The sequence below is a fragment of the Leuciscus leuciscus genome (assembly GCF_965113295.1).
Source record: "Leuciscus leuciscus genome assembly, chromosome: 20".
Lineage (NCBI taxonomy): Eukaryota > Metazoa > Chordata > Actinopteri > Cypriniformes > Leuciscidae > Leuciscus > Leuciscus leuciscus.
Window position 1 is genome coordinate 29685118 of NC_138744.1, and position 144179 is coordinate 29829296.

The 144179-nt window shown below is 38.4% G+C and overlaps 2 protein-coding genes across 4 annotated transcripts; one reads left to right on the top strand and one right to left on the bottom strand.

The window, feature by feature from the left end:
- Positions 1 to 30165: 30165 nt before the first annotated feature.
- LOC309484221 (uncharacterized protein) lies at positions 30166 to 75276 on the bottom strand. Of its 2 annotated transcripts, none has more exons than XR_014200737.1 (5): positions 75105 to 75276; positions 68019 to 68157; positions 59984 to 60154; positions 40337 to 40863; positions 30166 to 31642 (listed from the first exon to the last, which is right to left on the bottom strand). XR_014200737.1 is itself a non-coding variant. In XM_082150513.1 (5 exons), the coding sequence occupies exons 2-5, from the start codon at positions 68120 to 68122 to the stop codon at positions 31613 to 31615; spliced, it is 351 nt and encodes a 116-aa protein (XP_082006639.1). In that variant the 5' UTR covers positions 68123 to 68157; positions 75105 to 75276; the 3' UTR covers positions 30166 to 31612. The 2 variants fall into 2 exon arrangements, 1 of the variants encoding a protein (XP_082006639.1); XM_082150513.1 differs by having other exon boundaries at positions 40818 to 40863.
- A 152-nt stretch (positions 75277 to 75428) lies between these two features.
- On the top strand, positions 75429 to 79801 carry irx1a (iroquois homeobox 1a). Of its 2 annotated transcripts, XM_082150405.1 has the most exons (4): positions 75431 to 75857; positions 77213 to 78209; positions 78597 to 78669; positions 79444 to 79801. In XM_082150405.1, the coding sequence occupies exons 1-4, from the start codon at positions 75621 to 75623 to the stop codon at positions 79499 to 79501; spliced, it is 1365 nt and encodes a 454-aa protein (XP_082006531.1). In that variant the 5' UTR covers positions 75431 to 75620; the 3' UTR covers positions 79502 to 79801. The 2 variants fall into 2 exon arrangements, with proteins under 2 accessions (XP_082006532.1, XP_082006531.1); XM_082150406.1 differs by lacking the exon at positions 78597 to 78669 and having other exon boundaries at positions 75429 to 75857.
- The last annotated feature ends 64378 nt before the right edge of the window (positions 79802 to 144179 follow it).

Sequence of the window (144179 nt, forward strand, 5' to 3'; positions counted from 1 at the left end):
CAAAAATTTTACCTTTAGGGATACAAAAGCTTTCACTGGGGCAGAACCCTTAAAGAGACAATTTTGTACCTTATCTACCCCTAAAAGGTACATGTTGGTACCTTAGGGCAGTAAAATGTACCCTTAATGTACTACTATTAACCTTAGCCAGTAAAAGGGCACACAATTGTCCCGTTAAGGGTTCTGTCCCACTGACAAGCTGCTGTACTTCTAAAGTGCACGTTTTGCACATTTTATCTGAGAGTGTTTTGTGATCACAGCATGTTCAGTGTCTTGTAAACTAAATCCATGATGTTTACTAACCACATAACATGTATTACATTATAACTGTGTATTACTGCCATATAGACATTACTTTGAAACACTCATCTATGGCTGATAACAGAAGATTGTAACATTGAAACATGCATATTCTTTGGAACAATATGTATTGTGAAAAGTGCTATACAAATAAACTTTTTTTTGTTGCCGATCCTTTAGTTACGAATGTTTCCTTGACAAAAGCGTTCTGAGCGAGACGAAGACCTCTGGCTGTGCGTTAAATATCCCGGAAGCGCAGGTTTCTCCGTGACCCCGGCGCGCTCTATTGTTCCGTCAGCGTTATTCCACAGACCCCGTGCTTAGATAAATCCATCCCTCCCCCTTTGTCAGGAAAACGATATGATTCCCGGCCCAGGGTAGTTAACCCTTTCAAACAGCCCGAGTCTGAACACACCCCCGTCACCTCCCCCTCGTTCCAGCTCTGGTGGCAGCACAAAGGGGTTTTGATTGGCCAAATATTAGCTCGGAGAAGCCTCATTTAGGGCTCTCTTCCCTCATCTGCTCCTGCTCTCCCTGGTAATTATCCCAGTCGTGGCAGTCACCTCATGCAAGCTCCAGCCTGAGAGAGACACTTGACACGGCAGACATCAGAGGGATTTGGAGGAGCCTCTCACAGCGGCCCAACAGTTCTTAATTAACCACTTAGGTATCCGTGCGCTCGCTGCCTTCCAAACGCTCGCTTCGAGGGAGGGGGTTCTTCAGCGCCGATCTAAACACCAGGGGAAGCGCACTATCAAAAGATCTTGTAAATGAAGGCTTGTGTAAATTATTTTTAATGATTCCCTCCTGGCACGTCATTATGTGTGTAGACGGCGTGCGCGTGAGCTTCAGAGACGGCTCATCCTTGGCGAGGTCAGCCGCACAACCACTGTAACTAGCTGCCGCCTGTAAACGGCTTATTAATTAGTACTGTGGTTTTACATAGCTGTGAGCTCTGATGTATGGAGATGGAATTGTAATTGTGTGGGATCGGAAACGATAACCCATCTCAGGGCTACTTATGCAAATTGGCATATTAGAAAATCATTACCTATCCAAACACCGCAGCACAATGTGCATTACAATGATGGATTTTATGATAATTGCGGTTTAATTTCTTCTGTCTGGATTTTTGGAAAATAATTTGGCCGTTTTGAGTGCGATTAATTCTGTATTAGTCAGAGCTCAGCAGAGGGTCTGTAATTAATTCGTGCTGAACTCAGACCGCGGAGGTTATGATCGTTTTAGGAAACGGGAGATGGACTTGTTGCGCTCGGCCGTAGAGTCCCATTCAGAATGGACAATGAGGCGTACGATGGTTTTCCTGCAGCGTGAGCCGTGCACAGGTTCTGCTGATTGTGTGAAATAGCCTGCGGTGAAATGATCACGAGCAGCTATGAGTTATGATAGCACATGCAGCACTGTGGTCAAATACAGCTGCTTTAGAATTCATTTGTGCTTAAAAATTATTCATGCAATGGTTCTGGGGGACACGAGGTCAAATATAGATGAGGACGCATCAGATTCACTTTTTCCTTTCCAAATCGGATACGTGAACCTGGCTTATGTAAAAATAAATAAAACTCTTAACTACATGTCATGTCATTTTAATGTAGGGAAGAAATACAAAACAAATATGTAAGATTAAAGCACACTGTCAATTCTTTTTAATATTATAATTTTTTGTCAACTAGACCAGGGTTTGTGAACTCCTGGGGATTCTTGAAAAGCTAACAATTAATGAAATCATCACATGCAAAAAATGAAAACAAATCATTTTAAAATAAACACAATCAAAATAAAACACTTACTAAAAAAGATTAAATATGTTATTTGTTTGCCTGTATGTCATGTGACCATTAACTGACATCTTAGAACCGTGAACATGATGATGTGTTCTATTAACTTTTATTAAGGTAAATAATTTAGGTCAAAGGAGTTTGACCTGCAAAAAAGGGAATCCCTTAACTAAACTTTTGGATAATACAGCATACAATTTTTTATCAATTAAAAAATCACTCATTAATTACGCAGCTGCTTGTTAATGTATGTGTGTTGTGTTACGTTCTTTGTGGAACAAAATAAGACATTTGTGGATCTTCATGTAGAATTAGAAGATGGCATATCTGTCAAAACTAAAACATATAAATGTAATAATAATAATAATAATAATAAATACAATACCGCCATCACAAAAGTATGGCAGCACTGTGTAGTTGTTAAATGCTATTTATGCTGACCCCCGAAAGCAACTTACAATGACATATCTTAAATTATGTCACTGCCGTTGTTTAGTCTCAAGATGCACACCAGTATTATTTTTTTTTTTTTAAGGCATGTTTATAAAAGTTACTTCAATGTCCTTATTGAACTAAGGCCTAATCCTGGCTTTATCTAAGCCCTGTCTGTGAAACCTAGAGTGACAGAGTGGCAGATACTATTGCACCTCAGTGTATTGTAGTATAGCCTTATATAAAACAGTGTGCAATATTACAACATATTCAGTGTATATGATTATTAAAATCATAAATGAATGCTGTCTTATTGGGACATTGCTTGTCCCTGTCCCCAAATCCCTCCCCTGCACCTACCCCTAACCAATAGGCAATTTATTTCCACTTTTCGATTATTTTCTTAATTTTTATTTAAAATAAACAATGGGAAACGGGAGATGAATGAGTTAATAATAATGATTGTCACAGGTTTGACCTCATGATGTTTCAAGACACAGTAACCAATGAGATTTGATCCAACCTGTGTCATATTTGATAAAAAATTGTTACATAAATTCTAGTGGAAATTATGTTCTGCACAAGTCGTATGAATAATTATATAATTCTAATGTGTTTTTGTCCCTTTTGAAACTTTACAGTTACAATTCAGGTGCTGGATCAGTCTATACCTAAATATTAACAAACTACATCAATAAATTTTTAGATTGTGATGTGTATATTTGATTTTAAATATCTGTTGATTTGTTACAAAGAGTAGATCACATCAAACCATTTGACAGATCAAGCGTTTCACTGTTAATTGCTATCAAAATGTGTCATTAACTTGGAAAAGTTTGTACTCTGTCTCAGCAACATTAATACAAATTTGTGTGAATGTAATTAGCTTCCAGCCCAGCGCTCAGACAAGTGCTTTGTAGTGCAAGTCTTCTGAGAATCATTACCAACTTTATATTCATGTGGAGAACAAATGGAACAGCTACCCGGTGTAACCTTGATGAATTCCACCCGAGGCTAGAAGAGGATCATGGAAAACTGTTGCGCTCGACAGGTTGAAAGACAAGACGTTCGGTCCCACACTTTTGAAATAGTGGCGTCCGAGATCAAAAGGAGTGCATCTTTTGTACAAACTGCGGACAGTCTAGCCATACTTCATGGTGGGCATCCTCAAAAGAACGGAAATTAATGCTTGATACGCTAAAACAGAAGGAAGGCAGAACAGGGCTGTGTTTTTGAACATGCCAGTCAGTGTTCACCCGCTCCGCAATAGGCACATTCACTAAACAATTGCATAACTTTTGTGTGTGGGATTTCGGCACAAACCTACGTCTTATTCAGTAACTTCAGTTCAGTTAAATTCGAGTTTATTTATATATAGCACATTTCACAATACATAGTTTCAAAGTGGCTTTACGGAATAGCCTATGCATGTTTCAGGGCCCTATCGTACACCCGGCACCAGGCACGTCGCAAGTGTTGTTTGCTAGTTTCAGACCGACGACAGTTATGATTTCCACGTCCTGCGCCACGTTGTTTAAATAGCAAATGCATTTGCTCCCATTTGTGCGCCCATGGGCATGCTGGTCTGAAGACGAGGTGTGTTCAGGCGCGTTGTTGGCGTGTTGCTATTTTGAGGGAACTGAAATAGACTGAGCCATTTACTAACTGAAACCTGGTCTAAAGTCAATGGCGCAATAATGTTTTTGTTATTTAAAGAGCGCATTAGTAATGTGCGCCTATAGGCGAGTCCACAACGCGCGTACACTCTGCTTATTAAACACACAGGGCACACAGCATACAAACATGCCAAAATTACACAAACTACATTACAATGTAAAATATTATTATTGTGTACATATAGATATTGTGGAATCCGGCTTGTCCTGTAGATGTTCTGCTTGCATGCTTTAACCTTGCGCTCAGTTCAGTCTTTACGCTTGCAAATTCCGCCATGTAAATAGCGAATCCGCCACGGCGCGAGCACAACTGGCTTTTATAGGGAATGGGAGATGAGACTCTGATTGGTTTATTGCACGCCCAAAACACACCCATTACTCATTAAGAGAATAGGGACAACCCTTTTAGACCATATGCCGGGTGCGCTGACAATTTTTCCCGTCGTTAAACTAGCAAAAGTGGATTCGGACACACTCTAAGTGAAATAAAATAGTAAAATAGGGCCCTCAGTGCTACATTTTAGGATGTATTCTGTTATGAGTCAAAGATGAGAGTGTCAACATAATATCCATAAGGCAGTGATATGATACACGTCATGTGGTTAATTAACATCATGTATTCAGTTAAGCAGACACAATAAACATGTTAGGCAGTGATTACAGCTTGTGCTTGTGATTACCATATAACGATAATAATACAATGTAAGGATAATATTTGACAGTTTTGTATGTTGATCCAGAGTTGCCATTATCTGGATTTCTTTTTAACCAGTAGCAAAATCCAATTTTAGTCAAAGTCAAGTCACCTTTATTTCTATAGCGCTTTTTACAATACAGATTGTTTCAAAACAGCTTTACAGTGATAACAGGAAAATAATGCAAGAAAGTTTGTTAGCGCCGTAGTCCAGCTTAAGAGTGGAGAATGGAGAAAAAAAAAAAAAACCTTGGGAGAAACCAGGCCCAGTTCTCCTCTGGTCATTGACCGAACAGTGTATGATTACTGAATAGCACTATTTACTATTCAAGTAATATGCACACGCTTTCATTTCTGTATAAATTAGGATCATTATAAATTTTGCCAACGCTATTTCCCTGGCATAAATAATACTGCACATAAAAATAATAGTAATATATTTCAACACTGTCTGTTGGAAGCAGGAGCCAAATAAATTTAAAGTGCTCCATAATGCTTTTTCGAATATTAGCTGTTTGTAAATGTAAAAGGTCTGCAAAGTTTAAAGGCTCAAAGTGCATAGCACATAAAGAAAGGCACATCTTCAAAAAGAAATAATCGATTCTGAACTGCCGAAAGGAGTCTTTAGCAATTCCAGTTTCACTTCCTGTTACATACCTATGTAACAATGTAACAAATTTGCATAATGCCAGCCTATGGTTTTCATTTGCTGCCTGCGAAACAACTACTTTGACCCACCCTCAAACACTGTAGTTGTAGCAGAGACCTGGAAGAGTTCGGTTTGTGATGTCAACATGTCTAGAAGAGGAATTCCACTTTTGCATGCTCTCCCAAATGATGAGGACTGGGGTTCAAATTGATTAAAAAAAACAAAAAAAACAAAAAAAAAACATAATTATTCAAATCACTGTGTATCAAGTGCTGAGGGAGCCTCTGGAGTGGACATTTAAATATTGTAATAGGCTTTTCGTTTCCGATATGCACTGTAAGTGTTGGACCAATCACAACAGACTTGGCCTTCTGACCAATCAGAGCAGAGTAGGCTTGCGGAAAGGAGGGGTTTAGAGAAACTAAATCTTCTAACAAAATTTGTTTAGACTATTTGAGAAATGAGGTGATGTATATTATGAGAAAATTACAGTTTTTTTTTTTACCTTGGATGCATAAACCAATTGTAGGAGACCTCCAAAACAAACTTAGGAACCTTTACAATTGCATCATAAATTGAATAAACTGAAAGAGACCAACCAGGAATTCTCCCTTCTGAATCCGACGGTAAAGAAGTGCAGATTGCACATGCAAATAAACACTGTGAGCCAGAAGTCAGAAATGTAATGCAATCAGCATCTGTTGATTTCCCTGTAATATGCACTGATAACACATGATCAATGTTTTATTTGCATTCTTGGACTGACCCTAATACATCATATCCCTGTCATAATTTTATGTGTTGTCTAAGCGTATTACAAGGCCTTGCCTAAGTTATTAAGCAGCTGCTCCTGTGCCCGGCTGAAGAGGTCATTGTGTGTTTTTTCTTGGACTTGCTCTGCCTCTCTGAAAATCACACTGTTGCACACTCATAGCCAAGCATAATACAAACCGTATGTCCCAAGAAGCTATCAGTTGCATTAAGCCTGTCTGACTGTTTTAACAGGCTTCGCCCCATGAAACAAACACACACACACTTACACCCTCATACATTACTCGCCTCCATAACACTTGGTGTTGTCATGCCCAGTGGATGAGACGTTTTATAGTTCTCAGCTATCAAACTGTTTCTGCTATATTTTATGCCCTGCATGACACATTACAGATTTCATCTGAAGCAAACAGTTGGCAAATATATGATGAATGTGTAGACAGCTGCTGGTCACAAATACCTGGGGATCAACAATAAACATGTTTATCTCGATTCCCGTTTTAATGCCTGTCAGGCTGCAGGGCTCTTCATGCCAGAGTGGCAGGAACAAAAGAACATCACATCTGATTCCGTGCGTTGCATTTAGTAAAATGATGCTACTTGCAATTATTCATATTAGAATGTCGTAATATTTCTGTTCGATTTTGTCACTCATTCCAAAACGAATGACGATGTTGTCAAAAGAGCTATGACTTAGCTTTGTCAAAACAAATGAAGTACTGTAGCGACCTTCCGAGGACAGTTACATGGAGATCATGCAGGAAGACTTCCACTTCCCCCTCCAAGCCCTGCGCTGATGGACACACACGCTGCAGTCTGTGTTTTTTCAAGGGAAGGTCTGTTTATTCTACAGGTAACGATCCAAATCCGACAGACATTCGCCCCTCAGGAGGTGAGGTGCTCACTCACTTTTGTCATTTCATCTCCTCTGTGAAATCCATTAGGTCAGACTCACAGCTTTCTTAGAGCGCATGTTCTGTATTCGTTTCAGATTTTGAGCGATGGCATTTCCCACTGGTTCCGAAAGGAAAACGTGGCCACGTAGAGATTTGCATGCTCTGTCTCTGTCGGGAAGTTTGATGAGACTCTTAAAGGCCCACTGAAGTGCCTTAGAACGCGCAGCTTTGTATGATGTGGCGTTGATGTAATTTCCACTGAAACAGGAAGCTAAGGCGGGTAATGGCTCCTCCCTCTTTTCAAATAGCCAATAGCGGTTAGTTTACCACACAGACTGCAAGTCGTACTTGACAGCACCATGGAAGCGGATCCGAGCGCTGATGATACGTTAGATTCAATTGTAGAGGTGTGAATAAATTCTAGCCATTTCATTCTTAACCAACGTTCAGTTGGAAAACGGAATAAAACTTGAGCGTTTGGGCAACCGAACACACATCTCCAACCCATATTGCTCTGTGACGTGTCAACGGTCGATTTGGCCAGGTGGTATTTATAGCATAGGGGGCGGAGCTTTAGATTCTAGAGCGTATTTGATTGGACAGAAGATATGATGAGAAGCTGAAGTGAAGTGGAAGTGAGAGACTAAGAACACACCAGCTTATTCATAACTTTAAAGGGATAGTTCACCCAAAAATGAAAATTAGCCCATGACCATCCTAGGTGTATATGACATTCTTCTTTCAGACGAATACAATCGGAGTTATATATATTAAAAAATCTCCTGGCCCTTCTAAGCTTTATAATTGGAGAGAATGGGCACCATTTTTTTAAAGTCCATTCAAGTGCATAATATCTATGATAAAAGTGTCCCAAACGGCTCCGAGGGGGTTAATAAAGGCCTTCTGAAGTGAAGCTGAAGTTAAATATTTTTCGGCCTTTTTACATTGTCACTCCATGTTTTTTTTTACTGAACGGATAGCTATCTGATCTGTTAAAACAGTTTCATTTACACTTGGCCACATAAATGTGTCTCCGCAAAATGGATATAAATCCGATCTCCGAGTGCTTCATTTTATTTATCATCAGCTAATTTCAAGTTTAAAGACCGCAGTAGGAGAAAGAGCTGTGATCAGCACTTGTAAGATCATTTATTCTCACTAATTTTGATGAAGATGATTGTGTTTTGAGAGTCTACGTCTTTTGCAAATTTGCACGTTTGGCTCGCTGAAGTGAAACTCTACTCATCTGAGATGATGCGTGTTTTTGACATTTCGTCTACATCGAACGCACATGGCACCCTTTAGCGTCAATATGAGACGCAGATAGAAATGGGCCAGAAGGCGCCTCCTAGCGGTCTAACCCTATCCCTACACTACACCTAAACCTACCCATTACCGAACAAAGCTCTGTGCGTCTCATATTGACGCTAAAGGGTGCCATGTGCGTTCGATGTAGACGAAATGTCAAAAGCGTCAGTATTATGACGCCCAAGGATGAGAATGCGTTGTCATATCTGGCTGTAACATCATATAGCCTATAACACGCTATCACGCGCTTATTTTTTTTACGTTTGTGAGGAGTCAAATTGACACGTGGTTTCAACAACCAGATGCATTTACATTTGTCTAGTTTCGTCTGGAATGCGTCTCAGACCACCTCCAGAAGTGGTTTGAATGATTTAAATGCATCTTGAAAGCGTTTCGGATGGCATTTACACCTGGTCTTTTCACGACTGGATAGTTATCCGATCAGAGAAAATGCATTAAGTGACCAGGTGTAAATTGGCCCTTTCTTATTCTTTGACCATTTCTTGATAATAACAGTAGAGTCCTCTGCATTTAACCCATCCAGGTTAGTGAGTTGCAGAGCTTGTGCAAGCATATCCACATCGATATGATCAGATGCTTTCTTAACTGCTGTTTTCTCATCGCTGTCATTTTTGTTGTTTATTTTGTTATTGAGAGGAAGGCGTGCAGCACATATTTACATATTCATCTAAACGCCACATTTAGCAGTGTGGACGGCATTTGGATGTTTGGTAACGGTATGTTGGTGGTCATTTATTTTGAACTTCTTTTCCCCCCCTAAGCGTAGAACGAAAAATAACTTTGCCTCAAGTGTGAATCAGGGCCTTCACTCACCCACTCGCTCACTAAATCATTTACTTACTTTGAATAGCTACAGGAAATGTTGCTGGATCTCACATTGCCCATAATGTATTATAGAAGGATTTTTTTTTAGTGTTTGTTTTTCAATATATATATAATGTATTTTCCCACTTTTCTTTCTTTTTTCTTTTTGATAGTGGAGAGAGGATCCGATGGAAGTTTTTTTCAGTCACAGAATAAAACATTTAAAAAGATAATTGCAACTTTTTATCTCACAATTGTGAGTTTTTCAGAATAGCGAGATATAAAGGTATATAAAGGTAGAAACTCGCAATTGCGTGTATAAAACGCAAACTCACGATTGCGAGAAATAAACTCGCAATTCTGACTTTTTTCTCGCAATTCCGACTTTATAACAGCCAATTGCAACATTATATAACGCAATTCTGACTTTATAACTCGCAATTGCGACTTTATATCACGCAATTCAAAGAGATGAAAACTCGCAATTGTTAGAAAAAGAATTGTGAGATAATAAGTCATAATTGCCTTTTTTATTTTTTATTCTGTTGGGAACAAGCTTCCATAGGATTTAGTTTTCACCACATATGTAAGCAAAGACTGTAGAGCAGTGGTTCTCAACCAGGGGGCCTTAGGCAACTTCCAAAATGATTATTTTTGTCATTCAATTGTATTTACAATGCTAAAAAAGTAATGAAAAAAAAAAATGCAAACTGAAACTTTTTTATTTCTCCCGCAACAACTGTTTTATAAAAATATAAATAAAAACACACTTTTTGAAACATCTGGAATCACAGTCAAAATGAATTGGGGTTAATCCATTTGATATATTGAGATTCAGTTTTGTGTGAAAATGAACAGCTTTGTAATAATAACAGAGAAAAGATTGTTGTCTATATGGGGTGCCTTGGTGCATACAGTAGGTTGAGAACCAGAGCAGTGCATGCTGACGTAACCCTCCACGACTTGTGATTAAATTTGCTTCCCTTTCTGTTCTTTTCAATCAGCCGTCTAAAACACGGACCCCGGGAAAACGTATCCGAACGGCACGGCCGGCCAGGTCTAGCAGCTGGTCATACTGGCACATGGCAGCTCTTCAGCGAGCCTTTGAGATAATAAGTTCTACATCTGCCAAAAGAAGGGCTCTGTCTGCCCAGCAAATTTACAACTCACTAGTGGGAAACAGAGACTCCCGCAGAATTTTTTATGTGAGCTCTTTGAATTTTATTAATGTAATGCAAACACAAGCCTTCCAACACATTAAATTGTTGATGTTATGCGAATACACTCTGGGACTGCAGATTCTCATTAACATTATTTGCATGTTAATCTGCATCTTTTTAATTAGTGATATTATTTATGCACATAATTTCTACAGCATGATGCCAGCTCATGGGCACATTAATTAATCTACCGAGATACCAAACTGTTCTCCCTCACTTTTATTTGTTTACACGCTGTTCCGAATTCAGGGAAAGTGACAGGGAAAAAAAGATGCCCAAAGAATAAAAGTAAGAAGACAAGATTAACTAAAAGCTCTTTTTGTTTTTCATAATTCATATTGTAATATTAGCCAAATGTCGTGTCTCTTCCCTAAGAGATCGGTTATTCAGTTACACTACCTTGATGTATTATTAAAATTTATAATGGACTCCGGAGGCCTTGCTTCGTTCTCCTCTTCATTTACAGAATACACTCAATGTTATTTTAATCTTCCTACATCGCCTCCATGCATAGGCAATGAGGCCGTATCTCTGCCTCGGTGTCTCCAGAGAGATTGTGCTCACCCGCACCATAAACATTTAAATCAAACACTCACATAGCCCTAAGAACAAGAGGAATACACACATCCCCTCTCTCTCTCTCTCTCTCTCTCTCTCTCTCTCTCTCTCTCTCTCTCTCTCTCTCTCTCTCTCTCTGACTGCTAGCAGTGCGTTACATGCAGATCCGCTAATGACAGCACATCAGTCAGTGTGTAAAGAGTGATAGTGTTGCCTAATCACTTGTACAGAGTGTGTGAGATTGTAATGAGGTCATCGAAGAAAACGCCTAGTAGTCTCTCCCTCTCTCGCTCAATTCCTCTAATTATTTGGCAGACTAATGATTCTAATAATGAGTAATTATTGAATTGAATAAGGGAGGTTATCCACGGCAAACAAAACCCTCTCTACTGTAGAACTGTGATCGCAAGCTCTCTGTCTAATCACTGTTACAGTAACTATGTGTGTGTGTGTTTGTGTACAGTAGCCCAAAAATCTGACAAATAAATCACACTTAATATATTAATGGAAAAAAAAAAGATGAAAACAAGTAGCTTTGGCAAAAATTGAAGCTGAAAACTAACTTTTCTTTATCATTTCTGCAATGACTTTTAATCGTGTGGCAGTGATATAGATATTTTTTGCATTATTATTCTCTATCTATCTCTCTCTCTCTCTCTCTCTCTCTCTCTCTCTCTCTCTCTCTCTCTCTCTCTCTCTCTCTCTCTCTCTCTCTTTCTCTCTCTCTCTCTCTCTCTCTCTCTATATATATATATATATATATATATATATATATATATACATATACATATACATACATATATGGTATTGTTGAATGGCAGGAGTGCTGGGTCACTCAGCTTGTCTTTGATTAATACAGCCTGTTAGTAATTGGAGACTTTCCAGCAAAGCACTTCAGTCATTGTAGTGTATTACATGCAACAATTAATATAAAATCCAATAAACTTGCGCTGCCACAAGAGTCCTGCAATACTAAAAGAGCTATAAATACCTGCAACTTTTAAGGCTAAATTAAATCAGATGTGCCTCAGATGTGTGTGCGCAGTTTATTGTCCCAAGAGCAAAATAATCTACACGCTCAAAAGAGTGAAAAACCTCTAGATAAATTTCAGTTTGACATGAACATTAATCTTAACAGCTTTCCTGAAACATTTAGGTCAACTTTAGTCACACTTATTACTTGTTTGAGCATCAAGAGCTTATTTAAAGACTAAGACGTCTAACAGCCATTCATACAAATCTACACAATAAACTAGAGCAAAGACTAATAGTATTGTCATCTACATTTAAATTTACTTTCAATGTAATTAATTTCACCTTAAGACAATAAGTTACAACTTTATAAGGAAACATTATTATTATTATTGTACACCATCTAACATTACAATTAACCTAAATGTAAGATTTTGAAGAAATTTTATCCATTCCAGTTTAAAAAAAAAAAAGTTTTTTGGTAACACTTTACAATAAGGTTTCATTATTAACATTAGTTAACCACATTAGTTAACATGAACTAATAATGAACTGCACTTCTACAGCATTTATCAATCTTTGTTAATGTTAATTTAAACATTTACTAATACATTATTCAAATCAAAAGTTATATTTGTTAACATTAGTTAATGCACTGTGAACTAACATGAACAAACAATGAACAGCTGTATTTCTATTAACTAATGTTAACAAAGATTACCAAATACAGTTACAAATGTATCGCTCACAGTTATAGTTAATATATTAATTAATGTTAACAAATAAGACCTTATTGTAAAGTGTTACCGTTATTTTATTTTTATTTTATTTTTTATAGATATATTTTACTGAAAGCCATGAAATAGAATATTTAATAGGAGGTTTACATAGTTCACCCTGAAATTTATTCAATTGAGTAAAAAGTGTGACTATGAACCCCGTTTTTTAATCGTGTTTTTTTGCTAAATATATTAATATAAATATATTGATGGACCAGAGAAAAAGGGCCAAATAACATTTAAAATGCAGCATCAAAATGTCAAAATCCACTGTCCCAGATTTGTTTGTTGACCCGTGTTTTGAGTGCACCGCTGTGATCACAGTTTGTTTTTTATGTGCAAATGAACGTGCTTTGAAGCACCTCTGCAGCCGCGCAGCTTAAATGAAAGCTGCGATTGCTGGTTTCATCTCTGGCGCTCTGATTTTACAGCCACAAAGGAAGTCGAGCTGAGGTGAACGTTGCATGTGCTTCACTAATTACTGCTAATTTACAGCAAAGCGTCTTGATTCAAGACTGTTTCTCAGTTCTTCCTTAGTGAACCTGTTGTGGTGGCAAATCTCATAATGTGTCTTCAGGCGACACAGAGCCCTGATCTCACGGGCTCACAGAGCCTACAGGTCATTCAGTATATCATGTCCAGTAACCAGATCCATTGAGAGAATGAGGAACAAATTAAAAAAAGAAAGGGGGGAAAAAACTCTTGTGGGAAAGCGAGCGACTCAACCCGGCATTCCAGTGGCTGTTCACATGAAACTGATAAGTGTGCTGAAAGTCGTGTCCCCTCCTCTTCATCCTCTTCCACTGTGCGAGTGTGTGTGTGTATGTGTGTGTGTGAATGTGTGTCAGCGTCTCAAATCTGCCCCTGAGTCCCCATGTTCTGGGACTTGGGATTTTGTCGACCAGAGGCAAACACGATCAAAGCATTGAGCAAGCCGTTTGAAGACTAATTTGAGATCACTTTATTCCATGGCAGACATGCCAGTTTGTTTTAGAAGTGGTTTAAATGTGCAAATGAAATCAATGCCAGTGCATCCCTTTTTAATCAACCTGTAAAAAGGGAAATCGCTACTGAGGATCTCACCCCACTTCCTTTTAAGAAGTTACGAACATGCATTTTTGCCAATCCCACATTAATGTTCAGAGTGAACTATAAGCCATTAAGTAATGACACATTTTTCATCACATCTCAAGTGATGCGCTGTATACAAGATCATTCTTTCATGCAAATGACAGTGCACATGATTATATGATATTTTCACTGAGGAAAGTTTTTTATTTGGTAGTACTTTATTTTGATGGTCCCTTTTGAACATTCTGTTGACTATAAGTATGTTTGCAACTACATGTCAACTGTCTCATTAGAGTATAATAGACTGTCTGCTTGATATCTGCTAACTCTTTATTCTTATGATCCTCCAACAGACATTATATAAGTAACTTTGCAAGTACATGTCAACTTATTCTAACCCTAACCCTACCAGTCTACTAATACTCTACTAACACTCTAATGAGAGTTAGTAGACATGTAGGTGCAACGTTACTTATAGTCAACAGAATGTGTTAAAGGGACAAAATAAAGTGAAACCGAATATTCTGCTCACGGGTAATACTTAACTTTATACATAACTTAACAGATATGCATGTTGGTTTTCAACTGACCTTTTGGATGAGAAGTGCATGGAGTGCAGGTCTAAAGTCCCAAAATATCAACAAAGCACCATCATTTATCATAAAAAGTCAAGATCATTGGACTGCGTTTTACTAGAAAATACTAGTCTTTCTACTTTAAAATTTCGTATTGAATTCAGTAGGTTATTTACTGTTTCTTTTAAAACTTTTGTGAAATTTACAAGCACTGTCAATTGCTTCAAAGGAATTTTTTCAATGTAGCAATCTGGTTGGTCGACAGGACAGTTGCATCCATCTGATTGGCTGGCTTGATCATGAGCCGATCCTCGCACTGTAATGCAAATTTAAAATGCACTTGACGATCAAGTAGATCTGCGACAAATTCAGCCAGTCTACTGCGACAAGCTGAGGTGTATCGTCCTCTCTGTTCATAACAGAGGAGGAGTGTTTCCATACATGATACCTCACAGTATGTCTCCCATGTCAACTGTTATTCCAATTGGGATGAACAGGTTTGGTTATGAGCCCGTCTTCTCCTGCTCCTGACACCCTGTGTTCCTCAGACCCACCTGCTGTGACAACCAGCCATCTGTCACGCTACACCTCTGCATGTGCACGCTCTCCTCCTGTCAGTCAGCCATGATAATCTCCACCTGGACCCGCGCGACCTGACATCTGTCTGTCTGCATCCAAATTACTTGGACAAACTACAGGACCGGCCCGAGCCACGGGCCCTGATTCTATCAGCCGATCTGCTGACCTGACCCAGCGCCGAGCACCATAGGAGGTCGAGTCCCACAGGTGTAGTGAAGACTTAATCATCCTATAGCTGGGTTGAGAAGCAAGCAACACAACCGCCATTAGGTTTATGTACGTCGCTAACTTACGGGTTGACGTTTGCCTTTTTTTCCCCTATGTTAAAATACTTTTCTCCTATCCCACATTAATATTCAGAGTGAACTATAAGTTATTAAAGAGGTACTTCACTGCTGGAAAACTTGCTTTCAATAAAACTTGGCTGCCTATTGAGTAGAAAGGCAGAACATTGGGAAATCAGTGCTACCTGACTAGAGAGAACAGAAAAAAAGGCTGTTGTCTTCCCTTTCAATTAATAGGTAGGAAAACTTCAACACCCATAATGCACTGGGCATGTTGCCTTCCAAGGCCACTCCCACAGGTTTACTATGGATATTCTGGATCAGTCAAATACCGCCTTGCTTTAGTAGGAAACACTTCTTAGCAAACTTTTAGTCATAATGTTGGCGACTTGTATTGTTCTCTGGTGCTAGAATTGAAAGAATAAATGTTAAGTGAGAGAGAGAGTTATTTTCAGTTTCCAGTGAAAGATCCAGCATAAACATGAATGTTTCATTACATGTAACACAGAGAAAGAGTAAACATTGTTCATTTACATATACAACCGACATTATAACAATACAAAGCAGGTTGGAAATCGGCTGTAACAATTTAAGTAATGACTTTTTTTCATTTTTTTTATTTTTTTTATGTCACAGTAATGCTTACTCAATTGCTTTTTTTTTTCTTTTTTTTTTATTGCCATTGAATTATAGAAACCAAAAAAACACTGCTGTGCAAGTGTTTATAATGAGAGTGATGGCAAATTTGACAGTTTTCTCTTATGAAACAATCTCTTATTTTGTTTAGTTTTTTTCTTCACCCTGTTTTTTAAAAGTCATAACAAATCTGTTTACTGTTGGAGCAAATGGGAATGCAGAATTATATTTGTTGTAGTTTCCATTCATCACTATATAAATTTACCCAACTATGACGATTTCTGCTTCTGAGAACCCCAGAAATGTGAAAAGAATCGACTATTCATTGTATTGGCGATGTGGGACAGTGATATATTTTTTTTTTTAAATGTACAGCAATTTTACATAGTAATTATTTAAATACTTTTTTTCTTTTTTTTTCTTTTTACTATTTAATTAAATGATAATATTTTGAAGCATGTAATAATTCACATTTTTATGATGTATCGAATGTCTGGGACAAATGTGGAACAGTATAATCTAAACAGTAGGCATTTGAAAAGTAGCAACAAATAAATGATGACGGCATGGCAAAAAGTTTCGAAGACCATTTTCATAAAGAAAATTAAAATCCACCCCTGGGACATTAAAGTGCTGAAGTTACAGAAACTCTTTAAGTGTCTCTTTTTAGCCATCAGAAACAATTTGTAATTATTTGGGACAATTATCAGAGGAAGTCGTCCCTCCCTGTGAATAAGTGCAGTATTTCATCGGCTCGTTCCGGTCTGATGGTCTCACGATGATGTACCTGTGACCTTTCTGACGGCGCGGAGCCTTCCTCGTGAGCGCTTCGGCTGGGTTTCCCACGTCGGCCCGAGGAGGAGGCCGGGGAGCCATAATGACTTTTTAATCCCAAAGTGACCAGGCTGCACATTGCATATAGTGTTCAGGTGAAAGTTCCACCTACAACTCCATTATTCTGAGGCGATTCGCCCTGTAACCCGAATCAGCGGAAAAATAACCATCCGAGCTTGTCTACTGTATAGGCGTTACACCGCAACAATGGCGGGCTTTCTCTTGGCTCAGGCCACTGGCTGGCCTTTGATGGCGCACTGCAATAGTCCAGTGCCACAGGCGATCCCCCCCTCCCCTGTGTTTCTCAGGGTTTCAATGCTGCCTCTGTCTGCCCTGTTTGTTTTCAACTAATTGCCTGGAGCTCTAATAAGTTGGTGATGATGTACGGGCAGCGCCGATGACCCCTGCCAAAAGAAATATTATGTCGCCCTAAACTTGCGGAGGGGCAGGTCTTTATCAGTTTAAACATTTCTGAGCCCCTCTGGTTTCAAATGTGTGGGTCAGTATGTGCTAAAGACGGGTCATGGGAGCCCTGTAATTACAATATTATGCAAGGCATTTAGGGCCAGAGTGGAGGAACTTAAGATCTGAGCGGACCAGTGAGAGCGGTGAGCCTCAGACATCCACACTGTCGCCATGTTTGCTCCTGGAACAGGAGCTGGCCGCCGATATTGTCTCGTTTTTTTTTTTTTTTTTTTTTTTTTTGCCCTGCTGAATGGGTGAATTGAACGCTCTCAGAGTTATCAAACAGTATGGATTATGGAGTCATTGAAGGCTAATTGTTTGTGTTCTCCAGCCATTTTCAGAGTGCCCATGGTTTCGGTATCCGTGACTCATGCACAAATAAGTAGTGGTTCTCAACTAATCCAAAAAATAATCCCAAAAATGTCTATAATATACACTATTAAAAATAAAGGTTCAAAATAGGAGTTTTCGCAGCAATGCAATAGAAGATTATTATAGAAGTTCAGTAACACTTTACAATAAGGTTCATTAGTTAACATTAGTTAACTACCTTAGTTAATATGAACTAAGAATGAACAATACTTTTTCAGCATTGATTAATCTTAGTTAATATTAATTTCAGCATTTACTAATACATTATTAAAATCAAAGTTTGTATTTGTTAACATTAGTTAATGCACTGTCTGTGAACTAACATGAACAAACAACGAACAGCTGTATTTGTATTAACTAACATTAACAAATATGAATAAATACTGTAACAAATTTATTGCTCATTGCTAGTTTGCTAGTGCTCATTAACTGATGTTAACTAATGAACCTTATTGTAAAGTGTTATCAGAAGTTCTTTAAAGAACCAATTTTTTTAGTGAGTCAATTGTAATAATCTAAAGAGCCTTTATCCACTATAAAGAACCTTGGACCTCCATGGATGTTAAAGGTTCTTCATGGAACTATTGATGCTAAGTAATAACTAAATTATTTATAATTGCTGACTGTAATAGTAGTAAAATAAACAGACTTACCTTTGTATTTTCAATAGGAGGATGTCTTATATCTTGCATTTTTGATATAAGAAGCTGTCGCAAACTCTACTGCTTTCCGATGCAAACGCATCTGCATGGACAGATTTATTGAATGATCACTTTCCTCTAAAACCATGAAGTAAACTACAACCCAAATGACATTATATTCAATTTAATGTGTAGTGAGGATAAACTGACCGATAAATATAATAAATAGGGATGCCCAATATATCGGCCATCATATCGGTATCATATGTTCATTTTTAATGTTATGTACCGGCCCGATAATTTTTCTTGCCTGATATCTTAAAGCCGATAAATAATGGATTATTTCCTTCAGCTGAGACACTTCAGATGTGCACTGTTCGTCATGATGTTTTTGAATTGCTTGAAATGGTTGAAATCACTTTGAACAGGAAAATGCAGTTAAGTGAAAAATGTGCAGCGCAAGTCTAATTTAATAGGCTACATAAAATTATAATGAGAACATCATTATAATTGTGTGCTTCGGACATGGATTTAATGGTGAGACTTTTGTTTTTGTTTTTTTGTAATAATGCAACCAATATATCTGTTATCGGCTATCCAATATAAAGAATTATCGGTTATCGGTATCGGCCAAAAGTTCTTATCAGTGCATCCCTAATAATAAAAGCAAAAAAATAATTCTGGTATCGTGTTGGGTCACCACATGATGTTAAATCTGAGCAAAAGCAGTTGAGAAGCACCTCTGTTCTGTTGTTTTTAGAGACATGCCAAGTTAACAGTTAAAACACTCGACCGGCCGCCTGCGGCTCATACATTTTTATTGCATGTGTTCTCGCAGGGTATTTTTTTTTTTTTCACACTGAAGTATGTGTGATTTCTCTGTCTTTTATTTTGTTGAACGACAGACAGCACTCTGAGCCACAAAGTCATTTCACCTGCATTAGTACACAATGAATAATGTATAAATCCCAATTATTTGGTATCATATATGCAAAGACTGTGACAGAAGGCATACAGAACGCATTAAGGGTTGTTAACCCATAAAGGAAAGTAGAAGGTCACATCTGACAGTCAAAATGCATTTTTTCCTTTCCCCTGTCTTCTGATATATCAGCTGGTTTTTTTTGTATATATATATATATATATATATATATATATATATATATATATATATATATATATAAAATAAAACAGCTGATGTATCAGTATTCAGACTGGATTGCCATCATATACACAAATCCTAATGTCTGTTTTCACTCAGCTATGCTACCAAATGTATTCCCCAGTTCCAGTCATATTTCAAATGTCGTCTAAAGCTGATTTTATGATTATTCCTCCTTTTGAACCCCAGTAAGTGAGGTTGGCGTTTGTGTGGTGTCCTCGGGGACGGACTGTCCGTCGTGCTAGTCACCATCTCGCTGCTAATCCTGTCTTAGAAGGTTTTCTGTTAACATGGATAAGCATTGGCTTGCTATCGCAGGCTAGTAAGCTAAGCTTATGTACAGAATGCCATTGAGAAAGGCGCAGCCTGAAGCTATTGGCTGCTGCAAATGTCCATATAATTTAGCAGGCTAAATACTGAGGAATTTGCAGTGGTTAAATCTGGTGACTGACATGGCCGTGTGTCCTGATAAGCGAGGCCGAACCGTGGAGTCTTATTTGGATCAAAATTGATGCGTTATTGGTGTGGAACTGTGATCTGGTTTTGCCTCAGACAAATCCATCAACCAACAACTAATACACACAACCATGGATTACAGGCCTGAGAACAGCACAGCTTTTAGTTTTAATATGTATATTCTTCAAAACTGAATTTAGACTTGAAGAGTTAAATATTTTGTAATTTCTAACAAAAACAATGATTTTATGGTAATATCAGTAAACTTTTGTCGTGTGTGTGTGTGTATAAAAAGTATATATATATATATATATATATATAGTGTATGTATATATGTGTGTGTACATATATTTATATGTAATTTTCCATTGTCCTTTTATAATGTGAAGATCACATTAACATTTTCTGAAATCCTTTATATTTTTTTTTAATTAATTTTTTTAATGTTGAATGAACATTGTCATATTCAATCTAGCTCTAATTGTATCACTGCCATTTCATGCATAAATCCTGAACGTTTTTGTAATTTTCATTATGGAAGTTTATTAATCCAAATACACAATTTGAAATATTTGGAAATATTCAAGTTTATTTTTTTCAAAAACAAAACAAACAAACACAAATTGCAAGTCTTGCACTGTTAGTAGACTAAATAAACTAGTGAGAAAGTGTGTTTCAAGAGAGTTTATTTTCTAAAATTCCACAAGCCAGAAATGTCATGTAGCTGAAGAAACACCCATGTGGATATGAAATGTGTCTCGTCTTATTCAGTGTTCATCTAGCAGAAGAGGAGAAACGTTCTGACATGGTAAAGGTTAAGGAGGCGGACATGGTCTGTAGATTTATGAAGTGTGTGTTGTCCTCCTTTACTTCTCAACTCTCAGCAGGACTGCGTGTGTGTGTGTGTATAAGTACTTCACACCTGCCGCTGTGCCATTTAACCCTGATGGTGTGAACAAATTTCATCAGGACTTCACACATGCAGGTGAAGCTTTTATCACTTTGTGGTTTTCTCTAACACCCAGTTTCCTCACACAGAGTTTTAGGGGCATTTACTGTGGTAGTGAGAGAGTACAAACTGTTTAAAAACTGTTGAAGTGCTTTTATTGGAGAGTGAAGAATTTCAAAACACTGCAGCCTTTTGTGAAAAAATAAGGATGAAAGTTATTAAATGATTAGATCACAAGAGAGTTTTTTTTATTATTATTTTTTGTCAGAGGTTTGAGGTTTACTTTACCTGAACAAAATGTTTTAAAATGCATAAATCTGCCAGTGCTGTCAGACATCTTGTTATTTATCTTTTTCATAATTTGTATTTTACCCAAGTGTTCAAATTTCTTGAACATCAGTATTTCTACATTTTTCTCAATATGACACCATTTCCACCGTATAATTTGGATACTGTCAAATTAATTGTAAAACTAGTCTGACAAAACATGGGCAATTATAGCAAAGGATAGCGTCTTAAATGACTTTCATAATATTGGACGCTCTCACATAATCCTATTGCTTTAAAATGATAAACATGCTTGTAGGAGTGCAGGAACACACTCGATCACAGCATGTCTGCGGATGGTCTCATCTACTCACTGCACTTTGGCTGACACCGCGCTCACATCTCCATGATATTTGCCAATGTTTTGTCTGTGGTTCATTTTAGGCTTCAGACCCAGGGCCACCCGACTGGTAAATCACTGACGTGTTGATGAAATGGCTACAACATAAAAACCTCTCACTTACGTTTTTTCCGATTAATTTTACATATGAAAAACAATTAAGACCTGTTAACACAATATCATATGACGGCTGTAAAGGACAGAGACCAGTTATTATTATAATACAGGTGAATTTGGACAGCTGGTGATGTGAGGCATTTAAAGGAGTCATGGCATGGATTTTGTTATTATTTTAACACTTTTAATATTAATTATGTTTTTTGTTTTTGCAAAAAAAAAAAAAAAAGTTGATTTGTCTGTTTGATTCCAGTGTTTATAAATGATTTATTTTGTGGACATCTTTTCTTTTTTTTTAACTCATGTGCCTCATAATATTTAATCGAAATAACTTTCAATCCATTTTGAATGACATCTCTTCTCTTCTCTTATGATAAGCTGTCACTCATATGAGATCAACCAATAGCAAACCACAACCACCAAACCATCCAATCAATTCTCCATTGACAGAACCAAGCCCCACCCACGTGTTTTCTTGTAATCACAATGGGGAACAAAAGATGATCACTTTTGTTTCAGGCTGACTTTAAAGCATTGTTAAATCAAAATTATACTATTATATATAATTAGTCCATGTCTATATGGTTGAGATCACCTACGGTATGTGCACTCCTAAAAAATGTACAAAATCATCCCTTGGCAAAACAGACCAAAATATTGGTGATTCTATAGTCACTAATTTTGTTCAATCAAATGCTCTTAGTTATGAGCAAATCATGTTTATGGCTGTGACGTAATTTAAGCCTATTGCCTTTTTTAAAACTCTTTTCCCGCCATTGACAAGATTTTTTACACACACACACACACACACACACACACACACACACACACACACACACACACACACACACACACACACACACACACACACACACACACCAAAAAAAAAAAAAAAAAAGAATTACGCCAATCCATGTTTTCACTGTTATACAGTAGGGGAAATCCCGGCTGGGAATAAAAGCCTAAATTCAATCTGTTTATCATTTAAAGCGATCGTGTTTCTTCAGAAAATTTTGGACTACCTTTTTTTTAGTAAACACCAGCAGGGAGAGTTATGGGTCCTTCCATGTTTCCTACACCAGCATCCTTTTTCAATAGCAAATACGTCCTGGATACCTATTTCATTGATTCTTTAATATTTATCAAATAATAGTGTATCGGATATTTCAATCACATTTTAATGAACATTTAGAATGTTATTTTGTAAAGAGCAAAGCCATTTGGTGTCATATTTTAAAACAATGACGAATTATTAAATGTATATTAACTGTATTAATCTTAAACTTAAACTGAAGCAAACCACTATCCTAAATCAAACTGTGAATTGTATGTAAAGTACAAAGGTGTAGACAGTATTTATGTCTAGGATTTGTTGACAGGACTATTCGTCTAAACTGAAATAGAGTGGTTCTCTCTCACATAAGCACTCTTTGTCGTTTGAATTCCCATTTAAAATGTTGGTTCAAAGCTCAAACATCTGGATAGCTTGTTACACACATTATTAGGGAGAAAAAGTGTGTAAAACAGCTTCTGACCGGAGACACATGCTGAGCTGCTTTGAGGGAACAGAAGGCATATTTTTGTAAGCATACTACATAGCTACATAGTGACCCCAAAATGTTTTCAAACACTTATGCCACACACACATACAAACAATTTTTTGTTGCATTAGACACATCGTCTGCAAACAAATTGTGCTAGGCCTTTTCACAACTATTTTGTTAAAGTCATTTTCCCTACCAGTAGGTCTTCACAAAAAGTCACTGACTCTTGTAGAGTAGGGTACAACGGGGCTAAAGGCGCGCCAGGGTAAAAGGCTCCTTTGATTGTATTTCCCTCTAAACCACTAGATGGCACAAAAACTTGCCACAGCACTTTCCAAAACATCCGCGTTTCAGGATGCACGTGGAAATTTGGCTGATCCTTGACCTAATTTGATCTAATATTTAATGTTTTCTAAAATATTGTTGATTTAAGAAGCAAATGAGAATCGCTAAAATTATTGAATAAATTTTGAGACAAAGGTCTTGTTAATGATTTTCATTAGTATTTGGGGTAAAAGGCGCCCCTGCTGTTGAGGCTAAAGACACAATAATTAACATGATAATAAATAGCTGGTGACTTTTCCATTTGTTGACATGACATGCTATTCAGATGGTAAATATTATATATCAAGTTGGGTGTCCACTTTAGATAATCATTATATTTATAATGAAGCAAGCATATTTAAAAATATGATATTAATCATATCATATCATATAATAAAATCTACTTTATTTTTACTACTATACATCTATGTTAAATTATTATTGGATCTCCTTCAGTGCTTTCAGAATCTTTACTTAAAATTGTTTCTGTATTTTTAAAATATATTTTTGCATTAACATTTTAATTTATTGAACGAAAATGAATTATTTTATTTATCAAAATAAACAGAAAATAGTACAAACTTTGCTAAAGTGATTGTTTTGAACAAGTATTAACTTAGCAATTATTAAAACAAACATATTATTTTAGCTAAAGTTTTTTGCATAAATACTGTGCAGTCTTTTGTCTGGGGTTTGATTTATTTTTATTTATTTTTTTTTTTACTTAATTATTATGTTTTTGTGTTGCTGTTCTATTGGATGCTCTCTCCTGCTCTCTCCCTTCAAAATACAAATAAATACAAAAAGATGCTATTTGCATTGCGTTGCGGGCTTGCAGCTTGCCAAAACATTTCACATTAGTTTCAGCTGACTGTGTAAATTATTTCTCAAATTGATGAGCTCGGTAATATAAATAAAGGTCAAATCACAATTTCCAGATGTGCGGCGAGCTTGGATGCAGCCAGCTCATTTGGAAATGAAAATAACACTCCCAGCGCTGTTGATTCAGGCAACGTGCTCAAAGACCTGAGAGCTAACTCAACCTTCAGCTGCCCACGCCGTGCCACAAACGCGCTCACTTTCACTCAGGCCAACAATGACACCGCGTGACTTCTGTTAGCCGGACACACGGAGTTCAACCACACAAAAGTCGAAAGCGTTTGAACTGGAAAGAGCTGCTGCTTTTTATTTGGTTGCAGCCACTGCTTGAGGCCCGAGGAGGAGGCAGAAAAATCTGCATTTGGGAAGAAACAAGATGGACATGAAAGATGGTCTGAATCGCAGTGAGGAATGTTCTTGTCGCGGGGCTAATGGAAAGGTTTGTGAGAGGGAGGGCGACTGCATTATCAGAGCCCAGCAGATGTGGCCCGCAGCCATACGGCTCCGAGAGAGAGAGCGTCCCAGCGACAGCCACCAGCGCACCCTCCGGGGAGTTCCACCTGCATAATCTGTGTCAACAGGTTCCAAATGCCCCAAAGTACGAAGGAGGGAGAGAAGAAAGAAGAGAGAAAACACTTACAAAGTAATTGTCTCTGCGGATTTTAACTCACAGTTCCAATTAACAGAAGTCTAGGCCGACCTTCGCCACCTCCTCATTCCTGCAGTGCGGGGTCATTTGTTGTGCTTGTGAGGATCCAAAAAAAAAAAAAAAAAAAAACTATGCCAAAGGAAACAGAGGAAAAGAAAAATAGGAGTGTGCCTCTGTCTCACCTTCTGGGAGAGGCAAGAGTGGGCCGCTTGGGTCAGGAGTGTATATATATATATATATATATATATATATATATATATATATATTACACACAGTGTATACATGCAATGATTTCTTAAAACTCAAGTTTTATAGTGACATTTAAAGTGCACATTTAACATCTGTATTCAATATGTTGCTCTGTTCTGTAAACATGGAATATTCTGATATTAATCTAAATTTGTTTTTGTTTTGTTTTTTCCTGATAAAGCGCCATGTAAACATATTAACCTGATTGCCATAAAGAGTTTAAGCCAGTATTATGTTTTCTAAAAACCTGAATTTGACAGCTGGTAGCAATAAAAACTAACATTTAACAAACATTAAAAGACACATCATAGATTTATTGTGTGTGTGTGTGTAAATATATATAAATTTGTGTATTTTGCAATTAATCATATTAGGGATGTCAACGATTAATCGACGATCGATTAATTGTCGATAATACATTTAATCGATACAACTTATCGATCATCGATTAAGCAGGTCTTCATGCGCGTGCGCGCTGCTCAACCGCGAAACATGTAAAGCGATCGCGCCGGAGTTATGTTTGGGACCATTTTACACCTTCATCATGACTATAAGTTTGCGTGTGCATTCGCAGCCTTTTGTTTTGTGCAAATGTAAGTTGTAATACTGTTTATTTTCTGTAGGCCTATCTATATCTGATTTATCTCATATTGGATGCATTTGGTTAAGAATTAACTCTGTAGTAAAGCGTCAGCTTCAGCGCGCGCAGCTCAAACGGCAGTGCACGACTAATAATGACTATTGGGACTGTAATATCACATAACATTATAAAGAGAACAATATTGTAATAAAACATTGTGAATTATTTGGGTTTAGTTGCCGTGTCGCGTTGCTCCAGGAAGAGCGCGTCCACAACATGAGTAGTTCTGAATGAATGGCACGTAACTTAGTTCAAGTTCACTTGTGCATGAATTTGCGTCATTTTGTGCAGATATAATTTGTAATATTATGTTTATTTTGAATATACCTGATTAATCTCATATAGGACGCGTTTCTTTTAGATAAATAACGTGCTAGCAAAGTGCTCCAGTTTAACGGTAGCAGATTCATTCAGCGCGTGCAGTTGTTCCAGGAAGAGCGCGTCCACAACAGTCACACATTCTAAGCGCATATGAGGCGGCGTTGGTGACACGTTGTATTAGTAGTTATATTTGATTATTAAATAATTAATTTAATTATCAATCACATCGAAACATTTTACAATCCTACTAGGCCTTTATTTATATTTAAAACCATTCTAATTGATTTGGTGAGGAACATAGCGTTTTGAGCAGCATTTGCAGACCCTGTCATGCTGTCATAGCCACTGCAGTAGACGCATATCGCAGTATTAAGGCTAACGATTAATCGATTAATTGATCGTTAATTTAAACGACGATCGATCATGGGATTTTGTGAAAATTGACATCCCTAAATCATATATAGCCTGATCAATTGCAAAATACACAAATATATTAGCCTGGGTTTCCCCATGCTGCATTTGCGCAGCGCAATTTTATTCACGCTGCTAGGCAGCCTGGACACCATGGACCAGATTTTCCCCTCAAAAAGGGAACCAATCACAGAACGGGGAGGTAGCAGCAAGACGATGACAACGTCTAGTGACACACCGAAGCAGTTTGTTTATATCTATGGATCCAACATGATATCTGATGCGAAGTTACCTTTCGATGCAGCCTTAGATAGTGTTCTAAGTAGTTTAGAACGCAAGTTTATTTCGTCCTCTTCCTCGTCGAATTTCTGTCACTCTACATTGTCATCTGGTATAATTGAAACGATTGGCTATGAGCTACGCACAGGCGCATTTGATAGACATTCGTAGCGCCCAATAAACGGATCTGGGCATTCGTAAACCACGCCTCAAATACGAGAAAATGAACGTGGTTCCCAGACCACGTCTCGATGAGACGAGGTCTGACGTTAGCCAGGCTACAAATATATACCGTTCTATGTGGATATATACAAGTTCTGTCATGGAACTCTAGATGGCGCAGGCCGACGAGTCCTTAAAGCATTCACTATAGCAGTTTGTAGCGTACTTTCAGAGTTCCTCTGAAACCCTCCGCCTTCCCCAGCTCCACCTGTATAGATCTACTATGGGTAATATTATCTATGATATTTGTGCTGCATTAGTATGTGTTACATCGGTGTATGTAGCAGCAGCAGCAGTGTAGCAGATCTATCCCACTAAGACCAAATACATTAACATTGTCATATCCATTACCATGCTAAAATATTCTGAGAGTTTTCACTTCTTTTCAAAATGAAGGCTTAACCTGACTATGGACCTTTAGGGGGAAGTCATGTTCTTGTAAAGATGCTAGTCACTGCTGAGTTCTGTTCATTTGTTATCATAGTTCTCAGGTGTAATATTAAGCCAGCGAGGACGGTCTTGGTCTATCGCTGAGTTTTTGAAGCTGATCTTTTTCTGTTCTCCATGACTGTGAGGGTTTGCATCTGACGTCTTCATGCTGGATCAATCCGGTGGTAGATGTTTCCACTGACACCTCCTGAGGGCAGATGTCTAAGTACGCGTGTGCTAGCGTGCAGTAATGCCTAAAGCATGACAAAGCAAAGCCAAGCACATTTTCACACGTCAGACTGTGAGAAAAAGTCGATCGAAAGTCACGTGCACGCTTGTGGAGCAATTTCCGTTTGATCCAAAAACAGGCAGGATTAAACAAGGCAAGTCTTGTTGAGGTTCATTGAAAGGCATAAACAACAACTTGCAAACCGGGGAAGCAAATAAACTGACCTATTCATCTGTGCCCGCTGTCTTTACTGAAGTCATCTATTTATAATAAGTCTGGCTGATAAATGTTTTAATAAATGCGCTGCATAATTCATCGTCGTCAGCCTAGTTTTAATTGACTTATACGAGTGTTGTAGAGAAGATCAAAGCGCTGATTAAAGCGATGTATACATCGCTGTCCGATGCCCTTACTCCGACGCCAACTTCTTAGAGATCAGAGAGGAAGTCTGGACTGAGACCTTCAATTATTCACCAGACTAATTCATTAACTGATTGATTATTTGATTATTCCAAACATTGTTGATGCTGAGATCTCACTTCTCCAAGGGCACAACTGGAAATCACTTCCTGTTTGGCTGTATTAAAGGAATCATTCACCTAAAAACTGAGTGTTTTCGTCATTCACTCGCCCTCATGTTATTCTGAACCAAAAAAAGCGTTTTAAGCCGAATGTCACAGCTTCTGTTTTTCTTTCAACCAAAGTAGATGATTTACTCTGCCCCCCAAAAAAGGAAAAATATGTTCATAGCAGTGCACAATACATTAAAAGTCTTTTGAAGTCAAATTATAGTTTTGTGTGAGGAACAGACCCACATTTAAGACAATCTGCTTTTTTGTCTTTTTTAGAACTTGGAAGTATAAATATCCATGTAATTTTAATGTATGGAAAAACAGAAGATTGACCACCCTTGTAGCATCACCCACAATAATTTTACAAATAATAATATAGGTTTGGAACCAAATCAAGTCAATGCTAGCAAATTGTTTTATTTTTGGGTAAACTATTTCTCTGGAATTAGTTTTTCTTTTCTTTTTTCTTCCCGATTTGAAATATTGTATTAACCGGAGGGATTTAGACGAGAGATATTTAGGCAGGAACTGAGACAGGAACAATGATCATTTTCTAGAGGAGTCTTAATGAGGAAAAGGATTCCTAAAGCTAACAACTGGTCTCATTATTCGACAGCCCATTAGTGAACCTAAATAAAAGCTGTTCTCACTCCACTATGTGTTCATTCTGTCAAAGACCTTTAATTATCTTGTCTTATAATGTGCCGGTATCTCGTAAGGCTCATTTCTGCTGGAATTTCAGCGGATGTGTCACCAGAAGAAGCTTCTGTAAGGAAGCACAGTCGTTGCCCCAGAGAGTTAGGGAACAGCGTTCTGTTTACTGGGATGCTTCTTTCACTTGACAGTTTGATGTTTAACAAACTGTATTGTGTGAAGCCTGATGTCTTCCATCAACACTGACAGGGGTTGATTATTGAACGCCAGCTTCCTGGAATTAAGAAAAGAACACCGTGGAAATGTTTATCTTAGTCGTAAATCAATTTGCTCAGGTTGTTTAACACCTTAAGATGTTTGCAAAGGGAAACATATAGACGCTGCGATATTTTGACTCACGCAGGACGACAGCCTCAGATGTGAGGAGGGCTTGATTAAAAAATCCTTTTGTCAAACAAAGTAGGTCATACAAAGATACAGTTTAATGTGCCTTTACAAGGATATATTTAAATTGAGAATTTGAGAAGGAAACAATACTTTTCTTTGTACGAACATGCACCAATTATGAATTGTTCCTTGTAATGTTGGTTCAGGTTGACTTGTTGCCTGAGGCTCACATCAAAGACTTTATTGCTGTTTCATGTCTCTGCTTGCCCACATCATTTCAGTCTGTGTGCGTCCTCATGCATCACAAGGATTTTATTGCCTGTATGACTTAATAAAGAGTTTTAAGCAAGGGGGAGGAGCTGCAGTTGCCAGAAGTTCAGTATAACAAATATATAGGGACTGCATATTAGTCATCATGAAAGTTCATTAAAAGTACTCTTAAGCATATAGACAGTGCACACAACACAATATTTACTGTAAGGGTAAAATAAATGACACCAAAATAATGCAGCAAATAAAAATAAATAAAAATGTAATTCCAACTATAGGACAATAAGTTGACAACTATAAGATAACAACATTTTGCTAACTAAAATCATTAATAATATTTACATTTCATTTTGATTAGATATATTTAAATTTAAACAGCATTAATATTATTGATATTTATAAATACATTTTAATATTATTTTACTGTAAAAGTACATGCATTTTTAAATACAGAATAGATTTTCACCACAAATTTTAAAACCATTTTACAGTATTTTACAGTAAAATCGATTGTACTGCCCCATTATGCTAACAGACATTTACTAATCTTTTATCCCATCTCATTTAAGCAGACATGTCTGTTTAATGATCATACAAACATTTTGCCATTCAGGAGTTGTTAATGTTTAATATGTAACTAGTAAGGAAGTACATAGTGTGTTCACAGTAAATGTTCATTGTGGTTTTGTAAATGTGGCATTGTACATACAGCCGTTCATTTATTATAATTGCATTATACAGATAAAAATGTGCCGACATGGAGTAATAAAAATGTAACCAGGAGCCGGGTGTCTTCAATTCAAATGAGATAACTAATAGCAAATAAGTAAACTGAGCATTGTAGCATTACTCTTTGGCTTTCTTTTGGCCTGTTTTGGCCTTTTGATCCAGAGTCTGTTGTCAACCTCAGTGGGTGTGGGATCAACATCGGCCTGTTCCCGCCCCTCCGTTCATCCCAGGAGAGCCATTCCAAAGCTGCATTAATTATTACACACCTGAACAATACCAGTGGCTTCCAGGGCCAGTCAGCTATACATCAGAGGAAGTCAGGCACATTTCATTCAGACGATGTAATGGTTTGACCTTTCTGCCTTTAGAAGACAGAAAGAAAGATGGGGATAGAGAGAGGGGGTGAGAGAAAAGGAAAAGGGTGAGAAGTGCTGAATCTTGGACAAATGTATGTGGAAGTAGGATACTCTGTTCCGCCACCTCTGGCTGGTAATTGCCATGTAATGAAGTTATTAATGTTTGGTGGAATTTACAGGCCTGATATCCCCTGGCTCCCAAGCCCCCACATCCTCTCAAACTTGCTTCTCTTTTGTTGGCTACCACAAAAGAAACACAGGCAATATGTGAAGACTCATTAATTTCCTTTCCCTCTTGCTGTCCTTTTTTGTATAGGTTTCCCCCTCCCTTCTTTACTGTCTCTTTCACCAACTCCTCCTCAGTGTGAGTCGTGGTTTTGCACCCCATTCTGCCGGTTTAAGGTTGTAACAATGTTTGTGGTAGATTGACACAATTGAGGTAAATGAATGGACAAGCCTGCCTCTTTTTCCCTTTCAAAACCCTTTAACCAGCCATGCTTTTTTATGGCTAAGCACAATTGCCTAGTTACACATCTGGGAACAATGCAAATGCATAATCAACAAGGGTCCCAAGACCCAGCCCTGAGGTGTCTCGCATCAGCGGGGCAGAGTCTGGCTTAATTGGTGATACGTGGATGGTTCTGGTCCTCAGGTCCTTAATCCACAAACACTCTGCCCACACTCAGGCTCTCCTGCTGGGGCCGCGTGACCCCGAGCAGACCCCTATGGTACCTTAGCTGACCCCGGAGAACCAGGAGGAGCAGCCTCTGCCCTCTGCATCTCAAACCCCGATGCTGAATGTCAGGAGGCACTGTGAGTGAAATCAATAGTTATAAACAGCAAGGTAATAAATTACTACTCGTGGGGGCTTCAGACAAATTGGAAGCCAGCAGGAAATCCCTGAAAATAGTCTTCATGTTTTTACCCTTGTTTCCCATTAGCTGCTCCAGGGCAGTAAATCGTTTTGAGTGAATTCATTTGCACATGCAAAAGCCACCGGTTCTGAAGCTCTGCATAGGTCATTGCCACTGTAGCAGAAATAAAGACACTCAGGAGCAGCAAATAGGGAGCATTTTAGGTTCCTCAAGGTCCACAAGACGACAGGATGAGCACAGAAATATTTTTATAAATTCATTCAGTCATTCATTCAGTGCAGTGTAGTAGAAAGTTCATTAAAGTTCATAGGTTGAAATTAATTAAACCTATCCACGTTGCAAAAAACAACATAAGTCAAGTTGTCTTTATTTATATGGAGCTTTTTTAGAATTGTTTCAAAGCAGCTTTACAATATAAAAAATTTAAATCAATGATGCAAATTCAAATTCAGCTGTAAAGCATCTCAAAAAAGCCAATAGTGCCATAATTTAGGCTACGTTGACACTGTCAGTCCAAATCCGATTTTTGTGCTTATTCGATTGAAATCCGATCAGATTTAGCAAAGGTAAATGGTAAAATAATTTTTTTACAAATTAGTTTCAAAGCTACATTCATATGTGGTAGGAAAATCCTATTCAAATAACATTTCTGGAGATCCATTTCAGTCTGTCCAATTTGATCGGATTTCGTGTGGTTTGTGACATTCCCTTGCCACGTAAAACGTAAATGTCAGATATTGTTATAGGAAACATGCTGAAAGTCGTTGCAGAAACAAGGTTGTATTGTTGGAAAGTACCGGACGAGCAGAAAATGACAACATAATGGAGACATGTTTTGAGACCGGCGGAGACGACAGCACGGAATAAAGCCGCTCATACCAGACTCCTACATTTCTGCCAGACATTTAAGTCCAGCGTGGAGGCTACACATTTTCATGTTGCAAATAAGACAACATCTCTATTGAAAACCGCTCCATGTTGCAGTTGTTGTTTTGAGTGTATTCCTACCAATGCAGCGTAATTGCCATATAAACAAATGCAGATATTCCTGAAATCGGATTGGAACCGTTGGGATTCACAATCAGATTTGGACTAGAAGTGTGAACGTAGCCTTAGCTCAAGTCAATTCAGTGTTGATTCAGGTCAGTTTAATATCTGTGTAAAGTTCAATTATGAAACAAGTTCAATTGAGCTATAAGCAGGTCTACTGAAGACAATAGTTTTGTTATTCACTGAGTCAGGTCAATGTTGATTCAAATTAGTGATATAACATAGTGTCAATGTTGCAAAAAAACAAAAACAAAGGTCAATTATGAAATGAATTTGATTCAGCTATAAGCAGCTCAACAGAAGACTAAAGTGTCATTATTCAGCTCAATTCAGTTCAAGTTTTGTTCTTAACTAATAATTTCAGTGCAATCAAATCAGTAATATTTATCTTGCCCTTACAACATCCTGCAAATATACATTTGAAGAATTATGTAGCCAACCATATTTGCTTGTTTTCTGAAAAGCCATACAATATTCCTAGGATTGTACATCTAGATACAGGGTGAGACCAAATCATCTAAAATACTTCATTATTGGTATACCGCAATCCGATGTTTGGTGCTCCTTTCTGTCCATCTTTCTCCGTCTCCCACACAACCCCTCCCAAACCTGACCATAACTCAGCCATGCGGAGAGAGTTTGTGATGGAGTTGGGTCAGCTGCACTGGGGTGAGTAATTAACTAGAATTAAGTCATTAAACTGTCCCAGCTGTGTCCATGAATATGTGTGAGCCCAAGCCGGTAATCCAGTCGCTACAGTCTGGCTGATAGGGAGAGGGGTGATGTGGGACCAGTACACGTCACTGGAAGCTTTGCTCACTCTTCCTCCTGCCAGTCCAATTCAAGAGCCAATCAAGCTGTATGTAGACTATTGCTAGCATACTTTAAGAGGCTAATTGTTTCGTGCTCTCTTGGAAATAAAATTAACCATCAACACATGTTTGCTCTCATTCTATAATGATTGTTAAAAGCAGGGCAATGAATCTTGGTGTGCTGTTAATTGATGAGAGGCTGTTCTGGGCCCTACGGTGCTGCTGGCAAGTGACCACGCAAAATTTTCAGAGTTGGCACGAGGAAGAGTAACATGCCAAGAGCAGTTTGGATCTGTTAGTTATATAACAATTAGGGCTGGGCGATATACTGAATATTCACGATATATTCGCAATGCTTTTATGGTGATATAAAATTAAGACACATTGTGATCAATTTAAAGCAATTTAGACTAGACTAGTTTTATGATACTGTGTTGCAATTCACAAGTTTGAGAACACCAAAGACACATACTTTGTTATTGCTTCCATTTCAACTGCATGTTTCAATTGGTTCAATGACCTCATCACTCATGAAAAATCATGTTATTAATATTTTTACTAAAACATATGAAAGTTTTTGGGTACTGCTGATGTCCATAAGAATATATATGTTTGTAAATCATTAATTCTTGTGTTCATTTAGTGCAGGGATGTCCAAACCTTCTCCTGGAGGGTCAATTTCCTTAGGTCCAACTTGCCTCAACACACCTGTCTGGAAGATTCTAATCTTGAAGAATCCTGGTTCAGGTGTGTTTAATTAGGGTTTGGGCTAGACCTACTGGACAGTGACCTTCCAGGAGCAGGATTGGACACCCATACTTTAGTGAAAAATGTGCATTGATTATTTAAATTAATTGGCTGTATTTTATGTCCTGGTCTAAGCATTTTGTATCTACTTTGCAAGGCTGTTTGATGGTTCTGATGGTTTGACATTCTACGTTAAAAAAGATCAATAAGATATAACAACGTGCTTTTAAATTGCTTTAAAGGGTTAATTCACCCACAAATGTAAATTATGTCAGCAATTACTCACCCTCGTGTTGTTCCAAAAAAAGTAAAATTTTCAACATTTTTATGTTACAGAAGATTCAAATATATTTTTTGTTGGTTTAATGCAATTTAAGTTGACAAGACTTAAACATCTAAGTTAATTGTACTTAAATTTAAGGCAGCAACCTATTTTTTATATTTTTTTTTACAGTGAAGATATATATATTGAATATTGTCAAGCCGAAAAATAAGCATAAAACCTATTACTAATATTAGAATGAATATTGCACGAATGATCAGGCTTCTCGGCCAAGGAAAATTATGTTTTAATGAGCGTTTAAAAATCAAATTCAGTGAAACATCCTTTACTAGATATTTTATGTCAATATTATAATATTAATTGATGATTTTTAACAATGAATCTTCCATAATCATGTAAATCAGTTACTGTAGAAAAGCTTTTGATGGTTGTCAGCCCAACAACAAGCAGAGATCAAATAGTAAGTTAAAAATATATATCAAAATATTTATTATTGCCAGTTTTTTGTTGTTTTGAACAATCAAACTGACTGTCTGTTTCATAAAACATTTAAAACATGCATTCTGCATGAATGGATAGGCACAAAGCTACATGAATTATGTAATTTATTCATCTCGCTTTTAAGAAGATACATAATTTTACATTGCAAGACAAACAAGGGTCTGATAGACATACCACAAAAAAATAAATAAAAAAAATATGTAAAACATGTGCAGGTGTGGGAGGACGAGAGGCTTTTGAAATATGAGACGTGGGCTTGATGAATTGTCTGAAAATGAGTGTTTGACTGCGGGTTCATGTCTATGAACACCTTGCCTCTTCTCTCACTGCACTGGAATGCAGTGCGTCTGTCTCTCTCCAGGCACTTGGTAATCTCCTCCCAAGTAGGACAAGAGTAATCGCTAATAATACCTATTAGCTAATCAGCTGATTCCCATGAACCATTTTTATCTTTCTCTGAGAACTCACATTTCAAAATAAACAAAACCCGTCTAACCCATTGGACTCGGTTCAGTACCATCCAAGGTTTTGATCATCCTTAATTACAATGCTATGTATGAATAAACCCTAGCATGTGGTCTGTAGTGTTAACTTCAACAAGCATGCAGATAGCAACAATTAAAGCTCTTTTTAATGCTCCTGTCTGCGAGTATCTGAGTGAGTGAACAATGAGGTATTGACAGAGTGGAGCTTAGATAAGGACAATTTTTCCTCATGAGTGGAGATACAACAGCGATTCTAGTCATTCGCACTTAGCGAGGGTCTCAAAGGGTGGATGGGGAAGATGAAGTGAGGTTAGGGTCATAATAGTACCAGTTAGTCTCCAAAATGCTGAATGATACAGAGAGTGAGGTCTTGCTGGAGGAGTTGTCTGAGCAAAACACTTATTAAAGTCTCACTTACACTCGAGCTTCCCTCAGAGTCTGGCCTTGGGCTGACTAGATATTTATCAAGCTGATAATTACAGCATTCCTAGACCCGTGTCACTGAGGTGTTTAGGGATTTTACAGCACAGCATCATCTAAAGCCTATTCAGACAGGAATTCACTAAAAAATGAATTTAGCTTCTTGTTCAATTTGCTTGAAACGAGTTACTCCAATACAGTAATTTCAAGATGTTGTCACAACTTAATTTACAATTTACTTAACCCACTTGAGTTGACATTACATGAATGTGTGTGTGTGTGTGTGTGTGTGTGTGTGTGTGTGTGTGTGTGTGTGTGTGTGTGTGTGTGTGTGTGTGTGTCTGTGTGTTAGTAGCATTATAGAAACTAGTGCTCATTCCCATATTATACATCCTAAATAGAGAGGTGCAGGACGTCAGAACCCGGAAGTCTAATTCGCTGTTGGTTCTTTCAAGATTATCCTATTGGATTTTATAATGGGGTTTTGCAATTTATGAGTAAAATAAAGCCTGTGGTAAACATAACTTGATGATACGTTGATGTTATGTACTACAACATACACTGCACACACTCACACCCCAAACTATCTTATCTAGTTTCTTATTAGAAACAGACATTTTCAAAAATGAACATAACAGCTTCAAAATTCTCGTTTTTGCTATGGGTGTGTGTAATTTATGTTATAGTACAAAACGTTAAAGTACGGTCAATATATGTTTACCACAGGATTTTTATTTTACACATTAATTGAAAAACCCCATTATAAAACGCCGAACCAGACGTGAGTTAGTCTTCCGGGTTCTTACTCTACAGTTCCAAATATACTGGAATGGTCTAGTATTTCCTGTTACAATCCAAAGTGCTGATTCCTTGCGCACTCTAACGGATAATATTGCCCACAACACATTGTGCATTGGATGAGGATTTGATTAGAACTAACAAACATGGCGGATACGTGAGATTGATGCAGGGGGGTAATCGAGCTCTCGATTTCCGTACCACCCCCGGCGGCCGCCATTGGCTAACAAGCCTTCACCTGCTGTTAGCATCCCATTGACTCCCATTCATTTTGGCGTCACTTTGACAGCGAATAACTTTACATCTGAGGCGTTTAAAGACTCCATTTGTCCATTATTTATTTCTAAAGAAACACGACAATGTATAAAAGGCTCCATTACCTTGTATCTTACGTTATGGCCACGTAGAAGCAGTTTTTGTAAAAACAGGCTAACGATTGCGTCATAACCACGCGACTCTCTGGAAATTACCGTATAGACAGGAGGAGAAGCTCGCAGTCAATCGGGGGGACGTGGAGGCATAAAGTCCGATAAAGTCAAGGGAGAAGCCCATAGAGAGTCATAAAGTTGCTCCTGCTCCTAGCTCATGGACAGCTACTCACGCTCTCGTCTCTGCAAGTTTCGGAAGGGAATGATTCAGATTTCTCTTGGCACAGCTACTAGAAGACTTACAACTGTCAGACAGGCTGCTCACGTCATCAAGCTCAGTTTGAGTCTGCGCAGTTCGCTCGGCAATCAGGAAATGAGTGCTTCTAATTTGCTTCACTTTTCTCCGTTGAAACCTATGGGGTCGCTGTGTCCAGTTTATATACTGTCTATGGATTGATGGTTAGAGAGGTTTAGATAAAGGAGTCATAATAATTAAGTAAATAATAATTAGTATGTGACCTGACAGAAATACTTATTCAATGTTATCCACATTGTATTTCATCTACAAGAACATTGTGAACTTTTATAAAGACACGTTTGGTCATTAACTTTTAAATGCATCATTATGCAAGCACATGATGAGAGTCTCCGCATGAAAGACCCACAACTGGCAGATCAACGTGCGACTGCATTTCTCTCCGATATGGTAGGAAATTAAATTGAATGTGGGGGATTTTAACTGGGACAGATGATTGACAGGGCAGTTTAAACGGTGACAGGATGCACATAACTAAACAATAGAGCGGCCCTTTAAAGATGCAATTATAACGAAGTATGTCCCAAAGCTTGCCTACTTTTCTGCTACACTCAAAAGTATGTACTTTTTCTTTACAAAAACTGTACATACTTTTAGGACATAGTATAAGTAGGCAAATTGGGAGCCAGCATAGGAACAGGATTTCCACTTCCCATGCAGAAATAAGGAGGAGACTAGGTAATGGTTAATGCTCTATTTTGTTAGTATGTTAAAGAGTTTCTGTTATGTTGGTGTTTTTTTTTTTTTAGGTTTAGATGAGTTTACTCAATTTAGTTTAGTTCATTGTGTGGAACCACTCTCCATAGTTGAATTAAGTTGAGCCCAAAAAAAAAAAAAATGTTTATGTTGTTTTTCAGTGTGACGATCATGGGCCAATGAGTTTTTGCTTCATTTATATACTGTATGCTATGACACTCTCACTCCTTTTCTAAGTGGTTAATTCCAGACTCAGTGTTTGACACGTTCTGCTATGGACTTCTATAAAAAGCAAAACACTGCAAGCCATTGTTATAAAACACTAAGTGATTTGACACAGCAATAAACACACCCATAAATGTTGAAATTACTGTTGAATAGGATTCATTATTGGCCAGATATCCAACTTCATGCTGGAGATAGCTAAAGAACAGGCCAGCAAACAAATGTGAAGCTCTTTTTTGCTCCATATCATCTATGATTCATCATCGGTGAAATAGCCAACTTCATATGTCGGAGAATGGGCCAACTTTGATGCCGATACTGCTGAACTGTCCTGTCTTACAGCACTAGTGGTTGTTGAACTGTGACTTGAGCTGCTTAAAGTGTCTATCTGCTCTTCGCCTCCATCACTCGCCTATTTTAAGATATCGCGCCATTCCCGTTGCCTCTCTCCCATCCACTAGATGAACGATGACAAGAACTATCTCTCCTTTTAACCTTTGCCGCCCTGCTCTGAAATTCTTATCGCGAGCCTCTTGAAGCATTTGAAACAGATAATGGTCATTCACCGTCTGAGACGTATCCTCTGGTGACTTAGCTCATATAAAGGGCTCGTGGGAATGAGGGACCAGCCATATTATCCATATAAGTCAAGAGGGAACACAATCACATCCTCAATGATGTGAGTACTGTGGATTGGTTAACATCATTTGATATTATAGTGCTTGATGTTGTGACAAATGTTTGCAATTGCAAAAGAAAAGTACTAAATGCTCTACTCTTAAAGAGATAGTTCACCCAAAAATGAAAAGTAGCCCATGATTTACTCAACCTCAAGTCATCCTTGGTGTATATGGCATTCTTTTTTCAGACGAATACAATCGGAGTTATATAACACAATGTCCTGGCTCTTCCAAGCTTTATAATGGCAGTGAATGGTTGTTTCTGTTTTAAAGTCCATAAAAGTGCATCCATCCATGATAAAAGTGCTCCACACAACTCATGGGGGTTAATAAAGGCCTTCTGAAGTGAAGCGATGAGTTTGTGTAAGAAAAATAGAGAGTAAATCATGGGCTATTTTTCATTTGTGGGTGAACTATCCCTTTAAAACTGTGTATTAGGCAGCAAGTCATTTTAATCAATTAATATTTAATTTAAAATTGTGGTATTTTTACATAGTTTAGTTGTTATTGACTTGGTGGTGGCAGGCTACATGTATTAAATAAATATTTTATTGATTTGTCTCATTTACTCACAATCATGTTATTTCAAACTCGTATGACTTATTTTTATAATGCAGATGACCACATTTTCTGAGAACATAGACTTTAATTCAAATCTATTTGTGCAGTGAAAATTTGCCAAAATTGAAATCATTAAATACATTTAACGATGACAGAATTTTAATTTAATGTATTCCTTTAAAATACATAATGCAATGCAAATAGAACAAAAATAAATGTTGTCATTGATTTTAACCTAATATATGCATGCACTGTATGTAAGCTGTTCACTCATCGCACATCTGTGTTTTAGTTAGGAGTTGCGCACTGCGGAGGAGCTTCTGTTCTTTTCCAGATAACCCCCCCCCCCCCCAAAAAAAAAAAAAAAAAAACTGAGCTCATCCTGCAAGCTTTGCATCTCTTAAATTAGGGTTATGTTGTTACTGCAATGAAAGCTATGAAAAACTATGAGACACTAGAAGTTTGTGGACGGAGCAGAGAAGAATTTATGGTCTGATGTCACCATGCCAATGATTCATTTGCAGATTTCCCTGTGTGCTGTCTGATAAAAAAAATAGCACATCAGTAATTTTGAGGCCAACTTTTTGGTGTCTGGAACAAACAGTAGTGGATATGACTCACTGCTCCATTCGCATCCAAGAAGTACACAGGAACACACGCATGCACGGGTGGATACTCTCTTACCCACCTATTTAATTTCCTTCGGCCTTGTCTGTTTTGGCAGGCCGGAGACTCGATTGGTCAGCTGCGAGGTTTTCCCGTCTCCAGGCTGGATTTGAGACGTGCGAGCAAAGGAGAAGTCAGATTAGGTTGACGCGAGCTGTTTTTCCAAGGTCTCCCCACGCTCCGCGCCATTGTTATTGTAGGAAAGCGATAATACTTCTCACTTGAATCATAGCCCCCGCTATAGCCATGCTTAACTCCAGCGTGCACACAGATGTATCAGATTAAATCGTATCTCCGAGTCCTCGCAACACTCCGACTCCGGGACTGCCAGAAGGCCCGTAGGCAACGACTAAATTGCTTTGGTTTCAGTACACAAGGAGGCTGGCCCAGACAAGCTGGATCAGCACATTAGATGTGAATCCCTCCCAGATTTGAAGGCAGCCTTTAGCACAATTATTGATTTAGAGGGATGATTAGATTTAATTGAAGAAGACTGTTCCTACCTGTAGCTCCGCTGGAGGCTTCGGGAGCAGCGGATAGACGCCCCACCTAAATTCATGGTGACAGGACAGACGAAGCCAGTTATTTTCTACAGAGAGGTTTTTACATGGCCAATAAACTTTAATAAAACCTCACAGCAGACACATCGCTCGCTCGATTGTATGAAAGTACTAAAGTGGTTACCGTTGTATTTGTCAGCTATAAGAGAGAATCAAAAATAATAGATGAAAATGTTGGAAACCCTGCAAAATCCTCTCTCGCTAACATTTCCACATTACAGTTATCATGAGTAGCAATTACTAAAACAAAGTAGCATGACTTAAATCATTTATGTGCTAAATCATTATTTAATAAATGTTGTTATCCCTTGAAGATTCTTAGAAACATCTCAGCCTCAGTGGAGATGTTTGTAGCTTGATTTTACTCGTTGCTCTGTGGTGAACGTGCGAGTGCCCCTCAGCACTGCACAAACCATAATTCATCAGATTTTTCTCCGATTTTCAACCCGCTTTGTATTGTTACAATGCTGTAGTATATATAAATTAACAATCTTTATTCGAGAAGGGATGGAACTGACTAAATGAAATATTGACTACAAACATGGAGGTTTTTCAGATTTCCCATGGCGTCGTTCTCTCCATATTTACATTTTTTGCAGCCTTTAGCTACTGCCTACAACATGCTGGATCTTTCACTGGAAACCGAAAATAAACCGCTCCCACTAAACGCTTAAGGTCCTTGCACACTGAGTCCGAAAATCTCATCAGAAACTTTTGCACGTTAAAAAATAAATATGACCTCACGTTGTGTCAATCACGTTTACACATTGCCTCCGAAACTTTCGTCTGTAAAAAAAATTCGGATCGGGTTTGATTTTCGCCATTTTTCGCATCCGTAGCAATCATTTTAAGAGGTGTTTTGACAATTCAGAGCCACCGAATGACGAATACGAAAAAACGCAAACGGAAATTTCGAACTCAGTGTGCAAGGACTTTTACTCTTTGAATTCTTGCACCAGGGAACAATACAAGTCGACACCATTATTACTAAATGTTTGCTAAGAAGTATTTCCTACTAAGCCAAGGCCATATTTGACTCTGGTCAAGTGTATCCATAGCAGACTAGTGGGAGTGGCTTTGAATGGCAACATGTGCAGTGCATTATGGGTGTTGAAGTTTTCCAACAACAGCCTTTTTTTTTCTCAAATCACTAGTTAGGAAGCACTTATTTACATTTTTCCCCTTTCTACTGCATATGCAGCCACGTTTTATTGAAAGCCCATTTTGCCAGAGATGAAGTACCCCTTTAATATGACCATTGAATATTATATGCTAATTTTAAGGCTTGAAAACATGAGGCCTAAAACTGTAGCTTGCCTCTCTGCCAGTTTAATCATTTTTGACATTATGCTCAATTTGGAAGCTACACTGAACCACACAAATGTCAAATATTCGTGCACAGAACCCACCTAAGAGTACAACCATATAATCGCAAATAGGCTAGATCTAATAGGTCTCCCAGGATGTGGATAAAAGCCTGGGCGCTGAGACGCCAAACACTATGGGCATCACAGTGCATTGATTGGGGCCAAACACTCGGCTAATGAACCTCCTCAATGCCAGGTAGTATGGCGGCCATAACCACCCAATACCCCGCACAGCTGATCTGGATCCCCTCGGATCAACTCTCTGCCAGAGAACCCAGCACCACACGCCTGTTGGAGAGATACTGCAGCCATTTGGTTGGCATTCACGCTTCCTGACGTTTTATCATGTCCATTCCTGCACTGCCATCTAAGTTAGTGAATGCCACCATAGAAAACATCAGGGGATCTGTTAGTCCATATGAAAATGGTTAACTTGGTCAGAAGAATTTGGATATGCAGGATGTTCATATAGGACAAAAAAATAGGACAACATTGAGCAACATTCTGGTTCCAATCATTAAAGTGGCAAATAAAGCAAACACATAAACTATACAGTCCCAAATGACATACTGTGCTCTCAACTGTCTAGCGTATCATTTTATTTTTCATCTTTTTTTAATCCAGCATCAGAGTCTGATAAGGAAATGAATGCAGTGATAGTTGAAGGAATAGTTGACTTAAAAACAAACATGTATGAATTTATTTCTTCTGCTGAACACAAAATATGATATTTTGAAGAATATCGGTAACCAAACAAATGATGGACCCCATTGACTTCCATAATATATATCTTTTTTTCTACTATGGAAGTCAATGGGGTACATCAACTCTTTAGTTACCGAAATGTTCTGTGTTCAGCAGAAGAAAGAAATTCATACATGTTTGAAGTGTCCAGTTTTTCGGTTAATTAAGTGCATCATCCAGGTGAACACTCTACTCACACTACAAAATGGCAAAGAATAGTGGATGTGAATTGGGAAGCACCTTTTGTGTTTTTGTCATTTTGCGCTCTACTGAAACAGAGTCCATCATTGTCCGTCAGCCGTGACCTTGTACATTTGAGGTGTATGGCGTGAAGGGACTTTGGGCTGTGAAACACGTGTTTTTGACGTTGCCCTCTGTGAGAACAGCCCACTGCGAACAGAGCCGAGAGGCCAAAGAACCAGCATCACAAGTGCAACACGATCCCTTAACTTCGGTTCTGCCAGGCATATTACGCACTTATGGAGCACATTCAGGGGACATTTTTTATGTCCCGCTACGGCACAGCCAACTCCAATGCAGCTAGCTCCGAAAGGTCTTCCCCATGTTTCTTTCGGGACTCGCACGGCGCGTGTTCTCCATCCCGGTTTGCGCCGGCTGCCACGACCCACTCAATATAGACAGTATATTTCAGCAGTCAACTTTTGGCTCTCGTAGGCAAGACAGATGAAAACGCAGCGGTGGCAGTATGAGATTTCAGCGCGGGTCCAGATTAAACTGGACTCTCCCAAATGAGAGCTGACAGGCTCAACGAGCGGCAGATCATTTCTGGTGAGCGCTGCAGTCTGTGGAGCCGCCCCCACGGAGCAGAGGTGAGCCGGTAAGGATGATAACTCATACCCTTAATTGAATCGTGGCTTTAAATTTCATAATACAAGATGCCCATGTGACAGCTGCCGAAAAAAATGAGGCGATGGAGCCAAGGGTATAGCATAATAAGAGGAAGGGAGGAGGGGGAAACGTCTCGGGCACATCGAGCGAGGTACGGGGGATATTCTTCTTTGATAACGGATAGCCTCCAGTTGTATGGACCATTATTCCAAGCACACCTTACAAAGCAAATGAACTTGACAGATGGTTGTGTCACCCAAACCCTTGACTACCGGGCCGATTATGCAGAAAACAATACAATAGAAAAGGGAATCATTACCAAAGGAACTCGGTTAGTCCGCCGAGGACAATGCCATGCATAGGAACAAAATTACACTTGTGAAATTGGACAGTGAGAATGAGTTTAACATAAAGTGGGTTACAGCCAGGCAATCTGTCATAGCTAAAGCTATTGTCTGGGCCTGCTTGCATGGCATATGAAGTCATCTGTCATCTTTCTGGCTCTATTAATGGTCGCCGCTCAATTCTTAAACGATAGCTTTCACCAGGGCGGACCTGCCAGTCCGTGCATGCTGATGAGATCCCAGGCTTCTCACGCACGTACCGAACATCGGCGTGCAACGAGCGGGAAGTTGGCTTTGTTGACATGGCGTCTTTGGCATTTTTAGGGTGAGCTTGCTGTTTTAATTGCAAAACATTGAGCTTCTGTGTTGGTCATGTTTGACAGCAGAGTTTGGACACCTTCTCTAAGACAATTCTTCTGGAGGTAATCGCACTTGGAAGTTCAAAACTCTACCATCATAATACGTGGGCCGTGAAGAGAGTTGGCTGTGCTGCTTCATAGACATGATGTGTTTCCAGTCAGTGCTTTTGAACTAATGTATGTGAATGGCATAGTTATATATATATATATATATATATATATATATATATTTTTTTTTTCATCTGACTCACATTTATTATGATGCAACCCTTTCTGAGAAAGAAGGTAAAGAAGTCCAAATCCATGTGGATTAACCTTAGAACACTTCAAATTAGCATATAACAACTTGTTTTTTATCAATGGAAATAAAATGTAATGATCTATTGATCAAAATTAATTTAAAGATGACTGGTTATGGCATAAAACCTCCACCACAGAAACAAATGCAAGTATTAGAACTAGAAAGTGTTTGACTCTAATCTAAACTAGCATATATACACATTTTGAACTCAAATACACAACAGCAAATAACTATATTAAATATGTCTATTTGCTGTTAGGTGTGGTCTTTCATTAAGGACATATCGTGGACCTATGCAGTGTGGAGCTGTATTTGAACAAACTTGCTATTAACATAAATATAAGTCTGAACATGAACATAGAGGTGTTAATACAAATTATTTTAATATAAAAATTAGCAACTGTAAATGTGAAAAAAAATCTAGAAAAATTCCTCTTTTAGGGCTAAAAATACATTGCCCCTGTAAGTTGAAATAATGAAGCTCGAGGAATAGTGTATCACTGTCTCTTTAATGTGAGCAAAACAATGTGGACTAAAATGAACTCTCAGCATGCACAAGTGCTATAAATGCTACTTGGCTGAACATTGAGTTTATTAGAGCCCGGATTTCCTTTTAATTGCCTGAAATATCGAGGACTCAACCACAGTTCGGCAGCCATGTGTTTGTTAAAGCCCCAGCAAACATTTCTCTTTCTTAATGAACTCTCCTCCTTGTCTCATTACTCCGCCAATTCACAAGTCAAACCCAGAGCAGCCAATATAGAGCTTGCAGCCCGCCGTTAGGTGCGTAAACATGAACGAATCAAAGGCCCTGTTTGTGCCGCAGCACACTGCAACTTTTCAGGAAGAGAAATAGGCCTTAAAATAGGAAATGTCACACTAGCTTGTAAGGGACTAACAGAGCTGTATCTTGAAAAGAGGGCAAGAGCGAGTCAAAATCGTCTCTTTAAATGACTTCGATCTCTTGTGCGATGAATCACAGAGAGTTGCAAATCCTTTTTAGCTAATTGCTACCAGCTCGTGAGATTCTCCCCCCGTGTTCAATATCAATTTTCAGGGCCAAAGGAGATAGTGCATCTCCCCGGAGTCCTCCAGCTACTCTGATAAAACTGCACAACAGCACTTAGCGAGTTCAGCTGGGGGAAAAAGAGAGCGGGGCCATCTTATTCACAGCTGCTAGTGGTAATGAAGGAGAAAAAATCAGACAATCGAAGTGAGGCAGCGAGCTTCCTGGTGCCATGCGCTCCGCGACCTTCTAGGGGAGAGACGTACACGTTTACAGCACCAATTTCAGCCGGAAAAGCAAAACCGGTTCCGCACATAAAGATGTGCATGACGTCTGCATAGGTTCTGATTATGAAATGGATGGTTTCGCACTTAAAATCTGCTGATGAGCCACATTCAAAGTTCTTGTAAAATAGCACAAATACAGTAGGTATATAACACTTAGTAATGTCAGGGTGCCAAGTACTTCTTATAGAACATTCATTTCATTTCTGTTTTTTTCCCAATGCCTTTGAATCAGCTGGTGGTTTTTTTTTTTTTGTTTTTGGGATGTCCCAGACAGCAACATAGTGTTGGCTGAGATCCGTGGCCGTGTGGAATCCATGTGTACCAGATGTGGGCCGGATCTGGATCGACACTACGTTGCTGTCTGGGGTATGAATCAGTTCTCCTTAAAGATGTTGTTTATATGTCTATGTAGTGTTTTTAATATGCTTTAAGACAAAACATGTCACAAACTTGTAACCAATCATGTCAACGTGCCGGCGAGCTTTAGCATATCATTAACAGCGAACTAGCTGGGGTGTCTCGAGAGAAGCCAGGTTATCCCGGTATATTTTGATATGAAAAATTGGGTAGATTTAGCAATATAGCGGGTGTATGGTGTATATTACGATGCTATGAGGAACTCTATGCGTTTCTCCACTGATGATTTTTAGAAGGTAGCTATTTGACTCTGAGATAGTCGGGAACATGGTTTGTGTAACATTAGCAACACATTAGTTTGTTTGATAATGTAGTCAAGAAAAGGCTAATCATATTAATTACTATAATGTGTCCAGCGTTGTAAAGAGTGAAACCATTGTGCAGTGTTTTACTCAGTAAGTTGGTCTTGTGGATCTCTGAGCTGGTGTAAGTGAGGGGAGGCGGGGCTAATTAGCATATTAATGGCTCCGCATATACTAAATGAAGCAAGGGTGTATAGTTATGTTCAAGCAATTTTAAGGCATGAAGAAATTATTTCACAGGGGGAAAAATGTAATTTTGGTGATAAGAGATTAGTTAGGGATACAATTATTGACTAAAGGGGGACTTTAAGTTCACACATGCAGGAACCACAGGTGTAGAGATCGCAAATAAACAAAATCACACAATACTAACTTTTTGCCATTGCTTTATCATTTAAAAGCAAATGATCTTCTTCATATATTTTGCTCTAATAGCTTGCATCTTTCTTTAAAATGAATGCTACTTTGCTTGATGTTTTTTTTTAATCAAATGCAATGCCATTGAGACAATATTTTGTAATGCTTCAAACCATTAAAACATGGTAAACAGAGTAAAAGAGTTAGGCTAAATAACTTTGCTTCAACTTTGTTTGATTGATATTATTATTCATAAATGTAATTCATTTTTGAGGTCATATTTTTTTGCCACATACATGGCTATACAGTGCTTGTATTGCTGATATCATGATTTTACTCTCTTGTGGCTTATTGCTTTATTGTGCAACTGGCAAAGTTAAAAACTGTCTGGTGTAAATATTATTTGTATTATTTTGTATATTATATATTTCTATTTTTCCACTGTGTAAAAGCTGTTTGTTGGGGTCTTAGTGTGTTCAGAAGTCAAAGTATTTACTGGCGCCAGCGGTCTTTACCCTTGAACACCTAAAAGTCAAACTTGAAGTGCAGGAGTCAGTGGTTGGCAGAACCTCCCCTGACACTCGCTTGTTCAGGCCTCGGCCTCTGCAATTAAAGAGACACCTTTGCTTTTACAGCAATAATTGAAAAGTGTGAAGTAAATAGGGTCCAGTCAATAATAATTTCAGCACTTTCACTCCCTTCCTCCCAACACACACACACAAACTCTCTTGTGATTTACGGCTGTTCTCAGTCCTCTTCTATACACTGCACTTCACCTTTGTTCCTCTCACCATCAACATAATCCGCATTAATAAGTAGAGCTTGTAGTCTGTAACTGTAAGTCAAAAAAAAAAAAAAAAAAAAAAAAAAAAAAAAAAAAACAGCTGCCAGTACTTGAAAACAATGATTGCTAGACATAAGGTGATGAAGAGCTACTTTCATGTTGAAGTTTAAAGCTTTTGAAGGGAAACCAGCCTTTGCTTTGTTTAATACACATCTGGGAACAATCTACAACTTGATTAATCATTCGTTCAAGACAATATATCCATAATGGACTCCTTTTGCATCACCCATGAAGGAAAATTAGCTTCACATGTCAAAATCCACCTATAAAACTATTTATTGTTATTTATTTATTTATTTTTGCTATTTTAATCTGATTTAGTTGAGAAAAATTGAGAAAAATGTTTAACACTATGCAATAATGAAATGTATTTAAGTGAAGTAAACAACACTGGTTAGAATTATACTGTCTTTATTTCAATTTATATCTTTCAATTTATTTCTATATAGAACTATATAAATTGTGTGTGTGTGTGTGTGTGTGTGTGTGTGTGTGTGTGTGTGTGTGTGTGTGTGTGTGTGTGTGTGGTTCAGGTATTCCCATTATGTGAACAAAATCCCCACAATGATGTCAATTTCTGAAATCCTTGTCCTTGGTGGGATCTTTGTTGGTGCCCATGAGGAAACAGCTTATAAATCATACCAAGTTATGTTTTTTGAAAATGTAAAATTTCTGTGTGATGGGTAGGTTAGTGTTAGGGGAGATAATTTACTGTTTGTACAGTGTAAAAATCATTTTATTCTTGTCTCCATAAAACATGAAAACCTGTATGTGTGTGTGTGTGTGTGTGTTGTTGTGTTAAACAGCTTTTTTAACAGACTAACTGATGCTTCAGTTTGTACATATGGTTAATCTTCCAGGGGCCTGTACCATGAAGCCGGTTTAGGTGGCTAGCCAGCTATGTTTCAGTTTAGTTTCCGCCAACCCTGGGTTTTAGGTACTATGAAAGTAGCTTGGCTTGAATCGGTGTTCGTTGCCATGGTATCTTACGCTGCACGGCTAACCTGCTCCGGGGCAGGTTATGTTCTGGATTCAAGATCTCATACTGAAGTTTGACCAATCAGCTGAGAGCAAACATAGGTGACGTAACTTATTCCCAGTGTCTGTTGCAATGACTTCACCTTTTCTTCCAAATCCTGTGACATCTCAGCGCAAATTGTTTGACGAGCACTTCGTAAAGAAAGAGTTTTTAACATGACAAAATCCCCTTGCCTTTCCTGATAGTTACTTGTATGAAAGATACAGATTTTCCGCGGAAGGAGTGTCTTATCTTTGCGAACTTCTTGAGCCGCACATAAAGAATTTAACACGTCGAATTCATGCACTTACTGTACCGCAAATATTGCGTTGCGTTTTTTTGTTGTTGTTGCAAGTGGTACATACACACGCTGGGTGACGCACAGAAGCTCGGGGAAAACACGGTTTGTCGAACCATTCGTAAGGTGGTCCTCGCTCTGCAGGAGTACATGAATAGTTTCATTAATAGTGTTCCCCGGACATTTATCGGCCATGTCCATAAAAGAGGGCTTTTATAAAATTGCCGGTAAGATATATTGATAGGGTGACATCACATGAACACATTTTATTTAATTTTTTCAAAAAGCAAATTGCACAAATGTACTATACAATATAATACATGTTAAGAATTATTTTAAATCTTTATTATTATTCTGTTAATCTTTTGATAGGATTCCCTAGCTTTCTTAGTAGTACAAATACGTTCTATATTTATGTAAAATTATGTATATATGTATGTGTAGCCTATGTGTAATATAGCCTATAGTCTATTTTTATAATATATAAAAAATGTGCATGTATAATTTTTTATATATTATAAAAATAGGCTATAGGCTATATTACACATATAGGCTACACATACATAGGCCTACATCATTTTACATAAATATAGAACGTATTTGTTTAACTTACACATTAACAATCAGCAATCTTTCTCCAACAGTCTTCTCTTGCTTTGGCAGCAGAGACCGTACTGTTTTGAGCTTGAAATACATATTTAAATTCATCGTAATTCTGAATGATTATCTCTTGCTCCTCCGCGGGAAAATATATCGCTCACGCTCTACCCGCGATTGGTTGTTCAGCGTCGACGTCACTCTTTTATGTGCACGCGCGCGTGGAGTAATCATAGCTTAAGGATCAAAGCCTGAGTTGACAGAGAAAGTTGATGAGCTGCATCATGGTACCAATAAAGCCTGATTGCATCGGTTTGGTTTTGTCAACTCAAAACTAATCCTGTAACCCCGAGTTTGTTCAGCTACCTTCATGGTACAGGCCCCTGGTCTCCTGATGTAGAAAACACAGTAAATAATAAAGTTAAACCTCAAATATCCCGCCTGTCTGAGAAAGCCTGGCCCAGTTTCACAGACAGAGCTTAGATTAAGCCAGGATTAGGCCTTAGTTCAGGACATTTTAGGATATTTAAGTTGCTTTTATAAATGTGCCATATAGAAGAAAACATTACTTGTGTGTATCTTGAATCAAAATAATGGCATATTTTAAGATATCAGTGCATATTGCTTTCAGTTAAAACAACTCAAACATGCATTTTAGTCTGGGACTAGACTTAAGCATTGTCTGTGAAACTGGGCAAATGTGTCTTAAAGGTGCTCTAAGCGATGTTGGGTGACGTCACTTCTTGTTGACGTTTGAAGTATTGTCAAACAAAACGGAGGCTAGCTCGACCCTCCCTCCTCCTCATCCTGTCCCCTCCCCCTCCCTTGTGTGCTTTTCCAATGTAAATTCGGGAGTCGGGAATTTGCGTTCCTTCAACTTTTTCCCTCTTCTTTGCTATTTGTTCATCGGAACGTCATCTCTTTGGTCGTGTGTCGGCCATATCAAAATTCAAGAGAATATAATTCTAACGTTAGTCATTGTCTAGGACATCTCTCCTCTAGCTAACTTCCCTCTTCATGCTTCTCTCTCCTCCACTCCCCACACCCCCCTTCATGTGCACGCGCACTAACCCCCCAACCCCCACCCCAAAGTCATTCTTGTCGGTTATTGGCTAGAACACTGTTTGTTATGTTTCGTGGTCCAGGCTGGGCCTGTTTGTTTTTGTTGCCGTTTGTGGAGCCTGGGCTGTCTACAGAGACCGTGTTTTTTTTACAGTGTGTTCAGGGGACAGGCAGCTAGCGGATAATGAGGAGGTGTTTGCTGTACGTGACAAAAAATGTTCGGCCTAAAAAACTACTAAACAACTCATTATCTTACTGTCATCACCCTGAAAAAAATCAAATAAAGTATTGCTTAGACTTTCATAGATCATAAGACTTTGAGTTTGTTTCACTGAAGCATTAACTGTAACATATGTTCCTCCTAAATTTCTGTAGAATGAATAAACGTGGAAGTGAATTACTCAATCGCTGATTGTTAAATGAATGTGAAGAGCGGCTCAGATCATTTGCCGCCATGTTGGAGTTCAAATTGATTGATGTTTGATTGCAGATATTGGGACCTTAGCAAATCTGAACACAGATTGTGATATTTTTGAGATATGGCACTGAAAGAGGAGACAAATTGCTCCTTTTTCAGGAGAAATAAGGCTTTTAGAATGAAAATCAGAATGAGATTTATTGCCAAGTATGCTTACACACAATTACTGTTTCTTGGTGACAGAAGCTTCTAGTGCACAGACAAAAATAAGTCACAGATAATAAAAAAATAAAATAGATACAGTAAGTGAATAAAAAAAAATATTATATACAAATGCAAAATAGACAATATACGTATGTATGTACAAATATAATAGCAGGGGAATGTGAATAAGAAAAGAGGTAGGATATGTTAAATAAATATATGTATGTTGAGTATTAGAACTGTTAAATTCAACACCTCTGATAACATTTCATTCATAACGTCACATATTTTGTTTTCAAAGTAGCTTCACAGTAATAAACAGGAAAATAAAATAATCGTTGATGAAAACTTCACCAAATGTGAGACAAACTCAAATTCTGCTGTAAAGCAGCTCTAAAAAGACAATAGTATTTAACTCAATTTAGTTCAGTGTTGATTCAGTTCAGTTCAATAATTGTGTAAAGTTCATCAATTATGAAATGAGCTCAATGCAGCTATAAAGAAGCTCTTCAGAAGATAATGTTGGCATCATTCAGCTCAGTTCAGTTTAAATGTTGTTCTCATCCGATAGTGTCAGTGCAGTTAAATCGATAATATTACTGAATAAAAGTGTTGTTTCGTAATTATGAGCCTTTTAATGTGAAATGGAACAGGAGACGTGTGTGAAACCCATAAGGATGGTAAAGCCAGAGGATGTAGAAATGCTCTCGTTGTGTTGTGTGGATTTGGAGCTAGGTCATTGTCGGGAACATGGCTCTGTTCTCCCTTGGCCCACATGGCTCTGTGTACACAGGGCAGGAGACTGCCATCTTGCAAACTAATCTGCCCCCCTTGAAAGTGATAATTGGTTCCACAATACTGGCAAATCAACTACTAGTAATAATACATGAGGAAAACCCTGCAGTGCTTCAAAAATGACAGTTTACTAGCTATCAAAAATGTCTTTGAAGAAGGTTTTACTAATGTTCCCATTAAATTTATGAAAATGTGTTTTTAGCACACCGAAGCATTACCTGACTTTTTCCCAACACAAAGACCAGCCGATCAAACGGACGTGGTTCTGTATGCGTTGGCGTCCGATGTTGCACGCACATGTGAAACTAAGAACACTTTGTTACCTCTTTCCTTCCACCCTCTTGAAGCGTTAGCACAAAAGGCACTGTGCTTCAAACAGCAAGCTTAGCTTTAGGATTATGCCAGGAAAGCAGGGCTCTTCTTGGATTGGGCCTGTTGTGGCCCTTCTGGCCTGCTCCTCGCCCCCCTCTCTGCTCCCCTAATCTGATTTTTACCAGCCATCTTTGATCTAGTAGGGCCAAACCAGTTGGGTCTGCAAGTGCAGATGGAGAAAATTTGGAGATTAGCTGCTTTCCCTTACAGCTTTAGTGGCTAATACCTGATTAAGGGCCCAATCAAGCAATTGTCTCATGGTTGGCTATCGGAGGGCCACTGGCTCAAGAGGAGGGGGTGGATGAAGGTTGATTCGGTAATGGATACTCATTTTATCCTGGTCCACTAAGAAGATTAGGCCTCGGGTGTCACATTAGCCATGATCTCGGGGCCTGAGTTGGACCCTCAAAGCTTCTGGACATGGTGCTGCTTCAAGCTTTTGAGTAAACAAGACAGCTTGAATTCCAAGACCCCATGTTGTGGCATGAATAATATGCAGCCTTACAAAGTAGCTGAAGATCTCAGAGCATGGTGCGAAAGACCCCCTCCCTCTTCTTTTAAAAAGAGGCAAGATGATATTATCTGAAGCGAACCATCTGGTTTCAGTCAGAAGAAACAACCTGTGTAGATGGCAGGACCAAACATACCCCAGAGCTATCCCAGCAGTTACGCTTCCTATTTGGATTGCCTCCAACAATGTCCAGCGTCCATGAAATAGTGCCCACCCCCCATCCCCACACACTTTTTCTTTTCTTTTTTTTGCACCGTTTCTTGTTCATATCCTACTTCCTGAATCAGAATTTGAACGCACTACTATTCAAAAGTTTGGGGTTTGAATTAATACTTTTATTCAGCAAGAATGAATCAAATTGCTCGAAAGTGACAAAAGATTTATATTTCAAATGAATGCCATTCTTATAAACTTTCAGCAAATCAGCATAGTAGAATGATTTCGGAAGGATCATGTGACACTGAAGACTTCACTCTATATCACTCACAGGAATAAATTACATTTTAAAATATATTCGAAAAGAAAATGGTTATTTTAAATTCAAATAATATTTCACAATTTTTACTGTATTTTTGAACAAATAAATGCAGCTAAACACCGTAGTGTACTTTGTACATCCAATACGTCACAGTACTAAAATATGAATCATAATGTAAAATGAATTTGACATCCAATCATTTCCTGTCTCCAGGGTCTTTCAACCGTTCCACCCAACTAGACATTAATCCACAACGTGAAAAGTGGGAAAGTGGCCCCTCTACATATTCCTGTCATTTTCAAGTAGAGGTGAGTGACTGCCAAAAGATTAAAGCAGAACAGTGGCAAGGACAAAATTCCCCAATTAAGACCCTAAAATATGCGGCTAATACTGAGCTATAGCTGACAAACCATTGCGGAAAATTGCGTTTTGACCAGGGGCTTTCTTTATGAGCAATTTGCCCTGAGTGGGGAATGAATTTGCTTCAATGACAACTGTTTATGTAGCCTTGTTAGGGAGACTTGTTTAGAGCCATTCGAAAGCCCATTACTGTATGAATATCATGGGAAACCAGCACTCAATATAATGCAGCAGTGCTTTGAGAGTCATTAAAAATGCTCTCAAAGACAGTCATAAGCAGCCCTGTCAAATATCGCACACTTTTTATTGCAGAAAATGAGAACGACGAGCAATGCTAGCAATTCTCTGGCACCTGGGCAGCTCCTGTTCAATGTTTTAAGTCTAGAGGGAGGGTTTTCCTGAAGAGCATAGAGTATCAATTTCCTCAGTGTTTTATCTCTTTAACTCTGTGCCGGTGGGGATGCACGAACGGGGGGGCTCTCACCAATTACCTCCTGCATCTCTTTGTTCTTATTTCTAGTCCTCAAGAAATAGCGACGAAGCCTGATTATGCAGGCCCTTTATACACAAAAATAAATAAGCTGACATTATGGTGATTACTACCTTACCCTGCTCTGTTTTGTTCTGTCGATGTAAACTCCGGCCCTGATGAGATTCTCCTCTCATTACCCGAGACCTTTATCTGAGTCTTGTTAGTATAAGCAGCCACTTTGTGCTCTAAAACTACTGAATCGGTCCTTTCTGTCCAATTAATTACTGAGGAGGAAACAATCTTGTTACTTAACCACTTGGATTTTACGCCTTAAAGTGGAAAATGGTGGCGAACAGTTGTTTGCGCTGGTTTAAAAGAGGTAGTGGAAGAAAGAGCGAGTGAAAGAGATGCATTTGGGCTAAGGTGGCAATTAACTTGATTAAAAAGTTATTTCTCATTAATGGAAGAGCATTTCATTAGCAATGCCGAGGTCTTGGGTTTGATTCCAAGGAAGTGCACTGATCAAATGTGTACTGGATACACCGAATGTCGCTTTGAATAGAAGTGGATCAAATGAAGTAGATAAAGTTTTAGGTTCAGATAAAACCTGACGTTCTGGGGAAAGTTATGCAAGACAATGATACTAAACCCACATTAGCAAGGGAGTGGTCAATGTCCTTCAACAACTCAAAGACGGGTTAGTTCACCTTTCTGTGTAAAGCACTTTGAATTACCATAGTGTATGAAACGTGCTATATAAATAAACTTGCCTTGCCTTACCACTTCCAAGCCCCAGAAATGTAGTAAATACATCATTACAGTAATCCATGTGACTCCAGTGGTTTAACCTCAACTTTATGAAGCAACTTGAGTGCTATGTTAGCGTAAAAAAGCATAATTTACCACGTTATTTACACAATATTCAAGTTCACGAGAACACCACAGAGCATGCGTGTTGTATTGATGCGAAAGCAGACATTGTTGTGTTTTTGCGTAAACGTGTTGGAGATTAATGAGCACTCACACCTCTTCATAAAACTGGTTAAACTGGAGTCACATGGATTACTTTTATGATGTCTTTACGACCTTTCTAGGGCAATGTAGCTGTCAATGGAGGGACAGAAAGCTCTCAGAGTTCATTAAAAAGATCTTCATTTGTGTTCCGAAGATGAATGAAAGTCTTACAGGTTTGGAACGACATGAAGGTGAGGAATTAATTTTCAGTTTTGGTTGAACTAACCCTTTAAGAATCTCTGAATTTGAAACTGTGATGTGCGAGCAACATCTGAACAACTTGGAGCAAATCTGCTGTCTAGAATGAGTAACACCTGAACAATTTGTAGAATCTGCACATAAAAATTATTATTCGAAAATATCAGTGATAGGAATATCCACAGAGTGTTAAATCTCAGTGTAAGATGTGGGATTCAGCATTGGGGAATGAGAATTTTGCAAGGCACTGCACACAGATATTGTCATGGTCATGGCCTGAAGTAAGTTTGCGCAGTAGAACGTGGCAGTGTTTTCCTCGGGGAGGGCTGAGTTAGCACCTCTGTTCTCCTCTGGTCAGCTAATGAGAGAGGCCTGCGGTTCTGCCCCTCAACCCCCTCCGACTGGAATCGATCCCTGATGTCAGAGGCCGTACATTTGGCCTGCTAAGCCACCCACTCCCCTGTGAGCCAAATTAGCGCCCTAACACACCGGGGCACCAGCGGTAGCCATTGTGTGTTCAGACTCAAGCGGCCTGGTTTTCGGGACACTCGATCCCGCAGGAACGCACTTGAAGTTAATGAAGAGTTAATATCCAGAACACTGCATACAGAGCCTTAATATCAATGAATGTTAAAACTCTCACTCTGTATCATAAAATTTTGTTTAAAATATGATTCATTGTATTTGAAAACACAGCCGCAGACCAGGGTTATTATAGTTAACTAAAACTAAAACCGTACATAAACTTGAAATAAATGGACATAAATGGATATAAATGGAATAAAACTTTAGCTGAAGTAAAATAAAATATAAAAAAAATATATATTATACGTATTTTCAGCTAGTTTAACTGTTTAAAGTTTAACTTTAAGCACTAAAAACAACTAAAACTGAAATAAAAGTTAATGAAAACTATATAGACATTTAAAAAACACAGATGACAAAAATACACAACAAAATTACTAAAACTTCAACTACAATTAAAATGAAGACAGAAAATATAAAAACTGAAACTAATTCAAAATATTAATAAAAAAACTAAAACTTCATGTACACAATCATAAAAAACTACAAAAATATAATACAACTTCACCTACAATTAAAATGAAAACAGAAAATATATAAATATATAAATAAAAAATATAAAACATTAATAAAATATAAAACTTCAAGTACACAATTCAAAAAAAAAAAAAATACTACAAAAATATAATAAAACTTCAACTACAATTAAAATAAACAGAAAATATTAAACATAAAAACTAATTCAAAATAGTAATACAAATGTATTCAAAATATATTCATAATTAACAATTAATAATAATAAAATGTAGGAAAAAAAAACTATAACAGTATCTCGATTATACTAAAATAACACAGTTGTAGTCCAATATTGTATAAAACTACTGTCTGACTTACAGTAGAAGGGACTTCTAGGGACTTCCTGACAAACTTTGTTACACAATTTTGTATATGTAAAAACACTAAAGGTGTCAAACACTCTGGAAAAACATTCAGGATGTAAATGTTATTTGAAAATAAAAACATAATAAAATGTTTTTTTAATTTTTTATTTTAATTTTTTTTTATTGAATCACTGAAATTGAAATTATGAACTGATGTTGCGTGTAGGACTGGGTGATTAAACAGCTCTATTACTAAAAGCATCTGTAAATATAAATGCATTTTATCTTGTTGAAATATCAAAAAGATATCTGAATGTATTCTGTCAGACAATTCAAGCGTTCAACAATGCCTTCTTGAGCTTGAAATCTGTTGAAATTGTTATTCACCCCCACCAGACAGTGTACAAAGAGAAGATTAGACAATTTATTTTGCTATTTATTATTCAGAGGTAATGAATCCTTCTCTGTAAAATTGAGATCTGCATTTAGCTGTCAGCATCATTTTGGATAAGGGATGACTGACATTTGCTCCGGGTGCCTTGCGGGTATTTGTTTGGTCTCTCGTCTCAGACGTTTGAGTGAGTGATAGATTATTCCACTCCTAGATTATGTTGTGAAATATTCAAATGATCATTTCGTCTGCGGGGGCAAACACGAGACCCACAGAAATGGATTTATTGTTTGTATATTATGAGGCCTTTGGTGGCCCTTGCTTTAGGAGGACACTCCTGTGAGCGGCTTCGGGAGATATTTGGAGTCAGTCAGGTTTACTCTACATTTTAAGGCGGAAAATGTAACGGTACTTATGATTTGAGTCAATTAATACTTATCTCAACACTCAATGTTGATCGTTTGTTGACAATTATTAGTCAAAATTAAAGAAATGCTTTGTGTGTGCGTGTGCGGTTCTGGGAAACCCTACGTTATTGGGACAAAATATCCCCACAAAGATAGAAATATTATTTAGGAACCTTTTTTGGTCCCCATGAGAAAAACAGCTTATAAATCATACTAAGTGATGTTTTTTGAAAATGTAAACATGCATAAAGTTTTGTGTGATGGGTAGGTTTAGGGGTTGGGTTAGTGTAAGGGGAGAGAATATACAGTTTGTGCAATATAAAAATATTATGTCTATGGAAAGTCCCCATAAAACATGAAAATACAATGATGAGAGTGTGTGTGTGTGTGTGTGTGTGTGTGTGTGTGTGTGCGTGTCCGTGTGCATGTGCGTGTGTGTGTGGTCCTGGGAAACCCTACGTTATTGGGACAAAATGTCCCACAAAGATGGAAATATCCTAAATACTTGTCCTTTTAGGAAAATTGTCTTGTCCCCATGAGAAAAACAGCTTATAAATCATACTAAGTGATTATTGAAAATGTAAAAATGCTGAAAGTTTTGTGTGATGGCTAGGTTTAGGGGTTGGGTTAGTGTAAGGGGAGAGAATATACAGTTTGTGCAATATAAAAATATTATGTCTATGGAAAGTCCCCATAAAACATGAAAATACAATGATGAGAGTGTGTGTGTGTGTGTGTGTGTGTGTGTGTGTGTGTGTGTGTGTGTGTGTGTGTGTGTGTGTGTGTGTGTGTGTGTGTGTGTGTGTGTGTGTGTGTGTGTGTGTGTGTGTGTGCGTGTCCGTGTGCATGTGCGTGTGTGTGTGGTCCTGGGAAACCCTACGTTATTGGGACAAAATGTCCCACAAAGATGGAAATATCCTAAATACTTGTCCTTTTAGGAAAATTGTCTTGTCCCCATGAGAAAAACAGCTTATAAATCATACTAAGTGATTATTGAAAATGTAAAAATGCTGAAAGTTTTGTGTGATGGCTAGGTTTAGGGGTTGGGTTAGTGTAAGGGGAAAGAATATACAGTTTGTACAGTATAAAAAAAATATAATGTCTATGGAAAGTCCCCATAAAACATGAAAACACAATGATTAGTGTGTGTGTTTGTGTGTGTGACTGCCAACTGGCATCGACACGCTTGAAATGCGCACGGGAAACATGTTTGGAATATTTGAATTTTAAATTTTGTGTCATGGGCCGAGGCGAAAAAGAACAAAAAAATAAATAAATAAAAAAACAGACTAATTCACCTGTTCTGCCAAGATCTCTTTGCCACAGTGAAAATCTTCAATTTAGTCAGTAAACCTGGGTTACTATTAGAAATGACAGCTGAACTTGATGAAATTGTACGATCAATTGGAAAACAAAATTGCAATCAGACCAACATGATTTCCTGGTGCTCAGACCATGCTAATTCAGCTTCCAAACACGGGTAAATGTATTTAAACAGCATAATGGCATATTACCATGCGGTCCTCCTTTTTTCACTGTTTGCTTCCCCCATTAATCTCAAACTTCTATTTGCATGTAAATGTGGTCATATTTTATATCATCAAAATACATGAGGCTCTGCCGCATAGTTGCGTGCGTGTGTGTGTGTGTGCTCGTGTGTGTTTGTGTGTGTGCGTGCGTGTTGGGCGAGGGGCATGGGGCATGGGAGACAGAAAAAAGAGAAATACCGAGCCAAAGTAATTCATTGAACTCTGATGCACAATTACTGACATTTATGAGGAATTTCAAAGGGGTCAGTCCTGGCTGGGGTCGGAAAATGAAGAAATCAACAGGGAATGATATCAATACGGCAGCAGTTGGAGGCAGAGAGTTAGTAGCAGGTGTTAAAGGGTCACATAATGATTAATAGTGCGAGAGCAGGGGTTTCTCACCCACAAGCGCCGGGACCTGAACCTTCAAGCTCAATAACGGAAGGGCTGTTCCAGGCTTCTGTCCTCTCACTCCCTCTCTTTCCCTGCTGGTATAAAAAGCAGAGATTGCTGATTCCCACTTTAACAACTTGAGAGCCCAAATCCAGAGGGACTCCGTCACACTGCTCGAGTCTGCTCAAGTGAGAGAAAACGGGACGAGGGGGAGTCCAGGGGAAAGAGAGAGGGGAAAAAGAAGAGGGGAGGGAGAGACACAGCAATGATAAAGGCTTAATTGCTTGGCCATCACTATTTCATATGCAGTTTATCCTTTATAATGCCTGGATACCCCAGAAGCAGCACATTCATTTTACATCATGTAATATGTAATGTAATGTAATGTAATGTACTGTATATATATATATATATATATATATATATATACAGTACATTACATTGATCAAAAGTGACAGTAAAGATGTTTATAATGTTACAAAAATGTATTAAAAAGAATAAAATATTTATCTTTAAATATCATTAACATATATTATATTTAAAGGTATAGTGGAGGATCTTTCCGAATTTTAGATAAGACCCGCCCTCTCCACTTTTTGAATAAGTTTGATTGATTCACCAGAATGATTGACAATTAGGAGGACCAATAGTATAGGTGATCCACCCGGAAGTAAAAAAATCCTCCGCTATACCTTTAAATATCATTTAAAGGGCAGAATATACAAATATTTTAAAATATATTCAAAGAGAAACAGTGTAAATATAAAACAGTTTTTACTGTATTTTTGATCAAACAAATGCAGCCTTGATGAACATAATGGACTTATTTCAAAAACAACAATCATCTCAATTACTTCAAACTTTTGGCCTGTAATGTATATAAATGTTTTTTTTTGTTTTTTTGGTGAAACACCAAAGGAGATTCAGATTTATGTATTTATTTTTCATATAAAGACAGTTTATCCTGTGGTCCATATGACTCGTGCGCTATATTCTGAGTCTGTCAATCAATATGGCTTAGATTTGTTTAGTCAGTTTCTCTCACAAAGGTATTACTTCATAAGATTTCGCATGAACAAGGCAGACTAGCTACTTCTATGGTGCTTTTTGAGCTTGGTATCGTTTGGAAAGAGCTGCTTGAATATTATTTTGTGCTTCTACAGAAATTAATAACATCATACGAGTTAGACAGTGAGTAAATAATGTTTTTGGATGTCCTATTCCATAAGATTGGTGTTGTGTTGATGATGGAAAATCAAGGGTTTCACTTTATTTTGATGGTCCCTTTAACACATTCTGCTGACTATAAGTAACGTTGCACCTACATGTCTACTAACTCTCAGTAGAGTGTATTAGTATTAGTATTAGTAGACTTGTAGGGATAGGGTTAGAATAAGTTGACATGTAGTTGCAAAGTTACTTATGGTCAGTAGAATGTCTGTTGGAGGACCATCACAATAAAGTTTTATCAGATATTAAAGGGATACTTCAACGATTAGCATTAAGCTTTGTATCAGTAGAAACCCGGTAGTATTTTCGAATGACCGTGCTTCCCTTCCTCATGTCCCCCAGAGACGAGAGATTTCTGTATTGTGTGTCTGGAAAAAAACCTCAGATGTCGCAAAAATCTTCATTTTGTGTCATCGGAGGCTTTTTTGTCCAGAGGCGAGAGACTACAGCCAGTAGGAGGAGCTCGTTCTGCATGTGTTCAACCCGCCCGTAGGGGGATCTCACGATAAAACGCCGTCTGTTCAGTTTCGAGTCAACTAGTAGCCTAGTTGTATCATTTCTTCCGATACTGCCCTCTGTAACCGGTAGGCATGGCTTGGGAGTGGCCTCGTAGGGCAGCGGAGCAAGTGCATTCTGGGAGTTTTTGTCTTTCATCCCCATGAAGATCCATTTTCTTAAGTCTTAAGGCACCAACTTCTAAAATAATTTCACATTTCTACTACATAAATGACCCAATTTAAATACACATTCATCTTTCCAGCAGTGGAATATCCCTTTAAGCAGAGTCTATTACTCAAATGACAGTTAGTTGACATGTAGTTGCAAAGTTAATTCTAGTCACCAGAATGTTTAAAAGGGACCATCAAAAGGAAGTGTTACCAAATCAAGTAATAGTTTTACTCTGTATGCATTGTGATTCCTTATATAAAAAAAAGGGAAGCGAATTTATCAGAAATCCTCTGTTGTTCAGCGACTCGATCCGATTCATTTGGAAAACACGAGCCCGACGTCACATCGGATGGCACAGCATTTTAGCTTCACTGATGTTATCAGGTGGAAGAGAGCGAGAGCGAGTCAGAGAGTGGTCTATAATAAGAGATATAATGAAGTGAATGGCAGCCGAACAGCTCTGATGCCGCTCTCCCTCTGCGCTCAGGCCCTTATTAACAGAGTCAGGCCCCGCCATCATTATCCAGTAAAAAGCCTGATGATTGGCCGCTCGCTGGCAGGCCCCTGGTGGCTGTCTTTGTCACCGATACGCCCGATGTGGAGGGGGAAGAGAGAGAATAGAGCTTCACTTTTTCTGTCAAAACTAGCTTGGCCAAATGTTATCATTTTAAATGCCATGAAAGCAGAGGGTGCACAGGCCTAGGGGGTATACACATCCCCATATGCTAGTGACAGTGATACAAGTGTAATTCTAGACTATTAGAGTGACACAGAGGATCATTTCTGCCCCAGAACATGAGACAGCTGAGGGGCTTATGCGGGACAGGCTGTCACGCTATAAAAATTTAAGAAATTCTTTAACCTGCCCTGCTTGCCTGATACCTCGAACCCTCCCCACCCACCTTGAATATTTTATGGACCAAAATGATTTATTAACTTGAGACAGGTAGCGCACCGAGAGGCCAGGTAGAGCTGCGCCGAGGACTGCGGGGTGAGACCAACAGGGTGCTTCATCTATCAAAAAAAGAGCTCGGAGTGGATGGAAACCTCATTTGTAACTCCCGGCTAATGGCAGCGCTTCGTTTACAGGTTACGGGGCGGTGCAGGGCACTCTCCCATATTGTTATTCCTCAAAATATGATTCGGTGTTGCACGAGACTGTTCTGGAAATGATTAGAAAGTCAAATAATAAAAATAAAAAGTTAATTTATTCACCATGAATCATGTTTAAATATCAGAATGAACACTTGATGGACATAATTATACATGTACTTATAATCTGTTGGGTTTAAATTATTTGACAAATGCAGTAAAAGCTATTTATTTTATATTTAAGATATATCAATATGTGCTGTGGCTCTTCTACAGTTTACAAAAGCAGATTTGGTAAGTGGTTTTTTTTTTGTTTTTTTTTTTATAATTCCTTCAAATGTGATAGTGTTACACAGGATTATTGTTAATAGGACCCCAAGCTTTATTAGAAAGTCAAATCAAAAGCCCACCATTCACCGTAATCCGTATTTAAATATCAGAGTAAACCATTTATGGACATAATTATATGTGGCATTTGCTTACTTACAATGTATATTGGTTAAATTGGTAGATTTGATTATTTGGCAGATAAATGGGTTTCATTTTATCTTGGTGATCTCTTTAACACATTCTGTTGACTATAAGTAACGTTGCACCTACATGTCTACTAACTCTCATTAGAGTGTTAGTAGAGTATTAGTAAACTGGTAGGGTTAGGGTTAGAATAAGTTGACATGTAGTTGTAAAGTTACATTAGTCAGTAGAATGTCTGTTGGAGGATCATCACAATAAATAGTTAGCAGACATGTAGTTGCAAAGTTACCTATAGTCGACAGAATGTTCAAAAGGGACCATCAAAATAAAGTGTTATCTATAAATGTACATTAGATGTATATCACTTTGTGAGGCAGTGCCTCATCTACAGGTTACAAAGCACCCCCATTTTATAATTCCTCCAATACGATATCTTGTTACATAAGACCTTATTCTTTAAATTTAGATTTATTTAGTGAATTTCAGTTACACTTAATTTCGATGTTCCGCTTTAGAAATGTCACTAACTATGTAACTACGTAACTTTGCAACAACATGTCAACTAACTCTCATCAGAGTATCAGTAGACTGTTAGGTTAGGGTTAGGGTTATTAGAATAAGTTGACATGCAGTTGCAAAGTTGCTTATAGTCTGTTTGGGAGCATCAAAATACAGAGTTAGCAGATATTAAGCAGACAGTCTACTAATACTCTAATTCGAGTAAGTAGATGCAAAGTTACTTCAAAGGACCATCGAAATAAAGTGTTTCCTTAATTTCTTCAAAAACATCCAATAACATTCAAAAGTTTGGGTTTGGTAAAAATTGTGGTAACACTTTACTTAAGCTGTTATGTATAATGCATTATAAAGATAGTCATAATGTACTTTATAACGCGTTGTATCTTTTCATAAATAATTGTAACCAAAGTTTAAATGCACTATAATATTTGCAGACTCCTTGTTACATCTAAAAATGTTTGTTTGTCATTTGTTTTAATGCATTAAATGCACATTTTCTAAAGGTGTGTTCAGTGAATAGATTATATATAATATATAAGTATATAAGTATATGAGTATTATATATCTGTGGTTACAATTATTCATGAGACCATACAATGTATTATAAGGTGCATTACAAGGCATAAATAATGTATTTAAAAGTGCATTGTATACAAAAGGCTTTACGTAAAGTGTTGCCAAGATGTTTAACGTTTTTGAAAAAAGTATCCTGTGCTCACTAAAACTGCAGTTTAAAAAACAGCAATATGGTGCAATATCATAATAACTGTTTTCTATTGTAATATATTTTAAACTGTAATTTATTCCTGTGATGCAAAGCAGAATTTTCAGCATCATTACTCCAGTCTTCAGTGTCACATGATCCTTCAGAAATCATTCTAATACGCTTATACGCTCTGATTAGTATCAATGTTAAAAACAGTTGTGCTGCATCATACTTTTTATGGAAACTGTGATACATTTTTTTTCAGGATTATTTGATAAATAGAAATCATTTATTTATAGGAACATACAATTATACATATATATATATTAAGAGTCTTGTGTGCAAAATGTTAATCAAACTGTAATGTCAAACAATTTGCCTTGACGGAAATTGAATAGAGTTTCTTCCATGTACCATTAGAGATTTGTTCTGGTTATAGCACATTAGAGTCTCATGTCAGTGGTGTTGTGCAGAATTAGTCTATTGCAGTGATAATCCAACGGTTTTAAACATACTCATTGCTCATGATGTGCCCATGAGGGGTTTATGACATCTAATCCTTCAGCTAATGAAGCCTCTAATGCCTTTTATTCACCGCTGAATTTAACCCAGACACTTTCTGTCCATCTCACATTCGTCATTCAAGCCTCCGTGCGGCTCACTGCGATCGACAGCGTTTGGCCAACAATGTCAAAGGGGTCAGCGAGGGCCCGGCACTGGAGAGGCCGTGGAGAATGAAAAACAGCCCTCCTCACCATCTGAATGCAGCGTCCATAGATCGCAGCAGACTGGCACAGCGGTCCGTTGGGGACGGCGAGAGAACAAAAGCCGTCCTTCTGCTAATTGACTGCAAAATTAGCCGGGCTTCCCAGTGGGACCAGCGCAAGACAGCAGCAGATGGAGCCGGACCGGACACTCTGGTGGAAAGAGCTCTCCCAACCTGCTGAGAGCCTGCCCACAATTATGGGTCACAACACTTCTTGTTTAACAGAACGCACTGAAGCACCGAAATCAGGGCAAAAGATTTAAAGGTCAGGGACCTGAAGTGCGGGAGCCAAGGGAGAGACAGGCACTCGAGAGCGCGCCATTGTTGCAGAGGATCTGTTCTATTCCGCCTTGGGATATGCAATTGTCACCTTTGGAGATTTCAAGAGGCGTTGGAGTGTTTAAAAAGACCTGCACACCGATGTATCTGTGGGGCTTAATTTCTCAGACTCTCCGAACCACCAAAGACAAGTCATTTACAAATATTCCCCCCTAAACCTGGAGTTGTGAAAGGCTTCAAATGTCTCCCAGGGCTTCTGTGGTGTCATTGAACAAAAAAGTGCCTGGAGTGACTTTAGACTGCGTATACCCTTTATTGCAAAGTCAAATTCAAATCATAGCAGAAGTTTGTAAGGAGAGCGGTGAGAAGTATCTCGAGCGTCGAGTTGCGGGAGCAGATGAAAGGCAGGAGAGGACAGGCTAAATATTTGGCAGTCTTCACAGAGGCCTGTTAAAGGGAGCGGAGCAGCGTTCCCCAACCCTTGAATAAACAAGTAGCTGGTGTCGCTGTGAAGTTGAATTACATAGCTCAAAGCGCTTTCTTCCACTGGCAAAAAGCATTCCCCTTTCTAGGGATTACTCTGAGGAATGTATTTACTGTTTCTCTCCCTCGCCTGCTCGCTCTCCTCCATAAAGGATATATGGAAATCAGAGGGCTACAGACAGCACTCAGAAGCCGTTTTGAAATGCCGAGAAGGGTGGAGAGAAAACTATATTGTCCTTTTGAGGTGGGTGGATGCTTTCCACTCCACCTCACCATGACTGTCATAGTAATCTGATATGACAAATTCACATACAGTGGATTAGCGAGCGGCGGAGAAAGCCCGAGCGCTTAATATTTGTTGATGTTGCTTTTATCTGGCGGCTCTGTGTCCTGGGGCCGCAGTTACCTTGGCGATGAGGATATAACCGTTTCCCGAAATTCCAAGGAGATGGGTGCTCCTGGAAATTCCTGGGCCCGTCACTTTGTGCGCGCCGTAGCAATCTTTGATGTTCCCAGACTCTTGATGTCAGGCTATGAAAAACGCTTAGCTCGATTTAAGCCTCTCGCAAAAAAGGGCTAACAACTGTAATTAAATCATTAAATTCTTGTCTACGCTTCACAGAGCATAGAGAAAATTAACTTCCCACCAACCTCATTTTCTACTTGAACATGAAATAATGATTTTTTGCTCACATAATTACAAAGCTAACATCTGATAGAGTCAGCATCCAGAGGGGATTATCACATGCATGAGTATTAGACCTCATTACCAGCTTGACTGCAAAATTATTACATCTTGTAATTGGATGGTGAGATTTATATACAGATTGGCCGGGTTTCTGTAAGATTGTAATTACAGGCTTCATTGGTTCGCTACTTATCGGAACTTCACAGAGAAAACAACTGCTAGAATGAAATGAGCATTTCATTAACCTATAGCCTTATCATGGGAAAACCTGTGTAACGCTCATGTATGCATTAACATAAATAGGATCGTTCATTTCTCCGGCAGATAGGGCCTAGCCTCGCTTTGGCCGGGATCCGGGCCGGGAGCGGGGGGTCGCTGGGGCGGGGGGCCCCGGCCCCGTCTCATTTGCCTCTTGTAATCCATGTAGATGGAGAGAGAAAACACTAAATTAGTTGTCTATTTCACGAGGATGAACTCAATACATCCACTACTTAAAGACTAACCGGCTGTGAAAGCGCTCGTTTCGCGAGAGGCGAGCCGGAGCTTCGGCCGTGGTGTCTCCTCTGATGTTCTTTTCGCTGTTAACAAAATCTCTGGCCTTGTTCCCCGCTCGAAAACAACGGCAGCTGGAGATTGGATGCCCACATAAATAACCCCCTTACACAATGACACTGCAGGATCGATCCAGATTTGATGGGTACTCACACAAAGACAAGGGGGAGGGGAGCACAGAAGCGGGAGGAGGAGCGGGGGCCGCCGGGGCCAGTGGGGCTAAAATAAAATTGTTCAATTACTGAGCAAACACTATTTTTCTTACTTTAACAAGAGATTTCATGGTGTGCTCCGCGAGTCGCCGGCCCAGCTGAGTATCTCTAATGCCGGCATTACCCGTCTCCAATCAGCTGGGCCCTTGAAATGGACTTGCTATTGGACCTCATTGTTTAGATGGCTTTTTTCAGCTGGGATCAATGCCGCCTTTACGTGGAGCTGATACAAAACCGGGGATGCAACCTGCCACCCCCTCGGGCAGCACCTCCAGAACCCCGGACTCTCGGCCAGAGAGCGTTCAGGCCTGAACGAAAGTGACACGTCGCGCTCCCGCTCGCAGAATGAAGGAACAAGCTCTGCCAGGACGTACCTGCCAGCCCCTTCTGTGCCCTCACGCTCTGTAACCTTGTACGTGGCGAGCCGCTTCGTAGATGCTGACAGTTCAATGAGGCACGCTGACTTAGTCCAGTGCATCCCTTTGTGTTTGAAGGTGAATGAGTAATCTTGAGCTGAAAGAAATCCATACGTTTGTTTAACATGCCTTATAGGACTCGGAGACACATGTTAGCAGCTCACTGGTTATTAGATGCTTGATCGTAACAGTTCACGGGTCTGCAGTAACGTCACAAAGGACCTGGAGATCTAAAGATATGACAACACTGATAACTGCATGATTTTGAAAACATATTAAAACTGATCATGTGAAGACATACTAATGTGAGGTTGTTTTGTATAAATTACACACAGCAGTGAAACGTGTATGGATGTCTGTGATAAGAAGAGGATACATTTACATTTATTTAAATATTTATCAGGCACTTTAATCAAAAGCAACTTACAAGTGAGGAACACAACAAGCTATTCATCTTAAGGAAGCAATAACACAAGAAATGCCAGCAATCCAAAGTTTTTTTTCTTTTTTTTTCTCAGCATTAAATAAAGCGAACAATAAATAAATATAGGCAAACGTATATTTAGTGCAAGTTTATTTCATTTAAAACATTATTTATTTCATTAAAGGAGATTAAGACATAAAATATCAATGTCAAACTTAAAAGTGTAACTCTCCTTCAAATTCTGTCCCAATATAACATGATATCAAAGTCTGCATACACACAAATCATAATTTGCTTGCTCTATATGATTTTGTGTGTGTGTGCGTGTGTGCGTGTGTGTGTGCGTGTGTGCGTGCGTGTGTGCGTGTGTGCGTGTGTGCGTGCGTGTGTGCGTGTGTGCGTGTGTGTGTGTGTGTGTGTGTGTGTGTGTGTGTATTATATGAGTGTACATAGTTTGGGGGGCTTGGCGTGTGTGTGTGTGTGTGTGTGTGTGTGTGTGTGTGTGTGTGTGTGTGCGTGCGTGCGTGCGTGCGTGCGTGCGTGCGTGCGTGCGTGCGTGCGTGCGTGCGTGCGTGCGTGTGTGTGTGTGTGTGTGTATTATATGAGTGTACATAGTTTGGGGGGCTTGGCGTGTGTGTGTGTGTGTGTGTGTGTGTGTGTGTGTGTGTGTGTGTGTGTGTGTGTGTGTGTGTGTGTGTGTGTGTGAGAGAGAGAGAGAGAGAGAGAGAGAGAGAGAGAGAGAGTGTGTGTGTGTGCGTATGTGTGTTCTGAGTGTACATGGGTGAGGGAACTTGGAGTGTGTGTGTGTGTGTGTGAGAGAGAGAGAGAGAGAGAGAGAGTGTGTGTGTGCGTATGTGTGTTCTATGAGTGTACATGGGTGAGGGAACTTGGTGTGTGTGTGTGTGTGTGTGTGTGTGTGTGTGTGTGTGTGTGTGTGTGTGTGTGTGTGTGTGTGTGTGTGTGTGTGTTATGAGTGTACATGGGTTGGGGAGCTTGAATAAATATCCTAAGGGAAATTTGTGCAACATTCACTCAAATGAATTGATTATACAAGTGTTAAAGCAAAATAATCTCTGCAAAACCTCCATTCAAATACAAAACTGTTTACGTAATAATCATTTTTAATCATCATTTTCATTAAGTTTTCAACAGAAGTTGACAGTAAAAAGGTGGCCTAGTTCTGCTCTTGCTCACACATTTCAGCGTTGACGTCGTTGTCGAGGTGTTCGTTTGGATTAAGTGACGTGCTTGAGATTTAAACACAGGCCACCTGAAGTCTTTTATCAGCCTGCAATCTGTGGTGAGAGGAGGCCTCCATTTAACAAACCATTACAACTGAGAGAGCCATAAAAGACTAATGCACATAAACACAGCCATTCTGTCTATTAATTACCTCTGGCCCTGTGGCAATGAGGGTACTTAACCTCCACTAGATCACATGGTGATATGTTTTCCTTAGAAAAGAGCCAAAACAATTAACATCCCCTCTCACATTTCTCTGCCTCTCTTTTTCTCTCAGTAGCCAATCACATCAGAGAGGTGACCCTCCCGCTAATCAGCATTGACAATGCCCTTTGGGATGGACAGCACCCCGGCCAGCCTTTGATATGTGAGCATGCTGGGGTGGCTGGGAGTAGGTTTTGTTGCCGTTCCTAAAACCCTGTGAGTGTTTCAAGGGGTGCGGGATCCAGTGAGAAAGACACTGATTAACCCACACACACAGCCACATACCATTCCACGTGACTTTGTTCAGATAACTTTGTGTTTGCATTTTTTTAACCTGATTTCTATATAAACACAAACCTAAAACAAAAGTTTTATCTAAAAAAAAGCTACTGTGCTACTTTCATCTCACACACACACGCACACATAAATTTGGTAAGTTGGTAAATTCACAATGGAAGATGCAAATTCAAAAGCCTAGTTCAGCAAAACAGTAATGATGAAAACAAATAAATTCATAAAATAACAAAAAAATGGGTCACACTTTATTTTAAGGTGTCTTTGTTACACTGTAATTATACATTTAAGTACTGAGTAATATTAATAAACTACATGTACTTACTAAATGGTTAGGATTAGGGTTTGGTTTAGGGTTAGTTACATGTAATTGTGCATAATTCATAGTTATTACTAAATGAACTGCATGTAACATATGCAACAATAACACTACAAAATAAAGTATTACCCAAAAATGTAACAAACATACAAATTACCAAAACATTTTGGTGCACCAACAGATATTGTAATCCCACAAATGTATATTTACATACAAAAAAAGTGACAACTTGTATGATAAATACATAAAATATAATAAATAAATATAAATGTGGCTACATGCCCCAATCTGACATTTTTGTGTTATTTTATGTTGTATTAAGATGATAATGATGATACTCATATTATGATACTAACATTCTCAAACATTATTTAGGACCAGCTTAAAAAACTGCTTTTTTTTTCTTTCTTTTTTTTTTTCTTTTTTTTTGATCTTTCAGAGATCAAAAAAAAAAAAAAGATTTAAAAACATTAATCGTATTTTAGAATGTGCAGTCACCTGATATATTTGCATTTGTTTTCGTTTTAATGTGTCAAAAATATAATATTGTCGTCTAATCAAAATAAAAGAAAAAATAGAACAGGAAAATGAATCAAGTGATCAAGCACAGAAAAAAATCAAGTCACAGGAAAATGTAACAATTATCTACTTTGGACCCAAATTTGCGATGGAGTGGAAAGTTTGTAGGCAAGTGCCAAACTAGCAGATGCCCAGTAGTGTAGGAGATTCACTGCCAAGGTGTCGCTACAACGAGGTAAAATCTCGTTCCATATGCTGTGCTGTCAGCCACACACACTGCACTCTGGCCTTATGACACTTCCACACACGTCTTTTATTAGCCTGAAATTCCCTCTTTCCGTACCTGGGTGTGGTACAAGCATTCCTATCAAATTCCTAGTGCAGGACTCTAATAAGGCATTTAACTGCTCTCTGGTTTATTGCAGTGTTGGGGGAGATTTGGAGTTATTGGATAAATGTTATTTGTGGGCTGGGAACGAACGGCACATTGTGATGGTTGGTGGTAACTGCTTTCTTCCGAATTTAGCTGGAGTAGATTTCAGCACATATAATTTGTTAATCTCTCCTGGGCGAGAGGGGCATACCAGAGATGTTTAACCTCATGTCAACTTGCCGAAGACAGAGGAGGACAATAGGGGACAATCATGTGTGGTCCAGCAGAGCTCTGACTCAGACGCTGACGTGATAAACTTCCCAACATTGATAATCTCAACACATTCCCAAAACTGCTGAAGGACCATTTTCATTAGATATGATTCCACCCTTGATAGAAGTTCACTGGAACATTTCAAAATGGATCCAGTTATAGGTTTAACACATTCTTCACACAAAAAATAAAAATAATAAAAAATTAAAATAGAGATTAGAGTTTTTTTGTAAAACATGCATATTTTTATTCATGAGGAAAATTTGTATGGCCACATATTAAATTGAGATATGTCAAGCTGAAAAAAAAAAAAAAAGTTATATCATTCATGTCCCAGTCATGCAGTGATTATTCTTCTGAATTACTCTGCCGTAATTCGTCACAAGCTGGGATGCAAACAGTGGATCATGGGTCTGTTCAGTCTGTCCACTTGCAACGTTTCTCCCGAAAACCCTAAATATCAAATGCTAGGTTGGTGCTGAAACTCTGTGTAAAAGCTTGATTTGACCACTGCTGACTCAAGTCTGGCTCTGGTCATCTTCGAGTCCAGAGGGGATTTACTCAGTAACCATGGTTGGGAGAGATGTCCTGGTTCCCTTTAATAGCATTAAGGGTTCAAACCGTTAGGGCTGTAATCTAGAGAGAGAAGAGACTCCAGCGCATGCCTTTGATCTCATTGCTTTTGGCTGTTTAAAGTTGACAGTTTAGTTGAATGCTTTCGTTTGTGCTACATGAGTTTCACAGTGTTGTAAGAATTGCCCTACACCTGTACTTAAAGAATGTACATTGACATGCTTGAGAAACGCATTGATTTTTGAGTTCTATGAAATCCAAACACGAACAGAAGTCTGCACTGCAAGATCTGTCTCATGAAGCTGGCATGCAGATGACAGAAATGCTCTGAAAGGAAATAAATAGTGTTTTTTCGGGAGAATCCATTCGTGCATTAATGGAAAAGGAAGATTGGAGAAGAAAGCATGGACAGACAGCAGTTGTTATGTTATAATGACACTTAGACAGAAGCGGAGTCACTGTACAGAAAACCTGAAATCTTTCAGATTCTGAATATAAAATAGCATGTGAAACCCCACCATGAAAATGTGTGCATGCCTCTTGTTGTTGTTTTGAAATGGTTGAAAAGTCTAAAAATGTTATTTTTTTCCCTGTCAAAAAAAAAAAACCTCAACCTTTGAAATATGCAGAATTCACCCACTGTAATCACTGTTCTAAGCTAAGGTTTATTATATGAAAGAGGAAGAGCAGAAAAATGAGAGCTTGCTTAAGGGCATAGTGTATTTTCCATAATTTATAGATGCGTGTATACATGCATGCCTATCATTGCATATAGTATAATTTTCACATTGCACATATATATATATAGAGAGAGAAATATATATTAGAAACACACACACACACACAAAAAGATATACCGTATATTAAGACAAGTTTCTAAGAAAATTATATTTATGTAATTTATTTTTAAATAAATCCTCTTAAACAGAGGAGAACATCCAGTGAAGTTGCATTGGTCTCTTGCTGTTGCAGGGAAAGTGATAATGGGACTTTAACAAGCCCCATAAATCAGTTAAGTGTGAACACGCTTTATTGCCCATAGATTACACGTGCCATTGTTTGACGAGGGTCAAACTTCAACCCCTTTACAATTTATTTCCCCCATTTATCCGAAAAAGGAAATTTGAGATTCTCACCTCCAAAAAAAAAAAAAAAAACTGTTTCAAATAACTGAGCATTCATGTCTACGAAATGCATTTTGCAGTAAATAAATTACGTGTAACCTTACATCCAAAGTATTCCTTGTTTTGTATGTTAATTAAATAACATTTAAAAAGAACCTTAAATGTTTCAATAAAAAGCGAGTAACTGAGCACCCCCTAACTTTTTCTTTCCTCTACCACATTTCTCAAGATTGAATGTCCTTTCTTAACGTCTCTGTCTTCGTCGTTTAGAGATATTTTCTGTCATATCTGCATGATCTTCTGCTGTGCGCGTTTCCAGCGGGTTATCGCCAGTGCCATTCCTCCTTCTGTCTGATGTGTTCCTCAGATTGGCATCAGTGCCCTCAGATATTTTCAACAGATCCTCCACTCGCGGCCATCTGGGGCAGATCACAATCACTGGCTTCATCTGAGCCGTTAAACTAATAAATCCACTATATCCTTTCAACGAGCACAACTTTAGAAGCGCTTGAGCAGCGACCTCATGACAGAGCGAGTCCCGGACCCTGGACCCGAGGAGCGAATCAAGAGCCCGAGCACAGCCGGACTCGGTTCGGATACATCAAAAATGTCTCGACTGAATTAAAATAATAAAACATGGAAATTCCATTTACAAGTTTCGTTTAGTTTAGAATGATAGAATATAGTAATCAAACAGTAAAGAAAAGTTTAACATGTAAAAGAAAAAAAATTATAATAATTCGAAAATCACATTTTGTAGAGAAGTCTACATTTTCTCCCGTTTCTGAAGAATATCAATACGTCACATGTTTATTATATGATGCCTATATTAAGCAAAAACAGATGAGCTGCAAGTTCATTATATTTAGATGGGGCATTTTGGTAAAGATGTGGTTGGATTAGTGAGATCATTGTTATCGCACACACATTAAAATCATAAACTGTTAGACCACATGCGATCCCTTTATCTGTCACGACTATTATTAGTGGTATTAATAGTTTTGGGGGGGTTAGCTAAATGGCGCTTGTGTGCATGTTAATGAAGTGCTCACGATTATTCACGACATCACCTCGTTCAGTATTTAACAATGAAACATAAATACAAAGTCCCCAACGCCCCCACCCCCGTGTGTATGCTTGTAAGTGCCTCTGGGTTATAAGTGTGTGTGTGTGTGTGTGTGTGTGTGAGAGAGAGAGAGAGAGAGAGAGAGAGAGAGAGAGAGAGAGAGAGAGAGAGAGAGAGAGAGAGAGAGAGAGAGAGAGAGAGAGAGGGAGAGAGAGGAAAGAAATGGAAAAGAAAAACGTGCTATAATGTTTTAAACTAATTGACACACATTTACTGCACCGATTGCAAATATCGAGAACAAATAATTTTACCAAAGAAAAATAAGTTCCTAAGCTGTGGTCGCGCATACATATAGAAAGTCCATGCATTAGAAACTGTATATTTACAGTACCAAAAAAGAATAAAGGAGATAAAAAAATCAAAAAAATCATGAGGTTTAGAGTATGGAAATGCATATCTTTAATTATTTAAGCTCACTCAAACAAAACAATAAAGCCAGTGCTCATTTGAATAATTCAATTCAGAGTTGTTGTTTTTTTGCCAAATGTGTAAAATCCTGTACACAATTTTAGCAATCACTCACTTAAAAAAAAAAGCACCTTCAAAAGAATACAGTTGTTTGATCGTCAATACCTTATGAAGATCAGTGTCATCGCGAGTGTTGCTTTAATTCTCCAGTGTTTATAAGAATTATGAGCCATTCAAAATAAGTTCCGCGTGCCTATCAGTTCATTTCCCCAGTGCTGGGCAGCTGTAAAATCGCGTAGACAGGTTGTCACACTACAGTGAATGGATTCTAATGCTAAACATTTAACATACAATCCTCCAAACAGTGCAAAAGTGGCCCTGGCCAATGCACTAACCACATGCGCCAACGAGGAGGAGCCTGGGACGCCAATCAAAGCATCAACTTCAAATTGTATCTGAGAGATCAGCCCAGGACCTAGGGGCAGAGACATCAGTTGGAGCTCAATTGTTGATCTGATCACATCCGACGGACTTGCCGCAAAAGAGAAGCTGAGATTTAAAGACGAACATTTCCCATTCTCATTCGGTCCTGCTTGAGAGAGAGAGAGAAACTCTTTCACTTCTTGCTTTGGTGGGCTATTTGTTTTTTGCCTTGTTTTGGCTTCCGACGTGGCGAGGGAGATGTCTTTCCCCCAGCTGGGTTACCCGCAGTATTTGAGTGCCTCCCAGGCGGTGTACGGAGGCGATCGCCCGGGAGTGTTAACTCCGTCGTCCCGCGGAGGGAGCGCAGAGATCGGGGGAAGCGCGTCCGCGGCGGCCGCTGCGGTGTCCTCGGTGTTGGGCATGTACCCGTACGCACACAACTACAGCGCCTTTCTGCCTTACACCAGCGCCGATTTGGCTCTTTTCTCCCAAATGGTAAGAAAAGCACATGTGCATTCTATAAAGCTGACTGATTTTTATTTATTTTTTTCTCAGCATTTTATTGCTTTTAATCTGCGAGTGTTGATTGCCAACATTTTTTTTCTGGGATTGCCGCACAAGCGAGGTTAACGCAGCGGAAGCTTGCAGTGTGCATGGGAAGTTTCTCACAGCTTTTAACATTTATAATAGTCTGTTAGAATTGAATTGCAGATTTGGCACTCACAAAATTTAAAATACCTTTCCGACCGCCATTTTAAAATAAAAGTTTGTCGGCCGGCTCGGTGTTTGAGTTGAAGAATTGTTGTGCGGGTGTTAAATAATAATAGCACGAATCATGAAATTTCCAAATTGCTATATTTAAAACATGCTATAATTGTTATTCAGCTGAATTTACATTTAATAAATAATTTAAGTTGTTTAGATCGAGAACTTTGCGGTTCGCGTTGGAAACAATGTAACATGAATTATTGTTTTAAACGTCCTTCTGGCTCAGAAACTACTTTACAGTTCACTACGTCATGTCTTCGTGACTTATAGTAAATTATAAATATGAATGATAATAAAAGTGACAAAAAGAGTTGTTTTGACTAATGAAATGTGATAGGCCACTTCTCAAAAGCGGAATCTCGTTGCATTTCCGAAAAAAGAGAGATATTGAAAGTTGCATATTAATCAGTTGTGTCTTTAACTAAACTCTAACAAATAATTACAAATTGTGTCCACATTATGTGCATGAATCTCTTGTGCAAGGAAAATCAATTAAAATGATATAAAACGCATTTAAATCTTACAAAATACTTTCCCTAACGCTTTTCTTCGATTAATAAGAAACACTGCAGTGTATAATTGTGTCGTGTCATATAACTCTATATGAATAATAGGCTAATAATAACATTGGTAATAGGTTGAGGCCTGTACATTACGAGCGAACCTTAAATTAAATACATGCTGAATTGTACACACATCGGATTCGAAGTAATGTGGCCGTGTTCTTTTCCAGAATGCCATTAATATAGGTAATATTTAGTATATTTTTCAATTTGTGTGTAATCATGTGGCCTAGCTTTTTATATAGCAATGTTGGTCAAAGGTCAAAACAAATATTAGTTTATGAAAGGTCGGGGGGAAAACATTATTGCAAAAACTAAACTCGCAAGATTTCTGGAGAGGTCAGATTAATAAAGAAATGATTGATAGTCTACATTTGCAACAATTTGGATAAAAGTGAAATTTCGAAATGGAATTTTGAAAGCGTGATCCAGAATGATTTTGCGCGCTTTTTTGTGTGTATGAAATGCAATGTAACTGATGTATTGTTTGTTTTTTTCCTCTTGTCAACCTCATTGTAGGGATCTCAGTATGATTTAAAAGACAGCCCTGGCGTTCACCCTGCGAGCTTTGCTGCCCACACGAGCCCTGCCTTCTATCCCTACGGCCAGTTCCAGTATGGAGACCCTTCCAGGCCTAAAAACGCCACACGGGAGAGTACCAGCACTCTGAAGGCCTGGCTCAACGAGCACAGGAAAAACCCCTATCCCACCAAAGGCGAGAAGATCATGCTGGCCATCATCACCAAGATGACCCTCACACAAGTGTCCACCTGGTTCGCCAACGCCAGAAGGAGACTCAAGAAGGAGAACAAGGTGACATGGGGCGCCAGAAGTAAAGAAGACGAAGATGGCAATATTATATTTGGGAGCGATACCGAGGGGGACGCCGAAAAGAACGAAGATGAAGAGGAAATAGATTTGGAGAGCATAGATATCGACAAGATCGACGACAACGACGGAGATCAAAGCAACGAGGAGGATGAGGAAAAACGCGGGGAGCTCGAGAGCTTGCGGGAGAAACGGCGCGCGCTTGCGCTGGAGGCTCACGAGGCCTTCGAGAAATCCAAATCAAACGTCATTTCTGCCGGCAAAGAGCCGTCTGACGGAAACAACAACAACAACAACACCAGGGTTCTGTCGCCGGGCCGACAGGGAGGTTTTCAAGTTCCGGTTAGCAATAAGCCCAAAATATGGTCGTTAGCAGAAACCGCAACCAGTCCAGATAGCTCGCAAAAACCTACGTCACCCTCTGTTCCCGCCACTCCCGCGGGCACACACCCGGCCTTCCTGCCCAGCCACGGACTGTACACGTGCCAGATTGGGAAGTTCCACAACTGGACAAATGGCGCGTTTCTGGGCCAAAACTCCCTCCTGAACGTCCGATCTTTCTTGGGCGTCAATCAGCATCATCATAATCATAATCATCCTGTTCACTCACAGCAGCAGCAGCAGGCCTCGACCCTGGCAGCCGCGAACAGTGACAAGGCGCCAGAGGACCTCAGTCCAAAACACATAGGTATGCACAAATCACAACAGGCCTGTGTATGCACAAATGTGGCAGTGCCATTTTAAATGTTGCTATTTTCATTTTTATTTGTATTATTAGGCCTATTGTTATTGTAGTTGTTGTTGTGTTTTTTGCTTTTGTTACCCTCAATATATATATATATATATATATATATATATATATATATATATATATATATATATATATATATATATATGTGTGTGTGTGTGTGTGTGTGTGTGTGTGTGTGTGTGTGTGTGTATAAGACATAGGCTAATAAAATTACATAATAAAATAATAACAATTGCATAGATAAAAACAAATCTGTACAATAATGCTGCGGTTTTATTTCCAATCAATCTAATGCCAACGTTTTGTTTTGTTTTTAATTCTTAGATCGTGAAAATGTCCTCAGAAATGAATCACCCACGCAACCTTTAAAGTCATCGTTTCGTCCTCTTCACGACAGGTAAATTTGTATTATGTGCTTATTATTATTATTATTATTATTATTATTATTATTATTATTATTATTATTATAAGTAGTATTAGTAGGCCATCGTTATACCAGATGAAACGCATGCAACAGCGAACGGTTGTTTTTAAAACTGCTTATCGGGAAAGACTCTTGGGATACAGATTTCCTAACAGACAGACAGAGAGAAATCTGCGCTTAGCGCTTATAATAAATAGTTGTGCTTTTCCCGGTGACAAAAGGCCACGAATCCCCCTCCCCACACACACACACTCTATGCCTCTCTGGAGAATAACTACTTATCAAGTCACCGGGGTTGTGTGCCTTTCCTAAAGACCCTTGGGGAAAGTGAACCTCGGGGGAGCAGTGATGCTGAAAACTTGCCCCTTTTAAGTGCCACAATTTTAACAGAACCGTTTGTTTTGTTTTTTTGTTTTTTTTTGGACTTGACTTATATTTTATTAGTTGCGCCAGTGGATTTTTTGGTAAATATCAGGATTGTATTAAAAGTCTCTATTTTAGACCGAAACAGGCTGCTTTTCCAAAATTTCATGTGAAATAATTCATTGCGCGATAACGCTTTGAAAGCACAAACAACCAAGGCTCTAATGCGACGTATTGACACACTACTGATCTGTTATCATATAATTAATTGTTTTATTATAACGTTCAGGAAATTAGCGGTTTAAATGTGTGGCTAACAGTGAAATGCCTCGATGTTTTTAAGGAAAGTATATCACAATTCTGTCTGTGTGTCTGTGTTCACAGCCCAAGAAACCAGCAGGAATCAACACAGAGGGTCCTAACAGCTCTCTCTTCCGCTTGATCAAGACATTTGCCCCGCAAAAAGGACTGATGGCACTCATAATGGGACAATGAAAACGAAATCAATTCAGCATAGCATCCAGTTACTCTAAAACAAATGTCCGAGTTTGATTAGCACCCGGTGGAGATGTATATAATGACACCTGTGATCCCTTCCTTACCGTGGGACATTGGTAGGCTTATTTTGTCTTTATGTGTTGGTGTTTTCCTTTAAGGTGACCCACATTTGTAAATAGTGAGTTGACGGAGTTTGTCCAGATCATATATTTTGTCTAATAAACTAAATGAAATTATAGACAAATGCAAAGAGGGTTTTTTTGTGTTTTGGTTTGTTTTCTGAAGGGTTAAATGTTTTAGTGACGTTACGTTTCATTATTTATTTTTTTCATTTTATTATTTTTATTAATAAATCCATCATAATATAATTGAATTATTAATAATCTAAAATTATAATAACGAATGCTCTTAAAAGCGGGGAAAAGCTGTCGGTTATTTAGATGCATGAGGCCCAAAATGGATCTGGAAATATTTTGCGGGAGTGTTCAGATTCAATTGTTAAATGGAGCTGCTGCAAATGCATTGAGGTGCTAATAAGAGACCAGATGGCTGCTGGCGGCGGAAAATGGACCGAAGCAGCTGGGAATATCATTAAGTAATAATGTGGGAACGCCCTGTGCAAACAAAATCAAATGGTTAAAATCTAATCTGTCAGAGGAAGAAGAAAAAAAAAAAGAAAAAAAAAGAAAGAAAAAAAAAACTCGATACGATAATAAATTATTAATGTGTTGAGGAGAGTGACATTCAGTACAGAGGGAGTGTGGATTGAGGCCTCTCTGCGTCATCAGCATGAGACACTACCGCTCATATTGTTTACAATTTATAAACTAATAATTACAATTTGTTTCACAATATTACAGTTTTAAACCGTGGCCAAATAGTATAACAATTGACAGACATGAATTGTTTGGAAGCGAAATTCAATTTTCAAGTTCAACAATTCAGACATATATACAATTAATCAAGAAAATACAAACGTTCAAATTGTGACTTCAAAAACTACACAAAAAAAAAAAAAAAAATGTTAATATAGAATGATGTGGCATTGTCTGTTTATATAGCTTACATATTTACATTAAACTTGCCCTCTGGTTTTCTTGTTCCATTTAAAACTATATTTATTATTATTATTATTATTATTATTATTATTATTAGTTCAATTAGACAAGTACAATGCAAAAAGTACAAGACAAATACAAGGCATTTTGGTACAGTTCAGAGTATGTAAAGCAAAAAAATGATAACAACATCAACTAAGATACAAATTGAACGTATGTAAAAATAATAAAAATAATAATAATAATAATATATATATATATATATATATATATATATATATATATATATATATATATATATATATATATATATATAAATATATGGATAAAAGGTGCTATATAATATTAGGATAGTTACATGAATTTGTATTTAATTTTATTGTTTTTATAAGCTTTTTGTTTTGTGATCTCGTGTTTGAAAGAGTTTCACAGTAGATTGTGAGATCAATATTATAAAACTCTATTGATGCAGGAAACCAGAATTTGCCGAATTGCAAATAAATGAAAGCTTGCAGCGACCTCTATAGATCGGTAGAGTCATTACAGCACGATTACATGGGAAAAGACAGGAGAAATCAGGAAATCACTGAAATTTTTTTTTTTTTTTCATGAAACTACAGACATTTCAGATGAGAAAATAATCGAATATACTTTGAATGTACCTTTTTGAAATACTGAATACAGAAATGATATCTAACATTGTATTCCAATAACATTAGTAGATCAAATCAAGGGCCACGTTTGCGTAGTCTATTGTTTGGACTAAAACGATCAAAGTGTTTTGCTTTTACATTTCAGTAGTCGAGTAAAAAATATAGTAAAAAGCTCCAAAAATAATGAAAAGACTGAATTTAAATATTCAGTGAGGATTTTATGTGATAGAAATAGGCTCAGATATAGCCTCCTCAGATATGCTTTGTAAGATTTATTTGTATTTATTTTTCAATTTTTTTAAATAGGCCTATATTATTTTAATGTATTTGTTTATTTATTTATTTTTATTCTTTTTAGTTATATTAGTAACATTAAACAACCAAAAATATAAACGAAAAGGTCAATAATATAGGCCGGTCATGTTTTAAGTTTATTCTCGGCATTATTTAGAAGTGAACAAATAAATCGCAACAGTGCATATTATTATTATTATTATTATTTTTATTTTCGCTGTACTAACAGTTTTGAACGAATCCCGCCTTAACCGAATTTTAAGAAATAAATTAGTAGCCTAATTCTGTTCGGCACTGCATAGAAAATGTTAACAAGAAACGACCTTAAACGAATTATAATTGTATGCTAGCAATAATAATAATAATAATAATCATTATTATTATTATTATTATTAGGCTATTATTATGATGATTATTATTATAGTAATAAAAACGTGTCCCTTGATAAACAGAGGTCAAGTCAGGGCAGGTGTGCGCATTTCAGCTCTCTCCTCGTTATTTCGTCTTCATCTCCTTTGGCGCGCTTGTTGTGGTTGAGATGAAATAACCTCCCGGTGTTTCATTTATATCTTTTGTCCTGTACTAGCATGGGGTTAGTGCTGGAGGCCATCGGGGTGGGATTCGCTAATGCACACGTAATTACTCATTCTGTACTTGATGTACAGTCAATTGTCTAACGAGAAATAAACGGGACTGGAACCCATAATTACTCTGACACTTCAGCTACTGTCACATGCCGCCCCGAGCTATAAATGACAGCCAAAAAACGACGTAACAGAATAAAGGGAAATGCAAGTGTGGGAGGGATAGAAATAAAGATGAGACAGGGGTTAAAAAAAAAAAAAAAATCACGATAATCGTTTAAATTATTATCATAATCTTATACGAAAGACATGGAAAATGATGTGTGATGTGTGTGACAAAACAAATCTGATGAAGGAAATAAATGCCATCCAAAAAGGAATAATAAATAATGCAACTACTATAGGCACATAAACTGTTGCTCCCACATAGTAGGAGTGATTCTCTCCCATGATGCTTATGTCTCTGTCACAGTGTAAAAGAGAGAGGAAAGTTTATCACTGTCTTGTCTTTTTGGCAGAAACAGGTCATTCATGCACCCCCCGCCCCTTCATGCCCCCCTCCGAACCGCCCCACGGTGTTGTCTTTTTGAAGATGCCGCCAGTATCTCTGAAGAACTAATCCATTTATCTAGTTTCATGAGTGCACTGGGTGAATACCTTCAACAATGGTCGGGCCCTGCTGGGAACTGCAAGTCGGGGAGTCCAGTAGTCACACACATCCACACTTGCCATACACCATGTTATGGTTTGACTACTTTGCTGTTCCTTGTTTCCAAAACAACAATAGAGGTTGAATTGAACGAATACTTTGGTCATCGTCTTTTCATCCCAGGAGCGATGGGTTGCTGTAGAACATGCCACCGGATGAGGCAGGGCCCCTGGTTCCACAGAGAGAGAGAGAGAGAGAGGGGGGGAGAGAGAGAGAGAGAGAGAGAGAGAGAGAGAGGGAGGGAGGCTCTCACGGTACTCGCACAAATAACAAGGGACAACTGCTAGTATTATATATAAGGGCTGTGCAATGATTAATCCCAATTAATCACATCCAAAATAAATGTTTGTGTTTTTTATAATATATGTGACCCTGGACCACAAAACCAATTACAGTCACAAAGGTATTTTTATTTTATTTATTGAGATCTATACATCATCTGAAAGCTGAATAAATAATTTATTTATTGATGTTTACTTGTTTATCAACTGTACATGTTTATCAGCTTTCCATTGATGTATGGTTTGTTAGAATAGGACAATATTTAGCCGAGATACAACTATTTGAAAATCTGGAATCTGTGGGTGCAAAAAAATCTAAACATTGAGAAAATCGCCTTTAAAGTTGTCCATTTATGTTCACAATTGTGCAGCATTTACTCACAAAAACATATTTTTTATATATTTACGGTAGGAAAATTACAAAATATCTTCATGGATCATGATCTTTACTTAATATCCTAAAGATTTTTGACATAAAGGAAAAATTTATAATTTTGACCCATACAATGTATTGTTGGCTATTGCCACAAATATACCCGTGTGACTTGTGACTGGTTTTGTGGTCCAGGGTCACATATATGTGTACTGTGTATAATTATTTTGTATTTATAAATACACACAGATGCATGTACGGTATATATTTAAGAAAAAATGTGTTATTTATACATACAATATTTCTATTTATATATAAAATAAATTATTATTATGATAAATAATTTATTATAAATGTTTAATATATATATATATATATATATATATATATATATATATATATATATATATATATATATATATATATATTAATACATGCAAATATTTCTTATATTTATATATACAAAATAATTTTACACAGTAGCCTACAAACACATATTATGTAAGCACAAACTTTTATTTTGGATGCGATTAGGTTCTGTTGCACAGCCCAAATATATATATATATATATATATATATATATATATATATATATATATAATTATTATTAAGAAAAATATTAAGAAAAAATAAATAAATGCAGTCAGATTTCTTGGCATTCCATGATAAAATTCCATAAAAATCGGTTCTAGTAGTTCAAGATAAATTGTGGGTATAAACCTTTAATGCATTGCACTACATTTAATGCAATTATTATTATATATATATATATATATATATATTTGTATTTAAAAACAGGAGTATAATCATCCTCGATCCCATTCACATCCATTTCTATAACAGAGGCAGACAATTCATAATTTTCCTCAGACAGTTACAATTCATTTAATTTATGTTGTCATAAACAAAAACCTAATAACATATCATATAAAATGATGAGGGTCAAAGGTCATCACTCATGTAACCTTACACCTTGAATGGTTACAAATCGTTTGCTAAAGTTATTTTTCGACATCCTGGCAATATTTAAAATGGATTATCTTGGATGGATTTGAACATTTGGGTTTTAAAACTGTAACACAAATCAATCAAACAATCACTCAACTATAGTAGCAAAGATGTTACGCAGGCATTTGTATTTTGGAGTGCTTGCTATATGCACATTTCCCGGTGACCAGTCCTCCAAAGCCTAACACACACCGAGAACGGACTGTCTGACCCTTCCCCGAGGCTGCTATTGTCTTGTGCTGCTCCTAATAAACAGCAGACAGCCGTTACAGAGCTTTATCCCTCCGCATGAAAATTTCCACCGAGGGATAATAAAGTCAGACTTTCCTGCGCTCCTTTCTGATGTGATGCCATTGTGGGTTTGGGTTAATTCCAGAGGTCTGTACAAAGAGAAATGTATGTATGTGAAGTGTCACCCAGCAGCTGGGGCCTGGCTCAGTTATTCCCCCTCCACACATGTGCGCGGCAGAAGCTGATATCAGATCAGTTCCTCTAATCTGCATCGCGGCCGATGTCAATTTTTATTTTTTTTCTCGAACTCGCCGTGGCAAATCAGGATATAAACCCCCCAGTTAGCAGACTGGTGAGTTATCGGACGAGTGATGACTGCCGGGGGTTTGAAGCCGCGTGAGCAGCCATAGATGATGAATTAGTTTGATGTAGCAGATCAAACACTGATATGGTTGAGTATACATTACAGAATGTGGACACAGTTGTGTCGAACCAGTTCCTTATTTCTGTTTGGCTCCGTGACCTGGAGGTGTTTGATGTTGCCAAACCCTTACACCTGGCAAAAGAGTCGTTAGCATTCAGGGTGTGATCGTACTGTACGGCTCATCCTCGGAAACATCACAACACCAAAACAAACTTCTTAAGATCCAGAGACAATTCTAATGAAGCTAAGGTGATAATTCATAACATTCTCACTCAACACTCGCACATCAAGAGCCCAACCTAAACTAATGTCAGCACGTAGCTAAACAATCACGTTGCCTTGAGTATATAGAGCCGGGTGTTAAAATCCCATTCATTTACTCCACAGGGGAACAGATTTTTAATAATATTTTACAAAGACCTACTGTGAGCTATGAGGTAGCGTATCAGTTTTTTTTAGCCATCATGGGTTACACTTTATTTTGAAATTCACTTTATTAACTATAAGTAACTTTCTCATTAGAGTATTAGTAGACTGTTAGTATACAGTGAGGTATTAGGGGTTCGGGTTAGTAGAATAAGTTGATATGAAGTTGCAAAGTTACTTATAGTTAGTAGAATGTTTAAAGTGGACCATCGAAATAAAGTGTTACTTAATCTTGTTTAACAGCATAGTTCCTGGTGGAAAAACTATGTTACCCATAATTTCGCCAAAATATCCACCAATCGTGACAAGCAAACTGCATCTAAGAACTCTTTACTCCCATGAAGCACGTTGAATGACGTAGAGTCAGTTTCCCTAGGCTCTCAAACTGTTTAAATATTGTATAAGTTTTTAATTTGCAATGCTGCATGGGATTGTAGTTCTTGCCTTAAATAAATCAGTTGAGTTCAGTTTTTTGGACTGATTTTCAAATGTTTTTTTGCTTCAAAATCAACATTTGTAATGTCATGGTTCTCCTTGTAGCTGGTTGGTTTGGTTCACGGCTTAAACCACTGAAGACTTTTTTATTTTATTTTCGAAGCCAAGACTGCTGAAAAAGTGGGCCGTTGCACTCTATTTGCTTTTCTTCACCTCTTGATTTCAGAAATGAATCAAGTCAAGCATTACAACAACTATGTACATTTCTTTCTAAATTCTTAACCTGTAAGTGTCAAACTTAGACGTTTTCACTCTAGACATGAATGACTTCTCAAATCATGTGTTTTGTTGAGGACAGGTGTTACTTTAATAAGTGACACACTGTTTTTGCCTGCTGGATCATAAAGCAAGTGAAAAAACCCCAAAGATGCACATTGAAGGACCCAAGCCATTTCTACAGACCCTAGCAACTGCATAGCAAGAAGCTAAAAACTACTTAGAACACCTTTGCAACCACATAGCATTACCTTGGCACCTCACTTTAACACGCTAACATCATAACACTGAGTTTGTTTGCTATGGCAAGCACCGCTGGTTGAAATATTTCACCACTGACAGCAAAAATGCAACTGAAATAGATCCCAGATGAATAATGCTAATCACCGTTGCAACCCTCAAAGCCAAAACGCAAGATTGACTTTATAGTTCATCCCCACGATTGACATCGCCAGATCAGATGCACGCAACGTCCTACATATTTCTGGAGAGCACTCACATCAAAGTTTCAAAAATATATAGTCTTATCCTGAGGAAATGCCATCTTGGTTTCACTGGGATCTGGTGGCCACATCTGCCACCAATATTGTCCAGCATGTGATCAACTCTCCTTGCCTTTCTTTATCCGTCTCTTTTTCGTCTTACTATCTCTTCTGCACCAATAATAGCTGAGAAGTCACTTAGTGTGAGTCATATTGTGCGGCAGATAGAAGAAGATTTACGCGTACACTGACACGAATGCCACTAATGTCAGAGATTTGCTGAGAATGAGGAAATGATCAGATGTATATCTCAGTACCCTGGCAACAATAAACTGCGAGGTTTGGGAAAGAAAGCGATGGATGGGTGGGGGTGATGGTTTAATAAACAGTAAGACATTACTTTGAACGGTAAGCCGGGGTATGATTCTAAAACAGCCTGCAGAAGATAAAGGACACGACACAATAAGTCAACCTATTGTTACTTCTTTTTACATTCCGTGTAAAGCAGCTGCCGGGACAGTGTTGAGCTGAGGGAATTATAAAAGAACATCTTGACACCGATCACCTCCAATAACACTATTATGTGAAAAACAAACCATGCATCATCACGACTGTAAAACGCTGAGATGGATTTTCACGGATCTGCATTCATCACTCTTATCAAGCGAGAATGCGTCTATCCATATTTTCTTTCTCAACCCGTAAGTGGGCATAATATAGATTAATTTGAGTTTCCTTTTTCATTGTCAGGATATATTTTGAGTCATTTTTGTTTCTGCATGCTGTGTAATCTATTCATACATCCAGAACTAGTAGCATCATAGACCTCGACTTATTGATTGATTGATTGATTGATTGATTGATTCCACTTTATTTCAGTAGTCCACTTTAGACATTAACTATAAGTAACTTTGCAACTACATGTCAACTGATTCTCATTAGAGTATTAGTAGACTGTTAGTGGACTCTTAGGTTATGGTTAGGTGTTAGGGTTTGGATTAGGAGAAGAAGTTGACTTACAGTTGCCAAGTTTCTTATAGTCTGTTGGGGACCATCAAAATTAAGGGCGTTTTTCCACTGGGTTCGTTTGCTGCGGTCCGAACCCGAGTGCGCTCGTTCCCGGCGCCCCCCGCAGCGTTGGTCTGGTTTCACACTCAATTAGTTGTATCGAACCCAGGTGCGTTTGCAGTGATCTTACGTCATCGCAAACGCAATCAAACAATGATATCGACAGTGATACGCATGCGCGGGATACTATACTTCCTGAACAAGCGCGCACCCGAGTCCGTGTTGCTTGCACATTAACGCGAACCGCACCACGGTTCGGGAGCAACCGAGCTCAGACCACCTCCTCCAGGTAGTCTCGGGTTCGGTACTCTAGTGCGCACCCGGGTCCGATGACAGCGTTCACATTAGCGATTTTTCATGCGAACCGTGCCCTGGTCCGCACTAAACTGCCAGTGTGAAAGCGCCCTAAGAGTTAGCAGATATTAAGTATACAATCTACTAATACTCTAATGGGAGTTTGTTGACATGTGGTTGTAAAGTTACTTATAGTTATTAGAATGTCTAAAGTGGACTATCGAAATAAAGTGTTACCGATTGATTGTTTGTTTGATTGATTGATTGTGAGGGGAACCTAGCAGTCTTGTAGATATTTAAACGTACAGTATGGGATTTTTTCTCCACTAGGGGTCGCTAACCTATTTACAATAACAAAGGCGTAGATTGATGACGCAACATTTGCTATGAATTATGGATTTTGTCGTCAACGTCAAGCCGACCGATCTAATAATGTATATGGATTACTGAATACATCGATGCTTTTATCATGACTGTGATATGAAGCAGTTTGGGATTGCTAAGAGACAGCTATCAGCTCCAAACGCGATGCGAGTCCCGCGGATATAAAAGGAATATGGACATTTCATTCTACCGAACTACACGCAGAATTACTACTCACAGGTCAGTTTATTAGACAAATTAAACTTGAGAGGTAACGCAGCGCTGTTTCACTTGGTCTAACATTACACTATCACTCTAAACTGCATTTGAATGTGTTGAAATGTATGTGTTAACGTTAGTTTGTCTGTATGAGACTAGCAGTAAGCTAGCTAGATCAACATTAGAATAACATACAGATCATATTCTAACATTTTATCATTGTTGAACTATATAACCTTGATTAGTTTTATGTAAATGTGCTCACCTGTTTAATAAAGTACATGTAGGAGTTGTCGAAGTCTCGGACGTGGAGCTCTCGTTTATATAGTGTCCATGGGAGCTCTCGACATCTCGAAAACACCGCGCTGATATTGATTCTCTGTTTAGTTCTCCTTTTTTATCCAAAGTCTGCTTGCCATGGTCCATAATGTTTGAACGAAACAACAACAGCGTGCAAATAGACATTGCGAACTACACAGTTGTCCGCGTCAGTTTGGTTACTATCAGAGGGCTCTGGTTCATAGCTCTGGTTGCCATGGCAGCACGAGCGGAAACCAGAGACAACACGGATATGACGGCATTGACGGCGACAAAACGGAAATAAAGACATGGTCCGTGTCTTCGAATTAAAATATTAATTTCTCTGGATTTAGAAGTTAATTGGAACTGTCGGGATAATGTAAATACACAACTTTAAAAAATATATAACATAGATATAGTGATTTTTTATATTTTTAAATAAAAAAAAAAACATATTGTGCCTTTAAGTCCAACAGTATGCAAATGAAAGGGAACATATCATGTTCAAATTTCTTTATATAGCAATTTGAGTTTTGAAAGATATGAGACACTGGATAAATGAACACATTTTCAGTGTAAAGCAAATGATCTAAAGGCCCTGTTTTCTTTTTTTTACCAATACTAATGAAGATACTTAAAGGTGAAGTGTTTAATCATGAAAGATATATATTTTTTGGAAGTAGGAAAGGTCATGTTCTCCCCTTTTGTCCATCACCGGTGTACGTTTGACCGTGTTTTAAACAGAAAAAAAAATTAAAAATGAAAAAGAAAGGTTGTCCGTCCACGCCCAGATCATGAGACTCTCTTTCCCAGAGATCTCCATCAAGAGTCAGTGGGCCGCCACACTGAAATCTGTGTAGAGCGCTGCTCCTTTTAACTAAGATTAGTACAGTTCTGATGCAGCGAAGCCTTTAAAATATGTATCAAAGCTGTTGAAATGCCAGCAGTTGGTGTGTGGCAGGCAGGGGAGCGAAGGATTGGATGAAGAAGTCAACCCAACTTCCAAGTCTTCCCAGCAGGCCATTCCAGCCTGTTGTGTTCAGGCCCGACATCAATATCAGCCACTTCTCACTCAAAAAAAAAAAAAAAAAAAAAGAGGGTTGGGGATGGGGGGGTCCGGAGCCACTATCTTCCATCCTTTTCCGCATTGTAAGGTCTGCCACATTGATTGCTTACCCTCCATCTCTCCTCAGGAAGCACTGCTGAGAAATCTTTAGGAGCTCCTTCACCCATCAGCAATGCTTAAGAACCTGCCAGTTTAACAGCTGTGTGTGGATCGGCCCGCAATGAAAAAAGGCAAGTGAAAGTGTGTGGCTCACTCCGTAGCGGGAGCCTTTTTTTTCCGGCTGGTGCTGACGGTGTTAATTGGCTGGCTCTGAAGTGCGCTATACCTGCCCTCGCCTAATCCCAGCACGGCTGGGGAAAGCAAACGTTTATCCAGCACCCTCCCCGTTTCTGCAATTCACTCCGACTGCTGCCCTCTCTGACCTTGTGAAGAAAATACAGGCCTGTTCCGATTGAGTATCAGCCAGAGTCTTCTGTTGTGTTACAGAATAAAAGCACCCAACCCCCCAATCCCTTCACCCCCGTCCTCCTCCTCCTCTCTTTCTCCTCTGCTAATGTAGTTTCTGCCTTAGTGTGACAGAGAACGGGAGGATGTGATTTCCTCTGTGCTCTGTTTTGACTTAGCATCAAGGTGGATTGTGGGTAAAGCTGTCAGTGTTTACCAGTCCCTCTGAGTAATTAAACACTGTACTGGGTCACAGAGAGTTCCTCAAAATCGGTGGAGAATTTTGGTCAAATTTGTTCATGGTGTGTAAAAATGAGGACATGACACAGAACCTGTCCATATTGACATCTGCCTGATGTATGCCAAAATAATGTGCACTTTAATAGGACGAATGGCACAAATGGCCTTTGACTTAACAATTAGATTGACAATACAATATATAGGAAAAGCGGATCAGCCTATTGTTACTGTGCACATATATGTGGTTAGTTGCAGTTTAAGACCCACATTTATATGACATTCAATTAATACTGATTCTGCATAATTATTGTTATAAAAGTGATGATACTTGAAAATAAATGTGTTAAATATTTTGTAAGCATATTGCATAGTAGCCTAGTGATTGGAGTCAATTGTTTTATTTGTGATAATGCAATGAAACATGCCTGATTGCAGACATAATTTTTTACCATGCTGAAATTATGAACACGTGCAACAAAATATTAGGTTTTAGTCAGTGTATGCATTTCCTGGTGAGCTTTTTGTTTTTATATGCATTTTCTTTTTTTGAATAGTAAAATAAAACCTGTAGCTGTAGTTTGCCTTTTTATTGCCAAATAATTGTGTCAGATAAATACCTTAACTAAATCAAGTGTTATGTTCTTCCCTCATATTTAAAATATTTAAAATATATATATATTTTCCTCTTGTTTTGATGGTTTAATTGAAATTGTCTGCTCATTAAAAGCAAATGTAATGCATCAGGGTACAAATGGTAATGTTAACTTATTCTCAGCCAAAGTTTTTAATCATTTTCACAAAACTTTCATGGCCCCCAGATAGTTTGTTGTATGAATATCTGAAGACACAATATATCAAAACAAAGGACAGAGCATCTGCTTTTAAACAACAACTAAAAAACAACTTTTATCCATTGTTTCTGCTTCTTCTTCTTTACCTGTTTTTAGATCTGGAGTTTCTGTCCTATTTCAGAAGATGCATAATCTTATTTTCACCGCATAACAGTGAAAACATGGATTGCTGGAAAAACTTGTTAAAAACCAAATTTTATAGCACAAACCTTGATTTAACCTTTTTTCAAAGCTTGACAAACCTAGTGGTGGAACAAAGTATTGCAGCACATGCATAAAAAAATAACTCTTTGGTATAATTGTGCAAATGCTGACAAACAAAGCTTTAGTTCAGCACAAAATTTGTTAAACTGCAGAAGCGCCACAAAAACACAAAGCGATTGCTGTACAAATGCAGAGCTATACACCACACAGTAGTACAATCGATGGAGTGGACCCAGTCGCACAGGGTGGGACACGACAGTCAGGGAATCAGGCAGCGCGACAGGCCACAAACCTGTCCGTGAACCCTTCCACTCAGCAAATTCTCCTTCTATGACAAATTGATTTATTATGAGTACATCCCATCCAGCAATTACTGCACACACTGCACACATGAAAGCCCCATAAAAGCAAACCATCAGCACATACCAGCGGATGACATGTTCAGCCAGAGATAGCTGATGTGGAATGTAGACAATATCAGGAGGGGGAAAGACAAGGGGACTGGAGTGGGATGAGCCAAGCATAAGGTCTCCAGATGAGACCTGGTTAACCACAATCTGCAGAGAAGAGACACACACCCTGCTGTCCTCTGGGTGCCTTCTTTGTCCACTCCAAAACAACTGTAAACATTAGTTCTGAAAAACCCTCAGCAGCCTGTAACGATTACGGCGCTACCAAAGGCGTTGCACGGGCCATTATCAGAGCACACTGTTTGGTTTGTAGGAGGATTTTTTGGAGCAACGCTTCTCAACTGTAATCTCATCAAAAGTTTGAACAGGAGTTCGGTAAGGAACGGCCTTGTTTCATTCAGAGGTTTAGCTAACCGTCTGCTGCAAACGGCCACATACAGAAACTCATTCTTCGTCTCATTCGGTTGCTTTAAGAATTCAGAAAATATAGCAAATCTTCATGGAAAGTATACTGTATTATATGTAAATGACAGAAAGTGGCTCTGTCATGTAATTAAGGGTAAAGAAAAGCTCATAAATAAGTTCAGCTGGATATGAAGCATTAATTAAATAATGATTATTAGAATAATAATAAATAATAGCATAATATAAAACTGACGTGGTCTGAAAATATCAATATTTTAAAATATCAAAAGTCAATGCATTAATATACAAGCATGCTGGAGATATGTAATTGCAAAAAACAAACGCATTGCTTTGTTCTTTATGTTAATTCACTAAATCTGATACACACATATAAGATGCTTTTAATTATGTTGGGCTATAGAGGACTGACATCCAGTTATCTTTAAAATCATGGGCTACTAAACCATCCCTCATTACAGCAGACGCACAATTAAAGTGCCCCATTATGCTTTTTCAAATATTACCTTTCATGTAGTGTGTAATAGAGCTGTTTGTGAATGTAAAATGTCTGCAATGTTTTAAAGATCAAAGTACACGGCAAATAAAAGTATTGTCTCCTAAAAGGAAGAAAGGTAACACTTTAGAATACTGTTCCTTCCTTAATTAAAAACTAAACAGGAACAAATGTGTAACACACTATTAACATTCTAGTAACTACTTTTAACTAACAAGGAACTCTGATTAACGAATTAGTGAGTAATAGTGCTCAGTTGAATGTGGTAGTTCACTATTAGCTGATCAATAACTACTTTTGACTTAATCGACTACTGAAAAACTGAATCCAGTTGTCAGCAATTCCTGTCTCACTTCCTGTTATATAATTACCTACTTAACAATGTAACGAATTTGCATAAAGCCAGCCTATGGTCTTCACTGGCTGCCGTGAACGACGCCTACTTTGCCCCTCCCTCAAACACTGTTGTAGCTGAGGCCTGGAAGAGTTCGGTTCGTGTTGTCGACGTGCTGCGAATCCACTTTGATGCACTTCCAAAGGACACCGTCGTTACTGTTCATATTCATACCTTCGGCGCTAAAATTCAGATACGGTAATTTACGTTTCGTTTCTGACATGCGCTAGACCAATCATAACAGACTGAGTCTTCTGACCAATCAGAGCAGAGTAGGCTCTTAGAAAGGAGGGGTTTAAGAGACTGAATCTTCAAACAAACAGTGTTCAGACTGATGTGCCAATGTATATTGTGAGAAAATGTAAGTGTGTTTGACCTTAGATGCATGTAAACCTATAGGAGGAGCCTTTAAAACAGCATAATTGGGGCACTTTAAAAACACAAATGGTAACACTGATTGAAATGCAACACATCCTGTATTCATTTCTAGGGGGAAATGAGGAGAACTGTGATTGTGACAGCAGATCTGTAATTTTTTTTACTGTAAATAAACTTCTTTTTCTTTTTTTACTGGAAAAAGCTTTCTAAGACCTTTCTTCCAAATATTGGCATAATTCGAACACTGCCATAAAGTTTACATTCTGCAGGCCTCGCTTTTAAAACGTGCTCTGGGAAACGCAGCACATGTCGCCGCAACAACGTCCCGCATCCATCTCTCAAAGAATATTTGAATTAGTTTGAAGTCTAATTTGTTTTAGCCGCATATCAGTTCCACAATTGATTAACTCTTTCTCCCAAACAAGGCTGGACAGGCTTGGTTTCATGCGCACATGCTGGCCAACATCAGTTGAGAGAAGCCATGCCTCTACGTAATGACCCAACAGCAGACCTCTGGGGAGAGACACGGCAAACTCTGGGTAAATACACAAGTCTTTTCAACAAGGCGTGTGATTTAAACGCTCACATACTACCTCTAAATGTGTCAGAAATGGGAAACCCTAGATTTATTTTTCTTTCGGCCCCCTTGTGGTTTGTAGCCTTTCTCCATTCCTTCTGTTATAAATTGGAGAATCACTCCAACGGGTTAGGTAATCCTTTTTACTGCTCAACTAGCCTGTGAAGTCTGCCAGCAGTCACACAGATTCAGAACATATGTTCGACTCGTTAACTGTGCAGCGTGTCATCTTACTGCGGTCTCTAATGTGTCACACATTAACTCACTTAGGTAAACCACCACTCCAAACATAGAGTACTTGTTTTACACTTCCCAAAATGTGCTTATTTAAACTACTGGTAGATTCATTCACTTGTTTCTTTATTTGCTTTTATCCATCTAATCTATGTGATATTAAAAACACAGGATTTATTTTGCATGGGTGATTTATGATTGTTCACCATACTCACCATAAATCAATACGCTCAGTTTTCTTTCGTGTGATGACGTATTTCCAGGTGAAACAGGAAGTTGGGATGGGACATAGTTTGGTAAAAAAAATTAATAAAATAAAAAAAAAGCTGTGAACCATGATTTGGTACTTGCTATAGCCGGAGGCAGGAGGTATTAGGAGGAAAATGTGTTGTCACCCTAGAGAGCATTTGCTAAAATGAAGATTTAAAATAATCATCAACAGGAATTACATTTTGCCAGAACAATCCAGGTACAGTATGCGGGTTGCACCTGTAAAATCTACTGATCATTAATATTTGTGGATAGTTTTCCCACTATAGAGAGAATCAATAGCATTTTCATTGTTGTAATTACAGTTTGGACTTTTAGGAGTAAATTATTAGCAGACATGAGCTAAGATTCCATAGGGTCTATATATATAAAAAATATAAAAAAATCTTTCTAGATGCAATCTAGTAATCAATCATTGTGAAAGAAATACACATTTAGAAAGTGAAAAAAATACATATACATTGAATACATATACCTAAATATGTTGTTTTTTTTTCCACCAAAAATACCTTGTGAAAGAAATACATATTTAGTAAGAGTTTTAATTAGAGAAATAACATTATACTTAAACATTAATATTATATATCAATATATCAATATATATATATATATATACAGTATATATATATCAATATATATATATATATATATATATATATATATATATATATATATATATATATATATATATATATATATATCAATTATTCAGTATTGTATGTTATTTGGAATAAAATAAAATATATTATATTTTATTTTTATATTAAATGCAATGAACTGATCTTTAAAGTGTTTTGACCCACTTAAATAGTATTTAAATACTTTTTTATATGTCATTTCATAATTTTCATAATTGTTCATAATTACATAATGACTATTGTATTTTAAATATGGTTAAAGTTTACTGCTGACAAACATTTATTTAAATTAAATAAAACAATGCAATTTCTATTGGAGTTTGCAATTTAGTACAATTAAATTATATTAACTTTAAATATAATTTTTAAATCATAATCATATTTTACATTTACAATTAAAGTATAACATTTAATTTGACATTATTACAAAAGTGCACTTAAGTAAAAATAGTCATGAAAGTGTACTATCTTCAAGCGCACTTACTTGGCTTTTTATTTGATTAATATTTGTATTATCTGCAAGTATTATTATTTTTTTAAAGTAATGTTTTAAGATTTGCAGTACACTAAAAGTGTACATTCAATACAATTAAGCACACTTGTTTTGTTTTTTCACACGAGAATTAATAATTCTCATCCCTAATTCAAGCTTGGCTGGGAAAACACTCGAAACACCCTAATACAGCACATCCACTCATTCCTACTCGTGTCGACTTAAAACTCAGACCAGCGGTTTATTGTGTTTGCTGGGGTGTATATAAAAAACATATCTTGTTTAATGATGGAATTTGTCATGCATATTTACAAAAACTATGGGCACATATTATTGGATCATGTTAAGTCACTGCTGGAGGGCGAATTAATTTCGCATGTATTTGAGTAGAGTCAACAATTACGGCTCAGCCAGCCTCGGCTCGAACACTGTCAAAATAACCAAAACACTGTTATTTCTGCTCTGGTATTGTAACGTTCACAGTACATTCTGAGAACAAATAATCACATCATAAGTTTCCATGAAATAATGATGTCAGTGCACCACACAGTATGATGATTCCGTTCAGGAAATACGATGGCCCCTCCGACAACATGAAGACGCATGGGACAGCGATTCCCTCTCGAGGGGCCCTCTCAATCTTTGTTCATATAAATTGAGAATAGGGCATTATTAGAGTGAATCTATTTTCGTTAGCCAGACACAAACAACCACACATTGTCAACAACATGTCTCAGTTATAAGGCTGTGGCGTAGCCCTCAACCGGGCTGATTCAAGAAAGAAGGAGAAGGAGGGAGAGAAGGAGGGAGGGATGTCGCTTCCCATGGTGTCCCTGTAGACCGAGTCTTTGTGTAAGTAAAAGAGCGGCCCCAATAGCTGCATCCTGACCGCATGGTCCTGGCTCACATTAGTGCCATTCTATGCCTGAACCCTGATTCATTCTGGAGCAACCAATCCCTGCTGGAGGTGGAGGTCACATGTCACAGTGACTCCACAACAGCATATCCACCAAGCTTTGTTGGGCTCAATTAACTTTTGCTCAACAGACACTATATCGTAACGTTTATTAATAAAATTAACAAACCTTAATACATTATATAATGCTTTAGAGATTATCTGTATGTTGCATGCACATTGTAACAGCATTGACTTTATTTCATATGTTTTTCATTGACTTTTGATGTTTTATGTACATGATCTACTGATATCTGAAACATACTGGTTCTTGAGTACTAGGACAAAACAGGCCACCGGAGTTAATGCATATTGACAAATTTAGTATTATTCAGTTTAACATGTTTAGATATCATACAAATCTGTGGAGAAAGTACAATATAAAAAAAAAAAATCAGTGTTCAAAATGTCACTAACTTCACTATTGTAAGCCTAAAACTGCACAACTGACAAAGTATATGTTTCAACCATATTGTCACGAAACTGCTCCGAGACTCAAAGAGGAGATCCAAATGCAGCTTTATTAAAGGGCAATCCAGACACGTAATCCAATAAACAGGCAATGGGTCAAAACACAGGTAGACAGTCCAAACAAACAAGACAAAACAAAACAAAACAAAAACAAGACAGGCAGGGGTCAGAGGCAAGAGCGTAATCCAAGGAACAGGCAAGAAATCCGAAAACCAATAAACAAGAAAACCAGGAAAACGCTCAGAGTTGCAGTGTGACACTACACAAAACTTCGCAATGATTGAATGAATGAACAAGGAATAAATAGGCTGAAACTAACAAGGTGATGAGATACAGGTGAATACAATCAGTGATGATGAGTCCAGGCAGTGAGCTATGGGAAATGTAGTCTGAGTGAACAAGATAGTCTGGTGTGGAGTGCCCTCTGGCGGCTCTCATGGGCACTCCAGCTTGTGACCGTTACACATATGAGGCGATAGAGAGGACAAAGTTCTGTAGTGCTTTTAATGAAGAAGTCATTTTATTTTATTTGGTTAGCTAGTAACCAACAGGACCTACTTAAATTGAGGGAAATGATCTAATATATATTGTGTTTTAGCTTTTACCTTTTAGTACGAATATGTTAGACTTAATGTCATGAATAAGCTGGTGTGTTCCAAACCAATGACAAAATTCGCATTTAGGAGATATAAGCATTCAAATCTTACTGTCTCTCACTTCCGCTAAAATTGATCATGGATTTTTATGACATCACTACGGACTTCATCTTCTGGCCAATCAAATGCTCTCTAGAATATAAAGCTCCGCCCCCTATACTATAAATTCCCCCTGGCAAAAGCGACCATTGACACGTCACAGAGCAATATGGGTTGGAGATGTGTGTTCGGTTGCTCAAACGCTCAAGTTTTATTGCCTTTTCCAACTGAACGTTGGCTAAGAATGAAATGGCTAGAATTTATTCACACCTCTACTATTGAATCTAACGTATCATCAGTGCTCGGATCCGCTTCCATGGTGCTGTCAAGTACGACTTGCAGTGTGTGAGGTTAACTAACCGCTATTGGCTATTTGAAGAGGGGGAGGAGCCATTCAATATGTCAGCGTATCAAACAAAGCTGCACGTTCCAAGGCACTTCAATGGACCTTTAAGTTTAGTATATATTTTAATCCATATAAAGGATTGAATTATGCTTTGAGGACATGTGGTTTTAGGGGTTGTGAGGTATAATGTCTTAATCTTTAAAAAGTAAATAAAATAAAATGGTATGTTGTAAAAAAAAACAAAAAAAACAAACAAATTTACTGTTACATTTATTATTATTTCTAAGCTTATTTTTTCAATAGCATAATTGAAGTAAATTGCAGATGGAGACATAGACTTCACGTTGAGCATAAGGTACATTAATAATGCCGCCACATTAGTAATGCTGTGAATATAAACTCACAGAAGAATCTGACTCATTCTTTCAGGCTTCTCTCCCTTCTGTTTCTTCTTCCTGAACATTCATCTCCTGTCTTCATATATCCAAAACAAAGCAGCAGTTTCTCTCTTTGCAGTTGCTAATGGGCTGAATGATTAAAAACAAACCGGCCTCCGTGCGCTGGAATGAACTCGAGTGGGAGATCAGGGGACACGAGAGCGTGATCTATGGCCCAGATGTGTTGAAGGAGTTTTTGGAGAGGTCATACACAGGTCTTTTCTGCACATGCCACTGAGATCTGCCACCCTCATGGTTCAGTACCGCATGACATCTGGTGTCCACCTCACGCCCACATACACCAGGATTCACAGATTCTATGAAGAAGAGTCCTGATCAGGATGTTGGTTTAGACAGTGCTTCCTGAAATATTTCTTCCTGAAGTTTTTTTTTTTTCAGCCCCATATGTAGCACATAACTTTTTTATGAAAAACACATCCTGAAAGGGCAAACTACACTCTGATTCAAAAATAGTTTCTTTGAATTTGAACATATGATATCTATCTATCTATCTATCTATCCATCCATCCATCCATCCATCCATCCATCCATCCATCCATCCATCCATCCATCCATCCATCCATCCATCCATCCATCCATCCATCCATCCATCCATCCATCCATCCATCCATCCATCCATCCCTCTCTCTCTCTCTCTCTCTCTCTCTCTCTCTCTCTCTCTCTCTCTCTCTCTCTCTCTCTCTCTCTCTCTCTCTCTCTCTCTCTCTCTATCTCTCTCTCTCTCTCTCTCTCTCTCTCTCTCTCTCTCTCTATCTCTCTCTATCCATCTATCTATCTATCCAACGCTATTCGTATGTGTCAGTGAGGGTGGCTAATTCATACACATGCGTATGACCTCACTCTCACGAATTCGTACTATTTGTCTAAATCCCAGTGATGGATAGGTTTAGGGATGGGTCAGGGGTAGGTCATTCGTACGAATTCATAAGAATTGGGCAACTCGTAAAATATGTACGAGTTAGCAAAATTGTCCGAATTCGTACGAGTGAGGTCGTATGAATTTGTACGAATTGGCCACCTTGTAAAATACGTACGAATTGCCGTGAGTCTGGGTTTATCTATCTATCTATCTATCTATCTATCTATCTATCTATCTATCTATCTATCTATCTATCCATCCATCCATCCATCCATCCATCCATCCATCCATCCATCCATCCATCCATCCATCCATCCATCCATCCATCCATCCATCCATCCATCCATCCATCCATCCATCCATCCATCCATCCATCCATCCATCCATCCATCCATCCATCGAAAATGATATCTGGTAAACTTAGATTATTCTTATTATAAAACGTACCCCCCCTCCCCCCCACCCCCACCCCACACACCATACTTTATCATAATTTTTCTTTCACAATTTCGACGGTTCTCGCATGCTTAAAAGACAACTTTTTAGAGAGAAAACTTTTCTTTTGCAATAGACTCTTTAGAGAAAAAAAAAAGAAAAAAAGACAACTGAAAGAAAGAGTACATTTAAAGAAGTGTGAGGTGTAGATTTAACTTCAAGTCCTGGCCAGTCTTCTTATGTTTTTGCGAGAAATCAAAGCCTCTTTGTGGGGATGCATTTAATCCTTTTTCTGGCACATAAAGGATGTACCTTTAAACTTGCTTTCAGTCCAGTGACAACCATGCAAATTTCTGTGAGGTAGGATGCCATCTCATTGACACTGTTTGTTGGAAGAACACAGTGGAGGGGAAAGGTCCCGTCTCTGGCATTCCACTGCTGCCCTCCCCTCTGAGACGAGAGGAGAAGAATTGTCAAAAGCTTGTTATTTACCATTAGTTTCTACCATTCCCGCCCTCCCACCACCCCCCTAGCTGCCAAGCTAATTCAATCGTTTGGGGTAATCTCTCCGTCCCCCTGGGAGGTTTCTGCCTTTTTTTCTTTCCTTTTTTGTCTTCTTTTTTTTTTATTTGCAGGCAGCAAGAGACCTGACCCAGTTTGAATTGATAATTCCCTCTCTATTCCAGTTGACTAACAAACATACTATGATGGTTCACATGGAGTGAATTGAGCTTCATGCTCCAGCATTCTTATGAATGTTTATTAATAATGTGTGAATTGGTGTTATGGTCTCAGAATGTAGAGACCAACTTCGTCCATTCGTGAAACAGCGACTTACCTTCATTATAGATAGCCTCTGAATTGGGACATATTAAGTTGGAGGCAAACATTATATTGTTTTGTGATAAATATGTGATTTCACTTTCATTTGATTATTGATGACATCTCTTTGAATATTTTGTAATTTTTTATTTGCACAATAAAAAAAAAATAAAAAAAAATCTGAAAAATAAAGCTTTGTCTACTTGTACTTCTGCTCTAACAAACAGAAGAACAAGTAATCGACCACTTTCTTTTTTTTTCTTTTTTTTTTACTTTTTTTTACTGGCTATTGATTCATACATTATTACATTTAGTCCAAGGTTCAGGTTTAGTCATGGCTAGAGGGTTTTGAAAGAGAAAACGAGAAAGAAAAAAAGAGAGAGATTGACAATAACGTGTTCATGACAGACTGCAATGTGTCTTTTTACTCTCTCTGTCCTCAAATTTTTAGAAGGTTCTTAACATGCCATTTCAGACCAAGCGTGTAACAGGAAGACGACATGGAGTCCACGATTTGTCACCACTCCTCCTAGATAATTGAAAGCATCCCAGTTGTAATTAGTGATTGCCATTGGCTGGTTTAGTAGGACTGACGAGAGGGTGGGAAGAGAGAACAAATGATTAGGCTGGTGTTGTCCACATTTGTTGAAGCCCTTCAAATCAGTCTGTATTAATTCAGAGTTCTCTTACGAGAGGTCTCTCGTACTGCGTAAGATATCTTACGCTAGGGGAAAATCCTTTTTCCGCGAGATATTGAAGCCAAAAATTATCCTTAATTTTGTAATAATGCAAAACGCGTTGCGGCAGCATGCAGACATAGGCGAGGCAGCTCGCGCGTCACGTCCCGCCGAAATGGGCGTGGTCTAGGCCTATAAATGCCGCTCGCAGGCAGCTATTATCTGATTTTTCATCCTTCAAGTGAAGCACACGCATCGCTGGAGCTGGAGAAGAAGCCGCGCCGTCTGAGAGAGAGCACCTTCAGCAGGACGAGTCACTGAAGTCGCTGGCCGCGCCGCCTTCCTTGCCTTCCTGCTGCGCTTTCCGGCGCTTATATCCTTTTCATTACTCTGTACTCTGTGTGTGTGTGTGTGTCGCCGCCGCGACACACATTCTAAAAGAGCTAGCGTCTTTTTCAAGATGCCTTCCTGCGGCTCGTGCAGAGCCACACTCAGCGACGGGGACCGCCACGTTGTTTGCGTTTCCTGCCTGGTTTCTTTGGCATTCTCCGCAGTTGACGATGCCAAGAACAGGGGATACCTTTCGCTGCCGCCGGTCGAAGAGGCGATAGCGGCCCACTTATGTCCGCCCTCCGCTGGACGGCGCGCTAAGCTGGCCCTACCCTCTAAAGCTTGCCGCACGACGTCAAGCCTGCTCCGCCGCACTTTCTCCGCCGCCGGGCAAGCTGCGTCAGCGCTGCACACCATGGCCACGTTACAGATCTTCCAGGCCGATCTCATCCGAAAGCTGGATGAGGAAGGACCTGACGCGATCTGCGTGCCGGACTTAAGGAGTGCCACGGACCTCGCTCTCCGTGCTACTAAGTCCGCAGCGCAGGCCATTGGACGGAGTATGGCCTCTCTCACTGTGACCGAGAGACACCTGTGGCTGACGCTCTCAGAAATGGCCGAGTCCGAGCGCACCGCGTTCCTCGACGCCCCGCTTTCTCCCACGGGCCTCTTTGGATCCTCCGTCAAGGATTTTGCGGAGAGATTCGCAGAGGTACAGAAAGCGTCACAGGCTATGAAGCACTTCCTCCCGAAGCACTCCAGCTCTGCAGCAGGCCGTGTGAAACCGTTTGCACAGAGCTCACAGCCCCAGCCACCGTCCACTGCCGCCACTTCGCAGCGCCGCCAGGCCCGAAGCGCGAGACCGCGCTCCCGCTCCTCCGGCCGCCGCCCCGCCATGCGTGGCCCGCGACCTAGGATTGCGGTAAAGCCCGAGGCCCCGAAGTCGTCCTAGCACGCCTAGGAAAACGACGGTGTTCAAGTCCCGCTGCGGCCGGACTCACACCAAAGTTATTCGCTCGTCCAGTTCCAGCAAATGTGACTGTTCCAGCGTTTTCTGCAGCCAACAAGCCGGTTCTGTCACCCGCTTGCCTGCACACAAATGCCGTTTTCACGGCTACCCAGATAAATCCCCAAAAGAGTGTATTTTCTGGTGTCCCGGCCACGGCCGATGGTGTCTCATGTGTAGTAAGAATGCCCACTGCCCAGTGCCCATCTCTACACACAAGCACAGCCTGTCACACAGGGCCTGCGCACATAAAATCGACTCAGATCGGTTGCGCTTCAAACATGGTGAATGTGCCCACTACCCAGTGCCCACAAACACCACGTTATGCATGTCTCACGGTTTCTGTAAAAACGAAAAACCAGCGTGCATTCGCTTCACTCAAGCGAACAATGCTTTCGGTGTGATAAATGTGCCCGCTGTCCCGCGCCCACATCCACACATAGACATGACAGTTCCTACGGGAACCGCCCAGCCCTCCCCTTCGCGGTTGACCGCCGCAGAGGAGTCGAGCGCGGGCAATCTGCCCGCTGTTATCAGCGCGCCCCATGCCTCAAATGTCACGAGCGCGACGCTTGTGTTACAGCACACCGAAGCTTCTCCATCGCTGAGCGAGCGGAGCGGGCTTCGTATTCAACACCTAGCTATTCATGCAAACGCATGGGCAAAGCTGCCCGGGGTTTCGAAGTGGGTGCTGGACATTATAAAAAGAGGCTATTCGCTACAGTTTCACCGACGCCCTCGCCGCTATGCGGCGCGCGTCGAGACCACGGTAAAAGCAGAAGTAGCACATTTACTTCGAGCCGAAGTGGCGAAACTATTGAACAAAGGGGCCATAGAGCCTCTCTCTCAAGTTCAGAGCGAAGGAGGGCTATACAGCAGATACTTCCTGGTACCGAAAAAAGACGGGGGTCTCAGACCCATACTAGATCTAAGGCAACTGAACAGAGTGCTTGTGAAGCGACAGTTCAGGATGCTCACGACCAGACAAATCCTCGCGCAGATTCGCCAAGGAGATTGGTTTGTGTCAATAGATCTGAAAGACGCGTATTTTAAAATACAGATAGCGTCACAGGCGATATTTGAGATTCGCCTTCGAGGGCCAGGCATATCAGTACACAGTCCTGCCGTTCGGTTTATCCCTGGCACCCCGTACGTTTACGAAGTGCATGGATGCGGCCTCGCACCCCTCAGAATGAGGGGCGTGCGAGTACTGAACTATTTGGACAATTGGCTGATTCTAGCGCAATCTCGCTCAGTGCTCATAGAACACACGACCGTTTTACTCGATCACCTCGAGAATTTGGGTCTCAGTGTCAATTGGTCGAAGAGCTCTCTGTCCCCCAGTCAGACGATATCTTTCCTGGTCACAGAATTGGACTCGCTGTCCATGATAGCGCGACTATCACCACAGCGCGCGGTAGACATTCAGCGCACAGCGAACTCGTTCCGCTGCGGCGCGTCTGTCCCGCTCAAGAAATTTCAGAAGATGCTGGGTCTCATGGCCTCAGCATCATCAGTGCTCCAGCTGGGCCTGCTCCGCATGCGCCCGCTGCAGTTTTGGTTCAAAGCGTGAGTCCCACGCCAAGCGTGGGCATCCGGTTTGCTTCGCCTCAAGGTCAATCAGAAGTGCGTCACAGCTCTGAAACCTTGGAGAGCGAACGACTGGTACCAATCAGGTGTAAGCCTGGGGACTTCCTCGAGGGTGAGAGTGGTGTCCACGGACGCGTCCACCTCGGGATGGGGAGCGTTGCTCGACGGCAGACCGTTCTTCGGCCAGTGGTCGGAACGGGAGAAGCTCCTGCACATAAACTGCCTCGAAATGCTGGCAGTAGACAACGCGCTGACGCGTTTTTGTCCCCAAATAAAAGGACGCCACGTCCTGGTCCGCTCGGACAACATGTCTGTGGTGTCCTACATAAATCGCCAGGGCGGCCTCAGGTCCAGGAACCTGTAGAGGCTAGCAGAACGCCTCCTGGGATGGGCTCAGCGCAACCTGCGCTCGCTCAGAGCAGCGCACGTGCCAGGGCTCCTAAATATAGGACCAGACAGACTGTCCAGGAACAATGTTCCGGCAGGCGAATGGTCTCTACACCCACAGACAGTCCAACTGCTGTGGAAGAAATTCGGCAGAGCGGAAGTAGACCTGTTCGCGTCTCAAGAAAACGCTCACTGTCCGGAATTTTTCTCCAAGAGCAGGGACGCGCTGGCTCATGTATGGCCCCGCCGCCCACTCTATGCTTTTCCCCCCGTCTCTCTCCTGCCTCAGGTGATAGAGCGGATCAGGGAAGAAGGATGCTCAGTATTGCTGGTAGCACCGTTCTGGGAAAACCAACCTTGGTTCCCAGTCGTGATGCAGTTAGCAAGCACTGCCCCGTGGCCAGTGCCAGCGAGGAGAGGCCCACGGCTCGATCTGGCATCCTCACCCGGAATTGTGGTCCCTTCATGTCTGGGCCATCAACAGGTACATGTTGAACTCCCTAAGGGAGTATTAAACACGATCACGCAGGCTAGAGCTCCGTCTACGAGACGGCTCTACTCCTCGAAATGGTCAGTGTTTTCGGGCTGGTGCACAGCCCGTGGCGCGTCACCCACAGACTGTGGAGTGACGGAGGTGCTTTCCTTCCTACAAGAGCTGTTGGATTAGGGCAGGACCCCTTCCACGCTCAAAGTTTATGTGGCGGCTATAGCAGCGTTCTCAGGAACAACGCTTGGTCAGTCAATAGGAAGGAACAATTTAGTCATCCGCTTCCTTAGAGGGGCTAAGAGACTGAATCCTCCCAGACCTCCCTCAGTCCCCGTATGGGACCTTTCTACGGTTCTGGAAGCCATGAAAGGTGGACCATTCGAGCCTTTACAGTCAATTGATCTGAAACATCTGTCTTTCAAGACTGTGTTTCTGCTGGCTCTCGCTTCAGTGAAGCGCATAGGGGACTTACACGCGCTCTCTGTGAGCGCGACGTGCATGGAATTTGGGCCTAATGACTCAAAAGTTATACTCAAACCTAAGCACGGTTATGTTCCGAAATCCCTCAACACACCGTTTAGGGCGCAGGTTATATCCCTGTCAGCCCTACCGGTCCCTGATGAGGAAAGAGACGCGGGCTTCCTTTGCCCAGTCAGGGCATTACGAGCTTATGTGTCTCGCTCGTCTGTTTTCAGACAGACGGAGCAGCTCTTTGTTTCGTTTAGCGGGCGTTCTAAGGGACTAGCCGCGTCGAAAAAGAGCCTATCCAGATGGATAGTTGATACGCCTCCAAGGGCATGCAGTGCCCGTTGGGTGTCAGAGCGCACTCCACGAGAGGCGTGGCCTCTTCGTGGGCCTGGTCGAGTGGGATTGCCTTGCAATATATTTGTACGGCGGCAGGCTGGGCCTCCCCGTCTACATTTGTAAGGTTCTACAACCTAGAGGTTCCCGCCCTGCAGGCCAGGCTGCTGTCGGTCTAAGTTAACCAGTATTATCTGACCTGATGCTATCAGCTCAGAATGCTGCGTCTACTGAGCACAGCTCGATGATCGACAGTGAAAAGCAGTAGCACGAGATGTGCCTGGGCAAACTGTGTAAGACCCACATTTCCCCATCAGTTCAGGCCGTACCCTGCCCTGTCTGTATGATGTGGAAGGGTGCGGCTTCGCCCCTCCCTCTTCCCGGACTCCCTGTGAGTTCCCTGGGTGATTGTGCACTATATGTACCCCGGGCTTTCGCCCTTGGGTCTTTGGTGTCAGATCTCAGCATGCACGGCGTTTTGCGTTGGGTCCCCTATCGTAAGATATCTTACGCAGTACGAGAGACCTCTCGTAAGAGAACGTACTCGGTTACTAACGTAACCTCGGTTCTCTCTAGAAGAGGGAACGAGTACTGCGTATCTTGCCGTGCATGCACACACTCTGGTTGCTTCGATGATGAAAAACCAGATAATAGCTGCCTGCGAGCGGCATTTATAGGCCTAGACCACGCCCGTTTCGGCGGGACGTGACGCAGCGGGCGCGAAGCACCCTCATTGGGTCTGGCGTCACGCCAGGCCTCGCTCGATAGGCTGCTGCAGTTGCCTCACCTATGTCTGCATGCTGCCGCAACGCGTTTTGCATTATTACAAAATTAAGGATAATTTTTGGCTTCAATATCTCGCGGAAAAAGGATTTTCCCCTAGCGTAAGATATCTTACTCAGTACTCGTTCCCTCTTCTAGAGAGAACCGAGGTTACGTTAGTAACCGAGTACGTTTTTGTTGACTGATGAACAACAAAAACAACAAAAGTAATTTTCTTTCCTGTGCTGACATTCCTATTAAAGTGGAGGTGGGACAAATCGAATGGCTCGTAGCTAATAATATTTAGTTGGTCACACTTTAGATTAGGCCCAAATTCTCATTATTAACTAACTATTGCCTCAATAAGCTTCTAATAACTGGTTATTAATAGTTAGTAAGTAAGGTGGTTGTTCAATTTTGGCATTGGGTAGGGTTAAGGGATGTAGAATATGGTCATGCAAAATAAGGCATTCAAATGTGCTTTATAAGTACTAATAAACAGCCAATATCCTTGTAATATGCATGCTAACAACCAAGATAATAGTGAGACTTGGACCTTAAACTAAAGTGTTACCCTTTAGTTTATATCACAGCCATGAACATGATTTTCTACTTTATTTTGCTCAGAGGCAGGTGGTATTAGAGGTGAGGAGCATTATCATTCTGCAAGAGGGCTTTTGATTGGACAAGTATCTGGATATGCAAACTAGTGCAAACTTTTCATTCATTCATTCATTCATTCATTCATTCATTCATTCATTCATTCATTCACTCACTCACTCACTCACTCACTCACTCACTCACTCACTCACTCATTTCGGTCTGTCTTCCTGGAAGAAAAATACTTTTCAAACTACTATTTTTACAAATATTTTAAATATTTTAATATCTCTCTATTCATTAAAGTATCTTGGAAAATAAAATATATCACAGTGTTTACAAAAATATAAAGCAGCATAACTGTTTTCAACATTGATAATAATCCGAGATGTTTCTTGAGCAGCAACTCATCATATTAGAATGATTTCTGAAGGATCATGTGACTCTGAAGACTGGAGTAATGATGCTGAAAATTCAGTGTTGCATCACAGTACATTTTATTGACATTTAATTATTTTTACTATTTTAATTATTATTTATTTATTTTATTTCTATTTAAATAGAAAACAGTTATTTTAAATGATAATAATACTAATAGTATTTTTCATTATACCTTTTTTTAATTGAATATATATCAAACAATTGCAGCATTAATCAACATTTCTTCTTTTAAAAACATTAAGAAATGTGACCGACCCCAAACTTTTGTGTCACAAACTAATGGGCACATCAAATTGGACATTCCAAGTTTTACAAGTTTTTGTATTTTATATTTAAATGTTCTGCACATAAGAAAGGATCGCACAACTCACTATTCTGCTGTGTGTTTTCTCTCAAACTACTGCTGGTAGTTTGTCAGTAACTGTGAAAACATACACAGGTGATGATCATTAAATGTCTCTCCTCACACAGTGATACTGAGTCAAACCCTTCAACAAATCCAAACTACGGCACTCAGACTCTACAACAACACGGCCCAAACTACTTTACGTTTATGTGCCAGTAGATTTGCGTACAAGGCCGTCTCAGCGAGGGAAAGCGGCGCGACTGACAATGAGTTCAAAGTGCTGCAGGATCAAAAGACTGTCACCGCTAGAGTTTGAAGGACAGTACACAGGTTTCTATTCGCGTCATCTCAGTGAGAAAATGTAGCCGTTCAGAGCATGTTATGAAATCTGAAGTCCTTCGATTCCACAGCGTATAGTTTTCTATGACCTTTCTCTCACTGGGTCGCACCAACCTGTCAAAAAATTGGGCAAAAACAAAGACTAAAGACAAGTTCTGTGGTATGGATCCACAATGCACTACAAAGGTGCAGATTTAGTTATAGAGATGAAAAGAAAGACAAGAGGAGAGAGACAGACAATGACCAGAGATCAACACTGAAGGTTAAAGGAGTCCTTGAAGAGCCCGATGGTCATTGCCGACAGGTCATTTCGGCCATCTGACGTCAAAACAAAGCAGTCCCAAAACCCCGTCCAGAGAGTTTATAACAGTTTCTGAAGAATTTGCCTGCGAGCTCAGCTTGACAGATTAGCCAGGTACCCAGACAAAGCGGGGTGATGGTGAAACAAGAGCTACTTTTATGAGACACGTAACACAAACCCCGGGTTGCGACGCGAGGGTTGGAAAACGATCCCTTGATGAAAGTGAGGGTGCTGCTCCACCTCATGTCTCCATAGGTCTTACTCTGGCTGACCACAGCCGCGTCTGCAGACAGAAATGACAGACAATTAAGATTGCACAAAGGCAAGGGAAATTCAGTATCGGGCTACATGACCCCAGTTGGCCCTGCAGGATTTCAATGCGCACGACCGGCTTTTGTCAAGACATTCCGAGGAAAACCAAAGCACAAATAAGAGTGACATGTTGAAGGGGATGTTTACGCACATGGTTTGAAACTCTTCACCAGGAGCATCAGCATTCCTGAGAGCCAGAATATGGACTGATGTTCACTGCATCTGGCTATCCACATGTAAAGCTGAATTTGCCTTTTTTCCAATTACAGTTGAGCAATTGTGAAGATATGTGTAACCGGTCCTACTCGACCCGCTCTGAGTGGGATTTGAACCGGGGTCTCCAGCGTGGGAGGCGCGCGCACTAACAAGGGCGCTAAAGACCGAAGCCGCTAGCACGCTTCTTAAGACAAGGGGAGTGAGGTTTACACACACAGCTCTTACTGGCCTCCCAGCAAGCAATTTTGCGTTTAAGAAAGACGTCTAATAGTCGTCCAAACACAGGCCAAAGCCAAAATTTGGGCTGTCAGTTAAAATTTAAGAGACGTCTAAACCATAACCCAAGAATAGACTAGTCGTTTCTAGTCTATTCTTGGGTTATGGTTTAGACGTCTATTACATTTTCACTGACAGCCCAAATTTTGCCTTGTTTTAGACGTCTGGGCTGTGTTTGGATGGCTATTAGACGTCTTTTAAACACAAAATTTCTTGCTGATATGTTTGCTGGGCTACGTCCATTACACTCACCCCCCTAAACCTCACTCCAACCCTAAACCAGCTGATTAAGATAGACAGGTGAAAATTACAGACAGGTGTGTTTGATCAGGCCTGGATCTGAACTCTGCAGGTAGATCTCCAGGAACATGAGTGGGCACCCCTGATGCAGAGTGTAGTGTTGGGTAGAGTAAAGAGTATGTGTATTTGGCATTGTGTCGGAGGAGAGGGCTCCGAGTTTGGTATTTTGGTCCAAACACAGAGTACTCTCCCCATATCCCTGGCTGGGATCATAAACCAGCCAAGAGCGGGGAGTTGGGGTTGCGGAGGGAGGCTGAAAACTGTTGATGAAGAAACATAGGTGACCACGTGTATATATGCATATATATACATATATATATATATTATATTTATATATATATATAGAGAGAGAGAGAGACAGAGACAGAGACAGAGACAGAGACAGAGACAGAGACGGAGAGAGAGAGAGAGAGAGAGAGAGAGAGAGAGAGAGAGAGAGAGAGAGAGAGAGAGAGAGAGAGAGAGAGGCCTCCTATCATGCTGATTGAATAGACCTTTTGAACGTGTTCCTCCAGAAATTTGTTATTAACACATATCTTTTTTCCCCTCGGCAGAACTTTAAATGATGCCATTGAGTCTGAGGACATGTAGGATGAAGCCCTGCGTTCAAACCAGCGATCGGCAGAGGTGGGAATCTGACTCTATTTTATGACTAATATCAAGGACACACAGGTGAAGCTAAAAAGGTTTTGCTAATCTCTGTCTCTCACTTCACTGTCTGCTGCAAACCGTCTGAAGAATTGTGCCGCATATCAGCTGAGAAACCCAATATTTCGTCAGCATTGTCCGTTCAGATATTTTCCTGATTTCATACACTGACATCTTTCTGAATTTTCTGACATCAACTATCTATATATAAAAAATTTAAATAATAATTACAGAAGACTGGGGCTAGTTGGCAAACTTATTACAGTGAACATTTCTCATTTTAGAAAATTTCTGTGGAGTTACAAACCTTAAAGTCTTTAAATGATTGAATGAATTAATTTTTGTTTAAATATTTTTAAATAACAAATAAATAAATAAATTTTAAAAATACATAAATAAATGTATGTGTGTGTTTATTGCCTGCTCAAGATGAATCACTTGTTGTAAAGGTAAATGTAAAAAGTATAAAAAATCTATATATTTTCAAAATAATAAATTATTTTAGAAAGTTTCTGTTGAAACACAAACCTTAAAGTCAGGAAATAAATAAATAAAAAATGTATGTATTTATGAATAATGAATATAATGATTACATATTTTTAAATAATAATACATAATTTTTGCACAGACAAAAACAGTAATTTCAATAAACACACATTGTACACTAGCAATGTATAAAGCAGGCCTACAATATATGTAAAACACATGTGAAACTTGCCCCGATAACATTTATTTGACAACCTGCCCAGACTTGATAAAAACGTACTTTCTCCATAATGTTTGACATTTAGCATATATTTCAAGCTCAGTCGAGATAGCAGTTAGCTATGCATTAAGGATCCATCACATACTAAAGCAGTAGAAGCAACACACAGACCGTTCCAGCACAGCATTTGGGTAAATGTGGAATGTACCACTCTTTTCCAGCAGTAGCATTTGTTTGTGTTATTAGCTAATAATCTAACAGCTAGCTGGTGCTATCCTGTCATAAGTCTGAGGCTGCTCGAATCTCGCCTGAGATCATGACGGATATACGGCTATATCACAGCGTTAGCCCGTCTCATATGACACAAGTGATTTTCAGCTCTACTCCTAAAGTGATCTCCATCCTGCCGTGACTTAATTACTTAATTGAGACGTGTCTTATTCCACCCTTGAGATTCTGTGGGATTGTGTTTTTAATGAAGAGCTAAAACAGCTTATTTTTCCCATCTGTGCTTGTGCTCATTCACACCAACACCGTGGAAGTGTCTGTCTAAATTAATGTTTTCAAGAAAGGCAGTATATTAGGAAAAAATCCTCAAGAGCAGACTAAGGTGTTGGAGTTTGACTCACTGTCACCAATTTCTTTAATAACCACTAATCTAATCAATTAGGAAAAGCACAGAGCACATTGTGCTTTCCATTAATTGCCAAAACAAGAACCAGCGAGGTTTTTAATAGTGCAGGCTACTTCTGTTGCATCACATGTCCATAGTGTCCAATGATAGGGGCTGAGACATACAACATTATAATTCAACAAATAAGGAAGATGACTACATGAAGTAAAATCATCATATATAGGCTGTTGGTGAACATAGATACATTTTCAGTCCTTTGTTTTGCGATGGGTCATTTCTACTAACTAAGGGAACATAGACATAAAAAAAATAAAAAAACAAAAATTAAAAAAAGGTTTATTTTGGCCATGGAATGCATTGTATAATATTAACATATGATATTAAGTAAAATGTATATATTTTTCTCTTTCTGTATAACTGACATGATCAAAGTTATTATTGTTAACTAACCTAAAACTATTAAAAAAATTGTAAATTAAAATATATATATATATTTTACCTTTGCAACTAACTGAAATAAGTTGAAAACTTAAAACTGACAAACACTAAAACTGAACTAAAAATAAATGAGTGATATTTTAAAAAATAAATAAAAAATGACAAAAGCACAAACAAAATGAAAATAAAAAATATAAATATAAAAATAAAAGTGACAATAAAAATCTATATACGTAGGCCTACAAACTAAATAATAGTTTCAGAAATAGTTTCAGTTGGTGATCAGTTTATAGGATTTTCCTGTATCCTCAATATCACAATCCATTTAACTGACAAAAGCTAGTTCCTTCATGACATCATCCTTCAGAAAGTGACATCATTTTGGAGGGAAAACAGCAGCACAAACAACAGTGAGTTTCAGCAATGGATTATGCAATGTTTTGTGGTATTGGTTGGTTTGTCACATTCCATCCTGTTTCATAAAAAAAGCAAATCTGTATGATATTATCACAATTTTTGAAAACTGTCTAACTTGTCGTTATGCAAATTGCGCATTACGCAACAACAAGCGCATTCATTTTCCAGTTAAAAAGTACTGCATAGACAAAAATGACTTGATTGTTGGTTCTGTCTTTGATTCACTGGTTCTTGGCACCATGTTGAGCAACATTTATCACCCCTACATATACGTCACTCCAAGCAGTAAATCTGTTTCTTTTGGATTTGGCTGTAAGGTGCTTCACAAGTACATTTACTGTAGGCCAAAATAAATCCTCCAGCTCAGCTTCAAGAGTTAGCGTAGCATTTAAGAGTCATCTCAGTAAAGCAAGCAACTGAGACAAGAGAGGTCACTGCCACATTACATGGCGATTGGATTTTGTGATCATGTTCCCGTGTTGTCAGGTCACATATGCTGTTTTAAGTCTCTATAGTGAAAGATTTATGGGTGCTCCACAACAAGTCATGTTGATTTATGACATTTAACATATGCAAGTGTACAAATACAGGGTTTAAAAACAGCTTAAAAACTGAAACATAAATGTACTTAACATACAACTTGGATTAAAGATCTTTTGGGTCAATGGGTCAATGGGCTTGTTGTGTAGTTGAGTCTATAAACAAATATGACTGTAAGCACATCCAGAGATTTGTGGCACGTGTTGCAGGCTGAGCTGCGTAGCTCAATATTTATTTCCCACAAAGACATTCGAAATCCGAGCAGGAAAGGGAACGCTGCGCTGTTAATATGGCAGAGATCTCATCTGGCTATGAATAGAAAGTACAAAAGGTCATATTGAAAGAGTTTCCCAGCTGATCAAATGCTGTAGTGAACCTTTAGTGCTAGTGGATTATACGGGTATAAGCAGTAGCACAAAAGCCAGATGGAGCACATTTACCGTACAATCACAGTAAATCACTAGAGACAATGTTCTTATTCTACCCACTGCACTTTCAACGTAAAAATTCCAAATGAAAACAGTTCAAAACATAGTGAGGAGACTTCAAGGTGAACAGACGCCTGTTTTCATATCTTTCAGAGATTTAGAAAACCACAGTCAGAATAACTTTGGAGAAACTAACTCTTTACCTTCTATTGCTGGCATGCTTTATTTCCCTACATGAGGAAAAAAAGGTCATTCGTGTCCAACCTTCCCATTTCCATTATGTATGCACATTATGTAAGCATTCAATTCTAAACCTGTATTTCTTCCATGGAACACAAAAAGGAGATTTTTTTTGAAGAATCTTCTTGCTGCCCTTTGCCACATATCCTGATTTTTCAGAGTTAGATGCATTCCAGAGTGAACATATTTTGTTAATCCTGCATGTAACAACATACCTGTCCGAAAATGTAATCCCGACCATGTCATTACCGCTAAAGCTAAACCTAACCATAAACTTTCCCTAAAATCAGAGGGAAATGACAGGTGAACAACACTGATATAGAAGCCTAAACTTGACCTAAACTGTAAACTTGTCCCTCAAATATGATTGGTTGATTGGAATGTTGATCCAGAAATATGTTGCACTTGTTGAAATCATAGAAATTCATAGTGACGACTGTCAAGCTCCAAATGGACAAAGAAATATTACAATAAAAGTTTTCATATGACTTGTGCGCTATAGTCAAAGTCATCTGAAGTCTAATGATTGATTTATATGAGGAACAGAATGCAAGTTAAGTCATTATTCACTGACATAGCTTCCCTACTGTTGTAGCTCCTTTCTGAAAAATAAGTGCACTTGTACTTCTATTTCATACTTGTACTTAAAATCTTAAATATATATTTATAACATTCCAGTTAAGTGCGCTTAAAGAGTAGCTACACTTTCATGACTGTTCCACTTAAGTAAACCTTTAAAACGTGCACTTTGAAATAATATGACATTCATTATGTCAAATATTATGTTTTAATAACCCTTTACAATGCTTTAAAGAAGTACACTTATTTGATTATATGTACACTAACTTTATTATAATTTGAAAGGTGTTATTCATTAATAATATTTAAGTGAACACATTTTAAATGCAATAATTTTGAGCTTCATCATTACAAATATGTAATAATTACATATATATTATAATACCTTCAGTAATACCTTCAGTTCAACTATTTAAAATTAATTTAAACCATAATACATTTTCATTCAGTTGCAAGTAATATGCAATTAAGTGTTCAAAAACATTACATTCAAGTATATTCTTTTAAAGTAAATTATTTCCATAATAAGTACTTTTTAAAGTATGCTGAACATTAATACTTTTTCACAAGTGCTCTCAAATCAAATATGCCACGTGTGACTCTATTGACCAAATGTATTGATTAATGGTGTTTTTTGTCCTTTATGAATTGTTGTTGGGTCAATATGAGATTTTTTGTATTTTATGGAAGAAAGAGACATAGAGACTGTGAGTGGATAATGTCAGAATTTATTTTAATTGAATGTTTATTTGATCGCCCATGAACTCTCAGCATTCGTTTAGAACAAATTCTGCCAAAAAACAAAATCATTGTGAATCGACCGGCGGTGGGCACGGCAGTCTGAGTGTCTGCAGGACGTAACCTGACAAGCATTGGATATTCACCCAACGATCTAGTGCTGACACAAAAGCTCTCTTCACTGCCCTCCCAGTCACCATCCTCTGGACGAGGAATTCAGCCACTCTTATCATGCCTGCATTTATTGATTTCGGCCCAACTTATGTTTCCCTCCAGAATATAACTCGAATGTGCGGCTCTGGGGTTTTCATGCATCTGTGTGGCTAGAAAAAAGTTACCGTGGTAGTTTGAGAGGTCATGTTTACCAGTAGAGAGGATGTTGTAATCAGGATTTTTTAAGGACTATAAGCATTGCAACTTGATAAGGGAAAAATAAACTACCAATAATAAGCTCAGAATTAATACAAAGTTTTTATTTCTTTTAAGGGAAGTGTCCGTGCAGTAAAAACAAACATCATTGAGGCTCATCGCACTGGAATGATGGAGTATAAACAACAGGACTTGACTATACTGCCATTCTCAGTCCTGCAGTAGTTAATGGAGGATATTCCAGTTCACAAAGGCCATGTAGACGCAAGGGGCAAATAGTTGATGATCATTTTGATGTTCCTTCTTCAAGCCTTTTTTCCCCCGAAAAACATTCGCAGGGGGAACAATACGTCTCCGTGCAACATCTGGTCCACAGAAAGTGAATTATGTCGAACAGGATGGAAACTGCATGTTGGATGTGGCCGGCGGACCGCTGGAGTCCGACTGATACAAAAAGGTTACAAATGAAAGCGGGGCTTGGTTTTCTCTGAAGAACATGAGCTGGGCTGTTATTTAATTCCAATAAACCCAGCTACAGTGCTTGGCTCTAGTTCCCGTCTCTCTTCGGCGTGTAGATAGACGTTAAACTGGTCACCTGGCCTAAGGATTAGAACGCTAACAAGTTTACATTCTGCCCACAGCTTTTGAAATGATTCAATTTTCCTAATCTTGTTTAGCTTTAGAGTATGCCGCTTTGAGCCTCAGAGACATCCTTTTTCAATCGGCCTTCCTTTTGAGGGCATTTGCATATCTACATTTGGACTCCAATTCAGGACAGCATGCTTTTGGCCCCCATGAAAAAATGAACTAAGAAAGCTTCCAGTGTCAAGCCAGAGGCTCAGCACATATTTGATGTGTTTTAGATAACCACCTGTCTTTTTTTTCGAGGTCCACGGAAAAGAGAGAGAGAGAGAGAGAGAGAGAGAGAGAGAGAGAGAGAGAGAGAGAGAGAGAGAGAGAGAGAGAGAGAGAGAGAGAGATGCTACATTGGCTGGAGCTTCTAATAGAACTGAATGTCTTTATAGCTCTTATTTTTGCATGAAGAGATGCTGATTTGTTTTTCATCTTTTTGTTAAAAAACAACCGTGTCTCGTTTACATGGCTGTGTATTTTTCCGTAGTTTATTAGATTATGCCGCACTAGTCTTCGGTTAGCCGGTCCCCTCCGCAGATGTTTTTGATAGAACAAATGAAAGAGAATGGAGTACATTTATGTGGATTACATTTGCATTTATATAGGAAGTTTACATTCAAAGCAAATCAGGAAATCAATGCTGTATAATAATCTTTCTTTGTAGTTTGTAGTTGTATTTTACTTACGGATATAATGTACTACTGGATTAGCATACTATGATTCTGGATGTTTCCCAGGGTTCATTTTAAACTGTTCTGGTAACACTTTACAATATACGACAATGAGTCTTGTGCCTCAACAAGTAAAGTCATAACATACTGTAACAATATCTTTCAAAATCATTAGCTAATGATTCATTAAAAAACGTCTGGAAGTTGAAATCCAGCTTCAACCAGGGCCTAAAATGAGCACTCGCCAATCGCCAAATACAAGTAAAAATCGGCATTGGCCATATGTGAAACGTTCAACACAGGCTAATTGGAAAAACGTACCTGTGGCAACTTTTTTGCAAAATGAACACTAGAAGCTGTAAAACATCAAAAACTTTTAATCGTTTTCACACACAATTATGATTACTGGGGCAGATTATGGATTAATGAAGACTTGTTTTCATGTGGCTCCTTCCACAACTATGTTATGACATATGACCTCAAACAGTTTTTCATCACCTAACCAGCTCCATATGTTCAGTTTTACTGACATATTGAGCTTGCTCAGTAGCTCAGCTGGTACAGAATTGAACTAGTGATGCGGAGAGCTCAGGTACCAATCCCGTGAAAGACAAGTCACGATATGTGAGCTCAAAGTTCAAAAACAAGCTAAAATGCCATGGTTACGATTATGTTTTTATGTGGCATTTGCTTTTGTTAACACTATCGGATAGGTTTATAGTATATTGCAGGTGTAGGCTACGTTATTTTAAAACGTGATGGAGCATTAATCTTTTAGCGACACTCACCGGCCATTTCAATTCAAAACTGCAGTGATACATGATATTGCAGCCCGTTCTCATCCCAAGGCGTCATATATTGACGCTTTTGACATTTCGTCTACATCGAACACACATGGCACCCTTTAGCGTCAATATGAGACGCAGATAGAAATGGGCCAGAAGGCGCCTCCTAGCGGTCTAACCCTATCCCTACACTACACCTAAACCTACCCATAACCGAACAAAGCTCTGTGCGTCTCATATTGACGCTAAAGGGTGCCATGTGCGTTCGATGTAGACGAAATGTCAAAAGCGTCAGTATTATGACGGCCAAGGATGAGAATGCGTTGGATATTCACGGTCATCTGTTCCGGAACAAAAACGAAACACGCTTTTAGCGCCACTCACTGGACATTTCACTTTGAAACTGTCGCAAAACGTACACGACGCAACTTATTTTGCGTTGTGCAAAAATGTTGCCACAGGCACGTTTTTCGAATGAGCCTGGGATGGAAATGAACTCTCTTTCACGTCTTCCTGCACTTGAGCAGACACATAATCAAATTACAAGCAAAAGAACAAATGCAATATAACATACAAATGAACAAATGAAATAAACTGCTTGTCAGGTTTTTCAGGTAGGTCTGACAGTAGTTCTCAGGTACAGAAACGTAATATAGTAAGCAAATGTAAAATAACACTGCATAGTCTTCACTGTATAAACTAAACATTCTTATTAATTTATCCTTATTAAAGTTGCAAAAGTTAAGTTGGTAACACTATTTTGATGGTCCCTTTTGAATACTATAAGTAACTTTGCAACTACATGTCAACTAACTCTCATTACAGTATTAGTAGACTCTCTGCTTAATATATGATAACAGTTTATTGTGATGGTTCCCCAAGAGACATTCAACTGGCAATAAGTAACTGGTAATAACTTATTCTAACCCTAACCCTACCAGTCTACTAATACTCTACTAACACTCTAATGAGAGTTAGTAGACATGTAGGTGCAACATTACTTATAGTCAACAGAATGTGATAAAGGGACCATAAAAAAAGTGAAACCAATTTATTGCAGTCAAGAGCAGTGAGTATTTTATTTCTTTGTCCTTTGTTGTTTGATTAATTAATATAGTTCATGAAGTCAGTTCAATGTTGATTTTGATAGAGAGAGAAAAAACACAAAAAAAAACAAACAAAAAAAAACACATTACCAGGGGAAAGCATTAATGCCTGAATAATTAATTAAAATGATGCATTAAGCGTGGTATTAATTCACTTGTATGTTTAACATTAAAAAGCAATTCCATATGGAGTGTTTGCAGAAACGACACAAGAAATAACATCCAACATATAGAATCACAGAATCTCTGAAACATATCGCAGTGCATGAATATTGTTTCAGAGGCTTGATACATGAGAGGCTGAAATGAATCTTTTTAATCCTGAAAGAACATCTTGATCTCTGAGCTCGGAGGCTTGCTGGAGATGGAGTTGAAAATATATAAACGCCACAAACATCTCCCCGTGAGATGAGGCTGATAAAGGAAATGTCAGCGAAAAAAAAAAAAAAAAAAATTCTAAAGCTGCATGTCAGCGGCGCTGTGACAGCGGGGAGGGAAAAGGTAGAAATGTTCTATCATGTCCAACAAGGTGTTCTTTTTGAGATTTAGAGATCACTGCGCAACTTTAAACATGGCTCTGACTGGAACTATCATGGGTTTCACAAGAACTTTATCAGCTCGGCTACGGGCGAGAGGAGAAGAAGAAAACAGTCCATTCCCATTTATCTTAGCCAGGTTTCCTTCAAAGCCAACAAATAAATTACAGTGTACATTTGATACAAATTGATTTCTGAACTCAAATAACAATGTTGTCCTCCTGGCCGGGCCATGTGTCAGTCAGCGGCCGGCCTGAGTGAAAGGCTCAATCTGTCTCTGTGATAGAAGCGTGGCCGACACATCTCCACCAAGGAATGCTAATCACGCGGGCCTGGCCTGGTCCTTTGTGGGCCGGCCGTGATAAGGAAAATCAGTTTCCCTCCTGTCAGACGCTGCCTCTGCCTGATCTCTGTCTGGAAGAAAAGAGCCGTTCCCCCACAACTTACTGTCCTGACGGGCTGCTTTTCTCTCTCTCTCTCTCTCTCTCTCTCTCTCTCTCTCTCTCTCTCTCTCTCTCTCTCTCTCTATCTCGTTCTCGTTCTTTTTTGGGCTGTCGTACACGTGAGAAAAGAGCGAAACGGATGGCCGAAAGACAAAAAGAAAGAACGAGCGCGAGGTGGTCCGCCGACAGCGGTTAAGTCTCAGCATCTGTGTGATTGAGCTGAAGTGAAACCCATTGAATATCTTGAGACGATCTTATCGGCGGCAGGAGAAATGAGATATTGGCAGCGCTGTTGAGTGCTCTCACAGCTGAGCAGGTTAATAGGGTTGGGAGGCAGGCCATGGGCTAATTGGATTTGCTGTGGCTTGATAAACAGTGGCAAGCTTTTTTATTTACTTTTTTTTCGGGGGAAAGACGAACGCGCACACACACATAGACACGTTCAGGGACCCTTTTTTCTCCTCCATCACCCAACAAGAGAAGCACCACATGATGGAGCCAATTTTTCTCTCTCTATTCCCAGCAGGCCAAAGCAACCCTGGGAAAAAGGAGTGGGAAATCTCCTGATTTTAATCAAATACAATTTAACCTGAATAACCTTTAGGAGTCATCTGGCCATCCAGAAACGACTGGCTCAGAAACTAGAGAGTAGTGCTGAGAGCTGTTCTTGTATGTAAAGCACAGAGGAAGGACAGGGATTGTGATTTTACTAATTTCAGTGACATACAAAGTGCCTAATCGCGTAGAATAAGCAATTGCAGCACTAGCAGCATGGTGAAATACATCAGTGTTCAATAGTTAGTATATTATTTTATTATTGGGTTATGTAATCTGGTGCTCTTCGCATGTCGGTCAAAAATGACAGATTTTGTTTTAAAAGTGAACTAAAAAAAGTAATAATTTTACGTATATTGTTATGAATAATGCTATTAAATTTTTTTTATGAAATACATATTTTCAAAATCACGTTTTACTCTAAATCTGTAAGAAAATCAAAGCCATTAATCTAAACAAGTTGTGTTCCAAATGTGTGCCTGATATCTCAAAAAAATGAGCTTTCACTAAGATTTTGTTTGGCTGCAGTACCAAAAGTTTCCACTAGGTAAAATCTGTCTCCCATTCATTTCCAATGCGTTCCGCGAGGAGCACAAGACCACAAGTGTGACTATTTTTTTTACAGGCCCAATGAACCTTTTCGAATCATGTCCATGATTTTTTTGTGTTCACATAGCAAATGCCAAAACCAAAACCAAGTTTACCAAAAAACCTTTACCAAAAAAAAAATATATATACAGTATTCTGTCAAAAATGACCAAAGAGGACCAGAGGGTTAAGAAGGGACAGTATCAAAAAAGTACATTGATATTAGTACAGAATCTAGCATATTCTAATTTGCATCAACCCTACCATCAACTGTTTACAGAACTTGTATTTCCCTGTCATTGATTTTTTTCTTAACTTTTTATTGTGACATCATCATCATTTTTGCAACCCAGGCTCATTGGAAATACGTGACTGCCTACATTTCCGCAAAACTGCAAAAGCAAACCTATACATACATTTCACTGCAGATTCCAGCAGAAATGAACACTAAAATGCAGACAAATTGTGTTCCTTTGCAAACAGTTTTTGATTACAGGGGTCATTATAATCACAGGGGTCATTATGATCAATACATAATGACTTATTTTCACATAATTTTCTTATGTTATGATCTTATAAATAGTGGTTTTATTATAGACCCAGACTTTTGATCTTAAAATATTAAAAATCCATCATAACAATTATATGGCAAAAAGTGTTAAAAAATATTAATTTAAATACTTTATTTAGGATACATACATTCTAAACAAATTGCTTTAGTAAGACAATGAATTATTATTATGAACATCATAATTGAGATGTTATGGAAATGACTTTGTTGATTAAAAAGTGACAGTTCAGGAAAAAAAGAAGAAAAATAGCATAATTCTCCTGTGATACATGCATGTTCATTGTTGGACTTTATAATGAGGTAAAATTTGTTAACATTATTTATCATGAACTAACAATGTCCAATCCTTTTACATAAATTATTATTATCTATAGGTTACTGTCAGTTTCTACATATACATTTGTGTACATTCTACATGTATGTGTATTCATATAAAAGTTGTAATATGAACAAGCATGAATTTGCAATGAACAATAGTTAATAAATTAATATTAATATGGATTTGTTGGGAAATTGTTGCTCATTGTTAGTTTATGACCCCTAATTCATTAACTAACAAATATCCCCTTGTAATGCAATGTTACCATCTAATTAACTGAACTAATGAAAGTGTGAAAAATCTGTATTACAATTAGCTCATCCAATCAGAATGTAGAGGAACTATCTGTTTATAATAATTCCCAACATCAGCTGGCATTGTGTGAGAACCTGCAACTGTCTGCTTTAATTTGCTGAGTGGCATTTGTGACCTGACAGAACTTCAGATTAGCTGGATAAAACAAAAAATAGTGTCATGAAAAGCGCTCAGCCAGGCGTAATGGAGACACTCCGAAATGATTGATTGTTCAGCGCTGCATGTTTCAGTGCGTCTGATTGTATTGAGCGAGATGGAAGAGACCTTGATGGCAGGTGTATAATTAGCAGGGTAATGATCCACGAGACCGGTTAGTGTTTGAAAGACCACATAGCGATGACTACATTGACCCCTAATGATTTACTTGAACTTAGACCTGACCCATTCCACTGTTGTTTTGATTGGGTATTCATGCATTTCTAATCCTTACAGCACCCGTCAGTATGGGAAATGATCCAGTATCCAGCTATATATTGCTTTTGAGATGAATGGTAAAGTTTTGAGATGATATGCTATCAAGCTCTCTACAGGTATATTAGATATCTTTGGTTTGAAATAACATGAGGCAGAATGACAGAATGTTCGGGTAACACTTTATTTTAATGGTCCCTTTTGAACATTCTGTTGACTATAAGTAACTTTGCAACTACATATCAATTAAGTCTCATTAGAGTATAATAGACTGTCTGCTAAACATCTGCTAACTCTTTATTGTGATGATCCTCCAACAGACACTATACTGACTATAACTAACTTTGCAACTACATGTCAACTTATTCTTCTAACCCTAACCCTACCAGTCTACTAATACTCTACTAACACTCTAATCAGAGTTAGTAGACATGTAGGTGTAACGTTACTTATAGTCAACAGAATGTGTTAAAGGAACCATCAACAAAAAAGTGAAACCCAACCCATATCTTAAACCACAAGGCTAGGCCACACCACCCCAGACCAACCTCTGAGCGCTAACATCACACACATTTGTAATGTGATTATCACATGAGCTGATCTCTGTAGGTGATATGACTTAAATTTAAGTAGCCAATGATCTGGTGCTACTTTGCATCCATCCCAGTCTCCCACCCCACCACCACATGAGTTTATGCTAGTTAGTTCATGTGTTTGTTTACCCTCCCAAACTCTCACTCCGCAGGGAATCTCGTCAAAGACCTGATCGGTCAAAGAGATCAGCAAGAACGACCAGCTTCATAAAACAATGTGACAGAGACTAAAATCGTGCATTTATGGACACATATATCAATTTAGAAATTTTGGTTGGAAATTCAGCCCCCCCCCCAGAATGACTGATACTCTACCGTTCAAAAATGTTTCTAATGTTTTTGAAAAAAGTCTCTTCTGCTCAACAAGGCATTATGTATTTGATAAAAAAAAAAAAAACTGTGAAAACAGTAATATTGTGAAATATTACAATTTCAAAACTTAAATATATTTTAAAATGTAATTCATTCCTGTGATGTTTCAAGCATCATTACTCCAGTCTTCAGTGTCGCATGATCCTTCCGAAATCATTCTAATATGCTAATTTGCTTCTCAAGAAACATTTCTGATTATTATCACATTTTCATATTTTTCAGTGTTACATTTTTTAGGTAAACCAGTCATTTTTTGTCGTTTATCAGTGGAGCTTCTTAAAGCGTCTGCCTGAGGAACAGTTTGCAAAGTATACTATAGTTCTCTGCGTGATGCTGGAGTCCATCCATAACATATTGAACGGGGCATACATGAGATTTACTCCTGAAGTGAAGCATGTGACTGAATCGGACTCGTTTAGGAACATGGAGGCAGACCAGAGGAGTTTGTCTTGCTGAAGAGACACAGTTTGTGAAGGAGCAGCATTAACTGTGCAATGCCCCGGGGTGTTCCCGTGTCCCCGATTACCCACCCAGCTGGCGAATGCCTCCTCTGCATGGTGGGGACCGTCCAGATCAGCTTTGTGACAGAGTGCTGGAACCTCCAACAAAGAGCCAGAAGAGCTCGCCTCATAGAGACATCTATTTACAGAGCAAACAAAGTGGAGTTTGCTAAGTTGGAAAGCAGGCCTGTTGGAAAAGAGTGATGGGCAACGCAGGCCAGACTTAATCCAACCCTGCATCTTCTTGTGTAAATTCCCCAGAACACATCAAAGGCTGGGATTCCCAGTGTGGGTGGGATCAGAAGTGGCATCCACGCTAACGGCACTCACAATCAAACCCCATGGCCCAGCTGAGACAATATCATACACGCCGGGCTTAGGGTCCAAAAAAAGATGCTAATGAGAGTCTATGAATGCTCGTCTGATTCGGCGATATGTGTTATGCTTTTATCGCACTTTGTCGGTTGTTTTTGCCTTCCACTCCTGTGAGAAATGGCGGACATAGTTCAAAACATCCATGGCTTTATACGGTATACTTTATCCGATAAATATCACGATTTAGTACATTTGGTTGGAAATTCAACCCCCAAAATACACTACCGGTTTAAATTTTATAATGTTGATAAGATTGAATGTTTTTGTCACTTATATTTGACAAAAAAATACAGTAAAAATGGTCATTTTTGGAATTAGAATTTTTCTATTTGAAAATATTTGAAACTGAAATGTATTTCTGTATATGTAATTTGTTTTCTGTTTTCATTTTTTTTTCCGCTCATTATGGAAGCTTGTTTCCGCCTCTGAATAAAAAATTAAATAGCTATTTGCGACTTTATAACTCACAATTCAGATTTTTTTTTCGAGTTTCCATTCTGAAAAAGAAAGTCAGAATTGTGAGATATTGTCAGGTTTTGTTGTGTCACATTCTTATTGGTTCATTGTTTCATTGTGTTCAGGTCTTTCTTGTTTAGTCATTAGTCCTTGTGTGTATATATAGCCCTCATGTTACCATTGTCTCTGGTCAAGTCAAGTCAAGTGCACTTGGGTTCCAAGTTTTTTTCTCTCTCTCTCTCTCTCTCTCTCTCTCTCTCTCTCTCTCTCTCGCTCTCTCTCTCTCTCTCTCTCTCTCTCTCTCTCTCTCTCTCTCTCTCTCTCTCTCTCTCTCTCTCTCTCTCACTCCTGTGGCAGAAACAAACTTCCATAGCATTTCTCTTCTTATTCAGTTGCCTAATTTAGTTGTCTAATACATATAACATTGTATATTATCAATATTTTTGGCTCTTTGCCAAATTGCTTTTGTTCCTCTTTGGATTAAAGCAACTTACACATTTATGCTAAATGCATGTTGAACTGCAAGGGTTTGATAAATCATTTCATATGTGGCTCTGTCCTGGCCTGATATGCACATGGACACACACTGAATTCATCAAGCTTCTTATGTAGACTATAGATGAATCCTAGCTAATAATCATCTGCATCCATTTCCTTTAGAAGAAAGGAACCCTAGAAAACTGCCCAAAGGAAGCGCCATCATATCCCACAGGAGGAGTGTGTTTGTGTGCTGTGTGTGTGAGTGCTTAGCTCACCGTACCAACAGATAACACAGTCAGATTCACACTCTTACAGATGTTCTATTTGGAAGTAAAACCAAACACACTGAAGGGTGATTCATGAATTTTGGGAAGCGAATGAGTTGCGGAATACAGAGGGAGAAAGAGACATCCAGAGGAGGACAACAATAGAATGTGAGATGTTTGTGTAGTGAGATAGGATGGAGCTGTGTTGGGAACAAAGAGCATATTTTAACAGGATCAGCGTCTTTAATTCTTTTCCAAATGCGTTCCTGAAGCTGCATGTCATTGAAGAAGGAAACACACCCCTGTTGTTGATACAACTAATCATTTACACCAGTCTCTCTTTTAAAGGATCAGTTCACCTAAAAATTAAAATCCAATTTTCCAGTTTGAAAGTGTGATTTGACAGCTACAACTGCGGAGAATATTGTCATTAAATTATTAATTTCGATCTGTTACTCAAACAAATATTAAACAATTTCAGAGGACTAACTGGGGAAATCCCCAGTACTGATATGGTGCTTGTTCTGTCATTTAGAGCTCGACAGACTTTGATCATCAGCCTTGATCACCCTTGGGGCTTCCTCTTCTTCTTCTTTCGATTTATTGGCGGTTGACAAGCAAATGTATTGTGCATTTCCAACACCTACTGATATGGAGTGTAGAGCTAACTCAATTCATTTTATAAGATTTGTTGCCTTTAAAAAGTCTTGTAAAACCTTGAAAACTTAAAGTATATTCTGAAAGTCACAAACCATTTATACTGAATGACTTGATTTGATTTTCTAACATTATCCTTTCATTACTATATCTGATGCACTGTATAAAAACATGCTTCACTGTCTCTGCATGTGCTACAGAAGCCTGTATCATGTTTAAATTACATTTGAAGACTGCTGAGTGCTGTTTGTCCTATTCGGAGACAAAAAAAAAAAAACGATCGCATTGGACGACCACATTGGACATGAATGGGAAACTAATTTCATGGAAACTTTTGGTACTGTGCCTAAACTAAATCTTAATGAAAGTTTTTTTTTTTTTTTTTTTTTGATATGTCAACCTCAAATTTGGAACACAGCTGGTTTGATTTGTTTTAGATTTTGTTTAGATTTTTAGAGTAAAAAGTGTATTGGAATATAAAACTGTACATTCATCATAATAATAAATGTAAATGTATATCCCCTGGTTTCACAAAAAAGTTTTAAAATAGTCCCTACCTAGACTAAAATGCAGGTTTGAGCTGTTTTAAATGAAAGCAACTTGCACTGATATATAAAAATATGTCAGTGCCATTGTTTTGTCTCAAGACGCACACCAGTAATGTTTTTTTCTTCCTCTTCTAGGCACATTAATAAAGCTTCTTAAATGTCCTAATTGAACTAATGCCTAATCCTGGCTTAATCTAAGCCCTGTATGTGAAACCAGGCATATAACTTTTTTAAGTTCACTTATTTTAAATTTCAGATCTATGCTCAAAAAGTGAATAAACTGATTATAATGACTGCATAAATATAATTTAGTACCATAAAAAAATAAAATAAAATAAAAAACGCCACATGAAGAGCATCAGATGATACCTATTTTGGTAACACTTTATAATAACCATTAGTAAATAGTTAATTCATCATTAATAAAGCATTAATAGACATTAATAAGTAGTTTATAAATACAGCTATAAATGCTTTATTCTTGATTCATAAGCATATATATATATATATATATATATATATATATATATATATATATATATATATATATATATATATATATATATGTATAATGATTAATAATTGTATTTTCATACTTTATTAATGATCAATTTATCATTTCGAAATTATGCATTACATTATTTACAAACCAATCATTTAGGAGTTGTTAGTGGTTCATGAGATCATTTAGAAAGTGTAAGTAAATGATTAATATACTATTTAAATGTACATTTATAAATGTTATTTAGACATATAATAATAGTTACACAGTGTGCTAATAAATGCTTCATTAACACGTATTCCTACTGTAATTCATGATTAATTCAGGTAGTTATAAATCATTTAGTAGTTGTCAGTTAGCTATTTTTGTGAGCTCATCTAAAGTGAGGACTAGTTATGCCTCGTAAGGCTCAGTTGCACTGCTGTTCTCTAATGTTTAATAAATTAATAAATTACGGTAAAAAATAAAAATAAAAATTGTAAATCATTGGTCAAAAATCTTTGCTGGAGTCTTCAGTCTTCAAGTAAAGACTAAACGTTATGTTCATTTTGCGATCTAGTTTTAAGCCTATGCTAGTGAAGTGCTGGGGTCATGTGACGTTGTTTGGAGGAGCATTAAGGGAGGGTTTTAGGATATCTCTGCAGGGCTACTTTCCCAACAGTGGAAACACAGCTTGATTTTGGCCTCGCAGCTCGAGGTCCGAGGCTATTGGCCCCACCCGGCACGTCGCTGGCCCTGGCTCGCACTGCCCCGACAGTGGAAAAACAGCTATTATGTGCTTTGATTGTGGCTTGGACATTACTCAAAATATCTCCATTTGTGTTACGAAAGTGATACAGATTTAGAATGACATGAGGATGAGTAAATGATGACAGAATTGTCATTTTTGGGTGGACTAACTCTTTAATCTGAAACGTTCCACCTTTTCTTTCTGCCTTTTCTGTTTTTGAAGCAGTAAAGCACCAATCCCTTGGTCAAGGCATGTCTGAGGGGAATAATAGAACATGGGACACCTCATTTAAATGTAATGTTTCATTATGAAATATGTCCGAACCTTTAAAGTAGCACATAATTAACACCGAAGAACTGCATCCCGTGGTCTGGTCCACTTCATGAGTGTGGACAAAATAAAGTCCATTTTGGCTCAGATATTATTTGTTCAGCTGACCGTTTCTTGTCGGACCCTCTAAACTTTCATTGTGCACATTAACGTACAGTTAACATTCATCTTCTGTTGACATCTGCACAAAGCTGTGCTTCAGTAACGCAATGGTATATGGATTAGACCCGTGAAATAAACGGCTGTGTGTGGATTTTTGCCTAATGTGGTTTATGTGCTCAGGAATCTAACAATAATCTTGTGTAAGATACAGTCATGTTAATATGTAACACAACACAGCCAAAGTTTCCACCCTGCTGTTAACACCCAGTAACTGTAGATGCAGCACGTATTTATCATCGTACCTCCGCAGTGACCTATCGAAGCTCACAAAACCCACTTTTAAACCAACAGGAAACATGTGTCATAAAAAGCAGTTTCATTCAGAATTACGAGGAGGATAGTATTTCGTTTCATCTCGCTCTTTTAATACTTGCATGCATTCACACCCTTTTCTGGGAAATTTCAAGGATCAATTCTTCCAAATTCAGATTAGAGTGATTTCCTGTGAAAGATAAAAAAAAAAAAAAAAGATGAAATAAAATCCAGTTATTCCCATTTATGAAACAGACCCAAGGAAATCCGTTTATTAGGAAAGGAACATAATATCATATAAATTGCTCTAAGACAAACTCTTGTAACTGTAAACTGTATTTACATCATTTATTTCAGTTGAGAACCGGTTCTTTTAACGGTTATTGAACGTCTGCATTTATTACTGTTATTACTGAATCTACAGTATCACCGCAAATGAATTGTGGTTTATTTGTGCATGCTCTCTCTATTGTTTTAGCACTTGCATTATTTCCAAATTTGTTAATTCAGACATATTATTTGGCTTTTCAAAATTCCAAAATTGCTTCACATGCAACACGTTTGAAAATATGCCTGGTTATGATACTCTTCTTCATTATTTGATGACTTACTGCTGCCATTAAAAATTTAAATTGTATACAAATCTCCATTTTTTTGTGACATCAATCCGTGTAATTTGTTAGCTAAGTCTGTTAGCTGTGCATTCTTACAAACGTAAATGGCATTCATCTTAGTTAAGTCTAAACCAGGTGTATTTATGAGAGATGACATGTCATTTTTATGTCATGACACCCCAGACTGGAGGGTCCCAAGTGAGATGAAATCATACAAGGATAGGTTGACCTCTAATGGGTTTATCTAGTACTTATGTAACGGAAATCTGTGAACTGAGAACTTAGACTGATGAAATTTTCTCTCAAGGAGAATTTTATGAAAACTAAGAGCCAGCAGCTCCTCACATAACTGATTTCACAATGCGGATAGATGTTACAGAGTTGAGGCCTATCGTATTTCTGAATGACAACAATTATGGCATATTTACACAGCTGAGTTAAGGGTTTGTTTTCTGTGGAAGCTTGTTTCCGCAACAGAATACAAGAAAATGATAACTTGTGACTTTTTATCTCACAATTTTTGGCAGATTATATCCCGCCATTCTGACTTTTTTTTTCTCATAATTGCAAGACATAAACTCGCAATTGTAATAGGAGTTTATATCATGCAATTCTGACTTAATAATTCACAGTTGTAAGTTTTTACTACTCAATTTTGACATTATAACTCGAAATTGCAAGCTTATATCTTGTAAACATGCCTTCAGTTGCAATTGTGAGTTCATATCACACAATTCATAATTTATTAATTGCAATTTTGACTTCATAACTCACAATTAGGAGTTCATATCTCACAATTGTAATTGGAGTTTATATGATGCAATTATGACGCAATAACTCACAATTCTCACTATAACTCGCAATTCCGAGTTTATATCTTATAATTCTGACTTAACTTGCAATTTTGAGTTCATATCACGCAATTCAGAATTTATATCTTGCAATTCTGACTTTATAATTCGCCATTGCGAGTTTATATCTCGTGACTTAACTTGCATTTGAGAGTTCATATCACACAATTCTGACTTTTATAACTCGCAGTTGCGAGTTTATATCTCGTAATTCTGACTTAATAACTTGCAATTGTGAGTTTATATCACGTAATTCTGACTTTACATCTCGCAATTCTAACTGTATAACTCTCAGTTGAGAGTTTATATCACACAATTCTGACTAAAAACGTCAGACTTGCGAGATGTAAACTTCCAATTGTGAGAAGAAGAAAAAAAAGAGTCAGAATTGTGAGATAAAAAAGTTGCAATTAACTTTTACATTTTGTATTCAGTGGTGGAAACAAGCTTTCGTAGTTTTATACGAAATATATACGAAATATACCCCATATTTACAAACTATTCTGAGCTCCAGTATTAGACCTGGTAAAAACTACGAATGCACTCTCAGCACGTTTGAAACGAACAGCTTCACCGTGAAAGATGCATAATGAAAACAAAACAATTAAAACTTGACACACACTCAAATACATCCCCGCTAAAGCCTTCTGACTGATGCTTTAGTTTTACAAGACATTTTGCAAGTGTCTTTAACCTGTACTCGGTTAGAAAGATCTAATCAGCCGATGCTGTGAATCTGAAACACTTTCCTGGGAGAACGCTTCTTGAATATGAATGCTTGCTGTCAGAGCGGCTCTGCTAAGACCAATAGAAGGCTTACGAAGAAGAAAGAGCTCTAACCAGGGTAATGTGTAAAAATAGCCTTTCATGTCAAGTCGATGTCCCAGAGCAAGATTAGGATTGCTGTGAGCATGTTTGACTAGTCATTCTATTGCCTGGGGAACATCTGCAGGCTAAATCCACTGCCTCATCTCTGATGTCTTCAAAACCCTTCAGAGGAAATTAGCCTCTGTTTTAGAGAAAACTGGAGGAGGAAAATGTGATGTGGAGCATTTACTCCGTTAATTGATCACAGAAACATTTCACACCTGAGCAGCTAACAGTCACAGATCCCATCAGATCCCACAACTAGGTGATGTTCACATACAGTGCACGTCAACACACGACTTGGCTGAAACCAGGCTTGCTTTTGAAGTCGTGTCTTTTCTCTAATGTTACACATTAGAACATTTTTTCTCCTGACCCTGAATTTGTTTCAAAATTGATGAATTTTGCAGCATTGACACTAAAATGAGTTGAAACACTGAACATACGTGAGCTGAATAATGACACAATTGTCTTTTAGAGCTGATTTAGTTAACAATTTAATTTGTTGGATTTTGCAAGATTATTACCTAATCTTCCTGTTTATTACTGTGAAGCTGCTTTGAAATCTGTATTGTATAAAGCGCTAGGCCCTATAGAAATAAATGTGACTTGACTAGCATAAATGGCCTAGTCATTTAAAATAATCAAAACTTTGACTCCAGGAACCACATGTCCACATTCTGTCTTGTACACTGCAAAAAGTAAACTTCTTTTTCAATATTTTGTATTATTCTCCAGTAGAAACAGCAACAAATTTACATAATCATTTGCAGAAACAAAACGACACAATATAAGTCTTGATTTCTGAAAACAAGATTGAGTTTAAGCTTACAAAAAAAAAATATATATATTTATTTTTTATTATTATTATTTTTACCCTAGCTTAAGCTTAAACTCACTTAATTTTGATACAGTTTTTGGAAAACACTTAACCCTAGTAAAAAAAAAAAAAAAAAAAAACTTTATTTTATGCTAAGTATACAAATAAGTTTACATATTTATGTACTTAATTAAAATACCCTGCAATTGTACTTTTGGAATACTAAATTAATATACTTAAAATCTGCTATATTGGAAAAACTAATTTTGTACTTAATGCACTTTAAGTATGCAGAAGTAGTGCTGAAGATATAACTCCAACTAAAGATATACTTAAGTATATTTGATTGTGCTAAAATTGAACTATTGAAAATATACTTTACATTTACATTTACATTTTATGCATTTGGCAGACGCTTTTATCCAAAGTTTATCCAAAAATACTTTAAATATCTTACACTTAAAGAAGGATATTATACATTGATCAAACTATCCTTACTATTAGTGCTATTAAAACAGATTTTAGGGTTAATATTAATAAATGTGCATTATGCAATAAAGAAATACTCCAAATAGAGTTGAATTATAAAATGTATACCAGCAAGTCTCACGTGATATGTCAGTAAATATGTTAATGGACTTAATATGAAATATTAGGTATAGGGTTTATATATATATATATATATATATATATATATATATATATATATATATATATACCAAATATACCTATTTGGTATAGGGTTTTTTTTTTTTTTTTTTTTTTTTTTTTTACTAGGGAATATCTTGTCTTTTTGCCTCTCCAGTAAATGTTGAGGAGATTTTGATTTTAGAATGTTTAGATATTTGTACTGGAAAACAAGACAAGCATATGGTGGAAGAACACTTTATTTCAATAGTCCAGTTTAGACATTCTAAGAAACTGTGTGACTACATGCCAACTAACTCTCATTAGAGTATTAGTAGACTGTCTGCTTAATATCTGATAACACTTTATTTTGATGCTCCCCAAGAGACATTCTACTGACTATAAGGAACTTTGCAAGAACATTTCAAATTATTATATTGACCTGAACCTTAACCTAACAGTTTAATATCAGTAGCCTATACAGTCTGCTAATGCTCTAATGAGAGTTAGTTGACATGTAGTTGGTAGGATGTATAAAAAGGACCATTAAAATAAACTTTTTGCAGTGTATCAGACAGCAATGTCCAGGAAATGTGTTGCAGATGATCAAACGCTGTAAAAATAGCGTTGTTCAGATGTACAACATATCTGATGATGTGTCCATATTCCAGGCTATGTTATATTCAGTAAACCACATTTGCTGATACACTTACTTAAGATGTAAAAATGACATAAGTTAGGCCTATAAAGTATTTTGATAAGTTTATGATTAAAACAAGAATAAAATATCTGCCAATGTGGTCAGAAAAATAAACTGTCACATATTTATTTATTATTATAAATGTTTTTATGTTTTATGTTTTAAGGAAAATCTCACTTATTTCAAGAAATCAAAACTTATTTCATTTTGCTTTGCATCTTGATTTAACGATTAGTATACATTTGTACTGTAGTGGAAAAAAGACCAATTTATTTATTTTCAGTGTGGAGCACAATAACATAACTGCTGGCACAAACATCAGGACGAATTAGGAAGGCTGAAGTAATTTGGCTCTGCATCATTTCAAGTGCTTTAATCACAGAAGTGTAATCTTTAAAACTGCTTTTATTTTACAGCTCTTAAGGGAATTGAAACTGTGCAGAACCAGAGTGGAAACCACAGCAGAGTGAATGACTGCTCCTCCCTTATTTTTTACACAGTTGTAGGGTTTCCATTCAACCACAGAGGCCTGAGAGAAGTTTGGAACCAGCAGCAGATGAAGTTGTGGAAAAGTGCATCTGCAGTTTCTCAGTGACTGAAGATGACAGGGAGGAACATGAATGGCTGTTTCATTAAGCCAGTCATTAAGACCTTCAATGTCAAAGCTGTTTATCTTTAGTGACTCTGAAAGATTCCAGAGCTTTGAAATCTCGCTGTGTACACACCCATACATACCTCACCATTTAATCATCATCAAACTCACTGATGTTAGTGTTAAAATGACAAAAGCAATGACAACTTAGTCATGACAACTCTCGGGATAGTTTGTAAAACATTTTATTAATGTAAATGGAATGTACATATTGCTAGTAAGTGCTATTGAGTTTCTATCGACTCAACATTTTAAAAGGATTCGACTAAATATACACTACAGTTCAAAAGTGTAGGGTTGGTAAAAAAAATTATGTTTTTTTAAGTCTCTGGTGTGTCCACCAAAGTGTTTTTAGCCAGCTGAAAGCGGCAGCACAACGTTTTATTTATATTTTTCCATTGAGATGCTATATGTATGGAAGCTGGTTTCCACCACATAATAAAAAAATAAAAGGTAACGGCGACTTTTTATCTCACAATTCTGACTTTCTTTAATAAATAAAGAAATAAACTCGCAATTTAAAAAACATTTTCTCAGAAATGCATGTTTATATCTCGCAATTCTGACTTTATAATACGCAGTTGTGAGATATAAAGTCAGAATGGCACGATATAAAGGCGCAATTGCGTGTTATAAAGTCAGAATTGTGAGATATAAACTCACAATTTATTTTTTTCTTAGAATTGGACTTTATAACACAATTGCGAGATTATATCTCACAATTCTGAGAAAAGATGTTAGAATTGCGAGAAATAAAGTCACACAAAAAAGTCAGAATTGCAAGTTTATTTCTCGCAAACTGAGAATGTATATCTCGCAATTCTGACTTTATATCTTGCAATTCTGAGAAATTATTATTGAATTATAAATTATTATTGAATTATTGAATTTATTTTTAGTTAATTTATTATTTCTCAGAATTGCGAGATGTAAACTTGCAATTGTGCAGTGGTGGACGAAGTACACATACCATGTACTTGAGTTAAAGTAAAGATACTCAAGGTAAAATATTACTCAAGTAAAAGTAGAAGTGCTGCCTTTAAACATTCACTTGAGTAAAAGTACAAAAGTATTTGCCTTCAAATGTACTTAAGTATCCAAGTACTATGATTTTTTTTTATTGCTATAATGTCCTATTATAATTTTTGTCACAAGACTCTTGCTTAACTCAGTCTACGTGAAGACTCTGTCACTCTTGGCACATCAATCTATTAATAAAATGACATTAATTAGTCTATATATATATATATATATATATATATATTTTTTTTTTTTTTTTTTTTTTTGAATTTAATACATTTTTTGTGTCTTTAATTTTGGACGGAAGGGGACTGTTCCCATAAGGTATAATACATTTACAGTATTTACTGTACATATTTTTCACAAGCGTCTATGGTCATAATTATAAACATCCTAATGTTATGATACATTCACATAAACCTGCACAATGCCATTGAATATATATATACACACTACATTATGGGAGCAGCCAATTTCCCTACAAAATTAAACACCAAAACGTATTAATGCAGTGTTTCTGCTACTCCTCAGAAAAGAAATGCTATTATATGCAAGTAATTTTAGTGTCAAGGTAATAAGCAATGTTCATTATGCGTCAGTATTTACCAATAATTGCTGCAATAATAGCTGCTGCTCTCTGCCCCGCTTAAAATTATTGGCAACACAAATTGTTTGGAACTATTGAGAGCTACAGGAATCACGTGACCGCGCGGCGGCGAGATCACAGTAGGCTTGTTCGACGTGAAACGGCACACTGCACAGACCAATCGGTGAATGACATTAAAATACCGCAAGAGCGATTAGAGAGTAGACGGCTCTGTATGCTTTTCAATCGCTCTCGCGATTTCGCTCTATACTTTGATGTCATAAACTGACTGATCTGTGCAGCGCCGGTTCAAGTCGAACAAGCCGTGTGTGTCGCAACCTCTTACTGTCTATGGTCGCAACTCTCATATTTAACGGCTCTGGTTTGCGCTTAGTAGATACCACCAAGGCAAGTTCAAAACAAAGCGCGCACGTTGTAGGCTACTGTGATAGGTGGCTCGTTTGACCAGTTAAGTTTTTATCCACTCATAAATAAAAAGGAACGACTGATTTTGAAAATGTAGTAGAGTAAAAAGTAAGATATTTGACTTTGAAATGTAGTGGAGTTAAAGTAAAAGTCTTCCCAAATTGAAATACTTCAGTAAAGTACAGATACGCAAAAAAGCTACTTAAGTACAGTAACGAATTACATTTACTTCGTTACTGTCCACCACTGCAATTGTGAGATAAAAAGTCGCAGTTATCTTTTAAAATGTTTTATATACATGTGCTATGATACGGAATATCCGCAAATACTGTCTGATTTTGCAAACTTTGTTTCTGAATATAAATTTTTTTTGACATAATGTAACTTACTCTGGCACTAGTTTTAGATGAAAATATGTGCTTGATGTTGTTGCTGCTTGTTATCGTTGTTCAAGGAGAATGTGACGGTTGGTCGGTGTGGTATTTGTCAAGATTCGAATTTGCAATGGACGTTCGCAAAGACTCGCCCCCTTTAGTTACTGTTGCTATGTCCGACAAGCCATGCTGCTCTCACGCCACACATCATGTTCTCACAGTGAAAAATACATGGCGGAGCAGAGAGGACACTGACAACGCACTGACAACGCACTGACAACGCGCTGACAGACAGGACAGACCAGGTTACTTTTGAAATGAAAGTCTCACCTTTCAAATTTGGTAATTTGTTAAAGAAATTTAAACAATAAATACCATTTTGTGGCTCTTTAATGTGTCTGACAGATGGCTGTAGAGCCTCAGTTAAAGCTGCTCATGAACCGATCATCTCTTCCTTCTAGTTAATTTATAGCATCAAATAAACATGAATGAACATCAGAAGGAATGTTGTTTTAACCGCGGAAAGACGTTTTTCAAGTTCAAATCCTCCAACATTAAAGGAACCGTATGTAAGATTGTGGCCAAAACTGGTACTGCAATCACTTTCAAATTACTGTAGAGCGGTGTATCCCCTCCCCCTCCCCCTGACTCGAGGTTGCCAGATAGGCTGGCATTTTTTATCCGACACGTTTGTAGCTGCAGCTGTGGTAACTAGAGCAGGGCTGGCAACCCGGATGCCGAAACACTACTGACTTTGTGATTGGTAGATAGGTGGAGGGTGGAGCATCAGCCCAAAACACAACATGACAACATCAACATCAGTTGAGGGCTGCAACTTCACTTTTAAATGACAATATCCTGGCCGGACTACTGTTGTCAGTGATATAAGTATTTGAAATGAACATGATTTCTTAATGTCTAGTGACATATCAGGGCCATTTTATGATTAATTGAAATACATTTCTTACATACGGTTCCTTTAATCTACTAACTCTCCTGACTGCTCTGTGGACAAAAATGGCGGATTATGATTGGTCAGATCTCCTTTCAATCAAACTCCCTGTGAAGGGTCAATTGCGAGTTATAAAGTCAGAATTGTGAGATTACTTCCCACCCCCTCAGAACTGTGAGCTATAAACGTGCAAATTTATATCTTACAAGTTTATGAATTGCAATTCTAAGAAAAAAGTCAGAATTGTGAGATGTAAACTTGCAATTGCAAGAAAAAAGTCAGAATTGTGAGATAAAAAGTTTGCAATAACCATTTCATTTATTTTTATTTAGTGATGAATACAAGCTTCCTTATAAAAGTGTTAATCTCTTTCTTTCTTTCCAAAAAAAAAATTTAAAAAATATATATATATATAATAATCTTACTGACCCCAAACTTTAGTAGTAGTATAGTTTATTTGCAACCTAAAATTTCCATTATCTTGGTTTCATAAAGGTGAAGTGTGAAATTTCTTCAACATTAGTAACAATTTGCAACTAAAAGGTTTAAAAGTGTGAGGTAAAAGAAAATATGACACAGACTATTCAATACAGTTGCAATTGCATTGAGAAACAGTTTGCGTTAAATTATTTTATTTTTAGTATTATTCATTATTCATCAGGTTTTTAAATTTTTTTATGCTGTGAATTATTAACTCCAAAGAGCATGAAACCATCAAAATCCATTTGGAATTTTAAAACCAAACACTGATTCCATTGCTTCTTTGCGGCCCCACTTGATGTCCAAAGTAAAATCTTGCTCCTGAGAGAAGCGCTGACACAAAAAGCCATCTAGAAAGCACAATGGAGCTTAAAGGTGTAACTGGACTGTACCTAGTTGCAACAGAATCAGGCTTTTATGTGAGTATTTGGGGGCATAACTCAAGTCTTGTGTGAAAGCTGTTGAAATAAGGTGATTAGCAGACACGCATCCAGCATTTCCATTTCGTAAAGTGAACTGCAATCTATTTGTAGTGCCACAAATCTATCAATGCTGGCAATCTAGGGAAAGAAAATGTTTATTTCATTTCAGATGGGCCTCCATTCACAACGGGCAGCCATCCAGGGAGAATGGAATGATTGATTTTCCTCCTCCAGAATGAGGACGAATGAATGAGCGGACATAGCTTCAGATGAGACTCTTACTTTCTCTCCAGGTTCGGTCTAACGCAAACCTGTGAAAACCGACTGGGAGCGAAGGAATAGTTTGCGTCTCGGGTTACCTAATGCAATATTGATGAAAGATGAGAAGCGAGGGAGGAGGACTTTGAGGAAGCGGCTTCCTGTAGTCTGGGACATCTCTGTCATACAGCCCTCAATGAGACGTTTTTAGTCTAATTTAATGTGACTCGGAATGAGGCTGTATCAGAGCCGAAAAGTGAACTAACGTCCCTCTACAGGAGCAACTGTCAAAGCCAAAGACAAGCGTCAGAATCACACCTCTTATCAATATTTCACAATAGCTGTCAGACATCTCCAGCGCATCATTTAAACGCCTGTGAACGTGAGCCTAGCGGGTCATTTTTACAGTGAATGCATCTTTCAATACACTAAGGTAGGCAACGTCATTCTGACATTTTCCCACACATTACAGGTGCTCTTCTGTTGTGAAATAAACATATCTGACAGTTTTGCTGCACAGAGGCATGAAATATTATTCCTTCACCCATGATGTCTTTTGTAGGGCCGTAAAACGGCCTGTTATTGTGCACCGCTGCACGAGCATTGATGTGCTACTGCTTATCTGCTTCCCACAGATCATCATCACCATCACCATGACAATATGTTTAATTAGCGATGTTCCCCCGCTATTGATGAAAGGGCCTTCCCAGCCTCCATACATGAACATACGAGACACACTCCTCTGGCGTTGCTAATTCAAAACCCTTTTATTCGGCTGTCACACAGGCAGAAGGTGATCGAACAGTCAGATAACACGCATCTAGCTATTCCTGTCCGCACATTTACCTCACAATAGCTCTATTTATTATGAGTTTATTCATGCTGCTTTGAAAGGTTCGGTACTTAGGTGGTCTCTATTGCGAGAGCTTCGCTACTGTGTGGAAATTTAATGCAGAACAATAGCAGCGTTTGGAGCAACTATATCCAAACTGTAATACGATTTCTTACAATAATCCTGAGAAATAATAATTTAGTTAAAGGGATAGTTCACATAAAATTTGTATTTCTGTCATAATTTACTCACTCTAATTTTTTTTTCAAATCTGTATGAATTTCTTTCTTCTTCTGAACACAAAAGAAGATATTTTGAAAAATACCAAAACAGTTGATGGACCCCATTGACTTCCATAGAAACAAAAAACTTACTATGTAAGTCAATGGGTCCATCAACTGTTTGGTCACCCATATTCTTCAAAATTTCTTCTTTTGTGTGCAACAGAAGAAATAAATTCATACAGGTTTGGAACATTTTTGAGGTTTTGAGTGAACTATCCCTTTAAATCCTGTTTTAGTGTAATTTAACATCATCCATATACTATTATAGTTTTTGTAAATATTTTAATTTAGGTTGTTTTTTGTTTTTTTTGTAATTTTGTTGTGCATTTTGACACTTGTATTAGTTTTTAAAAATATGTCTATATAGTAGTTATTAATTTATTTATTAGCTTTAATTCATTTAGTTTATTGTAGTACATACTTCAATATATATATATATATATAATAGTATTATTATTATTATTATTTATCATTTCAGCTAACATTTATTGTATTTCAATAAACAATTAACAAAAAAAATTATCTAGTTTTATTGGTGTATTTGGGTAAACTGAGCAGTAATTTGACAAATGATAATTGTACATAAGATATACATACATAGATACAGTATATACATACATACATACATATTACCCTGTTACTTTCAGTGTAGTTATCTACTCTTGTGAGTAGATTGTATTGCATCTAACAGCTTTTTCAAAAGGTTAGCTTGACTCTAGTTTAACAGCTTTAAATTATGAGCAGCTTGCGAACTACAGTTTTAGCTTATCTTCCCTATAACGCCGAGGAAGACTGTTGCCTTCTTCACAGTGTTCTTGTCTCTTTCATCCTCAGAGCAGACAGTAGGGTGAGTAAATCTTGAGCGACACTTCAGAGATAATTAGACTAATAATGGCTATCACCTTAAAATGTGTTTATTTATTTACTGAGAAATGAAATTGAGGAAGGCACCACCAGCACTCACGCAGTGCCGAGTGCCGGTTTGTGTGGAATCCATGGGCACTGTTAGTTCTCTGAGAGTAGTGGATCTGTCAAAGTGTATTTGTTAAAAATAATAAAGAGTTCTTTAATGTGTTTGTATCGGAGGAGAGAGCTGTCTGCTTTCATCATATTCTCAGTTCACCTTTGCAGCAGATGCTCTCTTAACAAGTGCACTGCTAAACTAACTTTGACAAGCTGCAAATTTATGCATTATTATAACCTCTGAATTCTCCACAACTGGCCTTTTGTAGATTCCTTCTGATGTAGTTAACCTTTTTAGTTAAATTGACAGAGGTCTACTTTAAAAGCATAACAAAATAGGATCATTAAAATACTAAGTGAGCTAAGATTGATTCACAGATGGAAACATATGGGAATTTGACTATTGTCATTAAACCTTCAATCCGATTTCGAATTGAGAGTACACTTAATTTCAAAGGTGAACTGTGCAAATTCTGTGCCAAATAGAATTGCAAAAATAATGACTGTTTTCTGACAAGTTTCTTGAAAATATGCTGTTGGTTGGGCAAACCGGTAATCCTGGCCACCCCAATCAGCCTATAAATTACTTGCAGATTGAAGTCTCTGCATATTACGCAGGGTTCAATAAATTGTAAAACCACACCCTCACAAGCAGATGGATTGCTTTTAGACCGATTTTTTTGTGTGTAAATTTATGTTTATGTAAGCCACCAAATCTCTTTACGAACACCGCATGAATGCAGCAGGCTTTCTTCATCGTCAAAAGCTTATTCACATGCAGCTTCCTGCTAACACAGGTGAATGTTTGAAAGCATATCTCTCTGTCAAGCTGACATATTCCTACAACACTATTTCATATGGTCAGTACGCACAAAAATGAGGTAATGGTCTCTATTATCACCCCTCCCCTCCCCGACAAAACATACTCCGCAACGGTAAACCCTGTCTTCTTTCTGCTATCTCGCTCAACATGATGATGGTTAGTCGGCGCTAATCTGGTAAAGCCAACCTTTAGAGAGGGAGCCGCATAAGGGCTGGGGGGTGATGGGCTGAGGTGTTGGGGATTGCAGTCTTGCCGGTTGCTGCCCCTGTCCACATCCAATGTAAGGTTATAGCAATATCATAATCCCTTCTCAGAGCCCCTTTGCGCAGAAGATGATGACTAAATTTCCAGTGTCTTATCACACACTCCCAGGCTGGAACTAGTACAAGGCGTTCTGAGGGAAACACAGCATGAAAAGTGGGGATGAGATGATCAGATTAGCCCTCTATTGGATTTTGTTTGTGGCACTGTGCAATCGGAGTTGAGCAGGCATTGGGTAAAATGCCCGTGGAGATTCAAAGCCTCCACTGATTCTTTTCACCCATTTTTGACTCTTCTTCATGGGGTTCGCTGAGGCTCCAGGGGAGGGAAGGTTGAAGAGAGAGAGGGAGGGAGCAAACAAATGCAGCACTTGAGGGCTTTGAGTTTAGGTGGGTGGGAGCTGGACGGCACCATAGAGGGAGACGAGTACGGCTGACTGGGGAGGATATTCAACAGGATGGTAAAAAGTGGTCGCTGTCGGATGGGAGGCGTCTGGGAAGACCACCTGAGGCGAAGGTATTGTTATTTCACGAGGCCGTTCCGCCTCAAACCAACTGACAGAGTGGAAACCGTTGAGACGCTTTAATGGAATTAGGTAAACCAGCCACCCCCATCATAAAAGACTCCACACCAAACCGAAAGTTTTGGAAAAAAATGTCCCAACTCAACCCTCATTGAGCTTCTGCTGTGTCAGCATTGGCTTTTGTCTTTGTGAACCATCCACGCATAGATTTTTCAGTCCATGAAGTATATTTAAATCTCCAACAGAACTGATGAATGAGCAGTAGTTTGGTTTGAATCATTGAAGCGCTCATCTGGAAGACTCCCCACAGACTGCTGTATCGATGAGAGGCACAACTGGGAACGAGACATAGATTTTTTGTTATGAAGAACAAACATTTGGGTAGCAGTTCAAACTTTGCAACATTGCTTCTGCTCATTGAGAGTTAATATCACAATAATAAAGTTGAGTGAATAAATGTTACGTGCACGTAATAAATGGGATGATTGTGTAACATTTGCATGAGATATAATGTAATAAACAGAAACCACCAATTAAATGGAATAACGTGCAGTACTGAGTACAATTTATTAGAAAAGATGCAATGTGAACAAGTTACGAAACAATATAAATAAAATAGAATATATAAACATGAAGAGAGTCACCAAATCAAAGAAAAGTTAAAAACCAAATGATTCCTGTGATTGATAACCTAAACATCTTTGTGAACATGCATTAACTGAAGCATTTATGAAAGATGCATCAGCCAGTGCAAGCACCCATTGAGTCGATGTCATACAAACACAAATTGAAGTTGGGGTGTTCGTACTGTGACTTTGGTCTGAGAGATATTATCTGATTTGGAGACCATGTTCTTCCACAATTTTCTATCCAGAATGTGTACCTCCTCTTCAATGGGACATAATTAATTTGTGTTCTGTTTCACAGGCTCTTAAATCTCAAGCCAGGACCCTTCAGCCATGGAAAAGTCTGAACTCAGCGTTAGCCCCGTCGATAAGGTAATGGCAAAAATCAATGACAAAGATTTGGGTCAGATCTTAATTAAAAGAAACAACAGCTGATACAAATGATGTTTCCAATTTATCGATATTGCGGGAGCAGAAGAGTTGAGCGTTGAAGAGCATTGATCAATGTACTTAACATTTGCATTCTCTTTCATCTTCTGAGAGACATCACTTAAGGGTCTCTCTCTTCTTTCCTCGGCTTCCTGCTCCCCTGCAAGGTGAACTGAAGGTCTACAAGGTTGTTCTTTCATTTGAAGCAGTTCTTTCACTGCTGCCATGTGTTTAAAGACCGGAGGAATCAAAGATCCCATTAAAATCAACAACAGGAGGCCTGCATCAGCCTTATGAAAATCAATGCACTTCCAGAAGAGAGAGACATACATGGCAGACTTTCACATACTAACATGCTAATGCAAGTGGAAGAGTCTCTTCTGCTTCCAGGTTAATGGTGAAACCTCAGTCCTGCTTCAGTTGGGACTCCATAAGGAACTGTGTCTTTCCTTTTAGTGGCTTCTTACATTCACTGTGATTCTTGCTTTGGTTTCTGAGGTCGAACTTTCAAAGCTGGGGCTTGTCAAAGCT

Coding starts and splice junctions, on each gene's coding strand:
- LOC309484221 (XM_082150513.1), bottom strand. CDS start 68,122: ATGCACTGGACTAAGTCAGCGTGCCTCATTGAACTGTCAGCATCTACG. Junction 40,864..59,983: donor TCAGGTCCCGGCGCTTGTGG/GTGAGAAACCCC, acceptor CCATGAATTTAG/GTGGGGCGTCTATCCGCTGC. Junction 31,643..40,817: donor AGCCTCCAGCGGAGCTACAG/GTAGGAACAGTC, acceptor TTTCACTCACAG/TGCCTCCTGACATTCAGCAT.
- irx1a (XM_082150405.1), top strand. CDS start 75,621: ATGTCTTTCCCCCAGCTGGGTTACCCGCAGTATTTGAGTGCCTCCCAG. Junction 75,858..77,212: donor TGGCTCTTTTCTCCCAAATG/GTAAGAAAAGCA, acceptor ACCTCATTGTAG/GGATCTCAGTATGATTTAAA. Junction 78,670..79,443: donor TTTCGTCCTCTTCACGACAG/GTAAATTTGTAT, acceptor CTGTGTTCACAG/CCCAAGAAACCAGCAGGAAT.